The sequence below is a fragment of the Anomaloglossus baeobatrachus genome, chromosome 3 (genome assembly GCF_048569485.1).
Source record: "Anomaloglossus baeobatrachus isolate aAnoBae1 chromosome 3, aAnoBae1.hap1, whole genome shotgun sequence".
Taxonomy (NCBI): Eukaryota; Metazoa; Chordata; class Amphibia; order Anura; family Aromobatidae; genus Anomaloglossus; species Anomaloglossus baeobatrachus.
Genome location: NC_134355.1, coordinates 258,560,086 through 258,704,264, shown reverse-complemented (window position 1 = coordinate 258,704,264; position 144,179 = coordinate 258,560,086). Strand labels below are relative to the sequence as shown.

The 144,179-nt window shown below is 45.2% G+C and overlaps 1 protein-coding gene across 1 annotated transcript; it reads right to left on the bottom strand.

The window, feature by feature from the left end:
* Positions 1-35,595: 35,595 nt before the first annotated feature.
* Positions 35,596-136,162, bottom strand: LOC142296341 (ezrin-like). The gene is made up of 14 exons (XM_075339812.1): positions 136,069-136,162; positions 130,258-130,332; positions 83,313-83,396; positions 78,275-78,370; positions 69,258-69,532; positions 68,787-68,870; positions 65,631-65,777; positions 60,177-60,273; positions 58,950-59,113; positions 57,146-57,276; positions 54,614-54,774; positions 46,610-46,702; positions 44,919-45,167; positions 35,596-36,398 (listed from the first exon to the last, which is right to left on the bottom strand). Exons 2-14 carry the CDS (start codon positions 130,267-130,269, stop codon positions 36,234-36,236), a joined length of 1,758 nt encoding a protein of 585 aa, XP_075195927.1. The 5' UTR covers positions 130,270-130,332; positions 136,069-136,162; the 3' UTR covers positions 35,596-36,233.
* Positions 136,163-144,179: the final 8,017 nt, after the last annotated feature.

Sequence of the window (144,179 nt, the reverse complement as noted above, 5' to 3'; positions counted from 1 at the left end):
ACTGGGCTGCATTACCTTGACAGATGCAGAATCTCTGGCTGAATGTAGCTGGTGGGTATCTCACAGATGAAATACCATCATTCAGCTACAACCAATGGGAAGACACCACACCCTTTTTTATGCCCATCCTGTCTGCAGACCACTGCCAGACATAGCTATGAACCTCTGGTTAATTTTACCCCCAGTTCAGTTTTATGATTTTGTGTGCTTGTTACCTGACTACTTTTCCTGCTTGCTGTTTATGTACCTTGTTGGCCGATCCGCATTTCACCTCTGCTTGTTTTCTGATTAAGTCCTGGCCGTCCCATTCTGTTCCTGTTCCTCAATTAATGTTTTGACCCTGCCTGACTACTATTCTCTGGAATAGCGGTGTGACTCACATTTCCCATACATTTCAAAGTAAAACTTTGACCGCCTGATGGCATTGAGCTCTGCTGCCAGCATAGTAAGGAGGTGTGTGGTAGTCCTTGTGCGCAGTTGCAAGGAAGGGTGGCCTGACCACACAGGGTTTGCGCCAAGGTGGAGGACCCACACGAGGTTGAAGAGGCAGAAGCAGTGTATTAACTTCTACATACAGAAGAAGGATTGAAACAACTCGTGGGGACGGCAAGACTTGTACAGCAGACCCTTCTCCATCTCTCACCATAGTTTGCCAGTGCCCAGTCAGTGACATGTAATGACCCTGTCTATGCTTACTGGTCCAAGTATCTGTGTTGAAATGCACCCAGTCGCACACAGATTTTCTCAAGGAAGTGGTGATGTTGTGTGCGACATGCTGGTGTAGCGCGGGCATGCTTTTCTTGGAGAAGCAGTGGTGATTGGGCATCTGGTACTGGGGCACAGCGACAGACATAAGGTCTCTAAAATCCTGTGTGTCCACTAGGCGGAAAGGCAGCATTTCGGTAGCCAACAGCTTACAGAGGGATAGAGTCAACCACTTAGCTTTGTCATGGGTCGCAGGAAGTGGCCTCTTATTTGACCACATCTGAGGGACAGAGATCTGGCTGCTGTCTGTAGACGGTGTTGAGTAGGGTGTCCCTGGAAAAATGCAGGTTTGTGAGGAAAGTGCAGGCGGAGACATGATGTTGCCTTCATCTTGCCTTCAGATCTATTCATCTTGTATCATTTTTAAAAAACACAGCAAGCAAGGGTTACTCCAAGCGGAGTCTCCCTTTTTTCCAAAAATTGGGCACACAGACACCCCATCAGTGGCAGCACTTGTGCCCTAGTTGCAAACAGGATGTTTTGATTTGCATCAAGCACATTCAAAAATACGCCATAATTAACCGTCCCCAGCATGACACCGGGGTAGGTAGATAAAGTCTTTGCTGAACCATGACTTGGTCATCTTGGCTCCTTTTAAAAACAATGTAAGCAAGGGTTACTCCAAGCGGAGCCTCCCTTTTTTCCAAAAATTGTGCCCCACACACACCCACCCATTCAGTGGCAGCAGTTGTGCCATAGTTGTACACTTCACAGCTAGATTTGCATCAAGCACATTCCAAATCCACAAGCATTTACTCTCCCCAGGATGACACAGGGGTTGTAAATTCCTTCTGGATCCATGACTTGTTAATTTTGATGAACGTCAGTCTGTCCACATTGTCACTGGACCGACGCGTGCGCTTATCTGTCAGCACACACCCAGCAGCACTGAAGACACGTTCAGAGACAACGCTGGCAGCTGGACACGACAAAATCTCCAAGGCGTAACTGGATAGCTCTGGCCATTTTTCTAGATTTGAAGCCCAAAATGAGCAAGGCTCTATTTGCAAAGTCATGGCATCGATGTTCATTTGTAGATAATCCTGTATCATCCTCTCCAGCCGTTGACTATGTGTCAGACTTGTTGTCTCTGGTGGCCTTGCAAAGGAGGGTCTAAAAAAATTATGAAAAGATTCCATTAAATTGCTGTTACCAGCACCAGATACGGTGCTACTGGTACATGTAGACTGTTGAAGATGACGAGACCGTCCCATGTTTGTCAAGTTACAACTGGGAGATTCACTCCCTGCACCTGCACGGTTGTTTGGTGGAAAAGCGGATCTAAGATCGAGTAACAGCTTCTGCTGATACTCCTGCATAAGTGCGTCCCTTTCTATGGCTGGAATTATGTCACAAAATTTGGACTTGTACCGGGGATCTAATAGTGTGGCAAGCCAGTAGTCATCATCACTTCTAATTTTGACAATACGAGGGTCATGTTGGAGGTAGTGCAACAAGAAGGCACTCATGTGTCTTGCGCAGCCATGCGGACCAAGTCCACGCTGTGTTTGTGGCATAGAGGTGCTAACCGTTCTTTCTTCCTCTGACATCTCCCCCCAACCTCTTTCAACTGAAATTTGACCAAGGTCCCCCTCATCTGCTGAGTCTTCCATGTCCATGGACAGTTCGTCCTCCATATCTTCATGTCCTCCTGCACCTTCCTCAACATCTCGCCTGCTACCATGCGCCCTTGTTGATCCCTGTCCCCCATGGTCCCATGCCTGGCGCCTTGGTGATGATGAACGTCTGGACCTTGGTGATGTTGTTGTGTCTTGCGCATATGAATCCTCCTGTAGTTCCTCCCCTTCCTGTTGTCCCACCCCCTGACTCCGAATAGTGTTTAGCGTGTGCTCCAGCATGTAAATGACTGGAATCGTCATGCTGATAATGGCATTGTCAGCGCTAAACATATTCGTCGCCATGTCGAAACTGTGCAGAAGGGTGCATAGGTCCTTGATCTGAGACCAATCTAGCAGTGTAATCTGCCCCACATCTGCATCTCATTGGCCTAGGCTATACGTCATGACGTAATGCACCAGGGCTCGGTGGTGCTGTCACTGTATCATGTGGAGAGTCGAATTCCAGCGTGTCGATACATCGCATTTCAGGTGATGAACCGGCAGGCTGAAAGACTTCTGGAGCAATGCAAGTCAAGTCAGCTGCGGCGTTTAAATGGCAGAAGTGAGCAGAGAGTGACCATGCCCTGTGCAGAAGCCCATCTAGGCCGTGATAGTGGGTTAAAATTGCTGGACAACAAGGTTAAACACGTGAGCCATACAAGGCACGTGTGCCAGCTTGCCCAGGCGAAGGGCCGCACCCAGGTTTGCAGCATTGTCGCACACGGCCTTACCAGGCTGTAGGTTGAGTGGAGACAACCATTTATTAAACTCGGACCGCAGAGCTGACCACAACTCCTCAGCTGTGTGACTCTTATTCCCAAGACATGTCAAGCTAAAGACCGCCTGATGCCGTTGCGCTCTGCTGCCAGCATAGTAATGAGGGTTGCGTGATTCCTTCTGCGCAGTGAGAACGCTGGTGGCCTGACCAGGCAGGCTTGGGGCGGAGGTGGAGGACCCAGATGAGGTGGAGGATGCAGAAGCAGTGGCGGAACTTGGACAGACAGAGGATTGACACACAAGTCGTGGGGACGGCAAGACTTGTGCAGCAGACCCTTCACCATCTATCACCATAGTTACCCAGTGGCCAGTCAGCGACATGTACCGTCCCTGTCCATGCTTACTGGTCCAAGTATCGGTGGTGAAATGCACCCGTTCACACACAGAGTTTCTCAAGGAAGCGGTGATGTTGTGTGCGACATGCTGGTGTAGCGCGGGCACACCTTTCTTAGAGAAGTAGTGGCGACTAGGCATCTGGTACTGGGGCACAGCGACAGACATAAGGTCTCTAAAATCCTGTGTGTCCACTAGGCGGAAAGGCAGCATTTCGGTAGCCAACAGCTTACAGAGGGATAGAGTCAACCTCTTAGCTTTGTCATGGGTCGCAGGAAGTGGCCTTTTATTTGACCACATCTGAGGGACAGAGATCTGGCTGCTGTGTGTAGACGGTGTTGAGTAGGGTGTCCCTGGAAAAATGCAGGTTTGTGAGGAAAGTGCAGGCGGAGACATGATGTTGCCTTCATCCAACGTTGGTGCTATCGATGTTTGAGAGAGCTGTACACAATCACTTGTTTCCCCTTCCAAACCAACTGACGACCTACCAAGCAAACTGCCTGTTGCGGTTACAGTGGTGGAAGTTGTGGGTGGAAAAACAGGTGTGACAGCTGTCCCCACAGTCCTAGAAGATGACGAGCGCGCGGATGCACTGGAAGGGGCAGGCGGTGGATGGTTCGCTCCGCTAGGCCGCATTGCAGCACGGTGAGCTTCCCACCAGGCCATATGATATTTATTCATGTGACGATTCAAGGAAGAAGTTGTCAAACTGCTGAGGTTTTGACCTCTACTAAGATAACCATGCCAAATGTTACAGATCACATAATTTGCTCAGAGGCAGAGTGGTGGCTGAGGATGCAGTTGTAGATGTGCTACCAGTGCTCCGACTGTGTCCAGGAAGGCGCAAGGTTACTTCGTCGTCGGTTGCATCCTCCTCCACCGCCTCTGTTGACCTCCTCGAGTGTCTGACTGTGGGTTGACAGTAGGTGGGATCTAGAACTTCATCATCAATTGTTGTGTTTGCACTCCCCTCCCCCTCAGACCGAGCCTCTTCTTGCCCTGACCGAATATTTAAGTTGTCATCCCAATCGGGTATCTGCGTCTCATCTTCATCAGTATGTTCCTCATTGTCTATAACCACAGTTATTGGAAAGGCAGCATTTTGGTAACCAACAGTTTGCAGATGCTGAAAGTCAACCTCCAAGCCATGTCATGCCCTTCTAAAAGCATGTAAAACACAGCGAGGGGACTCCAACCACAGTCTCCCTCGTTTACACTAACTGTGCCACACACACCCCACTTGACTGGCATCGGTTGAGCCCCCTTTTGAAAAAGGAAAAGATGCTTTGCATGAAGCACTCTCAAAAATACGCGTGCCTTTCGCGTCCCCTTGCTGACCCAGGGGAAGAAAAGTCCGCTGAGAGCCATGACTTGTTCATCTTGGTTCTTTTAGAGACACAGCGAGGGGACTCCAACCACAGTCTCCCTCGTTTACACTAACTGTGCCACACACACCCCACTTGACTGGCATCGGTTGAGCCCCCTTTTGAAAAAGAAAAAGATGCTTTGCATGAAGCACTCTCAAAAATACGCGTGCCTTTCCCGTCCCCTGGCTGACCCAGGGGAAGAAAAGTCCTCTGAGAGCCATGTCCACATTGTCAGTGGACAGACACGTGTGCTTATCTGCCAGCAGACCCCCAGCAGCACTGAAGACAGGTTCCGAGAGAACGCTGGCTGCAGGACACGACAAGATCCCCAAGGCGTACGTGGCGAGCTCAGGCAATTTATCCAGATTGGAAGTCTAAAATGAGCAGGGCTCAAGTTGCACAATAATGGAATCGATGTTTCCTTGCATATACTCATATATCTGTGTGTTCTCCTCTTTTTCCTTGTCCAGCTGTTTTGTTTTCGCATGAGTATATGTCCTTGTCACTTTCCCATGTGTTTGAGTTGTTTGTCACCTTTTGGACACCTTTGAGGGTGTTTTCTAGGTGTTTTTCTGTGTTTGTGATTGCCTGCCATTGTTTCCTATGCAGTTCGAGTTCGGTTCGTTGAACGTTCGATGAACCGAACTCGAACGGGACCCCCGTTCGGCGAGCCGACCTCGAGCCGAACCGGGACCGGTTCGCTCATCTCTATTTGGGATGTAAGTTCGTGACGCCACCCACGGGTTTTGGTGAATAGATGGACACCACCACTGCCATTAACCAGGCCTCCCGGGGACGGTGTTGCGCAGCTTGGTGTTAACCCCTCCGTGGGTAGGGGGATGATGGTCCCAGGAGCCCGAGGGAGGTGCTGAGGCGTGGGAGCAGGTGCGTGCAGGGCACTGATGCTGTGCGGTGCGGTGTGCGGCCCGAAGGCACTGGTGTACTCACTATGACGCAATACACTGGAGTCTCTGGTAAACCAAACAGGGTGGTGAACGGGGCACGCAGCCGGCTGCAGCTCCTCCCGGAATAGGTTGGTGGTTTCCGCCTTTCTCCTGCACCTCTTTGTAAGAATGTTCTGACTCCTATGCTTAAGCAATGGTAGTCCGCTCCCCGACTTGTATATGCCGTAGGAGCCCGTTTGCCCTCAGACGCTGGCCCTTTGGGTCTCTAGGCTTTGGCGGTGGCTTTACCCTGTATGGTTGGGCTGTTGTCTTCTAACAGGTCTTGTGTGGGATAGGTCCTAAAGTGCAGTCCTCAATCAGTTGATTTGACTCGGCCCTGTCGGTTCAGGGCTTTGTACTGGGTATGAGTATCCCTCCTGGTGCTCCGGTTTCCAATCGGTTCCCCGGTTCAGTACCGGCGGGCCACCGCCCGACCCCGATCCCTACGGTTCCGCCAGCTGTAATCCCAGCTCCTGCAGGTGGCCACCACCATCTGCCTCCTTGCCAAAGGTGACTGGGCTCCAACCCAGCCAAATGATCCGGCATTCCCAAATCATGTGCCAAAAATCTGCACCATCTCTTCCACACCTCGGACAACCCTCTCCAACCGAGTTCTTCATCTTATTCAATCTTTGAGGAGTGATGTAACTCTGATGAATAATATATAATTGAATCAGTCTATTATTAATTGCAGGAGAGACTAAGGTGTGGGATTCGACAATGTTGTCCCAAACTACATCATCAATTTCAGGAATCTTGGCTCTCCATTTTCCCAAGATAGAAAGAGGATTATTCATGGCTTTAGCCCGGATGAGGGAGGAATATAGTTTAGAGATAAGACCGCCCGGACCTTGTGATCTAATAATTCTAATTATCGGGAATGAAGAGAATCTAACCTCACGACCAGAGAACTGAGCTCGAAAAGCGTGCCTGACCTGGAGGTACTGAAACCCATGAGATTCCGGCAAATCAAATTCTGCCTGCAGCTGCGCAAAAGGGTGGAGTTTACCATCACGATTGCTCCATTCACCAAAGCCCGGCAACCCACAAAAGTGCGGAAGGTCCAAGTTACCCCACAGCGGGGTCTCAATTGGTACATCATGGAATCCAAATATGGATTTAGCCTCCTTCCAAATCCTGGCCCCCAATTTGTGTATCGGAAGGATTCGGCCCTCAGGGGTTCTCTTGTGATCTGATAATAGAGGCCATAGAAGTTCCACACCCGTAAATTCTGCCAGTAATCCCTCCGGGGAGCCCCTCGCGCCTGGCAATGTCCACTGACCCAGATATTTCAATTGTCCGGCCAGATAATATACATATAGGTCAGGAAGAGCCATACCCCCCAGGTCTTTAGGTCTCTGTAATTTGGCCAAATGAATTTTAGATCTGGACGTGCCCCAGACAAAAGTGATCATTAAGGAGTCAAGGGTCCGAAAGAAGGAACGAGGAATCTGTACAAAGACATGCTGAGTAATATAAAGACACTTCGGTTGTACTATCATTTTGAGAAGGTTGATCCTTCCGGCCACCGAAAGCAGAAGTTGACTCCATCTGTTAAATTTATCCCCGAAGTGTGATAAGAGAGGGGCAACATTCCTTTCTATCATCTCCGAAGGACTTTTTGTTAGTATGATTCCCAAATATTTAAAGTGGTCTACCACCGGTATTCTACATATATAAGTGTTCACTGAATCTTCTCTGTCCCGGGACAGGAAGAGCAGGTACGACTTTGACCAGTTAATTGCCAGGCCCGAGAACTCCCTGAATCGATCAATAAGCTCCACCGCTCTAGGAATGGAGGAATCTGGATCGGATGCAAACAGTAGCAAGTCGTCTGCATATAAAGACAGGCGTTCATCTCCCTTACTGTGCTTCACTCCCTGGTATATTGGGTCCGCCCGAATTCGCGCAGCCAACGGCTCCATGGCCAGGGCAAACAGGAGAGGAGACAGGGGACACCCCTGTCTGGTTCCCCTCCCCAGAGAAAAAGATTCCGACGCTCCACCTGAATGTTAGCAGTCGGAGCTTTATATACAATTTCAACCCATCTAATGAATACGTTACCGAAACCAAGTGCCCGCAGCACCTCCAGTAAGTATGGCCATTCTATGGAGTCAAAGGCCTTGGCTGCATCCAAGGAGACCAAAGCCCAGTCCTCATCTTTCCCGGCACCCATCTGCAAGATCACCTGCGCTCTCCTCAGGTTGTCTGAGGTACTCCTACCCGGAATGAATCCAGACTGATCCCTATGTATTATGGAGGAAATCACTTTGTTAAGTCTAGTTGCCAGTATTTTTGTAAGTATTTTATAGTCCGAGTTCAACAGGGAAATCGGTTTGTATGAGCCACACTCCAGGGGGTCCTTATCTGGTTTTAATAGCAAAATGATGGTTGCCTCATAGAAAGAGTCAGGCAGCCGTCCCATTCGGAATGAAGCCTCAACCGCTTCCAAGAGGGCTGAAGCGAGCCCCCCTTGATATTTGTTGAATATTTCAATCGGGAGTCCGTCGGGACGAAACGCCCTACCGGGCCCCCATCGCTTCCACCATCTCCTCCATACTAATGGACTCATCCAAGGCCACTCTCTGAGCCGAAGTTAATCTGGGGAGCTCAAGATATCGCAGATAATCAGCAATCTCCTCTCTCGAGAACGTCAGTCTGGACTCATACAGGTGTCTATAAAAGTCCAAGAACACCTCCAGAATCTCATTTACAGAAGTAACCAGCTCGCCACTAGAGGCTCTGATCTTAAGAACCGCAGGTGAGCTATTGGACTGGTGCGCCAGAAACGCTAGTAGGCTGCTAGATTGATTTCCCTGCTCAAAATATCTCTGGTTCGCGAAGAAGATATGTCTCTTGGCCTTATCCTGTAAATATAGAGGATATTTCCTCCCAGCTTGTAACCATCGAATTCTATTTTCCTCAGACGGCTCAGAAGTAAAGCTATGTTCTAGTAATCTATTTTGAGCGGCCAGTTCCTCCTCCTCTCTGGCCGCCTGTTTCTTGATATAGAGAGAGGAATGACAACAGCCCCTCAGATACGCCTTAAGCGCATCCAAATAAGCTGAATGGTTTTCCTCTATGGAATTCGTCTCGATATATGCCATAATTTGATCAGGGATCCTATCATTGGTTCCAAACAGTGAGAGCCACCAAGGATTAATTTTCCGTGACAATCTATGTGATTTGCATCCTTCCCATCTAATGCCCACAAGTACCGGGGAATGGTCTGATACTGATCTGGGTAAGTGACATATCATTTGTATATGAGAGCAGACTCTCTCATTCCCACAGATGTAATCAATCCTAGATAGGGAATTTTTTCCGGGTGTGTAACAAGTATATTCTCTCAATACTGGATTGTGGAGCCGCCACACGTCCCGCCACCCCACCTCTTGTAGGAATGCACTCAATCTGGTCTGTATTGTATGAGGAATCGAGGTCTGCCGGGCACTGAATCTGTCCAATCCTGGGTTATTGATCAAATTAAAGTCCCCCATACATAGCATCAAAGCTTGCGGGAATTAAGAGGCAAATTTGGCCGCCTCATACAACGGCGAGATTCCCATCGCAGGGGGGTTATATATGGCTAGTATCACAACCATTACTCCATCAATGTAAGCTTGGATAAATACATATTTCCCATCAGGATCCTTTATAATCTTACCCAGATCCCAGCGCAATGATTTATGAACTAGTACCGATACCCCCCTGGAGAATGTTGAGTGAGTAGAGTGGGCTGACCACTGAATCCAAGGTTTTTGAAGAACTCTGATTGTCTCCAACAATAAATGGGTCTTCTGTAAGCATACAATCTGAGCTTTGGATCTTTTAATATGTGCAAATACTGCCGCCCTTTTCCTGGCTGTGCCCAATCCCCTGACATTCCATGTCATTAAATTTAAAACCATTAAAAGATATCACCTGCGAAATTGAATGATGTATGTCAAAATCTTAACCTACAGTAGAACTCGGGTAAACGTACCCTAAAACACAAACAATCGGCCGCTCTACGCCGCCGACAAGAACTGGTCCAATAGTGTGACCAGGAGAAATTTTCCCTAGAAACAACTAAGGTGAACCAACATGGCTAGATGTTGTGCCGGGTACGGGGGTGTCCTTAATCAAGGACCTGAGCGGCTCCAGCAATCCAACATATTAAATCTATCAGTTACCTCGCTACATAACATTTAAAATTCATAAGTAGGAGAGAGAGAAGAAAAAAAAAAAAGGGGTGGGGCGGGGGGGAGGTGAGGGAAGAGTGTGGTGGAAGGCGGAAGGGGTGTGGGGGAAGGAGAGGGGGTTAGGGATGTGGGGAAAGGAGGAGGGGTGGAGAATGGAGGGGGGTTAGAAGGAAAAGGTGAGGGGAGAAGGGGGGGAAGAGGGGGAGAGGGGGAACAGAGAGAAGGGAGGAAATAGGTAGAAGAATTGGGGGGAAGAAAGAATGGGTAAGTGGGGGGAGGAGAGGTAGGGAGAGGGGAGGGAAAGAGGTAAGTGGGGAAGGGAAGTGAGAGTGGGGAAGAAATGGAGGAGTAATTGCAAGTAGCCTTAGGTTATAAGATACTTTAATATGCGGTGACCAAGAGGAGAAAACAAAAACAAAAACTTAGTAAAGATCTATAATAGAGAAACAACAGATTATTCCTAGATGCGATGTAGAATGACGCGATCCCAAAATAAAGTTCCATTCTGGCCCATGGATTACAGGATAAAGCGAGTCCTCTTTAACCTGCGTCCGGTGACGCGGTAGCGATCCGGCCTGAGCCAATCAGCCCAGTCCAATAAAAGTGAATCATGGTCTAAAGGAGCGCTATGGAGGTCACAAATCGTTTAGTAAGTTTTATTTGTTTTATCAAAGCCACAACGCGTTTCGATATACACAATATCTTCGTCAGGTGAATATAAAAAACGAAGTGTGGAGAGTATCATTTAAAGGGGCAGGTGTAACACCATTGGCCAGTGACATTCCAAACCATTAACCTTTTGTGTGTCACACTGAAAACTCTATCATTTGTGTTATTAAAACAGTTTAAAAGTTATATATAATGAGAACAAGATTAAAAGATAAACCGTCAATATTGGTGTTAAAATAATCATAAAATTATACTCATATTAAAATTATATATATCTACCTTCTTATCCTAAAATTTAAAACATTTTTTTTTTTTAGCATACAGAAACATAAGAACAAGAGATTTAATAAAAATTCACACTGGAAGGGATATATAAAAAGATAAAAGTAAAACCGGTATATATGGAGTAGGGGTATATTCACAGAAAAAGCAGAATATGTGAAATAGGAGTATATTCAGAGGAAAAATTGAAATCCATTTAATTTTGATAATACCTAATGGTGAATTCCCAGACATTAAAGGGAACCTGTCATCAGAAATTTCGCCCAAAAGCTAAAAGATTCCCCCTCTGCAGCTCCTGGGCTGCATTCTAGGAAGGTCCCTGTTATTATTGTGCCCCATGTGAGACCAAAATAAAGCCTTTATAAAGTTCTACCTTTTTGTATGCAGCTTCTGTAAATCTGTCACGGGGGCGGGCTCTCTGCCGTCCGTTATTCTGCCTCCTGGTCCTGTATGCCGCCCCCATCGCTCCTTTCCATATCTGATGCACCGCCCACTGCTCCAGCCATCCCCGCGCATGCCCAGTGCCAGTCTCACAGGACTGAGCAGTGTGACCGCTGGTGACGTGTGCGCAGGCAAGTGATTATGGACGGGACTGTGACTGTTATCAGCAAGTACCCGGCCATAATCTCGTGAGCGCGCAAACCTCTCCAGCGGTCACACTGAGCTCAGTGTAGATGCTAGACTGTATGGGCTGCTTCCAGGGATGACGTCCCTTTGTCATGTGATAGGGGCGTGTTCGAAATACTATCACATGACAAAGGGACGTCATCCCTGGAAGCAGCCCATACAGTCTAGCATCTACACTGAGCTCAGTGTGACCGCTGGAGAGGTTTGCGCGCTCACGAGATTATGGGCGGGTACTTGCTGATAACAGTCACAGTCCCGTCCATAATCACTTGCCTGCGCACACGTCACCAGCGGTCACACTGCTCAGTCCTGTGAGACTGGCACTGGGCATGCGCGGGGATGGCTGGAGCAGTGGGCGGTGCATCAGATATGGAAAGGAGCGATGGGGGCGGCATACAGGACCAGGAGGCAGAATAACGGACGGCAGAGAGCCCGCCCCCGTGACAGATTTACAGAAGCTGCATACAAAAAGGTAGAACTTTATAAAGGCTTTATTTTGGTCTCACATGGGGCACAATAATAACAGGGACCTTCCTAGAATGCAGCCCAGGAGCTGCAGAGGGGGAATCTTTTAGCTTTTGGGCGAAATTTCTGATGACAGGTTCCCTTTTAACCGAATAGACTGGTCAGCACAATAGGTGCTGTGATTCCCTTGGAAAAAAAATGAAAGAAAAAAAAAAAATTTTAATAAAAAAAAAAACAATTTCTATCAATATTTAGCCACATTTTCAATTGTCAAATTAAGGCCCTCTGGGTGTAGGGTTCCCAATTTGAAAATCCAGTAGCTTTCACGTTTGATAAGTTTCTCAAACCGATCGGACCTAGAATTCTCTATATTATCAATGATTATCAGTCTCAGTTGTTTAGGGTCCTTATGGTGTGTGGTGAGAAAATGTCGAGATAGACTGTGTTGCTGAAAACAATTTTTGATATTCGCCCTGTGTTTATTAAGCCTGGCGTGCATTGTTTGCACTGTACGGCCTACATATTGCAGACCGCATGTGCACTCAAGTAAATAGATTATATAGGTGCTTTGACAGTCTAAGTGGAATTGAATGGGGAAGTGAGCATTCGTGGTCCTGGATGTAAAACAAGTGATTTTGTCTCCAATAACTCCACAGCACATACATCTAGGTGTGTTGCACCGGAAGTTACCATTTTTATTAAAATTAGTGGTGGTTTTATATTGTAAAGCTGTAAGCGTTTGATTACTAGGTACTACCAGATTTTTCAAATTTATATTCGTCCGGTAAATGATGGAGGGCTTGGGTGGAATCTGATCTTGGAATACCGGGTCCCCTTTGAGGATGAACCAGTACTTCTCAAGGAGTTTATGTATTTGGGTTCTAGATTTACAGAACGTGGTAATTAGGCTCCATTTTCGAGCGTTCGATTTATCATTTTCACTAATTTTAGCTATCTGCTGCTTTTTTTCTTGCATCTTATTGATGCAAAGGTCCTGAGTGAGATATTTTGTCTTACTGAACGCATCATTCAATAATCTTAATGGATAGCCTTTTTGACTGAACCTCCTCCGCAGGAGGGTGGATTCCTGGAAGAAATCACCATCCCCGGTGCAATTCTTCCTAACCCTCCAGTATTGTCCGTATGGGATATTGGTTATCCAACTAGGGAGGTGTCCACGGTCAAACCTCAGATAGCTGTTGACATCTGTTGGTTTAAAATGGGTCGAGGTGGACACCCCCCCAACATCATCCAACCTCACCATCAGGTCCAAAAACTGGAGGGCAAGGGGAGAAATTGCAGCAGTAAAGGTGAGACCCCAGGAATTTTCATTGAGCTGAGAAATAAATTGGTTGGCTTCAGCTTGAGACCCCCTGCATATTAGGAACAGGTCGTCTATAAAGCGTTGGTAGTAGACCAACCGGCCCAATGACAAGGGGGACTGCACGATGTGGGATGACTCAAAAACCCCCATGAACAGGTTTGCATAACTGGGGGCGAATCTCGTCCCCATCGCACAGCCCCTCTTCTGCCTATGGAGGCCGGTCTCAAAAGTAAAAATATTGTTAGTTAAAATAAATTCAATGGCTGTTAACAAAAATTCTTTTTGTTCAACCTGCATTAAGGGGTCTCTTTCCAAATGTTATTTGACAGCGGCTATCCCCAAGGAGTGTTGAATGTTGCTGTATAGTGAGGAGACATCCATTGTAATAATGAGGCAACCCTTGAATGGTGCCAAAGCTTTCAGCTCACTAATAACTTGGGATGAATCCTTTAAATAAGACGGTAACTCCAGGACATATTTCTGTAAGAATAAATCGACGTAGTGTGATAAATTACATGTTATAGATTCTTTGCCAGATATAATGGGGCGGCCAGGGGGGTTAGTGGGGTATTTATGTATTTTAGGCAAAAAGTAAAAATAAGGGGTTTTATACCTCACAATATCGAGGAATTTCATCTCTTTCTTGTCTAAAATATTTTTCTCATGAGCCAATTTGATTAATTTTTTATATTCCAAGAATATCATAATGGAGGGATCAGTTTCTAATTTCTCGTAATAGAGATGGTCATCCAATAATCGGTTCCCTTCTTGAATGTACCAAAATCTGTCCATGAGGACCACCCCCCACCCTTATCCGCATTTTTTATAATCAAGTCTTTATTATTTTGTAGGGATATTATGGCCTTCCGTTCTTCTTTGCTTAAATTGTCATTTCTTTTTTTATTGTTATTGGGTATTAAAGTACGAACATATTTTAAAATAAGTCGTTGAAAGGTCTCTAGGTGAGATCCTTTGTGGTGCAATGGGTAAAAATTACTCGTCCCAGTTTTAACTGGGACATGCATGAAATCATCATTGACAGAAATGGGAGGGTTAGTAGTTTGCTTCTCAAGGGCTTGGTTATTGCTAAGATTATTTTTTTCCTGAATAATAAAATGCCTGTGTATAGTGAGTTTCCGGAAAAACTCATTAAGGTCCAGATAGAGTGGGAAAGCTTTTAAATCAGAATCTGGGCAAAAAGAGAGACCACGGCTGAGTAATTTGATCTCATTTGTAGAGAGAACATGTCTTGAAAGATTGAATATCCCACACTTGTTGGTTAATTGGGTGGGATCATCTTCTATTCCTTTAGTAATCCCATAGGGTTTGTTTGATTTTGTCGCTTTCCCACTCCCTCTGCACCCCCGTTTTCCCTTTTTCTTTTGGGGCGTCGGCCTAGGGCCACTTGAAAAAAATGAGTAATCTTGGTATTTTTGTCCTTGGTTATGATATTATTTGTGTTTTATTTGGTTTGAATCATTCATATTTTGCCTGTCACTATTCGCTGTGATCACTGGAGGGGATTTGCTGTTAATGTTAGATCCGTTATCTGAGGGAGGGATTGAGATGGGATCAATGTCAAGTAAGGAATTAATGGGGTGTTCATTCAATGAAGCCAATTTTTCAGCAGGCTCCAATGTTGAGACCACGGAATCAAGCCCTATAGGGTCAGTGGGTCCCTGTGATGTATCTACACTATGTGTAGTCAATACGGACCAATCAAGCATATTATCATTTAATATAGGGCCAACTAAATTGTCTACTGTGGTTTTAGAAATCGGATTGATTGGGACATCTTGAAGTGGAAGGTGAATTTGATGAATTTTTGATCCTAAAGTGGTTAAATCAACTGTGGAGATTTCTGACTCGAGGGAAATATTGGTAATGTCTTTTAAATGAATTTTTGCCCCACTTGATTTAGAGTTTTTATTTAATTTGTTTTTATGTTTCATGTAGATTTCTTTTAATTTGGCATCTTTTAAGGAATCTAATGAGTGTTTGACATCAGGTGCTATGTTATGATGAGAGGGGGTAAAATTATCCCCACTCGTGATGTTGTCATTAGGATTTAGAGTAGTGGTGTCCATAGATTCAATGGGCATGATGTTATCCCTAGAATCGCGCATGTATTTAGCTGCTTTTCTTTTTACTAGGTCATGCTCAAATTTTTCTAACTTCAGTTTAAGGTTCAAATTTTGTTCCTTATAATCTAGGGTGTGTGCATAGGTCTCTAATTCCAGACTGAGGTTATTGGCCTCGGTCATTGCTAACCCGGCCAAAGAACCTCTTTTCTTGATCAGAGACCGCATAAATCCAAATGAACATTTTATGGAGTACTCATCCCACATTTTTGTAAAAACAAGGTCCTGCAGGTACGGGGATTTTTGAGATAACCGCAGGCCTTTGGGGACCAATTTATCAAGTAGATATCTTTCTTTTATCTTGGTTTCTAAAGTTGAGAATAATTTGAACATGGTTCTCCTATTAGTCTCATCCAGTGATTCAGGGGTTAATTGAGAAATATTCAAATTTTGTTGTCCCAGTGCATCTATTATTAAATGTTCTCTGAATGACAACCGATTTACCCTAATAAAATCCATTATTAGTAATATCCAAAAACAATTTATCAGAATATTAATTTAAATTGATTAATAATTATTACTATTATGTAAATAAATTAAATTAAGGCTCCTATTTGGAAAGGGGTGAATAAGGAATCAAGTCTGCAACAATTGAGTCCTTTTACCAATTTCTCTTTCAATGAGCACAATTAATAGTGAATGTGAGTAGTTATCTCAAAGGGAAAAATGCTCATAGTCCCATAGATAAGACTTGTTAAACACAAATAAAAACCTTTGTCAGTTGTTTGTCTTCACTTTCACAAGGTCCGGAGGGGATCTCGATATAATCTCTCTGGCCATCAGTAAACAATTAAAGCCGTTTAGTTCCCTGCAGGGATTTTCAGTTGTCCTCATAGGTATTCTCAGTGTTCCTTAGAAGTCCGATGTAAGTACTTTTTAAGTTACAAGTTACCAGCCAGACTACTTCACTGTAGCTCCTGGGGAATATTTCCCACACACCGAGTGTGTCAAAAGCCTGAAATTACCGGTGTCACCGTTACTCCTGCCCTGAGACTCTTCACATGCGCTCCCTGTTTTCACTTCAATCAGCCCGGTCCGGCCTCCAGGGATGACGCAACTGCGACCGGAGCCGCGCCAAACCGAGACAATGGAAACGCAAACTGGGCTCAGCAATGATCGCGGGCAACGCAACATCCGAGAACGCAGCCCCGGTCCTCCTCCAGCGACCCCGACGCAGGGGACCGGCTCAATGGGAATACATACTGGTCGCAATTAGGGATCCTCAGGCATCAATAAGATCGCAACCACTACAGCACTTCTTCTTTTGGTAGATGACATCACTGCGATCTGTAACCAGGAAGTCAGGGCCGAGCGCAACAGCGACCCCAAACCCCTCTCCACAAAAAACATAAGAGAAGGAGAAAACGACTCACATCAGCATCTCCCCCCCAGCAACGAGGGATGCAAGATTCCATCGATGAAGGATCAGAAGCCGATCGCAACAGCGATCTTAAATATAATGCACCAGAGACTGGAATTGCATCTCCGTCCTCACTCCGTGGGAAAAAGATATGGAGACGCGGGACGAGATCCGTAATGTAGACACAGCAGTGATCTCCAGTATGTCGCCAAAATCAGGATCGCATCAGTGCTTCCTTTTCAATGAGTTGATCCAATCATTCGCTTTCGCAGGAGAGGTGAAGAACAGGGAACGGTCTTCATGAACCACTCTAAGACGAGTTGGGAAGATCATGGAGTAGACTATTTGGTGCTCCCTGATACGTCTCTTCACTTGGATGAAGGAAGCCCGCGTTTTCTGGAGGGACGCAGAGAAATCGGGGAAGATCGAAATGGAGGCGTTGTTATGTGATATCGGACCCTTGCGTCTCGCAGCACTCATGATCGCATCTCTATCCCTGCTGCTCAATAGTCGAGCCAGAAGGGGTTTAGGCTGCGCTCCCAGGGGAGGAGGTTTAGCTGGCACCCGGTGAGCTCTTTCTATGGCGAAGGCCGCAGATAGCGTCGCATTAGGGAAGGTTTCTGAGAGCCATGCTTCCATGAACTTACATGGGTCGTTCCCCTCGGTTCTCTCCGGCATCCCTAGGATTCTTAAATTGTTGCGACGCAGACGGTTCTCCAGATCGTCAGCCCTCTGTGCCCAGTTGTTTGCCGCACTTTCCAAGGTGGATAATCTACCGGGTGTCGCTCTTGCGTCGTCCTCCAGCGTGGAGATCCTCTGTTCCGTCTCCTTTACCCGTTCTCTTACATTTTGTAGATCCAGCTTGAGGAGACCCACATCTATCTTAACCTCTTCGATTTTGCCCGTCAGCGACACTTTCGAATCCTGGATCGCTGCAAGTAGCTGTGTAGTAACTTGTTGCAGGGTCATCTCCTGCGCTCCCTTGGATCCGGCCTCCACATCCTCCTCCTCCTCTGTCTCGCTGGCTTCCCACGCTGCCAGCCTGCCAGCGGCATCTTGCTGGGGATCCCTAGCAAACGTCTTCAGCTTCTCGGCCGCCGCCGCACTACGTCCCCTGCTCATATTACCGATCAGAATGAACACCGCAGGAGGGGTAATCCGGAGGTGTATTTGGACACCGATTTCGGCAGGATTAATGTGAAATATCAGCGTTGGATAGCGGAGCTGCTCTCAAGTGCAACCGCTCATGCTGCCTGCTGGCCACGCCCCCCCAAAAAGACCTTTATTATACTCACCTGCAGGGCTGTCAGGTTCGATGGGCATCGCTGGTCTCGGTCCGACGCTTCCTCTCTTCTTTCCATCGCCGTCCTCTTTCATAGCTCCGTGTGGATGATGTGTTCTACGTCTTCCACACAGAGGCCTCCATTGCGCTCCTGTACATGTGCACTTTGATCTGACCTGCTGAGGGCAGAGCACAGTACTGTAATGCACAGGTGTGAGTAGAGGTCAAAGACCGCCCATACATGCACACTACAATACTTTGATCTGCCCTCAACAGGAGGGTAATTTAGGTCTCTGTGTGGATGATGTAGGATGCATCATCCACACGGAGCTGAGAAGGAGATGGCAACTGCACAGGATAGAGGAGGTGGCAGAATGAGAACAGCCACACCCATTGGACCCAGCTACCCACCAGGTGAGTATACAATGGGCTGCTGATAAGTCTTTGGCTTTGTCATCTTTTTTTGTTTCTATGGTAGCAAATGTTACATCACATGAAAGCTTTATGTGTCTAATATATGTTTTCAAAATTTTCTGTTTTTTGCTTATACCAACAGTGTTCTATGTGCGCGGAAAAACAAAATGGCGGAGTCTAATGCGATATTCACAGCAACTGATCGCAGAGGAGTGATAGAATTCTTGTTTCTGCAAGGAAAGTCCGCCAAGGATATTCATGGTAATATGTCACCATGGAGGATCAATGCCCTTCATATTCCACAGTTAAGAACTGGATTGCTACATTTAAAATGGACCACTTCAGCACCAATGAGGAGGAACGTCCTGGACGACCGAGAGTGGTTGTTGTCCTGGAGATCATCAATGCTGTACACAACCTCATACTGGAGAATCGACGAATTTCAGCTAAAGCAATAGCAGACATTATGGGGATTTCCCGTGAACGTGTTTGTGTTATTATCCATGAACATTTGGATATGAGAAAGCTATCTACAAAGTGGGTCCCCAAATGTCTGACAATAGATCAGAGAAGCATGCTATCTACCCCGGTCCATGTGTCAGAATTTCTGGACTGATAAGAACTTTCTGGATCGACTGGATACTATGGATGAGACCTGGATTTATTTGTATGACCATGGAAACAAAGAGCAGTCAAAATGGTGAAGGCACTTATCCTCGTTCTCCTCATCCAAAGACATTCAGGGTGCAAAAATCATCCACTAAAGTGATTGTGTCTGTGGTCTGGGATAAGGAGTGTGTGCTGCTAGAGGACTACCTTCAAAAGGGTTCCACCATCAATGCAAGGTATTACATTGAACTTTCGGACCAATTGAAGGCAACTCTTATGGCCTAAAGGTGCGGCTAGCTGTCCAAAGGAATCTTGTTACTGTAAGACAATGCCTTGGCTCACACGGCACAAGCGACCATGGCAAAAGTGGTAGAGCTGGGCTTTCAGCTGGTTGACCACCCACCTTATTCACCAGATCTAGCTCCCTCCGACTATCATCTGTTTCCAAACCTGAAGAAATACCTCAAGGGCACCAAATTTCACCCTATTTCTGATGCCATGGTTGCTACGGATGCCTGGTTTGTGGCACAAGCAAAATCCTTCTTTTTGCTAGGCTTACAGAACTTGGAATACCGATGTAAGAAGTGTGTTGACATTAGTGGAGAGTATGTGGAATAAATGTAAACTTTCATCATCCTATCTTGTTTCTGGGTAAAGCCAAAGACCTATCAGCAGCCCCTCGTAATAAAGGTCTTTTTTTTACGTTATACAGAGCGGCCTGGGCACTTATATACAGTATTCTACAATGATGTATATAAAGACTCAATGCTGGTGGCTGTAAGTTATAAGGGAAAATTATGGTGACAGGTTCCCTTCAATGTTTTAGTTCTTAAAGGGAACCTGTCATCAGAAATTTCGCCTAAAACCTAACAGATTCCCCCTCTGCAGCTCCTGGGCTGCATTCTATAAAGGTCCCTGTTATGATTGTGCCCACTTTCTGACCGAAAAAAAGTGTTTATAAAGTTGTACCTTTTTGGCTTCTGATTCTGTAAATCCGTCACGGGGGCGGGCTGCCTGATGGCCGTTATTCTGCCCCCTGGTCCTGTATGCCGCCCCCATCGCCGATTTCAATACTTCTGGACGCCGCCCACTGCTCCAGCCATCCCCGCGCAAGCCCAGTGCTCATCTCTCGGGGATGAGCACTGTGCCCAGCGTCACCGCTGGTGACGTGCACGCAGGGTTAAGATTATGGGCGGTGCTGTGATGTTTATTCCTAAGCAACCGCCCATAATCGCGGGGCCGCGCTTTTCCCCTCGGCCTGCTTCGTTCTGCGCAAGCGCGCTGCTGCTGACCCCCACGTCACCTCCTTCCCATCTTGCCCCGAGGCAGGAAATAGATGGGAGGAGCGCGGAGCAGTGACTACACCGAAAGCGCGGTCCCGCGATTATGGGCGGTTGCTTAGGAATAAACATCACAGCACCGCCCATAATCTTAACCCTGCGTGCACGTCACCAGCGGTGACGCTGGGCACAGTGCTCATCCCCGAGAGATGGGCACTGGGCATGCGCGGGGATGGCTGGAGCAGTGGGCGGCGTCCAGAAGTATTGAAATCAGCGATGGGGGCGGCATACAGGACCAGGGGGCAGAATAACGGCCATCAGGCTGCCCGCCCCCGTGACGGATTTACAGAATCAGAAGCCAAAAAGGTACAACTTTATAAACACTTTTTTTCGGTCAGAAAGTGGGCACAATCATAACAGGGACCTTTATAGAATGCAGCCCAGGAGCTGCAGAGGGGGAATCTGTTAGGTTTTAGGGGACATTTCTGCTGACAGGTTCCCTTTAAGCACCAGCCTCTTTTGCTTGGTCCATAGCACATACTGTGTAATATCAGGCACCAGGCAAGGAAAGCAGACCATGAGCTATCAATCACACTAAAAAGCTAATGTCTTCTTTCATTTACTCTACTACATCAATATGTCTGTATGTATTATAGAAGTGGTACTGACAATGCGGTCACATGATGCTTTGGCTGGAAAGGATGATGGTTTTATGAATAATTTACACAGCATATGTGGTCTGTTTAATTGTATATACCAAATGTCATACTAGGGGTAAACAAGACAGAAGCTTCAAATGATGATGAACTTGCATCATCTCACAATGAAAGTAAAAAGGACAGAGCTTCCTGTGGTTAAATGTTTTTGTAGCCCTGATCACAACATGACGGACCTAAAAATATTGATAATAACCGGTAACATCAATCCCAGAGAGATAGAAGGACCTGGGAACGCAAACCTATAGCAACCTGATAGCAAGAATGAATGTGTCACATGGATATATGTCAGTCTACATCACAAAGGTATGTGTCCCTCAGTCCTAGAGGAGGCATCACATCCAAGGGTCTAATTTCAGATCTTGGAGGACAATAAAACTTTCACACTCCTCGTCTTTAGAATTAGATTATTTTCTACTACATTTACTCCTGTCCTCATATTAATGATTCTGACGTATTCACTTCATTATACCTACAGTATGTCTTTTTGTGTAAAAATATGTGACTCTCCAGATTTTGTAAATTAGTGCTCATATTAAAGTATTGATACTTGACCTCATCTTGCAAAGTTTCACTCACCTGTTTAAACCTGTAAAATGTGTCTAAACAATGAATTCTGTTCTGGCAATCTTTGACCCTCAGTACCGTAGCTACAGGTGTATGGTTCTCCCCAAATTACTGGAAACAGACTCCATGATGGTGTCAAGGGGGCCTGATGTTTGGTAGTGGGACCTGTACGGCACTGCATAGAACCAAGCAACTTGATTGGCATTTGCCAAAAAACATGAGAATTAGCTGGTCTACTACATTAGCACCCTGCTCTATTTACAGATGAAAGCATGTGACAGTTGTGAATGTCTTGAGTCATGGTGAATGTTATGGATATGGTTGCAAATCAATAAGATGTTGCATAATTAAAACAAAATGAACAAAGGAACTTGCAATCTAACACTCTACATGACCCCAATAAAGCAGAACCCCTCCTTTGGAAACAGGTATTTAAAGAAAATTCTCTAGCAGATAGGAGTCCAATCTCAGCTTGAATGGAAAAGAATGTGGAGGACAGATTTAAGACTGGTAGAAATAACAGCATCAGTGAACAAATAAGTAGAGTTCATTCAAATCTTTTGTTCCGTTACAGAAATTATAAATTGACATTTTATGACTGCATCAATATAATAGATAGGAATGTCCTATTTTCAGAATTCCGATGAAGTGGCTAAAGCAAAAAAAATATTTTGTCCAGTTAGATGAGAGACAGGGTCTAACCAAACGGATTTTGGCTGTATAGTTTACAATATCTATGCTGTTTCTCCTATCTATGAACAGATAAAATCATGATAGGAAAGATGACAGTAATATCTCCCACCTTGGACCTCCAAGGGCAAAAATATTATTATAAAAGTTGGGAATCTCATAATTTTCTAAGACACATGATATAGTTCAGCCCATTTATGTGTCAACAGGAAGGAGGTATGTGGTTGTGGTCTCAGTGCAACAGAGCGTGGTGACGTTACTACTGCGCACTGCTTAGCTTAGACTCCAGAGCGTGGACACTGACAGGAGCAGCAGGGGAAAGAAGAGAGGTGAGAACTAGTTTATTTTTTTTTTCATCCGTGAGTACACGGTGGCCAGAGTCCCATGGGAGTGTATTAAATGGTATGAGAGGCTGCATAATACAATATGAAGGACACCTTATACATGAGCTATGGGGGTGCATTATACTACATGGAGGCCTATGGGGTGCATTAAATGGTATGTGGGCTGCATAATATAATACGAAGGACTATGGGGGCTGCATTATACTACATGCAGGACTATGGGTCTGCATTATAATATATGGAGGCCTATGGGTGTGCATTAAACAGTATGTGGGCTGCATAATACAATGTGAAGGACTATGGGGTGCATTATAAAATATGTAGGACAATGGGAGGTGCATTATAATATATGGAGGACTATGGGAGGTGCATTATTATACAAGGAGGACTATGGGGGTGCATTCTAATATATGAAGGGTTATGTGGGACACATTATACTATAAGGAAGGCTATGTGGGGGCCATTATAGTATTTGGAGATCTATATATGAGGGGGGACAAAGACACAAGCATGGGATGGGAAAGTTTTGTGCTGAGGGAAAGAGGCTCTTTCCCTCAGCACCCAGATTTCCCATGCTCTGCTGTACATCTTCTCTCAGCACCCAGATTTCCCATGCTCTGCTGTACACCTTCTCTCAGCACCCAGCTTTCCCATGCTCTGTTATACATCTTTCACTCAGCACCCAGCTTTCCAATGCTCTGCTATACATCTTTCACTCAGCACCCAGCTTTCCCATGCTCTGCTATACATCTTTCACTCAGCACCCAGCTTTCCCATGCTCTGATATCATGGGAAAGTTGGGTGCTGGTAGAGGGATTTCAGATCATGGGAAATATGGGTGTTGAAGGAAAGAGCTATTCCGTACCCTGAGTGTCAGTGTAATTATACCGTACCTCAAGTGTGGGCATCATTATCCTGTACACCAAGTGCCGGTGTACGGTTGGGGGGCCCAGGTCCAAACTTTGCACCAGTGCCCATCATACTTTAGTTATGCCACTGCACTGAGGCCCTGATTCTTGGAATATAAGTCACCTGGACCCTATCCTAAGTCTCATCAGCATCTTGCCCAGATGTTGTCAGGAGTGCAAACAAGCACATAAAGGACATATACACTACTAAGTCACATAGTTATCATGATGAAATTCACACAAATTGGATGCACGTATGAACTCAAATTTTTACTTTTTCATATGAAATCCAGCCCTCCATTGGGTGATAATTCTGACTTCCTTTGACTACTGACAAGTAATTTTATTCTCAACAAATTATACAATTAATATATTGGAAAAGGTTTCTAATGTGAATCTTTCATTCATTGAGATCCAATGTGTGATTCAAGTGTTTTGTTACTTTTTTTTGGAACAGTGTAACATTGGGAATAAAGAGAATCTACAACAAGGTTTATGCTTCCCAAACTTAGGGCATCATAACAGGGTACCCCAATTCTAGCATTGTCACTTTTGATATTACTGTTTTATCCATTAGTCTTCTCAATGATGAACACTGGCTAACTTGGCCTGGGCCATTGATAAATATTTTGGGGTCTACACTGTGTGTAAGAAGAAAGCTGCCAATCAATGGTGTTAGGAAGGATAGTCAGAACTTTAAAGGAAATCTGTCACTAGGATTAACACTCTTAGGCCATCTATACGGGCATGCAGGTCATAGGAAGTTTAATAAAATGATACCTTGATGTTTGCCACCTGATGTCTTATTCCAGGGAAATGCACATCTTTCTTATATGAAAATGAGCAGTTAAGAACGATAGGCTGCGTACTGATCTGCATGAGATTCTGCCTCCAAAGCTTATTTTTAATAAAGGGGATGTTACATGAGACATGCAGTTAACGCAGAACAGTAGAACTGAATTTTGTCTTCTTACAAACACAATTGCTGCAGCTCTGCTGTTTTGCATCAATATTGCAACAATGTTTTCCTGGTAAAATGTAAGTTGAAGCATTGCGAGGTACTTGCCGATGTGTCAGTTAGGCCGGGGCCACACGGGGCACTAGTGCGATCCTCGCATAACACTCGGCTCACACTAGCGAGAACAGAGTGTCATGCGAGTGTCCCAGTGACTGAGGTCCGATCATGAGATCGAACCTCAGCTGTGGGGGGCGGGCCGGTACAGAGGAGGAGAGTGAGTGATTTATCTCCCTCTCGGCTCCGTTGCTGGCTATTGCCATTCTCGCCCTGCACTCGCAGTACACCGGTGTAATGCAAGTGCAGTGTGATTTTTCTCTCGCACCATACACTTGAATGGGTGTGAGAGAAACTAGGATCGCATTACAGTTGCAGCATGCTGCGATTGTTTTCTCGGTCCGATTAGGGCTGAGAAAATAATCGCTTATGTGTGCTGACATGAGCTAATATTGGTCCGAGTGGAATGCAATGTTTTATCGCACTCCACTCGCAGCGATTTTCATGCCGTGTGGCTTAGGCCTTGTAATCACACACAGCTCTGCAGTGAGATCAGAGAGCAAAAAGCAGCCATTGTATATCAGACCACGAACGTTCCCTTCTATGTAAAACAAGCTCTAGAGGCAGATTCTCATGCAGATCAGTGTCCAGCCCATAGCCTGGATGAGTCCATTAACATACAAACAGTATTTTATAATAATCCAGTAAATTACACACTAGTGGAAACAGGGTTTGTGCTACTGCTTCAAGATACTGTAACGGCAAGCCACCCGCCAAGAAGGACCCTCCGAAACCCTTTAACCCCTATACAGGGATCTGGAATTACTGCAGGGTCCCTGATTTCACTGCCTAAGATGGGCTGCAGTCCAGAGACGGGGATAGTCGCCAGGCAAGGTCTAAACCAGAATGTCAGCAAGGTACAAAAATAGGAAGGCAGGGGGAATGTCCAGAAAAACAGGCCAAGGTCAAAACCGGGATGTCAGGCGAGGTACAAAACAGCAGGCAGGAGGGAAGTCAATAAACAAAGCCAAGTTCATGCAAGACATAAATCAAAGTGCACAGTACCAGGGAGGATGTGACTCACAGCAACACAAGACAATATCTGCAAAGATCCAGCAACACTCAAGCATATAAAAAGGGTTTGGTGCCTTCCCATAGGCTGGAGTAGAAGCTGATACCAGCTGAAAGGCACACACCCCTACAGTCAGTCAGAAGTCCTGCAAGTTCCAGCAAGACCAAGCCTGGTGAGTGTGCGGCGGCTCCGCCCACCAGAGCCACTGGAACTGACCTCTCCCCCATCACCAGCACTGCCTGCATTGTGAGCCGAGCAGCGCCTGGTGACCCAGGCAGACATCACCGGAGCAGGCCCTGGTGGAGAAGTGACAGTAGAGCAGTGCCTGCTGACCAAGGCAGACGTCACCGGAGTAGGCCCTGGTGGACACGTGACAGATACGCTCAGGTAGGGCAGCAAAAACCTAGCTAAAGATTCACTTTAAACTTGTTAGTTTTAAAAATTTATGTGTAGTTGTTAATAAAGTCAGTCCATGGGTCCCATTTTTTATTAAATCTGTTCCAAGAGTTATTAATCAGTGCATGCTTCTCTTCGTAGAACCTATGAAATTATATTTCTTCCATTATATCGTAAATGTTTGGAATTTTGACGAATTTCCAATGTGCCGCTAGTTTGAATTTGGCAACTAGAAGGATATGGATTATGATGGCCTTGTATTGTATGTTTATTGCATCCGAATCTATCGATAAGAGAGCCAATTGTGGGGTTAGCCTATTTGAGTCCATTATGAGATTTATTATTTTAGACACTTTCTGCCAAAAGCTGATTCTAGGACAGCGCCAAAAAATATGAACAACTTCACCTATTGTATCGCAACCTCTCCAACATGTTGGGTTTTGGGAATATTTTAGCTAATTTTTTTTTACTTAAATTTTAAATCTAATCTAGTTCTGATTCTGTTACAAATGTAATACAGTTAGGTCCAGAAATATTTGGACAGTGACACAATTTTCGCGAGTTGGGCTCTGCATGCCACCACATTGGATTTGAAATGAAATCTCTACAACAGAATTCAAGTGCAGATTGTAACGTTTAATTTGAAGGTTTGAACAAAAATATCTGGTAGAAATTGTAGGAATTGTACACATTTCTTTACAAACACTCCACATTTTAGGAGGTCAAATGTAATTGGACAAATAAACCAAACCCAAACAAAATATTTTTATTTTCAAAATTTTGTTGCAAATCCTTTGGAGGCAATCACTGCCTTAAGTCTGGAACCCATGGACATCACCAAACACTGGGTTTCCTCCTTCTTAATGCTTTGCCAGGCCTTTACAGCTGCAGCCTTCAGGTCTTGCTTGTTTGTGGGTCTTTCCGTCTTAAGTCTGGATTTGAACAAGTGAAATGCATGCTCAATTGGGTTAAGATCTGGTGATTGACTTGGCCATTGCAGAATGTTCCACTTTTTTGCACTCATGAACTCCTGGGTAGCTTTGGCTGTATGCTTGGGGTCATTGTCCATCTGTACTATGAAGCGCCGTCCGATCAACTTTGCGGCATTTGGCTGAATCTGGGCTGAAAGTATATCCTGGTACACTTCAGAATTCATCCGGCTACTCTTGTCTGCTGTTATGTCATCAATAAACACAAGTGACCCAGTGCCATTGAAAGCCATGCATGCCCATGCCATCACGTTGCCTCCACCATGTTTTACAGAGGATGTGGTGTGCCTTGGATCATGTGCTGTTCCCTTTCTTCTCCAAACTTTTTTCTTCCCATCATTCTGGTACAGGTTGATCTTTGTCTCATCTGTCCATAGAATACTTTTCCAGAACTGAGCTGGCTTCATGAGGTGTTTTTCAGCAAATTTAACTCTGGCCTGTCTATTTTTGGAATTGATGAATGGTTTGTATCTAGATGTGAACCCTTTGTATTTACTTTCATGGAGTCTTCTCTACTGTTGACTTAGAGACAGTTACACCTACTTCACTGAGAGTGTTCTGGACTTCAGTTGATGTTGTGAACGGGTTCTTCTTCACCAAAGAAAGTATGCGGCGATCATCCACCACTGTTGTCATCCGTGGACGCCCAGGCCTTTTTGAGTTCCCAAGCTCACCAGTCAATTCCTTTTTTCTCAGAATGTACCCGACTGTTGATTTTGCTACTCCAAGCATGTCTGCTATCTCTCTGATGGATTTTTTCTTTTTTTTCAGCCTCAGGATGTTCTGCTTCACCTCAATTGAGAGTTCCTTAGACCGCATGTTGTCTGGTCACAGCAACAACTTCCAAATGCAAAACCACACACCTGTAATCAACCCCAGACCTTTTAACTACTTCATTGATTACAGGTTAACGATGGAGACGCCTTCAGAGTTAATTGCAGCCCTTAGAGTCCCTTGTCCAATTACTTTTGGTCCCTTGAAAAAGAGGAGGCTATGCATTACAGAGCTATGATTCCTAAACCCTTTCTCCGATTTGGATGTGAAAACTCTCATATTGCAGCTGGGAGTGTGCACTTTCAGCCCATATTATATATATAATTGTATTTCTGAACATGTTTTTGTAAACAGCTAAAATAACAAAACTTGTGTCACTGTCCAAATATTTCTGGCCCTGACTGTACATGATGCTTAAACGGTTGGTTTGATGATGTCATAGTTTTTACTAATTTTGTTTGTTTCTTTTGTGTATGTCTGTATTGTTTGTGTTTAATGAAAACCTAATAAAAATTATAGAATCACAAACTTATTAGTTTTATCCAGAATAGGCTCTCTTAAGGATGCTTTACATGCTGCGACATTGCTAGCGATCTCGTTAGCGATGTAACACGCGAGATTGCACATACGATTTGTTGAGATCACACGTGACTGGCGCTAAAAAAAAACCTGTGTGTGATCTCGGCATATCTTATCTGCAATCTGGCGTGTCACATCGCTAACGAGATCGCTAGTGATGTCGCAGCGTGTAAAGCACTCTTAAGACAGTATACAAATTCTATTAGGGGGAAGGACAAGTTTTGTTGGCTTTGAAGGAGACTTTGAAATGTTCAAAGTTCTCTACAATAGGAGCACTATCTTCACATTAACACTGCCAAAAGCATCTTGCTTAGCTAGTCTTCAACTTGGCATATAAACAGTGAAATTGCCCTAGACTGCCAGAGGATCCATTAGCATGTGCTGTTGGGCATTGGATATGCTGTAATGTACTCTGTTTTGGGAGAGTTTTGATATCAGGAATATGTAAGGGTGTTATAGACCTTTTTGACACATGAGGGATTTACTGCAACAAGGTCCTGGTCAACTGTGTTGAAGGCCATACATATAGTGCTATTTTTCCCATCAAAATAACTGGCACCTCCATTTCTTTGACTACTCTGTCCAGTTGGTATGATCTTTAAAGAGAACTTGACAGCTTATACATAAGCCCAATCCAAGGGCAGCATGAATCAGGCACCGGTTGTATGATCACAGCCAGGTATTTGAACTCTGGGGACCTAGACCATGCGTTGAACTAGTCGGACAGGCAGGTCCATGGCAGCTTCTCCACACCCGCGGACCTGGATTTATAGGTCTCTGCCTATACACGCACATAGGCAGAGACTTGCCAGTCACTGACAATGGATGGGGAGAAGCACACAGACTAGTCTACAGTGCGGTTTGTTGCTTGTCCGGCTATTAAAGTATGTTTTTCTCTGCTTCGTAGTCAAACACACCTGGACTGAGATAATCCTGCCAGTGCCCGATACATGCTGCCCATGGATTAGGCAGCATGAATAAGTTGACAAGTCCAATTTGAGATCTATCCCATACAGAAAAAGGGAGGGAGTAACAGACACTGGGAAAATTAGTAATTTGGTATTAAATGCACCAGAGGAGTATAATTCTAATCCTTTATATATGTTACATTTTCTTAAAATCCCTCACAAGAATCATTAATGTACCATTTTCACTTAATCATGTGGACACACTAGCTAATGTGTACACATCAGAGCATCAAGTAAGGAATAAGGACCAGGGGGCACTCACTGCGAGTGGAAGGCGATTCCGGCAGCTAAATAGGAGAGGGTTCTTTACAGTTAAGGGTGCTTTACACACTGCGACATCGCTAGAGATCTCGTTAGCGATGTAACACCAGATCGCACATATGATTTGCCGAGATCGCACATGTGACCGGCGCTACAAAAAAAAAAAAAAAAGACCTATGTGCGATCTCGGCAAATCTTATCTGCGATCTGGCGTGTCACATCACTAACGAGATCGCTAGTGATGTCGCAGCGTGTAAAGCACCCTTTAGAGCAGTCAGACTGTGGAATGCCCTACCACAAGAGGTAGTAATGGCAGACACTATAACAACTTTTAAAAAAGGCTGGAAGATTTCCGCAGTACACACAACATTGTTGGTTATAAATGATTTAGTACCGAAATGTATGCCGTATTTTTCGGACTATAAGATGCCCTTTTTTTCCCCCAAATGTTGGGGAAAAGTGGGAAAGTCTTATAATCTGAATGTAGGGTTGTGGGGAATGAGCGTGCTGTGGTAGAGCGGGCCATCGGCGGCACGAGTAGCGCCTGCGGGGACCACGTGGGCCCACTCATTTCATATGCACGCCCATCATCTCTCGGCGCTGAAGGTAGGCGGGATGATGGGCGGGGGGTGCACGCATAGTAAAGAGCCGGCCCACGTGATCACCCCTGGCAACTACAGCCTGGAGGGATCATGTGTGGCTATATTCACTGACCCCCATGCATCATCATCAGCATGGGCTGCAGTGAATCAGTATACTCACCGGTCCCTGCAGCATCGCGATGTCCTCCTGTCTGCCAGCCCGCTGATCTTTGTAGAGAACGGTGAGCACAGCGATGACGTCATCACCGCTAGTCTCCACACACATCAGCAAGCCAGCAGACAGGAGGACATCACGATGCTGCAGGGGGAACGGCTCCACACAGGTCTGTGGGGCTGCTGCTGACACAGAGAGGAAGATGATCGATGCTGCGGGGAGTGAGGAAAGGTGAGTATAAATGTTTATTTTTTTCTGTGCCATAGGATACAGACCATATAGCAGGATGACGGCATATACCAGGATGGGGTTATATTATGAGCAGGATGAAAGTATATAGCAGGATGGGGGTATATAGCAGGATAAATACCCCCATCCTGTTATATACCCCCATCCTGATAGGGGTATTTATCAGGATGGGGGTTATACCAGGATGGTGGACATATATACAAGGCAGGAGGATCATATACAAGGCAGGAGGATCATTACCAGGATAGGGTACCTTAGTAGAGAATTTGGGGACATTACCACAGTAACAGTTTCAGCAGCAGATCATCGCCCCATAACAGTGTGTCATGACCACATTTTTTTGCTTTCAATTTTTTTCTTATTTTCCTCCTCTAAAACCAGGGTGCGTCTTATGGTCCGGTGCGTCTTAGGCTATGTGCCCACAGCAGATTAAACCTGCGGATTTATCTGTGGAAAATTCACAGATTTTCTGGATTTTCCAGATAAATCCCCAGGTTTCAGCATGTACAGACACTCCCCATGTTATCCTATGGGACATGGGGAGTGCTGTGTCCATGCTGCGGATACGTGCAGCTGTGGAATATGCTGCGGATGTCCCGCAACCGCACGTAATTGCATGTCAATTATTTCTGCGGAATTACCTGTGGAAATTCCAGCTCTCCACAATGGAGATAGAGGCTGGAACTTCTGCAGGTAATCCGCACGAATGTCTGTAGGTTTACCACAGCTATTTCGCTGTACTACCGCAGCTAAAAACAGCTGCGGATTCTGGCGAACAGCTGCGGGAAACCTGCGGCCGTACCTGCGGATATCCGCAGGTACAAACTCCCATGGGCACATAGCCTTAAACTCTAAAAAATACGGTAATTGGTGAAGGAAGGTTGAACTAGATGGACCAGAGGACTTTTTTCAACCTATGTATAAAGTGAACAAAAAGACCGCGTTTAAAAGCTTTATTTTGTATCATAGCTTAAAAAGACATAAGCACAATGCTCCATATATTCTTTTGCTGTCAAATTTTAGTAATGTTTTTAGTGGTAGATAATGTAGATAAGTAAAAAAACAGTCCATTGTTGAAAACAGAAACCGCATTAAAAATTAAACTGACGAGCTGCAAAAAAACCCAATCATATTCTAATCCCTCTATTATTGTAAGAGAAGAAAAATATTTTTTTAGTACTAATGTATAGAAAATGTATAATTTTATTGCTGAAATATACAATGAAAACTTGTTTCCCTTTTCTCTAATACATAAAACACTTTATATAATAAAATACTACTAACTGCAAGTCTGATCACAATGTACCTACTAAAGTCCCCCATAGATTAAATGATGCCAACGTGAAGATCTCAGGTCCACAGCTTGAACTCCGTACAGAACAGCTGTATCCCGTCATAGGCAAGAATCTCAAGAATCATCTGCAACAAGTTTTCGTTTGAGAAGAGAGGGTAATTTCCTTATTTTTGGTATTAAAATTAAATAGAGAAGCCATTGTGCCTGTTCTTATACTCTAAGTTCATACATGATGTACAGGTGAACTCATTTTTCTTATTGAAGCCAATGATCCAGCATTTTAGGAAATAGTGTCAGTGGAAGTTGCCATTTGTCTGGCGTTTCCCCTGCAGTGAATGTGTAGCAAAGGAATGGATCCAAGCATAAATCCACCTATAGGGGTCTATATATTTGATTGGTCCCCAAGTAAAGAACAACTCTATTAGGTCCATATACATAATCTGAGCACGTTTGTTTTTTCTTCATCATCCCTTACTCATCAAAGGTAAGACAAGGCCACTTCTTACAATAAGTCCTATATGAATAGGAACTACCTATTCACTAACATATAACATCTGGTTGCTGTACGTTTAGCTACCCAAACTAATGTGCATTAAACATCGCCTGTGTAAACCAAGCCTAAAATAGGGGCTTAAAGGGGTTGTTCCCTTCCAGGTAAAGTTAGGCTTCATATGCAGTTTGTAAAAAAACAAACTGTGCTGTACTCACCTTCCCCGGGTCCACCTGCTAGTCTCCACTGCTGCTCCCAGTGTCTGACACTGTGTGCAGTGCTGACGTCACACCAGCTCTGAAGGTGGTGTTCCATCTATACTGGCAGAGCCAATGACCTCACTGATAGGTCAGATGACCGTGCAGCAGCCAATGTCAGACACTGGGAGCAGTGGTGGTGATTTATGGTGGACCCAGGGAAGGTGAGCACAGCTTAACAAACTGCGCCCGAGCCGAACATTACCTGAAAGGGAAAAGCCTCTTTGATACATTGGCTGTAGTGACTCGACCTCTTCTCCACATTTGGGGTATATATTTTGCAATATTATTCTGTGTCACAAAGTGGATGCAAGTGGCGCCTTGAGCACCCCAATAGTGGATTTGAATTATTGGGATTCAGTAGCCTTAAAAGAATAGTGCTGAATTCTGCAATATTTCTGCCATACAATGTAATGACACTGATGACAGAGTCAGATGATGTTACACTTTGAATGGCAAAAGACAGCCGAGTGTGTGCACCATTTTACAACTTTAGTCCCTTTTGCGAAACATACCAGGTTTCAACCTGGACGCTCTCTAAAAGGGCAACATACTCTGTATGTTCCCATTTTTACCCAATGTTTTCATAAGTTGCTCCACTCAGGTATACTGTTCAAGTTGCATATAGCGTTGTGCATATGTTCTTCCCGCATTAAAATCGTGTTCTTGCCAAAAGTTTGACCAGAAACAGTTCATGTGCGCACATCTGTGATAAGGGGCTTTTTGATGAATTATTTTCAAAGGATGCAAATTTTGGGAATATAGTGCTGCAAACTTTTGGTCCTCTGGTTGTAGTAACACTACAACTCCCAAAATGTCCTGATTGCTACATGCTGAAAGTTGTAGTTTTTCAACTGCTGGAGAGCGGAAGGGGGTGTCCTGCACCATACAGAGCACTAGTGAACATGGCATCATTTCTTTCATCCAGGAGAACACTGAGTGAACATAAAACAGTTTCATCCAAAGCTCCATAAATAAAATTTCTGCCATGCATGAGTGCTAAGGGGTTAATCAGTTGTGCAAAGCTTTTTTGAGGAAGTTTCTCCATCATTGCTATAACGTGATCTGATCCAATTATAGGTGTTAAAAGAATTTTTTGCAAGCTTCAGACATTGATGACATCCTTAGGATAGGTCATCTCTAGCAGACTGATGGGGCTCAGACACTTGCACTTCTCAGCGGTTTTCAGCAGCGGCAGGGTATATCCGTGAACTGAGTTGGAACACCTTAATACACTGTGTAGTGCCATCTCCAGGTATTGAAGGATAGCTTCCTAATATTGTTATCTTGTAAAACGCCTTTAGGTATTCTACTCTCACACTGAACTATCGTATACAGCAGATGTCTTAATAAGCCCTAGGGAAGTTTCTAGTGTTTCCACCACAATACTAGACCTTGTTGTAGGAGAAGCATCTATCTAAATTAATAGCAAAACCTACAGATAAATACATTTTTTCAGGATGATACCTCATCCTGAAAAAATGTATTTATCTGTAGGTTTTATCATCGTAATATCCCATGCTCATAAAAGGCAAGTACAGTTATGGTGCATTCACATGGCTGTCTGGAAACTGTAAAAAATTACAGTTTTTAAAATCATATGTATATTCATTTTTGGACAGTGGCACCTGAATACACCCGCACAGGTGAGCACAGATCTACGGCTGGTTAATGCTTCTTGGTGATCTTCACATGAGCTTACTTAAAATACCGTTTCTCCTTTTTAATGGGCTCTAATTCTGCCGAATATGGTCCTGGAGACGAGTACATTGTATTATGCTTCACTGCCAAGACTACTTGTAATGTTACTGCCAATATCTGTTACCTGGTTAAAAGTGTAAGAGGAAAATATATCTATGTGACCTTAGGTGACAAGTAAGATCTTGGAAACCATTTGAAAATTATATATAAGGTTTATTACCTATTATTTCTACCATACTTTATTGTAATGCTAAACCCAAAATTTGTTTTTGAAAAGGAATCTGTCAGCTACTCACCTGTGGGGTGGTCCGATAGGTTCTGGTCTGATGGGTGTCACTGGTCTCGGCCCGGCGTCTCCGCTATCCTTGCGATTACCATCCTCCTTCCTGCTTCGAGTGCATGACGTGTTCTATATCATCCACACTGTGCCCTCTATTGCGCTCCTGCACACTTCTCCCAGCCATGCTGAGGGCAGAGCAAAGTATTGTAGTGCGCATGCGTGGGCGTTCTTTGACTTTCCAAAGTGTCTGCGCTTTACAGTACTTTGCTCTGCCCTCAGTATGGCAGATAGAAGTGCACGTGCTCAGGAGCGCAATGGAGGACACTATGTGGATGATGTAGACGCGTCATCCACATGCAGCAGGACGAGAATCGCAAGGATTGAGGAAGTGCCAGGTCAAGATAAGCAACGCCCATCAGACCGGACCAGACCTCCCCCATGTGAGTAGGTGACTGGTTCCCTTTAAAGGCCCCAGGACATGTCTCGTCAGATCTGAAAACTATTCTTCCTGTCTATTTCCTAAATGGCTCTGATTATATAATGCTGCTAACTAATTAAGCAGATTTACCTGTAGCTTAATAGGTCTGAAAAGTGACAACCATTGTTGTGAGCCACAAATATATCAGTTGCAGTTGTCACATCACATACTCCTTTTTACAGGGAAAGTACTACTTAGTAGAAGGGGACAATGACCACCAAAGAAACTACCTTCCAAGGCAAAATAATCTTAAATCTGTGTTGAGTCCTGAGGCATGTTGGGATTAAAAGTTTGAATTATTATGATTTAGCCATCTTCTTATCAGCTGTCCCTTAATACAACCCTAAATTCACCCACAAGGTCATGATAATATAATATTTGACAGTTTTACTTTTATTTTAAGTTGTTAACACTCAAAATTTTGATCTCAGATAAATGTTACCAGGGGTAAATACAGATTTGTGGTGGTGAAGATTACACAGATCGTAAAAGTATGGCACAATATTCACCCAGAAATCTTTAATTACACCAACGCAATTTACAGTGAAAAAAAAATATATAAAACAAATGACCCATTGGCATCAGTGTATTAATCAGGTGCCAAACTGCGAACCAGATCAAATTTGAATCAAGTCTTACAAAAAAAAAAAATATTTTTAATTCTACACAAAGACAGCAAGCCTTTTGGCACCATAATATTAACATTAATTAATTGTAACTTGAGAAACGTAATTTCTAACAAACTTATAATCTTAAATAATTGGTGCAAAAATGTGCTGCGGTTGCGTATGACAGCCGAAATGCATTTTGGCCCCGTGTAGCTATATAGACCTGCCAGCTGTCTAGAAAAAAAAAAGAAAAAAAAAAAAAGTAGGAAGTGGAGAAAAAAAACAAAAACCATTGTTTCCTTTTGTCGCTGTTATGAGTCAGCTATACAATGTTATCACACATGGACCTTTCAGTACATCCATCCTAAATGGAGATAAGACTGTGTCTGGTGACAAAGTCCATTACATTGCTTCAAATTCATCGATCCTCTGTTTGGTGTTGCCCTGCCGGATTTGTCTCAGGGTCTTGTACTTGTCACGGCCCACCCGTACGTTTTCTGTATGCAATACATCGTTGTGCGTCTTCTTGGTGTCATCACGCGCTTGAGACAGCTCATTTGTCAATGCCTGGTAAAGAAATATAGAAATATTAATTATACTTTATCATTTTAGAACATTTAAAAAAAAACAAAAAAAAAAACCAAACAGTCTCTTTCATAGCAAAAATAAATCTCTGCGTTAACATGGTTTTCATTACTAATCTAAATCTAAACAGTAAGTTAAAAATGACTGGAATTTAATTGAAAATTATATCTAGTATTTTGGAAATGTATACATTTAACCCCTTGGAGACTTGGAAATTTTTTCACTTTTTTTTATTTCTCCTTGCTTTTCAAAAGTTGTAACTTTGTATGAGGCCATGTTTTCTGTTTTTTTGCTTCAGTAATTTCTTTTAATGAGGGCATTTTTTTTGTGACTGTTGTGGTTTTGAACATCATCGTTAATTTTACCATATAATGGACTGAAAAACAGGGAAAAAAAAGTTGGGTGAGCATGAAAAGAAAAACAGCAATTCTACCATCATTTATTATGGGTTATGTTTTTACAATGCTCAATTTGCAGTAAAAAAACGGATTTTTGTGCACTCACCGTAAAATCGTTTTCTCTTAGCCATCATTGGGGTACACAGGACCATGGGTGTTATGCTGCTTATCCATAGGAGGACACTAAGTAGATGCAAAGAGGTTAGGTCCTCCCCTGCAGTATAGATGCAGAGAAAACCTCGCATCACCTCTTGTGGGTGCTCAGGAGAAAAATGAGTCAAACAGTATAGGAACTCCGGCACATTGGCGGACTATTGTACAGCACCTTTTGCACATTTTTCACTACAAAATAAAAAGAAAAAGGATTTTGACATCAACTTCACGTCTTCCTATTTACTGTGTCTCTAAGGGTGATAGTGAGAGTGCCGGAGTTCCTATACTGTTCTCCCCTGCAGTATACACCCCCTGGCCCAGCCAGGCTACTTCAGTTTTAGTACACAAGCAGTAGGAGAACAAGTAACAAAAAACATGAGGGAATGCTCATAACAAAAAGGTACTAAGAGAAAAAACTAAGGCCCAACAGGGCAACAGGGTGGGTGCTGTGTCCCCCAATGATGGCTAAGAGAAAACGATTTTACGGTGAGTACACAAAAATCCGTTTTTCTCTGACACCTCATTGGGGGGACACAGGACCATGGGACGTCCTAAAGCAGTCCCTGGGTGGGTAAACAATAAACAATGCAACCCAAGGACTAGGAACCAGTCCCAGATAGCCAGGAGCGCCTACTGAGATAGGTGCTCCACTGTCGTTTCCAGAATTTTCGGTAATGCTTTGAAACAATATGCAGGCCAGACCAGGTCGCGGCCTTCCACCTCTGTTCCACTGAAGCCTGATGCCTAATGGCCCAAGAGGCGCCAACTGCTCGCGTGGAAGTAGTCCGCAGCCCACTAGGAATGGGCTTGAGTTGCAAGCGGTAGACCTCCTGGATCGCAGAGCGAATCCAGCGAGCCAGCGTTGCCTATGAAGCTGCCTCTCCTTTCTTAGGCCTTTTAGGAATGACGAACAAGGAGTCCATGTTCCAAAAGGGGCTGTCCTGGGTACGTAATATTGGAGAGCCCTCACAAGGTCTAGCGAATGTAGAGACCTTTCCACCCTATGGACTGGGTGTGGACAAAAAGAAAGGCAGAACAATGTCCTCGTTCAAATGAAACAGGGAAGTAACGTTTGGAAGAAAATCCGGAAAAGGGGGGGGGGATGTAGAACCACCTTGCCCTGATGAAAGATCAGAAAAGGTTCGCGGCAAGAGAGTGCTGCCAGTTCCAAAACTTGTCTGATGGACGTAATCGCCACTAAGAATGTTACCTTCCAGGTGAGAAGAGCAAGAGAAGATTCCTTAAGAGGTTCAAAGGGGGACCTCTGGAGACCGTCCAGAACGAGATTGAGGTCCCATGGGTCCAGCGACCATTTGTGCGGTGGGACTAGATGGGAAACGCCCTGGAGGAAAATCTGGACTTGCGGATTGCATGCTAGCCGGCATTGATAGAATATTTAGAAAGATGAAACCTGCCCCTTAAGGGAGCTGAGGGACAACCCCTTTTGCAACCTGACTGCAAAAAAGAAAACAAGGATTCTGGGGATTGCCAGAGGCATAGGTTGGACATTGGATTCCCTGCACCGGGAAAGGAACTTTTCCATGTGCCGTGGCAAATACGGGATGAAGGCCAGCTTTCGGGCACTGATCATGGTTGAGATGACCGCGGGAGAGAATCTCGCTCTTTTAAAGTCCAGGTCTCATTGGCCAGGTCGTCCTCTTAAGGGCTCTGGAGTTCTGATGGGAAATGGGCCTTGGGTCAGCAGGTCTGGGATGCTTAAGAGGCGCCATGAGCAATTGTACCGAAAAACATGTAAGGTAGACGGAAGCGACTTCAGGAGAGTAGATCATCCGCGCCGATGGACTGTTGATCACGTGACCTGGCTAAGAACGCGGGTACCTTTGCGTTTAACCTTGAGCCCATTAAACCCACGTCCGGCGTACCCCAGCGAGAGCAGATGTGTGAGAACACTTCTGGGTGGAGAAACCACTCTCCGGCGGCCAGGCCTTGGCGACTTAGAAGGTCCGCCGCCCAGTTCTCTACTCCCGGTATGTGTACCGCTGAAATCACAAACCCAGTCGATTCGGCCCAGGTGAGGATCCTGAGGACCTCGATATAAGCTGTCTTGCTACTGGTACCTCCCTGCCGATTGACATGGGCCACAGCTGTTGCATTGTCAAATTGGACCCGACTCAGACGACCTGCTAGCAGATGAAGGAACGACCTGAGCGCGAGAAAGATTGCGCTGACTTTCAGGATGATTTCTGGGAAGGGAAGACTCCTGGGGCATCAAACATCCCCAAGCGGTGTGGAGCCAGTACGCTGCTCCCCAGCCTAAGAGGCTGGCATCTGTGGTCAGAAGTATCCACTCGGGAGAGAAAATCTCCCTCTCAATATGGAAGAGGGCCGAAGCCACCAGCAAAGCACATACCTGACTGAAGGAGTCAGGTGAAAAAATTCGGCCAGGGAAAAGGGGGCTCTTGTCCCAGTCAGCTAGAAGCGCAAGCTGCAGTGGGTGTGTGGCTAAGCGAGCGGCACTGCCTCTATAGCCGCCGCTATCCTACCTAGCACTCTCATACTGAATCGTATGGAGCGAGAGGAGTACAAGAGTAGAAGGCAGTGTACCGCTTGTTGTAGAGCGGTCGCCTTGTTTTGAGGGAGAAATATCAAGCCCCAAAGGCTGTCCAGGAACATGCCCAGGGAGGTGACGGATTTTGACGGGACTGGGGATGATTTGGTTGGAGTCAAAAGTCACCCTAAGCGGGATAGGGAGCCCACAGAGATCTGCACGCTAGTTGAGCCCTTGATGAGGAGGTCATCCAAGCAAGGCAGAACAGCCAATCTCCTGGCGTGAAGGGCACTCATGGCAGCCGCCATGACCTTGGTGAAGACCTTGGGGCTGTGGCAGGGCCGAGGGTAGGGTTACAAATGAAAAAAGAAGTCCTGAACCATAAAGCGGAGGAACTTTTGGTGAGCTGGGGCGATGGGTATGTGCAGGTACGCGTCCCTGATAGCTATTGAAGCAAGGAATTCTCCTTCGACCATAGAGGTAATAATGGACCCTAGGAACTCCATTCTGAGTCTCCTGACATGCACATGTTTTCTCAGGTGTTAGAGGTCCAGGATGAGTCGAACTGACCCGTCCTTTTTTGGGGACCACAAAGAGGTTGGAATAGAAGGCCTTGAACATCTCGTCATCCAGAACAGGTACTATCACCCCCGCCATTTGGATGGAGTGGATTGCTGAGGAGAAGGCCTCGCGGTGTTTTGGAGCCTTTGGGGGGGTTTGAGAGAAAAAGACCAACCCGGGGATCGGGTCCGGAATTCAATGTGGTAACCGGAAGACAAGAGGTATCGCACCCATTTGTGGTCTGAGACGGCAGCCCAGATGGAGGAGGACGAGACTCCTCGGTCTTTGTATAGACTGCCAGGACGTGGTGGACCTGGGGAGGGCTGAGAAGGTCAGGCCCTGCGTGTCTATTAAAAAACATCCTGGGCTAGAGTTGGGGGAGGGAGGTACTCTTTCCCTCCCGTGGCGTCAGAAAAAAAGCCTGTCCAGACGATCACCAAGCCATTGGTCTGGAAAAGAGTACTGTGAGAGGCTTCTCAGGGACAGAGTCCGCTCTCCATTATCGGAACCAGAGGGCCTTACGGATGGCTATGGTATTCGAGGCGGCAAAAACTGCGCAGGTAGCAGCATCGAGGGAGGCCTGCATGAGGTACTCCGCCGCCGCAGCAATGTGAACTGTTACTTCTGTGAGGGCCTGAGGAAAACTGGTATTCCTGGTGCCTGTGCGATCCACACGGAAGGAGAGAGGGACCCGCGGCCTCAAGGCAGAGCAATCGAGCTGCTCCACTTGTCTGTCTGTTGAGTCTTTGAAGGAGGATCCATCAAGTAAAAGACAGGAGGGTCTTTCAGGTAGGCGGGAGGCCGGGGGGGTCCACCGAGAGCGGATCGGCTCAGCCCTTAGAGACAGCTAAGCCAAGTGGTACCGAGACTCCATGAGTTTACGGATACCGAAGCTCCAGCAAAATTTTTTTCTTTTGAGGTTTCTTCGCCCTATTAAAGGAGACCGCGTGGTCAGTAGTAGTGGATGGGAGATCTTCCACATGCAGAGTTTTGGTTGATTGCTGCACAGATGCACAGTTTTTTTGATTGCTGCAATAAGGGAGTCCATCGCAGCTTGATCGCTCGGGGAGCTTGAAACCAAGGAATCATCCTGGTACAAATATCATTCCCCTTCCTCCGGCTCCTCAGACCGAGGAACATGTGGGATAACCCCATCGGTGTACCCCCGAGGGAGAACCATAGGAGTCATGCCCTTTTTCTGATCTGCAACTGGTGAAGCAGAGGGCTGATTCTTATCAGAAGGACCCTCTATAGAGGTGTCATCAGGCTGCGTTCTGTCCAGGGGCCCCGAGGGGTGTGAGGACGATGTTGCATAGCCAACACCAGGTTCTGGGAACTGTGCCCATTCCGGGGGACTGGGAGCCGTAGGTTCAGGGCTGGCAGCAGTTGTTGCGGTGGTGGCGGGGCGGTAGGGGGGGGCTACAGGGGCACCGCACTCACAGAAGGAAGAGGGGCTATCAACCCCTAGTAGCTCAGCGTGGCAGGTAGTGCAGGCTGAATAACATGCTGTACGTTAGAAGTCATAGTTGTTGCTGTAGTTGTGCAAAGCATAAAACATGTGACTGCAGCCCCAGGCTGATGAGCCACAAACTCTGATTGTAACGAGGGAGCAATATTCTGCAGAGCTAATGTTTCCTGTGGGAAGGAGGAAGCTCAGAGACGCCCACAGACTTTGATCACAAGGAGAGGGAGCGGTGCTCTGCATAGCTCCTGTGTGAGGAGAAAATATAATAAAATGGTGGGAAGGGACTCCCCTTCCCCACTCCAGCCCTGCACAACAATGGTGCACTGAGTCCTGGGAGCTTGACCTTTGCTCCAATTCCTGTCAGGGAGGATTTCACCTCAGAGCAAATTCCTGTCAGGGATGATATCAGCTCCAGTGTGGAGATTCTGATGCCTGCTGTGTCCGGACACACCGGTGCAGAGTATGTATCAACTCAGAGCCTGTCAGAGGGACTGAGGAAGTTTTTCATCTGCTCTGGGCTCTGGAAAGGAATCCAGTCAGGAAGGATCTCACCTCATGTGGAGATGGCAGTCTCTGCCTGGTCACGCTGGTGCAGAGCGTGTATCAACTCAGAACCTGCCAGAGGGACTGAGGAAATTTTCATCTGCTCTGGGCTCTGGTAAATCGGTGCCATGAGACCCGTCGTCCAGTGAGTAACAGCCCAGGATCCAGCGTCGCAGGAGGGGATACAGGGAGGCGACACTCCACGTTCCCGCCTGTTGATGGTTTTGGGAAATCGGTCCCCGAAGGAAACAGTCGCCCTCTAAAAACAAAAAATTCTTGCTGCAGTAGTCTACAGAGATGTGCCTCCTATAGACACTAAGCTAAAACTGAAGTAGCCTGGCTGGGCCAGGGGGTGTATACTGCAGGGGAGGAGCTAACATCTTTGCATCTACTTAGTGTCCTCCTATGGATAAGCAGCATAACACCCATGGTCCTGTGTCCCCCAATGAGGCGTCAGAGAAAGATACCGTATTTTTCGGACTATAAGACGCACCGGACCATAAGACGCACCCTGGTTTTAGAGGAGGAAAATAGGAAAATAAAATTTTAAGCAAAAAAATGTGGTCATGACACACTTATGGGGCGAGGATCTGCTGCTGACACGGTTATGGGGTAATGTCCTGCTCATATACTCCCCAGCCTGCTCATATACTCCCCATGCTGCTCATATACCCCAATCCGGCTATATACCCTCATCCTGCTCCTATACTCTCCATGCTGCTCATAATATACCCTAATCCTGCTATACACCCTCATCCTGCTCATATACTCCCCATGCTGCTCATATACTCCCCATGCTGCTATATACCCTCATCCTGCTCATATACTCCCCATGCCGCTCATAATATACCCTCATGCTGCTCATATACTCCCCCATGCTGCTCATATACTCCCCCATGCTGCTCATATACTCCCCCATGCTGCTCATATACTCCCCCATGCTGCTCATATACTCCCCCATGCTGCTCATATACTCCCCCATGCTGCTCATATACTCCCCATGCTGCTATATACCCTCATCCTGCTCATATACTCCCCATGCCGCTCATAATATACCCTCATGCTGCTCATATACTCCCCCATGCTGCTCATATACTCCCCCATGCTGCTCATATACTCCCCCATGCTGCTCATATACTCCCCCATGCTGCTCATATACTCCCCCATGCTGCTCATATACTCCCCCATGCTGCTCATATACTCCCCCATGCCGCTCATAATATACCCTAATCCTGCTATATACCCTCATGCTGCTTATATACTCCCCATGCTGCTCATATACTCCCCATGCTGCTCATATACTCCCCATGCTGTTATATACCCTCATCCTGCTCATATACTCCCCATGCTGCTCATAATATACCCCTATCCTGCTATATGCCCTCATCCTGGTGTATGGCCGCATCCTGTGGCACATAAAAAAAATAAATGTTCATACTCACCTTACCTCACCTCACTCCCTGCAGCACCGCTCCTCTTACAGTCTATGTCAGCGGCAGCGCCGCTGAGTGGAGCCGTCCCCGTTCCCCTGCAGCATCGCAACGTCCTCCGGGGTCTGTGCCGGCAGCTGCGTGTGGACACGTGCGCACAGCGATGACGTCATCGCTGTGCGCGGCGCTAGTCTCCACGCAAGTCAACTGACCGGCACAGACAGGAGATCGCGATGCTGCAGGGGAACGGTGAGTAAAGTGTACTGATTCACTGTCCCCCGCACTGATGATGATGCGCGGGGAGCAGTGAATACAGCCGCACATGATCACTCCAGGCTGCAGTTGCCAGGGGTGCTCATGCGGGCCGACTGTTTAACCCTGCCCATCACCCCGCCCACCTGTCAGTATCGGGTTCAGCGCTGAGAGATGATGGGCGGGAGGATGGGCGTGCATATTAAATGAGCGGGTCCACGTGGTCACGGCAGGCTGCTACAGCCTGCTCGTGCCCCCGATGACCCGCTCCACCCTCATTCCCCGCAGCCACAGTCAGACCATAAGACACACCCCCCACTTTCCCCCAACATTTGGAAGAAAAAAAGTGCGTCTTATGGTCCGAAAAATACAGTAAATGGTAAGTTTGTTCTATGGTTATAGTGATATCAAATGTATGCAATTTGCTTTAATTTACTACTTTTTTTTTTTTAAGTATAAAAACATGAAAATAATTAAAGTAAAAAAAAAAAAAAAAATTAACTTCTGTCTGGCAAAATTGGATGGGAGCTCATTTCTTGAAGGACAAGTTGTACTTTTCATTGGTAACATTGTAGGAGACATACAACTCATTTCTTTTTATTAATTTTTTTTAAACAGGAGAAAAAACAAAAAAACATGTTTGCCATTTAGATTTTTTTTCTTTTCAGCATATGGAATACGGCTCAGTGGTTAGCACTGCAGTCTTTCAGCACTGGGGTCCTGGGTTCTAATCCCACCAAGGACAACATCTGCAAGGAGTTTGTATGTTCTCCACCTTTTTGTGTGGGTTTCTTCCGGGTTCTCCGGTTTCCTCCCCCACTCCAAAAATATACTGAAAGGGACTTTAGATTGTGAGCCCCAATGGGGACAGAGCTGCCAATGTATATAAAGCGCTGTGGAATTAATGGCACTATATAAATGAATAAATATTGTTACTATTATTACACGTATCACACTTAAACATATTAGTTTATTTTTTTGTTCACCTTTTCATGTTTTGTGAAGATGAGATTAATGGATCGGATGTCGCAGAGGGATTATGAAAGAGCTAAATATCTATCTAATAACAAATAACTTTGAAGACTATCATTATTCAACCAACAAATGACGTATACTTGACCAAGAAGGTTGGGGCTTGATAAACCTGCTATTTACTTCATATCTTGGAAGGCCAAATTAATGTGCACCCACCATTAGCTGCCTCTGTACACGCTCGTTCTTCTCTGCCTCAGTGATGCGTGACTCCTCTTTGCGGTCATCATGGAAATTGTCACAGGTGAATTCTGCACTGTATTCGACTCCATCATCTGGCAAGTGCTCGTTGATGTACTCCCTGATTGGTGGCGGTTCATATACTGGTGGAGGTGGAAGTGGGGGCGCAGTCATGACCATGTGCAGCTCCTCTTTTGTCCTAAGAAGATCGCTTTGGGCTTCCTTTGCCTGTTAACCAAGTGAATCAAAGACTTAAAATTCCAGCACTTTCATTAGTGAAAAATACATGAATGAAATACATTTGGATAAAAAACAAGGCCAAAGCGCAAATGCATTTTGATCGAGACTTTTGTCAGCTCCTAAGAACTGTAACATTCACTTGACAAATTAATTACCTTTTTCTGAAACAATCTGAAAAACTATTGATTGTGATGAGAAACATAAACATAGTTTTTTTCTTTTAGACCATTTCATAAATCTGCCCACTTGAGTCCACATAAACCTGGCAGATTGTAGGTGCTCTCTTGACAAGCCTTTTTCTCTAAAAGCTATGTATATGTATATTTTGATGGATTGGACTTTTACCAACACAGCAGTGCCAAATATACAAGTTTATTATTTTTTTAATGGTGAAAAGATAATGATTTGAATTTCGTTTTTTTTTAATTAATATTTTTTTTAAACATTTTGCTTTTACTTTCCACTGTATTTATTAGGCGTCTTAGCAGACTTGAACCGGTGATTGTCTGATTGCTTCTACTATATAAAGTAATAGCACAGTATGGCTGTACGCAGCAAAAATCGCGCCCTCCTTTGAATGCCAGTCGTGGGCTAACTTTCACAGGAGTACATCATGACAGACATAGGAGTCTTCAGCAAACCCCTGGCTGCCACAGAAATCCATTGGCACTTCACAATCACATCCCAGAATGGAGGCAAATATTGGCGCACCATTCTGTCACACATCCCAGATTGACAGCGGCACTCAACAGGTTAACAGCCAAGACAGAAGTGGAAAACCAGATGATGGCTGAATATTACAGCCATCACAAAGAAAGTCCACATCAAAGTCAGGGAGATGGCATCTGACACATGTTTTACATCATACGTTGCTAAGGGATTAATATTCCTCACTGCAAATACAGTTCTCTGGATCGTATATATACACACACATACATACATATACACACACACACACACACACACACACACACACTTTATATATATATATAATTCTGCAGACTTTTGTTATTGGTTATATCATGTAGATTATGTATATTAACTAATCAGGTGTTGTAGCCTAGAAACAGCTCATCATGTCTGTAATATTGGCTTTGTGCATTACTTTGAGTTGATGAATTAAGATCAGTGGTATAGTAATATAAATAGCACTTTGGATCAGGAGATTCTCCCATACATGTTTTTTACCAATCATGTATATAGGTGTTCCTCTTACACCTCCCATATTTTAGTTGTCTACTTGTTTGATGTGGTTTTTATTCTGACCTTTTCTGAATAAAAAAAAAAATATTTGGACTTTATTTGTTTCTTTACATAGCGGATGATTTTGTTTTCGTTGTTGAGTGCTGATAAGAATTTAGTGTGATGCTGCAATATTTTGCATATGAAAAATATAAATAATGCCTATTAAAAAAAATGTGACTACATACCCGCAGTTGCCATTCACCAACTTCCTCTTCTTTAGCTCTCTTTGCTTCTTCCAGAAGGGAAATCCTGGCTGTATACTCTGCAAGCTCTGAAGCCTAAAGGAAAAAAAGAGATTGCACCCAACTGCATGAGTATCATTCATTTTATGGAGTGAAATTATTAAATGGATATGATAATAACAGTAATAATAAAATGATAAGAATAATAAACACAAGCGCAGTAACTACATTGTTTGTATCCTTCATAATCATCATAGTAAAAAGAAAGTAAAGAAAATGTCTTATTGCTTTAACCATACAGTTAAGCTTGCCCAGCTGATTAGAATGTATGAAAAGTTGGACTTCTATCTAAGAAGAGCATGTCCATTTTTTTCCCCCCTGCAGACAACTTGCTCTGTGAGAGTTCTTTTATTTCCACCCTGACTATGGTACTTTATTAGGTTACCCAACACAAACTCCCAGGTCCTCTAAAACTGAAATCTACTGTAATAATGCCTCTGGACCATTAAAGGGGTTCTTCGACATATAAAAAAAAAAAAAGAGAATTTTGTTTACTTACCGTAAATTCTTTTTCTTATAGTTCCGTATTGGGAGACCCAGACATTGGGTGTATAGCTTCTGCCTCCGGAGGACACACAAAGTACTACACTCAAAAGTGTAGCTCCTCCCTCTGAGCTTATACACCCCCTGGAGAACCAGTTCTAACCAGTTTAGTGCAAAAGCTGAAGGAGAATAGCCACCCACAAGTAAAAACAGAGCCAGAACCGGAACAACCGGAGTCTCTGTCTACAACAACAGCCAGTGATAACACGCGGAACAAGAAAATTCTCTTTTTCTTTATCGTTCCTATGGGAGACCCAGACATTGGGACGTCTCAAAGCAGTCCATGGGTGGGAATAAACAGAAAAACTGAGAAGTAGGCGGAGCCTAACTTCACAAGTGGGCAACAGCCGCCTGAAGGATGCATCTGCCCAAGCTCGCATCTGCCGAAGCATGAGCATGCACTTGGTAGTGCTTTGAAAAGGTATGCAGGCTAGTCCAAGTGGCAGCCTGACAGACTTGCTGAGCCGTAGCCTGGTGCCTGAAAGCCCAAGAGGCACAGACAGCTCTGGTCGAGTGTGCCTTGATCCCCGGCGGGGGAGGCACCTGAGAACACAGGTAGGCCTCCGAAATGGTGGACCTGATCCAACGGGCTAAGGTCGGCTTAGAAGCAGAGAGGCCCTTACGCCGACCTGTGGTTAGCACAAAAAGAGTGGTGCACCGCCTAATAGCAGCGGTGCGAGACACATAGATCCGGAGTGCCCGCACCAGATCCAGAGTATGCAACGCTTTTTCAAAGCGATGAACAGGAGCCAGACAAAAGGAAGGAAGGGTAATGTCCTGGTTAAGGTGGAAAGGAGAAACCACCTTAGGGAGAAAGTCCGGAGTCGGACGGAGAACCAACTTGTCTTGATGAAAAACCAAAAAAGGTGACTCCGAAGAGAGCGCAGCTAAATCAGACACTCTCCTGAGGGAAGTTATGGCCACTAGAAAGACCACTTTCTGTGAAAGACGAAACAAAGAAACCTCCCTGAGAGGTTCAAAGGGGGGTTTCTGCAAAGCCGTGAGAACCAAATTGAGGTCCCAGGGATCCAAGGGCCGCCAGTAAGGCGGAATGATGTGAGTCGCACCTTGCATGAAGGTGCGGATCTAAGCCAGCCGGGCGATACGCCGCTGGAACAGCACTGACAGAGCCGAGACTTGTCCCTTGACAGAGTTGAGGGACAATCCCAGCTGCAGACCGGACTGTAGAAAAGACAGAAGGGTTGGCAAGGAAAAAGGCCAAGGAGAATGGCCGGAAGAGCGACACCAGGACAGGAAAATCTTCCAAGTCCTGTGATAGATCTTGGCAGAGGAAGACTTACGGGCCAGAGTCATAGTGGAGATGACTTCAGGGGGGATACCAGAAGTCGTCAAGATCCAGGACTTAAGAGCCACGCCTTCAATCTGAGAGCCGCAGAATTCTGGCGGAAAAACGGACCTTGTGAGAGAAGGTCTGGACGGTCCGGAAGATGCCACGGCACCTCTACGGACAGATGGAGCAGGTCTGGGTACCAAGCTCGCCTGGGCCAGTCCGTAGCAATGAGAATGACTCGACGGCCCTCCATTCTGATCTTGCGCAGAACTCTGGGCAAGAGAGCTAGAGGGGGAAACACGTAGGACAGACGAAACTGGGACCAGTCTTGAACCAGAGCGTCCGCGGCGAAGGCCTGAGGATCGTGGGAGCGAGCCACGTAAACCGGAACCTTGTTGTTGTGACGGGATGCCATTAGGTCCACGTCCGGAGTGCCCCATTTGCGGCAGATTGACTGAAACACTGCCGGATGCAGGGACCACTCGCCACTGTCCACGGTTTGACAGCTGAGATAATCTGCCTCCCAGTTTTCCACACCTGGGATGTGGACTGCGGATATGGTGGACTTGGAGTCCTCCGCCCATTGAAGGATGCGTTGTACCTCCAACATTGCCAGGCGGCTGCGTGTCCCGCCTTGGTGATTGATGTAGGCAACCACTGTCGCGTTGTCTGACTGGACTCGGATGTGCTTGCCCGCCAACAGGTGGTGAAAGGCTAGGAGAGCTAGAAGCACAGCTCTGGTTTCCAGCACATTGATCGAGAGGGCTGACTCGGACGGAGTCCAAGTGCCCTGCGCTCGGTGGTGGAGACATACCGCTCCCCAGCCGGACAGACTGGCATCCGTGGTGAGAATCACCCAGGACGGGGTCAGGAAGGAGCGCCCCTGAGAGAGAGAGAGAGGGGCCGAAGCCACCACTGAAGAGAGCTCCTGGTCTGTGGCGACAGAGCCACTAACCTGTGCAAGGAGGAAGGCCGCTTGTCCCAACAGCGGAGAATGTCTAGCTGCAGTGACCGCAGATGAAACTGGGCAAAGGGAACAGCCTCTATTGACGCCACCATCTGACCCAGCACCTGCCGCAGGTGCCTGATGGAATAACGGCGGGGCCTCAGCAGAGCGCGGACCGCCAGTTGGAGGGACTGCTGTTTGACTAAGGGCAACTTCACAAGTGCCAGCAGAGTCTCGAACTGCATCCCTAGGTACGTGAGACTCTGGGTCCGAGTCAGAGAGGATTTGGGAAGATTGACAATCCACCCGAATTGGGCTAGAGTGGCCAGAGTGAGCGAGACACTCCGCTGACAGTCTGCGCTGGATGAAGCCTTGATTAGAAGGTCGTCCAGGTAAGGAATCACTACCAACCCCTGTAGGTGCAGAACCGCAACCACTGCTGCCATGACCTTGGTGAATACTTGAGGGGCCGTGGCTAACCCGAAGGGGAGAGCCACGAATTGGAAATGTTCCTCTCCGATTGCAAAACGTAGCCAACGCTGGTGTGAAACTGCAATTGGCACATGCAGATAGGCATCTCTGATGTCGATGGATGCCAGGAAATCCCCTTGGGTCATTGAGGTAATGACTGACCGCAGAGACTCCAAGCGAAAATGCTGCACCTGAACATGCTTGTTGAGAAGCTTGAGATCCAGGATGGGCCGGAAGGAACCGTCCTTTTTGGGGACTAGGAAGAGATTTGAGTAGAAACCTCTGAACCGTTCCCGGGCGGGAACCGGTACAATTACTCCGTTGGCCTGCAAGGATGCCACGGCCTGAGAGAAGGCGGCGGCCTTGGAGCAGGGGGGAGTTGACAGAAAAAATCTGTTTGGCGGGCTGGAAGAGAATTCTATCCTGTAGCCGTGGGAGATGGTATCCCGCACCCACTGATCGGAGACGTGTTGAAACCACACGTCGCCAAAGTGGGAAAGCCTGCCACCGACTAAGGACGTTGCTGGCGCGGACAGACAGTCAAGAGGAGGCTGCCTTAGTGGCAGCAGCACCTGCGGTCTTCTGTGGACGCGCTTTTGTGCGCCAGCTGGATCTTTGGTCCTTGGCAGTGTTAGTGGACGAGGCCGAGGGCTTAGAGGACGACCAGTTGGAGGAACGAAACCTCGACTGATTCCTACCCTGGACAGGTTTCTTGGTTTTGGTTTGTGGCATGGAAGTACTCTTCCCGCCAGTAGCTTCCTTAATTTCATCCAGCTGTTTTCCGAACAGCCGGGGCTCAGCAAAAGGGAGCCCCGCAAGGTACTTCTTAGAAGAAGCATCTGCCTTCCACTCTCGAAGCCACAAGATCCTGCGGATAGCAAGGGAATTAGCCGAAGCCACCGCAGTGCGGTGAGAAGCCTCCAGCATAGCAGACATGGCATAGGATGAAAAAGCTGAAGCTTGGGAAGTTAAGGCAACCATCTCAGGCATAGATTCCTTAGTGAGGGAATGCATCTCCTCTAGGGAAGCAGAAATGGCTTTGAGAGCCCACACTGCTGCAAAAGTCGGGGCGAACGAGGCCCCTGCCGCCTCATATACGGATTTGGCCAGAAGATCAACCTGGCAGTCAGTGGAATCCTTAAGCGAGATGCCATTAGCCACTGATACAACGGTCCGGGCTGAGAGTCTAGACACCGGGGGGGTCTACCTTTGGCGAATGAGCCCACTCCTTGACCACCTCAGGTGGAAAGGGAAAACGGTCATCAGAACCACGCTTAGGGAAGCGTTTGTCAGGGCAGGCCCTGGGCTTGGTCACAGCGGCCTGAAAACTGGAGTGGTTAAAGAACACACTCTTTGTCCTCTTAGGCGAGGTAAACTGGTGCTTTTCTGCCAGAGAGGGTTGCTCCTCTGATACTGGCGGATTGAGATCCAGTACAGAATTAATGGACGCAATCAAATCACTAACATCTGAGTCACTTTCGGACAGACCAATGGGGCACATGGAGGCAGTCTCCGAGCCCCCAGTAAAGGCATCCTCCTCATCCTGCAAGTCAGCTTCTGAAACCGAGCCGCGGGACGAAGGAGAGGGAGCCCTGCGTCTCTTTTTAGAAGGACGGGGCCTGGGACCAGATGAGGAATCCTCTGTGAGCTCCGGTCCTGAGAGAGACCTAGCAGCAGAGGCACCCTGTGAAGGGGGCTGATGCATGCTCAGCAAAGTCCTGGACAGCTGTCCCATGGAGTCAGCAAAAGACTGGGAGATAGACCTGGTTAAGGATTCTACCCATGCCGGGGGGTCAACAGGAGCCGGAGCAGCCTGAGAGACCCCTGGGGGTGCGATTTCAGGCTGAGGCAACGTCAGGTTAGAGCAGGCATCACAATGTGGATAGGTGCTCGGTTCCGGCAGTAGGAGCCTACATGCAGTGCATACTGAAAACAACTTTGGAGCCTTGCTCCTCGTGTGTGACATGCTGCTGGAGTGAGGGCTCTGCCAGAATGACCCCCAGAGAGTATATACAGAAGGTCCACAACCAGAGGTTGTGGCTTACCAGACCGCTGGAGCGGTTTGTGTGCCCTCCAGATCCCGAAGCCCGGACTCCCAAACACCTCAGCAGGGATGCTGCAGACCAGTGGTGATCGCAGGGAAAAACGCTGAGAAAATGGCCACCGGAGTGAAGAGAGGGGGCGGGACTCACTCTGAGAGCGGGATCTGGAGAGCCAAAGAAATTCACAGGGGAGGAGACATGTACTCAGTGAGGAGTGTCTCTCCCCTTTGTAGAACGGCCGCTGGGCGGAGCCGCGCTGTCCCTCTGCATGAATGACATGCGAGGGCAGTGAAACCGAAAGTAGGCCTCCGGCGAAGCTGGGGCCTAAATTTGAGCGGTGCGGCCGACGCGCAGGCACCATCGGCGCGGTTCTCAGGCGACAGCCAGAGAACCCGTCGGAAATGTCAGAAAAATCACCCCGCACACTCTCCCACAACAATAAAGTACAAGGGACCCCCATATATAACCGTCTCAGGTACTTAGCTTGCTGAGACGCAGGGTTCCAAGTCCCTGAGGGATGAGTGCTCCGGTCCAGCAGGGTCCTGAAGGGCTGCGGATGGAGACCGGTCTCATGCCAAGCATGGAGAACTGTGCTGGCTCCCACTTTAAGCCAGAGCCCCGGAGGGATGGTGAAGGAGCACGGCATGTAAGGCTCCAGCCTGGGAATCAACCTTAACAGCACCGCCGACACAGTGGGGTGAGAAGGGACATGCCGGGGGTCCAGGCTTGGATCCGCTTTTCTTCAAAATCTTTCCAAAAAATGAAAAATCAGATGAGAATGCATGTGTGGATGTATGCCTCCTGACACAAAGCGATAAACTGGTTAGAACTGGTTCTCCAGGGGGTGTATAAGCTCAGAGGGAGGAGCTACACTTTTGAGTGTAGTACTTTGTGTGTCCTCCGGAGGCAGAAGCTATACACCCAATGTCTGGGTCTCCCATAGGAACGATAAAGAAATAATACACATTTAAATGTTGAACACTTTTCTAAATAACTATTTAGCAAAAAAAATATGATTTATCTTTTCCACTCTGTCATGGTTTCAAAGATGGCAACCACCATAAATCTGTGCAGCTGGTCCTAGATTTCAGAAGATACCTAGTAGAATGACTGCAAAGACAGATGCACTAAAACTGTCAGGCTGACTAAAATGAATGTTCATTCTCAGTCTAGCTAAAGGAAGGTGTTTATCATCTCCTTTATTCCACTCCGATCATTGTCCTGTCAGGCTGACTGAACAGAGGAATGTGCTTTCACGATGCCTGACAGGATGCTCCTCTGATGCAACCTCTGTCTCCAGCAGATATTATTTATACAGCCTATTGTCTAATCTAGGATGGGATGTGATTGATGGAAGCTAGCTTTAAACTTCGGACATAAAGGCACTACATAATTTTTTGCTAAATAATAGTATTTACAAAAATGATTAATATTTAAATGTATATTCTTTATTTAATTAACATTTCTTGGAGAACCCCAATTTTTATTCTTCTATGTTTTCTTTATTGAGTGAATGTTTCAAAATTGGTAATGACTAGAGCTGATCGGACCCATTGAAGTTCGGTTCTGCGGGTTCAGCCGGACTTTGGATAAAAGTTAAAGAAGTTGTTCGGCCACAAAATATATTTTTTTTGTCTCTCACCCGTGCGCTCTCTTCTCTACCTCTACACTGTCTTTTCTGACTCCCCCATGTGCGGTTTCTCACCCAATGCTGTCCTTACATCTGAGCGATGCAGAGCTCAGTGCTGCTGACCGCGGTATCAGGTGATGTCCCTGGGCTCCACTCCCGGCAGTATTCAAACGCCAGGCGCGCCTGACGCTGTGTTCATCACATATTTCAGAGATATAGCGCACGGTGTAGACAGTTATCCAGGTCTCATACATCATAAAGAGCTCAAGACACCGTTGAGCAAATAGCGCGGTCCTAAGAGCAAGTGGGCCCCTTGTTTGTCCAGGGCCTGGCACATACAGGGCAAAGATAGCAGGCACAGGGGGTGGAGTAGAGTACGTAATGTGGGGAGGGGGCGACGGTGGATAACAGGAGGCGTGGGCTGCATCGCACTGTACTTGGTTGGCAGCAGCTCGGCAACAGGACGTTGGCTGTGATGCCTGTCAACAAGGTCCTACCCCTATCGTCGTGATGTCACAGGAAGCAGCAAAATCCCGGCAGGAGTGGTCACATGACCACTCTGAGCCGGAGGAGAGGGGCTGACAGCAGGGTGAGTAAGTAGTTGATATCTACTTACCTGCCCCTATGTAGCCCAATAGTGAAATAACAAAAAAGAAGCAAAAAAAGCCGGATAACCCCTTTAAGTTAGGGACCCGGACATGACCTAAACTCCACTAGAAATCACTGATTGGGCAGCTTGGGCCTCCACCCACATGCATTTAGCCATAAACAGAACAATTCCAAAGGCGTGAGGGCAAGGTTTTTTCATTTTTTTGGGAGGGTACACACTACATCTGATAAAGCTATTTTTACCCCCATTGCGAGCCGTCGTTCAAACACTACAAGTGGCTCACACTGGGCCGAGCACACTAATGCTAGTTTGAGTGGTTAGCATAAGTCAAACACTGAAAAGGAATAGCAACTTTTTCTTACAGGTGATTTAGGAAAATGTCTATTAAAAGTGAAGGATCGATTTGTGCCTTACCAGCTGTTCTTGGCTCTTTATTTGGTCAAAAGCCTGTCTTTCCAGCTCTTCTTTGGCACGGAGGGCAGCTATGCGTTCAGCCTCCAGTCTCTCTGCTTCGTACTGAGCCCTTTGTCTCTCATCCTCCAACTCACGGGCTTTTCTGATCTGCTCCGATAGTTCTGGTTAGGAACACAAAGAATGAATCTGAGACTAAGTTCAAAGAGAAAAAAAATCCAGGAGCTTCAGCACATTTCATTTCAATGCTAAAATAATGTTTCTGTTCAGGTGATGTTCCAAGGTAGCCAAGTTTCCACAAAGATAATGTCTTATACGTTGAGATTTACGTTGCTTTTTATATTTAATCTGTCCTATTGCAGTAATAATCTCTCTGTGTATAAGTTGCACATACACTCACAGGTTAATAGAAGTAAGGCCCTGTGCGCACACTGCGTTTTTACCCGCGGTTTTGCTGCGGAAATTTCTTGAGAACTGTTTGAAATCTTTCTGCAGACATTTCCCAGCAAAACCTATGGGGAAAAAAAATAGCTGTGCGCACACTGCGTTTTTTTCTCAAGAAAATTCTTGGAGCAGAATTTCTTGAGAAAATTTCTTGAGAAAATGTGTATGTCACTGCTATTCCGCAGGTAGCTGCGGTATACCCCCGGTATTTCACTCCATTCACTGTAATGTAATCGCGAAATACCGGGGGTATACCGCAGGTAGCAAATTATGTGCGGTATACCCCCGGTATAGCCGCGATTTACCTGTGGTAATGCTCATCACTGCCTGCGGTTTTGCAGGAAGTGATGTCATTATGACAGAAGAGGAAGCGGAGCAGAGTAAACACACACGTCACACTCCCTGGACGCCGCACAGAAGCACTTCCGTGTGACCTCCATCGGGTGCCCGTGCAGTCTGTGTCCTGCTCCAGCCCCGCCGCTGCCAGCACAGCAGTGTCAGTGTCTGCCCGCAGTATCAGCAGCTTGTCACGCTGCAGTGCTGGCAGCCGCAGGGATGACGAGCGCTGCTGTCAGGAGGTGAGAGGAGATCATTACCTGCTGTGACGCTCTCCTGACGTCACAGCCGTCTATGCCCGTCTCGCGGGCGGCCCGAGACTGTCACTAGCGGTGACGTCATGGGCTCTCGTGATACTGTTGAGAACGCGGCGGGCATAGAAGTCAGTGACAGCGCTGACGTCAGCAGTGCAGGAGATCATCACAGCAGGTAATGATCTCATCTAACCTCCTGAAGTCAGTGCTGGTCATCCCCTGCAGTGACCTGGGCTGACCTATTGATGTTAGCTCAGGTCACTGCATTGCTCTCCCAGCCAATGGGGAACATTCTGTTCTTCATTGACTGGGACAGTGACTATGGTACGGATCGGCATGTGACCCCCTTATTGCATTACGACGGACGTGGATTTGATTGCTCTTTTCAATAAATTGGTGAAAGAGGGAATGTTTTGGACAGTGTTTTTTCAAATAAAACATTTTTTTGTTGTCTATTTTTTATTTCTTACTGACTGGGTTGGTGATGTCGGGTATCTGATAGACGCGTGACATCACTAACCCCAGGGCTTGATGCCAGGTGACATTACACATCTGGCATCAACCCCATATATTACCCCGTTTGCCATCGCACCAGGGCAACGGGATGAGTTGGGGCGAAACGCCCGGATTGGCACGTCTAATGGATGCGCCACTTCTGGGGCGGCTGCGGCCTACTATTTTTAGGCTGGGGAGTGTCCAATAATAGTGGACCTCCCTAATCTGAGAGTACCAAACCACAGCTGTCCGCTTTACCTTGGCTGGTGATCCAATTTGGGGGGGACCCCACGTTTTTTGTTTTAAATTATTTATTTAATGTAAAATAACAGCGTGGGGTGCCCTCAGTTTTGGATTACCAGCCAAGGTGAAGCTGTCAGCTGTGGTCTGCAGGCTGCAGCCGTCTGCTTTACCCGAGCTGGCTACAAAAGATGGGGGGACCTCACGTCGTCTTTTTATTTATTTATTTTTTGGCTAAATACAAGGCTAGGCACCCTTTAGTGCCACATGAAAGTCACTAAAGGGTGCCAGCTTAGAAAATGCAGGGAGGTGGGACATTATATATGTCTTTCTTATCTATTATCTATCTATCTATTCATCTAGCCATCTTTCCCTCTATCCATTATCTGTCTATCGATTATCTATCTATTATCTATATTATTTATTGCAGTTACAGCATAAAAAAAAAACGCAGGGACCAACCTGCGGAAAAACCGCGGCTTTGGTGCGTTTTTTTACCGCAGGTGCGGTAATCTTTAACTCCCAGAAGTTTCTCAAGAAATTTTCTTGAAAAAAAAAATCACTTTTCTAGTGCGCACATAGCCTAAGAAAGCCTACATTGTACCATTTTATTTCTCTATAATTCTCTTAAATAGCCTAGTTATTGCTTGGTGGAGAGCAGTTGTCATTAAAAGAGATTATGTGTGTGTACATATATATAGTTCAATAACCCATATATAGAAAAGCTTATTTACCATGCATATTCCTAGCCACTTCCACTTCTTACCTCTTTCTGCCCTCTTTGTCTGCTCTTCATACTCATGCAACCGGAGCATGAGTTCCTCCTTTTCTCTTATCATCAATTCCTTCTCTTTCTCAATGGCTTCCCTCTTCTTCTTCTCATTTTCAAGTTGTTGTCTGTATTGGAGAGCATAGGCAAGGAAAAATATTTAACGCCTTTTATTAATTGGACCTAGTGGTACCATACACTTTGCTCACTAACGGTATGTATTCACTAAGGCTAGGGTCACACAAATATTTTACGTGCCTAAAGTTGTATAAAAAAATCCTGTACATTGCGTGTTTCTTTGTGCATATGGTTAATTAGAAGATCTCCGCACATGCCTTAACTTGCATAGTGCCACCTCTTTTTTAGATCAACATGGCCGCCAATACACAGGCTTGACACCTATTTCTCTGTCACCTACTCCCTCCCTGGTACACCGCACTCATATTGAAAATCGTGGAAAACAGGGTCTTTATTCTTAGCACTAAAAAAAGTCATGGCGGATAATGTGCAGTATTTACACACAGTTGTGAACCAAAAAAAAAAGGAAAGATTTTTGATGGTAAATATTGTTGCTTTAAGACGCCTATCAAGGGCCATAATTCCCATAGTCATGAAAGTGTTAAAGTAACAAAAAATCCCCACATCAACAGAAAAAAAACAGAGAATCCATTTAAAGCTAATCTGGACTTCCCTTGTGCAGTTATCAGCAGGAGATTTTTAACCAATCATCATGACTAGAGATGCTAAAATCAAATCGCAGGACACTGGTTTATCAGCCAGATCAGTAGTCTGTGACCACTGAAGAGGAGGCCTTCAAATCTCCTTACCTCCTGGCATCCACGGCTATTCTATTGATTAGCTGCTCTGGCGTGATATCGTGTGTGGGACACATCGCAATGATGATGTTGTGTCAGCTTGGTTAATCAAAAGAGGAGTCAGGAATGCAAGGATTTAAAGGGAATCTGTCACCCTTTTGAGTTATTAATATGGGCATACAGATTGTATACATCTGAAATTAGTCATACCTGTATGCCTCCAAGATGATGACTTGTTCAGAAAAATTTATATTTTATAGCTGTGGTCTTTCAGGCTATGGGGTGTGCGCTGTTAGGACGATATGCCTGCCTTCCATCTTCATTATAAAGTTTTCTCCTCCCCTTCTCTTCAGTGTCCCTGTGATGTCAGGTATGTGGCCGGAAATCCTGGGCATGTTCATTCTGCCTGCCGCCTCTGCCCTGCCCTTCTATGGTTTCTAATACGGCATTTTTAACTCCAGTGGTTGTGTACATCAAATCTGAAAACAGTGCCCACAGAAGGGTAGAACAGTACAGAGGAGAGACAGAAGGCAGCATACATAGGCACGGGATTTCCGGCCAGGCACCTGACGTCACAAGGAATAGAAGGGGAGGAGAAATCCTGTATAATGAAGACCGGAGGCAGTCACATCTTCCTGGCAGCGTACACTCCATAGCCTGGAAGATTGAAGCTATAAAATATGAATTTTACTGCACAAGCCATCATCCTGGAAGCATACGGGTATGACTAATTTCAGCTGTATACAACCTGCATGCCCATATTAATAACTCAAAAAGCTCAAAAGGGAAACAGATTTCCTTAAAGAAGATTACTGATTTAAACGATACAGCAGAGTCCTGCAATTTGATTCTCTAATTATATAATCAAGACCAATATTTTTTCCAACTTTTCCATGTAACAGATTGCTATGTACGTTACCAGCAGCATCAACCACAGTATCTGTGCCTGTCTGTTACATGAGAAAGTCATGTACAGGTCTCCTCACCGCTCCAGCTGCTTTTGAGACTTCTCTTCCTTGGCCTGTGCTTTCATCTGCTGTACTTCAATAGTGTCTGGCTTCCTGCGGCGCATGTACAGTTCATGATTACCCATGCAAAGCTGCAAGATTCTCTTGTTAATTCTCAGGCGTGGAGCATAAAAGACAAAGTCCTGTAATTACAAAAGGAAATGGCTTATACTCAGACAATACATCGTTAAATGCATTAATAATTGAGCACACAATTTTAGAGGCTGTAGGTTGCCTAAAATACTAAATCTGGTCTAAATTACAATACCAGAATGATGCAAATTGTCTCTTCAGTGAGGAAGTAGACAAACTCTAGTGCCACCTATTGGAGGTAGCAATCCTAAAAGTTAAAATTGACCCTTTAACGAGCCTTGTCACATGACTTAGGATTTATACCAGATCAGAACCTCAATTTGCAGGCACATTGGTTCACGATGGTTGTCCCTCGTCAGTGCAAAGTATGAGATCTGATCTGGCTGAATGAGAGGCTAAGACAGGTTCTAAGGGGAATGCTATTCTCCTTGCAGAGGCTGACACACCAGTCCAGGATGCAATTGCTGAGGAGACTTTAAGCCACAATGCTCCTCTGGGAAATATGCAATTTATCTTTTCACTGAGGAAGTAGACAGGTTCTAGTGCTAGCTATTGCAGGTAGCAATCCTAAAAGTCAAAAGTTAACAAGCCTTGTCATATGACTTAGGGGAACACTATTCTCTTTGTGGACACTGACACACCAAGCCATCCCAAAACACTGCCTGGAAACTGAGGTTCTAATCTGGCGTAAATCCTAAGTAAATAATATGACAAGGCTCGTTAAAGGGTCACATTTGACTTTTAGGATTGCTACTTCCAATAGGTGGCACTAGAGTTTGTCCACTTCCCCACAAAAGAGACAATTTGCATCTTTCACAGAGGAGCATTGAGGCTTAAAGTCTCCTCACCACTGGCATGCTTGATTAGTGTGTCAGTCTCCGCAAAGAGAATAGCGTCCCCCTTAGACAATATCAGAATGTCAAATGCTTGCTAAGCTTATTGGCAAAAATACAATAGAATATGTAAAAATATGATCTGATTGTATTTATACCCAATTACAACTTGTAAAGATATAACAAATTCCACAACTAGGAACTGTTTTCCATCCATCTAGAACAATTTGAGGAGACAAGCTCACATTTCATGTTAATTTCCGATTAAGATCACACTTACAGGTGCCTTTTTGTCAATTGGTTTAATGATAAACTTCTTGTCATTGAAAGATATATTTCTGATTTCACTCCAGGGGAAACCAATCTTTGGGGTCAATCTAGAATAATGCAGAGGAAAGAAAATTAAAAATATACAACTTCCAGTACATGTGCAGTAAAAGTCTTCCAATTAGGCCAATGAAAATGTAGCTCATAATTTGGAATCTGACATAATGCAAAGTAGACGATGGTGCAGAGATGACAGCGGTGGGGTAAGGTTGATGTTTTCATTCAGACTGCTTACTCGTATGATCTCTAGCAGATACATATATCTACGCTTGTTATACATACTATTACACTTACAACAAAACGTATGCAGATTTGTCTACTTAGAAGGGTTTTCCAATATAAGTTTTCCTTTATTGATAAACTAGCAAAGGTTTAACCACCCACCACTGCCCAAGCTACCCACGGTCTTCAATAACAGGCTGCTACAGCACACATGACCACTGTAGTAAATGAATAGCTCAGTGGTGTCATGTTGACTACCTCGATATGACCTGTGAGCCCCCTGATTGACTGCAACAGTCACATATGCTGTACTTGTGACGTCACTGCTGTACCCTGTTAAATACCGGTGGCAGCTGTGCAGAGCAGGCCCTGGAGCAGTGGTGGGTGAGTAAACCTAGGTTTTTATTTTGAACTTTTGGAAGCCTAATCAGTAAATAATTGTTGGAAAACTCCTTAAAGGGAACCTGTCAGGTCCCATATGTGTTCTGACCTACAAGCAGGGTGATGTGTAGCCTAGAAACCCCTTCCTACCCATCCCTGTGTTGTAATATTGTGTAATATGAAAGTATAAAAAAAAGTTATTACTTACATGTTCCCTATGTAAATGATCAGAGGGTCTAGCCCCCTCGGCGTCGCATCGCCCTGTGGGTGTTTCCATGCTTTCTGTGGTATTACTACCCTATGGGTGTGATACCATGGATTTACATGAGTGACGTCACAGTCAGCTCCTTCAGATCCCGTGCGTGCACACTTGCCATTCCCGCAGATTGTTATCCGGGTGCTTAGGTTAGAACGCATAAGAGACCTGACAGGTTACCTTTAACACACAATGTTAGTGTCAATCTGCCGTCAGACCACCAAGCCAGTAAGTTCTCTCCTGTATGGATGCCTACTGGCAGCTCTCAGACCGCTTCCCTTTTTAACCAGCTCAATCCTCCATGTTCCTCTAGAATTAACGTAGGCAGTATCATTTCTATTTATAAGAGCCATGCTATAAGGCATGTGTCCGTGCAGTGATTAGCTGCAGTGTTATAAAACTGTCCTGTCTAACAATGACTATCTAAATATTTTTTTATTTGTGGTTACTGTGTACAAAATCTATGGTGTATCCTATCACAAGCAGGAGGCGGGGAAGAAACAACATGGCAGTGAACCAAATATGGCACATCAACTAAAAAAAACTATAAAAGCACAGAAAAAATCCTGTACATTGCAAATGCATAGAAAATAATTCTGTGCATTATAAAGTCATGAAAAAGAGCTTGTACAATATGAAGCCATAAAGTAGGGCCTGTATACTACAGACATAAAAAACCTGTACATTATAAAGGCAAGAAGGACCTGTACATTATAAAGGCATAAAAAGGAGAATGCACATCATGAAGGCATACATTATACCCCTGTATATCTTAAAGGCTTTAAAAACAGCCTTTATATTATTCTTTAATATTAGCCTACTATGCACTATATAATCAACATAACTAAATTTGCTGGAGAGCGGCATGAAAACCATATTAACGTATGGCGTTATGTGCTGTGGAGCAACGCTGCTTAAAAAAAAATTGTCAGGTATGTAGCCTATGCAAAGTACGGTCTAGAGCGAAACCTTAGGCTGGAGTCGCACTTGCATGTAACTCGCCAGAGGATCACATCGCACTGCCTGGCCTGTCCGGCGGCTCTCCTGACAGGAGCGTGCAGCTGCATAGAAATACATGAAGCTGACCCGCTCCTGTCAGGAGAGCTGACGGACAGTCCAGGCAGTGCGATGTGATCTTCTCGTGAGTTAAACTCAAGTATGACTCCAACTTAACTGTAATCCTATTGTTGGCTAGATTTAAGAATACATATTTATCATTTTCTGGAAATAGTGCCATTTCTGTTCATGGTCTGCAAATAGAGTTACTCACAGACAATGGACAAGAAGGTTTCTGCTTATTGAAGAAAACCAATGCATTTTCTATTCTAAGTTCTTGTGTATGGTATAATAAAGTGCACAGTTAAACATTTTTCGACATGTCAGACAAACCTTCTCCTCCAGGGAATGCCTAACCTTGAAAGTAAAATATATCTTTGTACCGTGTTAGCCAGTAGAGATAAAAAAAATTGTTTAAAAGAACTGAAGTCCTCAGTGGTTGATACCTTTTAATGGCTAACTGAAAAGATGGTAATAATTGCAAGCTTTCGAGACTACTCAGGTCTCTTCATCAGGCATGGTATAACACAAAATCTGTTATATATATCCCCCCCGTGCCATAGTGATAGTTCTGTTTTATATAACTTGTTTTTTTTTTGTTTTTTTTTTACTGCACTTTTCTATGTCCTGTTGTGTATAAATATGTGACTCTTCAGATTTTGTGTTATACCATGCCTGATGAAGAGACCTGAGTAGTCTCGAAAGCTTGCAATTATTACCATCTTTTCAGTTAGCCATTAAAAGGTATCAACCACTGAGGACTCTCAGTTCTTTTAAACAATTTTTTTTAACCTTGAAAGTACATGATGTGCTAAGTGTGCAGTCACAAACATCTTGATATAAAACTTATCATGAGTGCTTTACAGGTGAAACCTGGCAGATAGCCACAAAAGTACTTGGCACCCTACATAATGAGTAACACAATGGCTATAAAACTCTCCCGAAAACACTCTGAGAAGTTATTAGACAATCTGCTACCGACTGCCCCTGAAATATACACTTCACATATAGTTAGGTACAGACATCTAAAACTGCTCCAGCATATCTAGATTTAGAAGGGCGCTGCTAAGCCACAAGTTCTGGGACTTCAGGTTTAAAAACTTGTCAACTGCATTAGGAACAAAGTCCAAGGCAACAAAAAATGCTTTGTCCACATATTTGGCGTTTCTGATGTGATCTAAGGTATGTTTTTCTGCTCTGGCTTGTACTTTGCAGCTCCCCGCAGCTCGCAGAACCTGTTTGTGTCTCCATAGTGACTCTGTAGGTATCCCGTATTTCACATAATGAAAAAAAAAGTCCTGGCAGTTTCTGTTACGTAACCCAGACAGGCACTCCTTGTTTCTCCACAGGGTGGAATCTGTAATGCTGGCAGCTTGCGAAAGAATGACTTCATGTACTCCTTTCTATTTCTCCAGACGGGGCAGGGGGCTGACCACACCTTGTGCTGAGCCACTGGATCCAGACTACTGCAGCACACATGCAGACCCCCACCTTTACACGAGGATAGCTCTGGAGTATACAGCAAATAATCAACCTTCACTTATTTATTATTCCATACCTACACAATTAGCTAGTCTTTCATTCTACCTGATTGTTAGTAGCACACTGCCAGAGCAGAGAATGACTAAAAAGACAAATTATATTCTTAATCATTACGCTAAACAACATTTCATGACCATACACCCCTGGGATCCTTACCCCAACCAATGCAGAGCGCTACATCACATAGCACAGCGATATACACCTAAGCTGCTTGGTGGCCATTCCATAGTGACCAACTGTAAACTTATAAGAATTACTCACTTTTATTCATAGGTGGATATACTGCATATCACAAAAGTAAGTACACCCCTCACATTTTGGGAAATATTTTCTTATATCTTTTCATGGGACAATTGAAGATATGACACGGATACAATGTAAAGTAGTCAGAGTACAGCTTGTATTATAGTATAAATTTAGTGTGCCCTCTAAATAACTCACACAGCCATTAATGTCTAAACTGTTGGCAACAAAAATGACACTCTTAAGTAAAAATGATCAAAATTGTGCCCAATTAGTCATTCGCAATTAACAACATTAGAGTTACAAGGTCTCAGATGTGAATGCGGAACAGGTGTGTAAAATTAGGTGTTACTGCTCACACACTCTCTTCCAGTGTCATATCCAGAGACTGTCTTTTCAAAATAGACATATCAGTGCTGCCAGCATTGCTGCAGAGGTTAAAGGGGTGGGGGGTCAGCCTATCAGTGCTCAGACCATACGTCGCACACTGCATCAAAATAGTCTACATGGCTCTCATCCCAGAAAGAAGCCTCTTCTAAGAATGATGCACAAGATAGCCCGCAAACAATTTGCAGAAGACAAGGACCCTAAGGATATAGATTACTGGAACCATGTCCTATGGTCTGATGAGACCAACATATATTTGTTCGGTTCAGATGGTGTCGAGTATGTGTGGTGGCAACCAGGTGAGTAAAAAGACAAGTGTGTCTCTTTCCTAAAGTCAAGCATGGTGGTGGGAGTAACTTGGTTTGGTGCTACATGAGTGCTGCCAGGTATGTGGAGGTACAGTTCATTGAGGGAACCATGAATGCCAACATGTACTGTGACTTACTGAAGAAGAACATGATCTCCTCCCTTCGTATTCCAACATGATAATGACCCCAAACACAACTCCAAGGCGACCTCTGCCTTGCTAAAGAAACTGAGGGTAAAGGTGCTAGACTGGCAAAGAATGTCTCCAAACCTAAACCTTATTGAGCATCTGTAGGGCCTCCTCAAACAGAAGGTGGAGGAGTGCAAGGTCTCTAACATCCACCAGCTTCGTGATGTCATGGAGGAGTGGAAGAGGATCCAGTGGCTCCTGTCAAGCTCTAGTGAACTCCATGCCCAAGAGAATTAAAGCAATGCTTGAAATTAAACCTAGAACGCGCAACCATAGAAATTTACCATAGAAAACAAGTAACCTAGCAGGCCTGCGAGGCCCCAGGTATGCATTCTAGGGTTAATGGTGGTCACACACAATAATGACACCTGGGACACAATTTGGCCATGTTCACTTAGGGGATTACTTTAGTTGCCAGCGGTTTTGACATTATTGGCTGTGTGTTAAGTTATTTAGAGGGCACACCAAATTTATACTATAATACAAGCTGTACACTGACTACTTTACATTGTATCACAGGGTCATATCTCCAGCGTTGTCCCATGAAAAGATATAATAAAATATTTACAAAAATGTGAGGGGTGTACTTACTTTTGTGATATAATGTATGTAAACATATATCCACTTCACCTATATGTATATAGACACATACTAGTACTAATTTTCCTAACTACACGTACAGAGGATGGAGACAGATGACAGACATAGTGGTTTTGCATTCATCTCCCTATGCTGTGGATAGGTGGGAAATGTCTTTATGAGGTAGCTCCTTTAAATAATAGCTGTGCAGGAATAAACAATATTATTTTAAAAGAATTACTTACTTGTCATCGTGCTCATAAATATTTAAGCCCAAGGAGTCAACACCCAGAAAGAGGTCAGTGCCTTTTTTATTCTTAATTTCAAAGTAGTTAATACCATACATCTCCAAGTCTTGAGCAATCTTCAGATACTCCAGCATTGCATCCTCTCTGCAACAAAATATTCTTATGCATCAGTATCTTTTTAGTGCACACATGTTCTTCCTTCTCTATCCTCTTGGCTTAGCATATCCCGTTATGAGCTTGAGATAACCAGCTTTAAAGGGGTTGTCTGTTAAAAGGTGATAACTTTTAGATGGACCTGTTGCCAGAACAAGACACCTTTATTGCAGTTCAGATGGAGCAGCAGAGTGTATACTCGACCACTGCTCCATTCATTCTCCATGGGGACTGCTGGAAAAAGCCGAGCATAGTGCTCATCAGTCCCATAGAAAACGAATGGAGTAGCAGAACAGCATGTGCACTGACACTTCATTCTCACACTTTGATCAGAGCATGAATAGCATAAATGATCAGATTTTCATGGATGAGAAAAAAAAATGGTCTTCTGACCCTAGCCTAACGAATCTCCTGATTGGGGGGTTATGCCCCCGTCACATTTAACGACTTACCAGCGATCCCGAAAACGATGTGACCTGATAAGGTTCGCTGGTAAGTCGCTGGGAGGTTGCTGGTGTGATGTCACACAGTCAGATCTTACCAATGACGCAGTAACGATCAGCGACCTGTATAACGATCTGGGCGGGCGTAGGGACAGTGTTAGGAGGTCGTTGGTAGGCCTCAAACACAGTGATGCGTCCTGCCCAGCAGGATATCGCCTTTGAAGAAAATGGTCCCAACCATTCAGCAACGACTAGCGATCTCACAGCAGGGGCCTGATCGCTGGTAGGTGTCACACATAACGAGATCGCTGCTGCGTCACGAAAACTGTGACGTAGCAATGATCTCGTTAGCGATCTCGTTCTGTGTGACGGGGCCTTTAGACCTCCAGTAATTAAGTTATCACCTAGCCTCTGAATAGGAGACTACTTCTTTTCACCAGATAAAATGTTTTACATAAATAACAACTCCCCACAACATAACAAAAAGGGATTTTTTTTATTATAAAAAAAAATATTTATTTATATCTAAGGATAGCTTGAAAGTGGAAAGTAAAAGGAAGGACACATCTGGAATGGCATGAAACCCACAAACTCAGCAGCTAATACTACCAATAGACAAGAGGTTACAGGTACAGCCCTGGCTACCTGATGAATTATACAGACTTTGCTAGTCTTGGCATGAAAAGCACTGGAGACTAACAGAAAGAACATTAAACAGCCTCAGGCTTCTTCCACAGTACCAAGCCTATTTTTAGTGGAAGCAAATAACTCAGTACAATATCTCAACGGAAAAGAATATGTCAAAAGGATATTGTTAATGATTTTCAATTCAAAATGGTATTCCAATTTTGTAAATTGATGGCGTATCTCCAGGATATGCAATAACTGTATGATCAGTGGAGGTCCGAGCTATGGGATCCTCACTGAACCTGAGCATGAGGAGGACGCAGAGCTGTTCTAGTGCCACATCCCTTTCACTCATCGATTTACTGTGTAGGGAACTGCAATGTGGCCCCATTCAGTCACTTGAATTGCCACTGTGCAGGGAAAATCTTGGTGTATGCAATCTAATATATAAAGCTGAGTGTGTGTGTGTGTGTGTGTGTGTGTGTGTGTGTGTGTGTGTGTGTGTGTGTGTGTGTGTGTGTGTGTGTGTGTATGTCCGGGATTGGCATCTGCACCGTCGCAGCTACAGCCACAAAATTTTGCACACTCACACGTCTGGACCCCGAGAGCGTCATAGGCTATGTTTTGAGGGGAAATTTTAACCCCACTCTTTACAGTTATTCACCAAAAAACCTGCCTCCATTAAAGCGAATGGAGCTGGGAGCCACAGTGCAGCCAGAAATTCAGAAGAATGTGCAGCCACACCCTTATATGGAATGTTGGCGTGTCACAATGCAGCCAGGGAAAGAGGCAGACACAAAGAGGCAGACACAAAGAGGCAGACACAAAGAGACAGACACAAAGAGACAGAGACAAAGAGACAGAGACAAAGAGACAGAGACAAAGAGACAGAGACAAAGAGACAGAGACAAAGAGACAGAGACAAAGAGACAGAGACAAAGAGACAGAGACAAAGAGACAGAGACAAAGAGACAGAGACAAAGAGACAGAGATAAAGAGACAGACAAAGAGACAAAGAGACAGAGACAGACAGACAGGGAAAGAAAGGGAAAGAGACAGACACGGTAAGAGACAGGTAAAGAGACAGACAAAGAGACAGACACAGGGAAAGAGACAGAGGGAAAGAGACAGACACAGGGAAAGATAGATAGACAGACAAGGAAAGAGATTGAGACAGACAGAGAAAGAGACAGACAGACAAAGAGATAGAGAGAGAGACAGAGAGATATATACAGAGGGGGAGACAGACAAAGAATGGGAGAGAAACAGAGAGACAGTTACTATCCCGGGCGTTAATACATTCTATTTATACATTCTATCCCGGGAATGTTAATACATTCTATTTTGTTAACAACAGTTATTAACCCGGGCGAAGCCAGGTAGTACAGCTAGTAGTAAAATAAGCCTGTATTCCCATCATTCTCAGGATCAATGAGGGTCCCAAATGTTTTGTTTTCTACAAACGATCAATTTTTCCCCCAGACTAAGCTTTGAATGGAGCTGAAACTTGTATCCAAATTGAAGCAGCAGCGTATGGAAGCAGAAACATGGCTAATGCTCTAAGATTGTGCACATTATAGGTCCCTGGTTAAAGTAAGGTAAGGTTGATTAAGCATATATCTATTTCATTGTCTGTATAAGTGTCTATTAGGCTGTAAGTACAGGTTGTAAGACCTGCATCAGTCTTGGCAATGCAACACGTATACGGACCGTGAAACCTGATCTAACTCAGTATGACATAACAACTTATCTGGTCAATACGCTCTTTAATGAATGGTTTGCGGTATACACCATAGGTTTTTTACATTGAACATGGCACTTCAGGCCAAATCCTTTCCAGACTATGGTAGATTGCCATATGTAATTAGGGATGCATTGTATAAAGTGTGTAGTACGACAGAAGCAGACATGATGACCGCAGAAGACTTACTTTAGCATGCCACGATGTTCTGAGTGCCACACCTCGATCCTCTCCTCCCACTGCTCTCTGGAAAGCTTGTGCTGATCCAACACTCTAGAAATGGGAAACACAAATCATTTAGACTATCATAAATTTGTGGACACCAGGATGAATAAGTGAATTAAAGTCTTTTGTGTGGTATAAGTTGTTCAAAATAAACCCATTCTTGTGATTTCTGTCCTAGCAGCAATAAGGTACGGTATTATATTGAAGACAGAATATTTTCCAAGAATGCAGATAGTAAAAATCTATGAATATTAGTTGAGATTATATGAGGGTTGTAACAGAGACTGAATTTAGCGCTAATACAATTGCAATAAACACAATCTGACTCATTAGGTACAATGCATTAGAACTCAGTTGTATAAATTTCACCACTAGAGACACATTCGTAAAGAAATAATGATGTGAAATAATTCAAGTTATGTAACTTGGGCTCACCTCTGTGGCAGAAGACGTTCTGAGCTCAGGTATCCAGACTTGTGTGTATCACGACTGTAGTCTCCAAACTTGGCTTGTACAGCATAAGAACCGAGGAGGACAGCTGTTTCAGGAGGGCAGTACACTTCATCACTCAGGATACTTTCTTTGACTTGCAGGAAAAATAGTTTCTGAGTGATGTCCTGGATTAGCTCCTCAGACACATCCTCAGGGAAAAACTTGGCACGGAACTTGAACTGAAGAGGGTTCTCTTTTCTCACCTCTTGTGCAGATACCTGCCCAATAGTAAGGGGTTAAAATCAATACCATGAATCTACATCTTAGATTGTATTACTAGTGACAGCTACTCTTTCTCAAAAAGTAAAAAGCAATCAATAAAACAGAAAAGATATAAGAAAAGCTGCAGTACAGTAATAACTGGTGAGGCCATGCAACAACTGCATTGGGAAACACTCCTGAGGAAGCCCATTCATGGTGATACCTCCCTGTTCTCCTTGGAATGCCTCATCTGCTTTTTTGTAGTATTCACTTTTGTAATATTTATATGTAATGTATACTCTATTTGGTTTATTTACTATCTTGGGCCTGCACAAATATGCAGATTTTCTATGCACTTTCACTCTACCCAATATATGACATATTTTATCTATGATGAAGGTTTTATCCTCTTATATGAGACACAAGGTATTACTTCAACTCTCATCATGCTGTTTTAGTTGGTCTTGTATTTTGTTTTGTACTGTTATGCACTTTTTAATTTTCTATAACCAATTCTCAACATCCACGATATATACAGCGCAAGTCAGAAGAGGGTGTATGGAGCAGGCTCAGCAGCTGAGTCCGCACCATACTTGGCAGATAGAGGCAGAACCTGGCTGTGTGTAACAGCCTTTATCAGCTATGAGTAGAGTGGAGCTTCGCCCATAGCAGCATTTACAGAGCGCCAACATGAGGTACGCCGCTCACCCACGACGTGACCGCCGGGCGCAGATGGAACACTATGGCAGCTGGGGGTCTGCTGAAAATCCCTGTCTGTTACCATGGCGCTCTGATAAAACACAGCGTGTGGCTGGGCTTTAAGAGAGACAATGGTATTTACTATATAGAGTAATATTGAAGTATATAGTACAGGTGATCATACAATCGCAGGGTCAAGTCCCTTGACAGGACTAACAATTACAGTACAAAATAAAAAACGTTAAAAAAAAAAGAAACTAAATTTTGAATCAACCCCTTTTCCACCATCTATATATATAATTGCCTTATTCTGTCTGTCTGTCTGTCTGTCTTGCTCCAAAATTGTGTCCTTACGGTGACAACCGTCTGATTGGCCGCTGGCTCGGCCTGGCCCCGCCCCCAGCACGGATTGGCCGCTCGCCGCGGCCTTCCGCACGCATCGCCAGACATAACCTTGCGCTGCTGGGATCGTGACGGAGCCGGTGATCGCTGGTAACCATTATACACATCGGGTAACTAAGGTCCCTTAGTTACCCGATGTGTATCATAGTTACCAGTGTACACCGGCTCCCCAGCGGCCTTGCCCCGCCCCCCCCCCACGGATTGGTCGCTCGCCTCGGCCTGGCCCCGCCCTCCGCATGGATTGTCCGCTTGCCCCGGCCCTCCGCACGCATTGCCAGACATAACCTTGCGCTGCTGGGATCGTGACGGAGCCGGTGAACGCTGGTAACCATTATACACATCGGGTAACTAAGGTCCCTTAGTTACCCGATGTGTATCATAGTTACCAGCATACACCGGCTCCGTCACGATCCCAGCAGCGCCAGACATAACCTTGCGCTGCTGGGATCGTGACGGAGCCGGCATGGAGGATGGAGCACGATGGGGAGTGCACAGCATGGGGGATGGAGCACGATTGGGGAGTGGGCAGCATGGGGGATGGAGCACGATGGGGAGTGGGCAGCATGGGGGATGGAGCACGATGGGAGTGCGCAGCATGGGGGATGTAGCACGATGGGGAGTGCGCAGCATGGGGGATGGAGCACGATGAAGGGTGCGCAGCATGGGGGATGGAGCACGATGGGGAGTGCGCAGCATGGGGGATAGAGCACGATGGGGGGTGCGCAGCATGGGGGATGGAGCACGATGGGGGGTGCGCAGCATGGGGGATGGAGCACGATTGGGAGTGCGCAGCATGGGGGATGGAGCACGATGGGGGTGCGCAGCATGGGGGATGGAGCACGATGGGGGGTGTGCAGCATGGGGGATGGAGCACGATGGGGGTGCGCAGCATGGGGGATGGAGCACGATGGGGGGTGGGCAGCATGGGGGATGGAGCACGATGGGGGGTGTGCAGCATGGGGGATGGAGCACGATGGGGGTGCGCAGCATGGGGGATGGAGCACGATGGGGGGTGGGCAGCATGGGTGATGGAGAACGATGGGGGTTGCGCAGCATGGGGGATGGAGCACGATGGGGGGTGCGCAGCATGGAGGATGGAGCACGATGGGGGGTGCGCAGAATGGGGGATGGAGCACGATGGTGAGTGCGCAGCATGGGGGATGGAGCACGATGGGGGGTGCGCAGCATGGGGGATGGAGCACGATGGGGAGTGCGCAGCATGGGGGATGGAGCACGATGGGGAGTGCGCAGCATGGGGGATGGAGCACGATGGGGAGTGCGCAGCATGGGGGATGGAGCACGATGGGGGGTGCGCAGCATGGGGGATGGAGCACGATGGGGGGTGCGCAGCATGGGGGATGGAGCACGATGGGGAGTGCGCAGCATGGGGGATGGAGCACGATGGTGAGTGCGCAGCATGGGGGATGGAGCACGATGGTGAGTGTGCAGCATGGGGGATGGAGCACTATGGGGGTGCGCAGCATGGGGGATGGAGCACGATGGGGAGTGCGCAGCATGGGGGATGGAGCACGATGGGGGGTGCGCAGCATGGGGGATGGAGCACGATGGGGGGTGCGCAGCATGGGGGATGGAGCACGATGGGGGGTGCGCAGCATGGGGGATGGAGCACGATGGGGGGTGAGCAGCATAGGGGATGGAGCACGATGGGGGGTGCGCAGCATGGGGGATGGAGCACGATGGGGGGTGCGCAGCATGGGGGATGGAGCACGATGGGGGGTGAGCAGCATAGGGGATGGAGCACGATGGGGGGTGCGCAGCATGGGGGATGGAGCACGATGGGGGGTGCGCAGCATGGGGGATGGAGCACGATGGGGGGTGCGCAGCATGGGGGATGGAGCACGATGGGGAGTATGCAGCATGGGGGATGGAGCACGATGGGGGGTGCACACCTCCCCCCAAAACACACACACACACCGCCACACAACACACCACACTGGGAACCACAAACACCGCCCTACACAGACACCCAACACACAAACAGCGCGGCACACACAAATATACGCACATGCCGCACAACACACACATTGCACAAAACATACCTCCCACCAAAACACACACACACACACCCCACACCCACACAAATCGCGCAACACACACACACAGCGCTCCACAAACAACGCAACACACAAACAACACCGCTCTCACCCCCCGCCACACCCAGACAACACCCAGAACATGTACAGCGCCCTACACAAACACTTGGCAACTACACAGAACAACATCTATATATATATATATAACAAAAATCATACATTAACTACACAATACGTAAATTCTAGAATACCTGATGCGTAGAATCGGGCCACCTTCTAGTTAAGAATAAAAGTATAAAAAAAAAACCCAAACAACAAACACACATAATTGGTGCTATTGCATAACGGAAGTCAACTATTGGGAAGTCCGACTGTCTGACCGAAAAACAAAAAAATAGTCCAGCTCACCCCAATGCCGACGTCTATATCTCTGACGTCCTGGATGCAAGAGAGCCTGCTGCTGTTTCAGCGTGCTTGGAACAAAGAAGAAAAAAGGATCCAGCTTCCGGAGGGAGTATTCAGATAAAATCCACTCTTTAATGATTTCTTTAAAAACAGTACAAAACGTGTAGTTCTCACATATATAGACAGGAGTCACAGCCAGTGACAGAACACCAGACGCGTTTCCATCAGAATCTGATCTTAGACTTGATGATAAAGTATTTTCACTCATCATTAGTCAAACTGTTCTAAAATGGTATTAGGATTACCGTAGTTTTCGCTTTATAAGACGCACCTGATTATAAGACGCAACCCCAAATTTGGTGAAGGAAAAGAGAATTTTTTTTATATGTTAAATGGGGTCCATCTTATAATGCCAGTGTCCATCTAACAAATCATATAGGTTATATGTCCCTCATAGCCCCCCATCATAAAATTAACCCCCTTAATCTGGATATGGCCCCCTTATATTGAATACAGCCCCCTTGTGCTGGGACACGTCCCCCTGTGCTGCCCATGGCCCCTATAGATGGCACACCTCCCCTGTGTTTGATATGGCCCCCCATACTGCTGCCCATAGCCACTATAGATGGAACATCTCCCCTGTGTTTGATATGGCCCCCATACTGCTGCCCATGGCCACTATAGATGGCACATCTCCCCTGTGTTTGATATGGCCCCCATACTGCTGCCCATAATATAAACACTCTTTCCTTACCTTCTCAGTGCTGTAATCCCTGTGTCTCCCTTTGTGGGGTTGAGCTCCGGCCTCTTCCACTTCCTGGTTCTTGCTGACGGTCATGTGATTGGCACGGCAGAGTGATATCATCTCTGTGTGCCTTATCACAGACAGCAGCAGCAGGAAACCGGGAGATCAGCACTGGAGGTAAGTAAAGGTTTTTTATTTTACTATGGGCAGCAGTATGGGGGCCATATCTAACACAGGGGGGATCATGTGCGATCAAAGGGAGCACAGGCACATATAATATGCCCCGCTGCCCCAGCCCATCACCGCGATGCGGTTTCAGCACCACGCTGATGTACAGCGGCTGTGCATATTATATGAGCGGGAGCAGGAGATCTAACGCTGCCGCCCACAGCTTTCACCTGCCCCCAGCACCACTCCAGAGCGGACCCTGCACTATTATATATATATGTACACCCCCCCCCGTATATTCGGTTTATAAGACGCACCCCCTACTTTCCCCCAAAATTTGGGGGAACAAAAGTGTGTCTTATAAAGCGAAAAATACGGTAATGTCCGCTTGTCCTGAAAAAAATAAAGTCCTCACACAGCTCCATCGCTACAACAATGCAAAAGTTGCATACATCGGAAAATGGTGAAACAATTATTTTAGTAGTGAAAAAAAATAAATAAATAGATTTTAAATTTTTTTCACTACTAAAATAAGAAAAAAAAAAACTGGACAAGCTTGGCATTGCCGAAATCATACTGATTAGGAGAATCATGGTGGCAAGTCATTTTTACCACACAATGGACACCATACAAACAATTCTTAATGTCAGAATTGCATCTTTTTTAGCAATTTTTTTCCCCCATTTTCCAGTACACGATGTAGTAAAATGGATGATTTAATTTAAAAATGCAACTCGCCATGAAAAAAAAGACAAGCCCTCATACAGCTATGTGGACATAGAAATAAAAAGGTTATGACTTTTGGAAGCAGTGGGTGAAAAAACAAAAACTTCAGGAAGGGGTTAATGGATTATTTGTATGGATTCACCTAATAGACCATTTTAATTCTTATTCAGGGTGCATGACCTGCTTTATATAGTTACTTGTTTTTTGTGTGTTTTGCTATATGTACACACAACAAATGCAAATCGAGCTCTTGTTGTTTTTCATACCTACATTTGCCCTTTTGGCTTTTCTAAGCAATATGTTATTGATGTAATCGTTTGGTCTATGAGTTGTTGGGAAGTTAGTTAATACATTGTTGTACTACGGAAATAAGCCATGACTCAACTATATGTGCTTGTCAAATCTATTCTTAGAAGGAGAGATGTATAGTGTTTTCAGAGGTGTGGTATTTCATAGCATTGTTCATAAATGTAGGCTGCTGGTTCTGAGAGTTGTGGACCAAGATACAACGAGGAGTCATCTATGGATGAGTGAACCCAAATGGTAAAGTTCGTGGTTTGTACCAGACACCAGGTTTTCTGGGGCTCGAACTTTTAAAAAAAAAAAAAAAGTCTGTGTCCGAGTTCAGGTGCTGTTCGTATGTTAATAAAGTTTGTTGAAAGGCTGCAGTGCAGCAAATAAACAAGCTTGATTGCATGCTGAAGATGACTGTATGTTGCTGTGCACAATAAAAATAAAATTATGTGGTGTAGCCTTCGTTGTCTGCTTTACCTTGGCTATTTATCAACACAGAGGGGATCCCACACCGTTTTTTGAAATTATTTAACTAATTTTATAAAATGGCATGGGGTCCCCATTATTTTTGATAATTAGCCAAGGTAAAGAAGAAGGCCTATGGTTATTTGGCCCTCTCGAGCCTAAAAATAGCAGCCCACAGCTGCCCCAGATGTGAAAATTCTGGTGCTTCACCCGGCTCTTCCGATTGCCCTGTTGGATGGACAATCGGGGTAATACTCATGGGGTTGATGTCAGCTGTGAATTGACAGCTGACATCAAGCCCAGGGGTTAATAATGGAGAGATGTCTATCATTACTAACTCAACAAGTATAAAGTTAAAAAAAGACACAGACACTGAGAAAAAAAAAACGTTTATTTGAATAAAGACTCCCCACACCCCCTCGTTCACCAATTTATTACTTCAAAATAAATCCTGGAAGTTTCGACATAATCCAAAGTGTAATGTCCCACTATGTCCATGGATTCCTATGGAGCTTTAAGAACTTTCTCAGAACAAGGCTCCATAGGTCACTGCTGGTCACTGGTAGGCCTGGAATTTTTCACGAGTGTTAGAAATGAGTGAGCCTTCGTAATTTTTTTAAAATTTATTCCATATCCACATGTTTGCAGGATAATTGCCCCTTTTTACTTCCTTTTGCAGCCCCCCAGTCCTTACTACAACAGTTTTACAGCCATTCTACAGCACCAACGTTCGGGTCCCCCTTGACTTATATGGAGTTCGGGGTTCAGGGTCAAGTTCGGGTCAAGTCCAGGTCCCAAACCAAACTTTTATCCAAAGTGCAGCTGAAGCCGAACTTCCGCGGGTCCGCTAATTACGTTGGAATTTCCAGGATCTATTTTGAATTAATCATCTGAACAAGAAGTGTGAGGGAGGTCTTTATTCAAATACATTTTTTGCCAGACCCATTCACTTTAAAGGGCAATTCTGATCTGCAAATTGGATCAAACCGAACATGTCTCATTTTTTGGGTGGGAGAATCTGTTTTCCCCAAAAGATTAGGCATGTGAACATGCCCTTAAAACGTCAGGGTGCATTTCCAATGGTCAAACATTGTGAAAGAGAATTTGTAGGTATGCTTGTTTCCCAATAATTGGTCAATGTAAACAAGCAGCCAAATCGGTCGATGAACAAGAAAACGCTCATTTCTTGGGTTGAATGATTGCTAAGCTTTTTTAAAAATAGTAATTTTAGGCAGCACATTGTCCTGTGTAAACAATATGTATGCCGCCAATAGTAATGACAGTCTATGAGCACAATCTATAACCATAACTGTGTGCATGGGAAGTGTGGTCAGCCGTCTACACAGGCTATTAATTGACAGTCTCATTTATTGGCCTACCATCGGCTACTGTAAACTTACCGTTAGACAAATACTATTACTAGTCCTAATAAAACTTATCTGGTAACTTCCTTTATGCTGATGAGAAGCTCTCCTTATCTTTGATACCTCTGAGATTTATTCACTCCAGATGCTGGGAAAACTACAAATGCTGTTTTCTATGGGCTTTTGCACTACGTGTTCACTCACACTGGTATATAGCCAGTGTATAACACGGGCGAGTGATATCTGATGTTTTATTGGATAGCACAAGCTCCAGTGTTATACTATGGGGCAGTGCACATCTGCAAAAATTGATGCATGCAGCAAATGGTTGCATATCTCCGAACACACGCACCCATACAAGTCTATGGGTGTGTGTGTGTGTGTGAAACATCGGACTGCACTGATGTAATCCGAATGCAGTCTGAAATACGTAGGGACAGGAATATAGAAGATGGAGAAATTAATCTTACCTTCTTCTCCTCACTTGAGCTCTGATTCTGGCATTCAAGAGAATTGGAGCCCAGTAGGAGGACACTCGGCTGACAGCAGAGTTTGGGCCAAGTGTCATATCACATCCGGTGTTCTCTCATTGGATGGTAAACACAAGAGAGTGCACCCTGAAGGTGAATCTCCACTGCATTATGTGTTTCTTTATCAGTTGGCAGTTTACATTTTTCCCTTTCCAGTTTTGGCAGTTTTTTTTCTGGTAAAGTAAATGTTACGATTTCCTAGCGTTTGAGCGTTTGTTTGCTTGCATTTATTTTTCTTCAAAAACACATGCGCTTTTCATACACTTTTCTATACAGAGGAATATTAAAAAAGCAAATATAACTGCAGTACCTAGAGCATGTTGTGTCTGTAAGGAATAAAAGACCAAGGATGGCAGCGTGTTTTAAAAAATTATATAAAACAGCTGTGTGTGAATTGCCCTATAAGAACACTTAGAAGAGGCGGATTTTCAGAATTTCTGGCACTGACAGAAAGGTTAAGATCATGTGTATAATTTACGGTGCTGATTCACTACTTTGAAGTGTAGGGTGAAGTTCGATATGAAATTTGCAAGAAATAAATGCGGATACGGTCTGTGGATTTGTGAGCAAATAATTTTTCAGAATGTGTGTACATATCGGCCAAATATCAGGTCATAGTGTCCACATTTTCCAATAAGTAAGCAAATAGGATTATGACAAAACTGAAGTAAAACATGTATTTATTCAGGCTGTTCGACACTAGTGGGCCTATCTTAAAAATTGTGATAATTTCACTTTATACCCATATCTCTATACAATCCAGGTCTCTCTTAATTACTTCCATTCATGGAACAAGTTCTCCACAGGTTAAACAATTACTGTGTGATGACAGCTGAAGGATCAACAACATCTCAGGAATCCAGTTCAGTATGGACTTCTGAACTGAGTGATTGAAAGACAATCCTACCTTTTTATCGAGTTTCAGCCAAGTTGGGAATCCTTTAGTGTCCGTGCACTGCAGTCCGAAGTACCACACTTCACGTAGGCCCACAGTCTTCACCGCCTGGAGCAACAGAAAACTTGTTAAGACACAACCCAAGTACACTACAGGTAAAATTAGTGCTCAGAATAGTTTAGCAGTGTTTGCTTTGGACTATATCTTATTACAAGAGCGGTCTGAAAAAAAAGGGCACATCACGTGGGGTGTCCAATAGCTCTCACTCTCAGCGATCAGCCGTAATCTATGCGGCATTGTGTTAGGAAACTTCTTATATATCACCGTAAGGCCAGTTTCACACGTCCGTGAAAAACACTGAAGTTTTTCACTGGCGTATAAAACACGCACATGTCCCTGCGTGTGCCGTGAATCACAGCACATGTGGGTTGTCTAAGTGCAATCTGGGCTCCGTTCTCCGTGGCCCGTGATTGCACTTAGAGATTCACTCACCTGTGCGCGCTCCCGCTCTCCATGGTGCTGATCGCTCCCGCGGTGCAACATCCGGCCGGCGCTGACCCCCGCAGCAGCTGCTTCCGGGTCGGCTGTGTCGTGCATCATGAATATGCGCGACAGTAATGAGCCGTCTCAGAAGCAGCAAGCTGCACGGGCTGCAGAGGACATCGCTGGAGCCGGGTGAGTAAAAATGATTTTTATTTTAAAATCACGTTTTTTTCTGGCACGTGTTTCACGGACCACACCACTGTGTGGTCCGTGGGACATCAGTGATGCCAGAAAAAAATGGACATGTCTCCGTGCGGCAATCACGGACACGCGGGTACGCCGCACGGAGACACGTGCAGTGAAAAATCACTGATGTGTGAGCAGACCCATTCATTATAATGGGTCTGTGTATGTCAGTGATTCTGGTACGTTTAAAAAAAAGTACAAACGTACCAGAATCACTGATGTGTGAAAGGGGCCTAACAGACAGAAGATTTAATCGGTGTTAGTCCAAGTGCTGCGACCCAGCTGCACCATTCCCTGAAAAGAAGGCACTGAAGTAGTCATCTCTGATTGCCTCTGCTCAACAACATAAGCAGAGTAGTATATGGACTTATGAAAAATAAATCACACTAAGGCCGGTTTCACACATCCGGCATTTCGCCGCTTGCCAGACCCGTCACACTACAGTACAGTGCAATACAGTAAAATGGCATTGCGGCAAGCTCCGGTCACATGATTCGGTCACATGACAGCATGTGACTGGAGCTTGCCGAGATGCCATTGTACTGTATTGCACTGTACTGGAGTACGATGGATCCGGCAAAGCGGCGAAATGCCGTATGTGTGAAACTGGCGTAAGCCTTCTTCTCCAAGGATCAGTACAGAAGGCCACAGCACCCAGCTCAGCAATTCTGCCCTCTTTGTTTAGTTGGGATCTATGCAGTCTGACCACTAATGATTGAAAATACTCAATGAATCAGTATGACATGTCAGGAGTTTTGATAAAAAGATTTTAGGTGAGGTACACATTGAATATTTATGTGAGGGCCCAGTATTATCAACAGTTCCTTTACAGTGTTTTAAAAAAATATTCAAACTTTTCAAATTATAATACATTACACCCACAAACTTAAATATATTTTCTTGGGCTTTTATTCAATATACTGACATAAAGTAGCAAGTATTTGTGAAGTGTAAAGTGTAAATCTGGAAATTGTGATGTGCATTTGTATTCAGCCCCCTGTAGTCCGATACCCCTCAATAAAATCCTGACCAATTGCCTCTAGAATTCACATAATTAGTAAATTGAGTCCACATGTATATAATTTATTCTCAGTATAACTACAGCTATTTTGTTAAGACCTCAGATGTTTGTTTGAGAACATTAGGAATCAAACAATCATGAAAACCAAGGAAGACACAAGACAGGTCAGGGAGAAAGTTGAGGAGAACTCTGAACATCTGAAGAAGCACTGTTCAATCCACGATTCCAGAAAATTTAAGGCGTATGGTATAACTGCAAACCTACCAAGAAATGGCCGTCCACCTAAACTGACATCCCAAGCAAGGAGAGCGCTAAATAGAAAAGCAGTCAAGAGCCCCATGGTCACTCTGGAAGAGCTGCAGAGACGCACAGTTCAGGAGGGGGAATAAGTCTACAGGGCAACTTTTAGTTGTATACTACACAAATCTGGCCTTTATGGAAGAGTGGCAAGAAAAATATTTTTGAAAGCAAGCCATAAGAAGTCCTGTTTGCAAAAAGTCAAAAGGCTACTCACACTGCTGTCCACCCGGTCTTTCTAATCGAATACTGGAAATAACACTGGTGCTGAGATAAGAAGAGGCAGCTCACATTGCTTGCCACCATGTCTTTCTGATCTAATACTGGAAATATCAGTGGTGCGGAAGTAAAAGAGGCTGCTTACACTACTGTCCACCCTATCTTTCTAATCGAATACTGGAAATACCACTGGTGCTGAGATAAGAAGAGGCAGCTCACATTGCTTGCCACCATGTCTTTCTGATCTAATACTGGAAATATCAGTGGTGCGGAAGTAAAAGAGGCTGCTTACACTACTGTCCACCCTGTCTTTCTAATCGAATACTGGAAATAACACTGGTGCTGAGATAAGAAGAGGCAGCTCACATTGCTTGCCACCATGTCTTTCTAATCTATACAGGAAATACCAGAAGTATTGAAGTAAAAAGGATCCGTTTATTAACATGGGAGTCTATGGAAAACGCATCCATTAACAGATTGCAATTTAGCCATCTGTTTTCGGTTAATTTCTAAAGGATCCGTTTTTTTTCTTATTGGATCAGTTTCAAATGTAAGATAAATAGCAATTAGTTAAGAAATCTGTTTCCATAAACTCCCATGTTAAAAAAACGATCCTGTAAACATCTATTTTTTTCAAAATGGACAATAAAGTTGTGCTGGGCAAGTTTAGAATCTTATTTTATAACATTATGATTTATTTTAGATTTACCTACATTTTGAATTTCATTAAACAATATGTAATTCTAAATGACTTCTATGTCATTCTGTATCTCTATGTGAAGTGTTATGGATGGTGGCATAAAAGAATACGGTCATATCTAGAACTCTTAATTATACTGTATCCTGCTAAACTTCAATATGATCCAAAGAAAAATTACCTACCCTTGCTGTAACACGCATTTATTATCATTTTTAGGAAGCTTTTTTATGACAGTTAAGTAAAATAATATTGATAAGTCTTAAAACTATTGTGAACATGAAAAACACACCGAACATTATGACTTTGATTAACTTTTTACCGGTGTCCACTAGAATGACAGGTGCTTGACTGTGAAATGGAGCTGTGTGCAGCAAGCAGGAGACCAGCACAAACTAATGATTCATTTGGAAAATAGAGACGACCCTTTAGCCTTTGAACATTAAAGAGGCTGTCCACTACTTTGACATTAATGGCGTATCCTTAAGATAGATCATCAATGTCTGATCTGCCAGGGTCCGACACTCCGCACCCCCACCGCGGCCTGGTACTGCACATCCACCTCCACCTCCCATTCTGATCAATAAGAGGCGGATGTGCAGTACCAGGCCATGACCGCCATCAGAAGATGGGGCAGCTCTGGAATTGAGCATTTCTAGCTGCTTGCTGCCACCACCGGGACTGAGAACAGCTGATCTGTGGTGATGCAGGGTGTCGGACCTATCCTAAGGATAGGCCATCAATGTCAAAGTAGTGGACACCCCTTTTAATATCAATAGGAAAATGGCATCAGTCAGATGTCAATTACCCATGGCAATGAAAAATACAATTATGCATACTATAGGGTCAGAAAGGAATCATTCTTTATCTTTGTAAAAAGAAGATAATAATAATAAAAATGTTTTATTGAAATAGCCTAAAGCTTTCCAGGGTTTGATACAATTAGGACAGCTTAGTTAATGGAGGCTGGAATGTAATACATTAAAGTAAGGTCTATGAAGAAAGTCAAGCCAAAAACTTAAAACAATTACTTCTGGTACACAGAGATTCCTTGCAAATGAGCGCTCAGCCGGTTATTGTTTCTGGTGCGAGGCTCATTAGCCAAACACAATACGTAGTTATTTCATGAAAATCACCAGAGGGTGATGAAAAAAGAAATTAACAGGGATTTTTAATGACATATTCAGATGTTCTCCACAGAAGATCATAGGCTGACCTGAGTTCAGGCTCACACTCTGCCCATGCTTTTTGAGTTAATTAAAGTATCCATTAAGAGAGTATTACATTCCAAATTCCTCATCCCTAATAGTGGCCATTTGAAATATTTCTCCGCAGATTCCTCCATTATGTTGGACTTGTGCATCTGGTAAGAATTCGGGTGTACACTTTGTATGCTTTTAATAAAGCAAGAAGTTCATGAAGTTAAAGGCCTGGTCTGGTACTTCTAGGTCCTTTCTAAATATCTATTCTTACACCCTAACCACTTATGTAATTTGTTTTATTACACTGTATACTTCTCCCTATTGTGCTAATTTGTTTATTACTGCACCTCCTGTGACGTTTTGTTTTAGAGCGGTCTCAAACAGGACGTCAAGGAGCTGCGCTCACTTCCCCCAGTGTGAATCGCCCCTGCTGGAACAGGACGTCACCAGGGGAGGCGCTGCAGTTACTTACTAGAGTTTCAACTACGGAGCATAATGGAAGTCAACTGGAAATTCGAGCATTTTTCCGCAAGACGGAAAACTTCTCTCTCTCGAGTCGAACACTGGCAAGATACTCGATCGAGTACCAAGCTTCTTAGGCACCCTGATGCTCAATCAAGTATTAAGCTGTGCCGAGCAGTAATAATAATAATAATAATAATATCACACAATCCCCGGAAGAGGCAGTGCCAACACCGCTGCATCGCCACCGGCACCAGAGTTGAATAGGGGTGTTATTATTTTACAAAGGGGAAACATAGGATTCAGAAGGGGTTGTCCTATTAGTGGGAAACTCTTTTAAATTGCTGGCTGGTTCACAAGTAGCTAACATACTGATGCAGCCAGTTTTTTAAATACTTAAAGTTATAATTTTACAAGGCCCACCTGATCGAAAAGCTGTTTGCCAGTAGTGTTCTGCTGTATGGCAAATTCCAGCTCCGCATCCATAGTAGTTACCCGCACATTGACCTGAAATAAGAAAGCATCATGAATATACATATGCAACCAAAAGAGTGGGGTTTTTTTTACTTTAGTTATATGCAAAAGACAATAAAACTAAAAGAAAACGGCAATATGTAAGAAAAGTGTCATGCATCTTACTTTTTGGACCTGGTTTGTAAAAATATGAACATGGCCTGAGAATGCAATCTTGGTGATGAAATTCCTGTTCTTTCCCGGGGACAATAATATTAAGTCTGATCTCCTTGGCGTTATAATACTGGGCTGGCTTACAGAACGTGATCTTACTGCCTCTTTCGATATAGCAGTTAACAAATAGAATAAAATCAGAAGAAAATGTTGTAAGTGCACAAATATTGTATAATTACAGCTAACAATAAATGTTTGCAATTGTCAAAACACTGACAAACGCTTTATGGCTATTGTAAAGTCGTGTAGTGCAGTCTGAGCACAAAGGTGTCTATAGACTTCAATAGCTTGTTCGGCCAACACCCAACTCTCATGTCTTCTGCAGAGGGAGAGGCGGGTAAGCCGCTCTGGACAAGAGAAGTACAAAGATTTGGAGCTGAAATTACACCTGTCCAATCCTTCTCTTCCTCCACATCATCGGTTGTGGGCAGTAGAGAGGAATCAATGTATTAGTCACCCAAGATCGTTGGGTTTGGACAACTTCTTTAATAGGAGTATCTTTACCCATTTTGGTGCATCCTGCATGACATGTTCAACACTTTTCTCCTGCATAGGCTACCTTTTGGCTGGCTTATTTTACACCCCAATTTTGCACCAAATTAGAGCCCACACCATGTAGACACCTGTTACAGCAGTTTAGACCCCTTTTCTAAAGATCTGTGAAAACTGTCCATGTAACGTTTTTTTCTGCTGCCAAATCCTTCCCTCTTGCCAGTAAAAATGTTGTGAATAAAATTTAGCTATTTAGCTATTTGCTGTGGGGGTTTTTTGTGTGGATAACAGGAGATTTGTCCACACCACATGTTTAATAATAATAATAATAATAATAATAATAATAATAATAATATTAATAAGAATAATAAAAAAGAAATAATAATAATACATTTTATTTATATCGCGCCAACATATTCGGCAGCACATTACAATTCAGAGGGGACCTCTACAGACAGTATCAGACATTACAGAATAACACAAATTCAACAGTTACAAGAGTGCGGGCCCTGCTTGAAACCTTATAACCCAAGAGGAAATACAAAATGTAAATGGTAAAAAGTGCTTGTTTTGTAAGTAGGGATGAACAACCCGAACTGTAAAGTGTGTGGTTCATAGAGGACATCTAGTGTTCAGGGCTTGAACTTGAAAACGGACTTCTCACGGACATCCGTGTTCAAGCTCGGATGCTGAATAAAGCTTGTTGAAAGGCTGCAGCACATCCAATCAGCAAACTTTCAGCATGGAGAAGATGCCTGGACGCTACTAGGGACAAAATAAATAAAAATCAAATGTGGGATCAGTTGATTTGCCATGTAGAGGGTCGTAACTCTGTACCCCAGAACCTAAATGACCTGAGGGCCGGCCTTTAAGAATAGTGGGATGCCATGCCTCAACAGACAATAACTCCACTTGTGAACGGCAGGAGACGTCTTTGTCAAGCTGTAATAGATGCTCCAGAACATATAAGTTTATATTTGTACTATGTAATGACCGTGTCTGACCGTACAGGGACATAGTCTGATTATACCACATCTCCTGGGCCAGGGAGGAAGCAAAGAAAGTATATAGCACAAGATGATAAATTCTTCTTTCTGTGAGGTAAAACATTTTTTAAAAACAGGCAGGGAAATGTTTTACCTCACAAAAAGAATCAGCTGTGATCCCATTCTGAGCTATCTGTATACTCTCTTTTGTGTCCTCCACTGGCAAGGAAATGTGGTATGACAAGACCATGTCACTGCACGGTGATTATCTCAGCACAGGAACATTTTCTTTAAACACATCCAATTGTGGTACTTATTAATAATAATAATAATAATAATAATCATAATAATAATAATATTACTACAAGACGTGTTGATTAAAATTAACTTTAAAATGAACTTTGTTTTTTGGGTAAACCCTTTTAAGTATCCCTTTCCATACAGATGTCTATAAAATGCACTTAGTGCACACATCCTGGATTATATTGAAATCTTTCAAACCTCAACACTTTGCCCAAAATCTGTAAAATAAAAAGTCATATCCCAAGAGTTACTGTAATTGGCTAAACGCTGAGCTGCAGCAGTGACTATAGTTAAACCTGAAGGTACTGTAAGTGGGATTAAAAAGCAGATGGGATTAAACACACCTACGCACTAAGCAATATTTTAAAACCTTGTAAATTGAAGCCCTGAGCAGACTGACAGATGAGGCTGCAAACAAAAGAAGCAACTTGGCCATAGTAAGCAGCACCTGTACACTGCAAGTATTGTGTGCCGCACATAATATCCATGTGTCAAGTGACATTGACAAGATGGGCAAAACCTGCCAATATGAGTAGGGTGTACTGAGAAATTCACAGGAAATATGAATCAGACACTTTGGATATTACCGATCCTATACTGTTGTGTTCTGTTATCTGCTTTATTGCTGGCCGCTGATCACCCTGATTGTTCCTGAACAGTCACCTTCTGTGTATGACTGGTATTACATTAGAAATCATCTGTTACCCATTGCTTTAGTGATACGCGGGGCTGCTGATAAATCTTTGGCTTTGTGATCTTTTTTTGTTTCTATGGTAACGAATGTTACATCACATGAAAGCCTTATGTGTCTAATATATGTTTCAAAATGTTGTGTTTGTTGCTTATGGCAACAGTGTTCTACGCACGCGGGAAAACAAGATGGTGGATTCTAATGCGATATTCACAGCAACTGAGAGTAGAGGAGTGAGAAAATTTTTGTTTCTGCAAGGAAAGTCCGAGAAGGATATTCATGGTGATATGTCGCAGACATTGGGGGATCAATGCCCTTCATATCCCACAGTTAAGAACTGGTTTGCCAAATTTAAAATGGGCCACTCCAGCACCAATGAGGAGGAACGTGGACGACCGAGAGTGGTTGTTGTTCCGGAGCTCTTCGATGTTCTGCACAACCTCATACCGAGAATCAACAAATTTCAGCTAAAGCAATAGCAGACATCATGGGGGTTTCCTGTGAACGTGTTTGCATCATTATCCATGAACATTTGGACATGAGGAAGCTATCTGCAAAGTGGGTCACCAAATGTTTGATATCAGATCAGAGAAGCATGCGAGCGAAAACTTCCCGGTCCATTTGTCAGCATTTCCGGACTGATAAGAACTTCCTGGATCGACTGGTCACTATGGATGAGACCTGGATATATTTATATGACCCTGAAAACAAGGAGCAGTCAAAAGAATGGAGGCACAGTGGTTCTCCTCATCCAAAGAAGTTCAGGGTGCAAAAATCAGACACTAAGGTGACGGCAGCTGTGTTCTGAAATAAGGAGGGCGTTCTGCTAGTGGACTACTTTTAAAAGTGTTCCACCATCAATGCAACATATTACACTGAACTTCTGGACCAACTGAAGGCAGCTCTGAAGGCCAAAAGGCACGGCAAGCTGTCCAAAGGGATCTTGTTACTGCAAGACAACGCCTCCGCTCACACTGCACAAGCGACCACGACAAAACTGGCAGAGCTAGGCTTCCAGCTGGTTGCCCACCCACCTTATTCACCAGATCTAGCTCCATCCGACTGTCATCTGTTTCCAAACCTGAAGAAATACCTCAAGGGCACCAAATTTCACCCCACTTCTGATGCCATGGCTGCTATGGATGCCTAGTTTGTGGCACAACCAAAATCCCTCTTTTTGCTAGGCTTACAGAACTTGGAATACCGATGTAAGAAGTGTGTTGACATCAGGGGAGAGTATGTGGAATAAATGTAAAAATTCATCATCCAATTTCGTTTCTTTCTAGGTAAAGCCAAAGACTTAGCAGCCCCTCGTACAATAGATGATTATTAGGGTATGACACATTTTTCCATTCAACCATCTGGCATATACCATAGAACTTGTGTTATAGAGGAGTAAAAGCAATCGCCCACAGTGTGGTTCTGTGTATAAGCCCAGTTGGATGAATGGATAATTGTCATCTTCAAGAAGGAGGGCATAACTTTGAAATAGAGGGGCATGGTAAAAAAGAAAACCTGTGCCAGAATCAGTGGCAACTGGAGGAGGTACTCCGATTAAACGAAACAATCCAGGGAAAGGTCTCCTTTAAGCATGTACTGTATAAATAATATACACGAGATTGTTTCAGGTGAGCGATTTCCATGTATTTGAGGTCTGGCACAGACCCTGTACAACATACATATTTATAAATGGGAGCTTGGAGAAATGGTGGTTCTCTCTACACTGATTGCATAAGATTTATTTACATCAAATACGGATTTGTATAAAAGGTGTTCAAACAAAGCCTTCATTGATGTGTGTGAGTAAAGCCCAGCAGGATATCCTTTACTAGGCTGACACAGGCTGGCTCTTATTTTATACAGTCGCAGTTCTGGACTTTTCGTGTTTGTCATGGTAAAGTTGTAGTTTGTGTGGTTACCAGTTACACAGAAGTATTTACGTGTAATGATATTAGCAAATACCTCCAATTGGGCGTAGTACTCATAAGCTAAGTCCCTTACCTCACGTGAAAGGTACTGAAGTAGCCTGGGTATCCAGTGTAACGACCACTAGCACCTGTCAGTATATGAGTGGACAGAACCATGGATACCTAAGCTGCAATGCCTTGCACATGAGGTAAGCGAATTAGCTAATCAAAAGAATTATACTACATTTCTAACTGGAAGTATTTGCTTACATTAATAACCCCTTAACGACCCATGACGTCATGGGTCATCAAGGCACTATGTACAGTACAGACCAAAAGTTTGGACACACCTTCTCATTCAAAGAGTTTTCTTTATTTTCATGACTCTAAAAATTGTAGATTCACATTGAAGGCATCAAAACTATGAATTAAAACATGTGGAATGAAATACTTAAAGTGTGAAACAACTGAAAATATGTCTTGGATTCTAGGTTCTTCAAAGTAGCCACCTTTTGCTTTCATTACTAATTTGCACACTCTTGGCATTCTCTTGATGAGCTTCAAGAGGTAGTCACCGGAAATGGTTTTACAACAGTCTTGAAGGAGTTCCCAGAGATGCTTAGCACTTGTTGGCCCTTTTGCCTTCACTCTGCGGTCTAGTTCACCCCAAACCATCTCGATTGGGTTCAGGTCTGTTGACTGTGGAGACCAGGTCATCTGGCGTAGCACCCAATCACTCTCCTTCTTAGTCAAATAGCCTGGAGGTGTTTGGGGTCATTGTCTTGTTGAAAAACAAATGATTGTCCAACTAAACGCAAACCGGAAGGAATAGCACGCCGCTGCAAGATGCTATGGAAACCATGCTGGTTCAGTATGCCTTCAATTTTGAATAAATCCCCAACAGTGTCACCAGCAAAGCAGCCCCACACTATCACACCTCCTCCTCCATGCTTCATGGTGGGAACCAGCCATTTAGAGTCCATCCGTTCACCCTTTTCTACAAAGACACGGTGGTTGGATCCAAAGATCTCAAATTTGGACTCATCAGACCAAAGCACAGATTTCCACTGGTCTAATGTCCATTTCTTGTGTTCTTTAGCCCAAACAAGTCTCTTCTGCTTGTTGCCTGTCCTTAGCAGTGGTTTCCTAGCAGCTATTTTACCATGAAGGCCTGCTGCACAAAGTCTCCTCTTAACAGTTGTTCTAGAGATGAGAAGGTGTGTCCAAACTTTTGGTCTGTACTGTACGTCATGGGTCATCTCCCTTCCAATGATGCAGGCTCGCACACGTAACGGCTGATCAGCTGACTTGTGCCTCCAACAGCCGTGGGGGAGATCCGCCCCCGACTGTTAACCAGTTAAATCTCTGACAGTGGGATTTGGGGTGCACATCATTCCCCACTCCCGTGACGGGATTGCGGGACGCTGATGGTTTGTCATGACAACCAGGGATCAGCTGATGACCCCTATGTCTGTCAGGACAAACCTCCTGTGAACGCCGACTGTAATTTCTTCTATACAGAGCAGTGCTGATACACTGCTCTGAACAGCACAAGCGATGGGATGATCGCAGCTTCAAGTCCCCTAAAGGGACTAGTAAAAACAGTAAAAATTAAAATAAAGAAGTTTTAAGAATACAAACAAAAAAAAATCTAAACAAATTAAAATCAACCCCCCTTTTGCCTCACTGAAAATAAAACAATTAAAAAAAATACACATTTGGCATCGCTGCTTTTAGAGATGTCTGATCTATCAAAATATAAAATAAATTAGGCTATGTGCGCACGTTGCGTAAAAACATGCAGTTACGCTGCGCTTTGTAGCGCAGCGTAACTGCATGCGTCCTGCGGCCCCTGCACAGTCTATGGAGATTGTGCAGGGGCCGTGCGCACGTGGCGTCTAAGAGCGCAGCGCTTCGGCTACTGCCGAAGCGCTGCGCAAAAAGAAGTGACATGTCACTTCTTTCCTGCGCTTTGCCGGCAGCTCCTGCTCTGTCTATGGCAGGAGCTGCAGGCAGAGCGCATGGAATCGGCGCTCACTACGGACATTTCTGCAGCGATCTAAAGCGCACATGTGCTCTTCAGATCGCTGCAGAAATTTCTGCAGGGCTTGTACGCAACGTGCGCACATAGCCTTAATCTGATCGGTAAACAATGTAACAAGAGAAAAAAAAAATCTAAACGACAGAATTGTAGTTTTTTGGACGCCACAACAACAGAAACAAATGTAATAAATGCAACGTATACACCCTAAAATAATAATAAAACATCACCTTGGGGCACAATAAACAAGGCCTCACACAGCCCCAGATCCCAAAAATGTAAAACGTTATGGCTCTCGGAAATCTGAGACACAAACAAGAATTGTGGTTTAAAAATTTCTGAATTTGTTCTTCAACCCCCCACAAAAAAAAAAAAAAAATACATATTTGGCATCTAAGTAATTGTACCGATCCGGAGAATCATACTGACAGGTCAGTTTTATGGTAAAATGAATGAGGGAAATAAAAAGAAACTATTGCAGAAGGTCACCTTTTTTTTCTATTTAGTCACACTTGGAATATGTTTTCTCCTTACCATTATATCACATGATAAAATGAATGTTATCAGTCAAAAGTACAACTCATCCTGCAGAAAGCAAGCCCTCTCACAGCTATAGTGATAAAAAAATTAAAAAGTTATGGCTCTTGGAATAAGGGAAGGAAAGAATTGAAGCACAAAAAAAAATAAATAAAAAAAAAAATAAATTGGTGGCTCAGTGGTTAGCATTGCAGCCTTGCAGCGCTGAGGTCCTGAGTTCAAATCCTACAAGGACAACATCTGCAAGGATGTTCTTCCTGTGTTTGCGTGGGTTTCATACTGATAGGGAATTTAGAGATTGTGAGCCCCAATGGGGAAAAGGCTTGGCAATATGTATATATGCCTACTACATATTGGGATAGGATCTTGGAGATGGGAATACCCCTTTAAATTAATGACACCTTTATTACACATTTTTGGCAGCAATTTTATTAGCCTAAAATAGCACGTAAAAAATGCCAGGATGTTTCAGTACCTGGGATTTTTGGTTGTAATTTTTTTAGTTGCATTATTTACATAAGCCACATGATTCATAGATCATATGAATTATAGATTACGATTTGTGTTACATGATTTGTAATGTGAAAAAAACCCCATAAGAAACAACACAAAAAACCCCCAAAAATGGATGTCTGTGGGGTAAAAATACCACAAGCGGCCTAAAGAACAGAATACATACAGTATGCTGAAATTTACGGTAGTTAAAAAATACTATTGAACTAGCATTCTTTGTTTCTGGATTATATGAATTATGCACTATCATCCATTATTGTTTTTTGTCTAATATGCTAATAGATCAATAAAATTTGAGCTTTCATACTCGTTTGGAAAATGTATTTTTCTAGTTGTATGGGAATTTAGTTAAAAAGCCAGATAAACAAAAAAGTAAGGTGGAAAACACTATGAAAGGTAAAATGTCGTGTATGGATATCACATGCTTGACTCCTGCCCTATTCATTCTCTATCGCACCCGCGGAGAAGCTGAGCGTAGTGCCAGGATTAGATTTGTTAATTTATACTTGGATGTAAACAGAAGCTTTTTACTCACGGACTACAAATAGATACCTTAAAGAAGGAGCAAGTGAAATAATAACTAGAAACCTTCTTATTGTGTCATCACACAATAATTATAGACAACTTTTCACTGATTATTTTGTTAAATAAAACAAACCGTGCCATCTCCAACTGGCGCTGCTCCGATGATTCTTGAACAGTTTCTTTCTTTTTTTCTGTGCCCCTCCACTCCAAAGTTATGACCCCTGGAAATAAATACGTATACCACAGACCTTCTCTGCGGGCATTTGTTTTTTTTCTTCTCGGAGGCTGACCAAGCCCACAGAGAAGTACTATGTTATAAGACCAGTTGCTTGTAGGGAACATTTCCACTATTATTACAGGGGGGGGGCATAACTTTGGACTGGAGGGGCATAGAAGATATAAAACTTCGAGAATCAGTGGAGAAGCGTCAATTGGAGGCATGGTTGCCAACCATCTGAAATTGCTGGACAGACCAGAGGAATAGGGCAGTTTACAGTTCGAAGTGAATTTAGCCATTGTCTTTTTAGCAGGATTTTGGGCTGGAGACATGAATCATTTTCAATCTTATTGATTCTTTATGGTTTTTCAACGGGTCTATAAAAATATTGTCTGTATGATTTTTTTGATAATTAAAACTCAAGTTGTCAACTCTGATTGCAGGAAGAACGTATCTTTAATCCAGTGAAACGTCCTCTTTAGAGGCATTTTTCATCCAGATTTTCCCTTTCAACATTGAAGCCATGCCTCGGAGTTCTGCTGTTGTTGCCAAGAGAAGTTTCAGCCTTATACCCATTGTCTTGTCCAAGGAACTTGCAGAACTCCTTTTAAATGAATTACCATCTATGTAATAAATTTGCTAAATATCTTTATCTGTTTTTTAGATCTTCACCAAGAGAAACGTATGGGACATCATGAACTATGTCTAGACTAAAAGCATAGCTCCCAACCGTCCCACATTCAGCACGACTGTCCTACTATTCACTGATCTTGTCCGGATTCCTCCTCTCAGTGCATACATTAAATTCTTCTCTGGTTTTCCCAGGACAAGAACTAATGAACGCTTTGTCCATAGGCAGCAGCTCTACCATTGAGCCTCTCCCTGTCCTGAGAGGTATAGGAGGATGTGGCAAGCTTGACCTTCACCTGAGGTGAATGAAAAGTCAGATTTCTTTGTTCCTATAAAACTACAATAAAAAAAAGGATAAAAGTTACAAAAATGTGGATTTTGGACCACATCCACATAAAAAAAACTGTGTGAACATACCAGTGAAAGGAAAGCTGTCGTTAGGTTCTTGCTGCCTCTCTACCCTAGTGTCACTGCCTCATAGAAATATATGAAGTTGTCATGCTCCAGTCTGGTTAGTCTGTCCAGTCCATAAATGGAGCAATGGCATAGACGTCTGAATAAGCCTTCATTCTGATATGCTGTGTTGTTTCAGAGAGAACGCATTTTGAAAAGCCGGCCAGGAAGTATAGAAAGAGACCTGTCTAGTCTGATGAAGTCCAAGGCCGGCTTCTCTCGCACCGCTCTAGTTCATTGACATCTCACTGTAGTACTCCCATTGGTTTGGGATAGAGAATAGGACATCACTTCACAAACACAGGTGGCGTGAGATGTAAACTATAGAGTTTAGGCCTAATTTCTGAATTTGAGCATGTGCACCCTAAGGGTTAACTTTTCTCGGCTGTTTTAGGATTATTCATTGATCCCTAACTAAATGGGATGAACTCATTTACTAACCAGATCAGGGGATTCTACTCTATATACCGGGATGCCAATGTCCATCCAAAGTCTTAAAAGCAAAGTATCTGACATTTTTGTCTTTCGGTTCTTCGTATTTTCAGTTCAGCTTGGCTTTTAGCTCAAAAAAGGTTTTGATCAATTGGTATAAAAATAAAACCTATATGTACTTCACCCATAATCAATGTGATAATTGCACTGTATGTCTTTCTTCAGTATGTAGTGCACCTACCGTGGATACAAATAGGAGTTTAGGGTTGCCCTTTAGAATAACTATTGAGGGGCTAGGGCTACAATTTCTGCTGTGTCGTGTAGTTTTTGGATTAGAAGCACAAGAAAATTATTAACTTAGGTAATAAAAAGCAGTACGAGAAGTGAAGTCAAGCTTGGAACAGGTCGGAGTCAAAAAAGAGGTTATACAAATATATGTCAATGTTTAAGGAAATTCAAGAACTGGACTTTAGCTCTCTAACAAATGCGACACTTGGGGAATGCCTCACACCCCTCCTTTTCTATTGTCACAATTAGTCCTTGCAACATTCAAGGGCAGACAGATTATTATATGGGGGAAGGCTTGGAACACAAGCAGTAGAAAGAACAGCAGTGAAAAATCAACATCTACTTGGATTTGGGGGGAAAGAACGATCAGTATCTTGGGTTTCAACATGCTTACACCAACTACTAATCGGAAGAAATATCTACTGCACTTTCAGGAGTCTTTTCTGGACAAGTGTTCATTATGCATGTGGGCATGTATATGAGGAAGAACACTATTTCTGGCCATTATATGACTTGAATCTTCAGCGTTTATCGGTATTTTCCTCTCCAGAAGCAGTTTCTTCTTGTGCCTGCCTGCTTTTGATTTGCTCCAGCTTCTCCCTTTTCCCGTCTCCATAAATTTATAGACAGAAGACAGATTTGAGCAGTTTTTATGAGTGAATGGAGGGAGATAAGTAACTGATAAGATGGGAAAAAAAATCATATTTTATTAAGAAGATAAGTGACAAAGTATCTTATCTTTCCTTGTATTATTGATTTAAAATAAAAATGCGGTTGCTATGCAAGTCACTTTTAAAGGTGTCTGGCGGCAGCTTACTCTGCTGTCTCTTCAGCACGTGGACGCTTGGCTGTGCAAGGCAATCATGTGTATGGGGGATGTCACAAGAAATAGCTTAGAGCTAAAAAAACGTTTCAGTTGAAAGAGTGTTTGGTTAAGGCCTCCCTTATACAGGTGCATCACAATAAATTACAATATCACCAAAAAGTTAATTTCAGTAATTTACTACAAAAAGTGAAACGCATATATTATATAGAGTCATTACAGAGGGATCAATATCAAGTGTTTATTTTTGTTACTGTTGATGGCCAATAAAAACCCAAAAGTCCCTATCTCAGAAAATTAGATTATATAAGACCAACTGAAAAAATTATTTTAAGCTCAGAAATGTTGTCCTACTGAAAAATGTGAACAGTAAATGCCTCAATACTTGGTCGGGGCTTATTTTGCATGAATTACTGCACCAATGCGGCGTGGCATGGAGGCGATAAGCCTGTGGCACTGCTGAGGTGTTATGGAAGCCCAGGTTGCTTTGATAACAGCCTTCAGCTTGTCTGCATTGTTGGGTCTGGTGTTTCATCTTCCTCTTGACAATACCTGTCATAGATTCTCTATGGGGTTTAGGTCAGGCGAGTTTGCTGACCAATCAAGCACAGTGATGCTGAGGTTATTAAACCAGCTATTGGTACTTTTGGCAGTGTGGTCAGGTGCCAAGTCCTGCTGGAAAATGAAATTTCCATCTCCAAAAAGCTTGTCGGGAGAGGGAAGCATGAAGTGCTCTAAAATGTCCTGGTACATGGCTGCGCTGACTTTGGTCTTGATAAAACACAGTGGACCTACACCAGCAGATGACATGGCTCCCCAAACCATCACTGATTGTGGAAACTTCACACTGGACCTCAAGCAAATTGGATTGTGGCCTCTCCACTCTTCCTCCAGAATATAGGACTGCGATTTCTAAATAAAATGCAAAATTTACTTTCATCTGAAAACAACACCTTGGACCACTGATCAGCAGTCCAGTTCTTATTCTCCTTGGCCCAGGTGAGACGCTTCTGGCGTTGTCTATTTGTCATGAGTGGCTTGACACAAGGAATGTGACACTTGTAGACCATGTCCTGGATACGTGTGTGTGTGTGTGTGTGTGTGTGTGTGTGTGTAGTGGCTCTATGAGCACTGACTCCAGCAGCAGTCCACTCCTTGTGAATCTCCTCCACATTTTTGAATGGCCTTTTTTTTTTTAACAATCCTATCAAGGCTGCGGTTATCCTGGTTGCGATACAGCACTTTGTGAACAGCCAGCTTCTTTATCATTGAACTTTTGTGGCTAAAGGCCCCGTCACACACAGAGATAAATCTTTGGCAGATCTGTGGTTGCAGTGAAATCATGGACATATTGTTCCATTTGTACACAGCCACAAACCTGGCACTGATTGTCCACAATTTCACTGCAACCACAGATCTGCCACAGATTTATCTATGTGTGTGACAGGGCCTTTACCCTCCTTGTGGAGTGTGTCAATGACTGCCTTCTGGACATCTGTCAAGTCAGCAGTCTTCCCTACGATTGTGTAGCCAACAGAACCAGACTGCTTGCAGGTGTTTTGTGGTAATTATTCTAATTTTCTGAGATAATGACTTTTGGGTTTTCATTGGCTGTAAGCCATAATCATCAATATTAACAGAAATAAAACACTTGAAATAGATCACTCTGTAATGACTATATATGCGTTTCCTTTTTGTATTGAATTACTGAAACAAATTAACTTTTTGGTGATATTCTAATTTATTGAGATACACTTGTATTTGGCAATCCATTGATTTTTTACTTCTGCTATAAAATTATGGGATGATTCTGACATCATTGAGTGCATGACTTATTACACCAAACTGGTTTAGCGGCCAGAACAAAAAAAGAGAATTTTGTTTACTTACCGTAAATTCTTTTTCTTATAGTTCCGTATTGAGAGACCCAGACCATGGGTGTTTAGCTTCTGCCTCCGGAGGACACACAAAGTACTACACTTAAAAGTGTAGCTCCTCCCTCTGAGCTTATACACCCCCTGGTGAGCAGACCCAGCCAGTTTAGTGCAAAAGCTGAAGGAGAATAGCCACCCACAAGTAGAACAGAGCAAGAGCCGGAACAACCGGAGACTCTGTCCACGATAACAGCCGATGATAACACACGGAACAAGAAATTGCCAACAGGCAACAGGGAGGGTGCTGGGTCTCCCAATACGGAACTATAAGAAAAAGAATTTACGGTAAGTAAACAAAATTCTCTTTCTTTATCGTTCCTTTGGGAGACCAAGACCATGGGACGTTCCAAAGCTGTCCCTGGGTGGGAATAAACAGAAAAAACTAAGAAGTAGGCAGAACCTAACTTCACAAATGGGCGACAGCCGCCTGAAGGATGCGTCTGCCCAAGCTCGCATCTGCCGAAGCATGAGCATGCACTTGGTAGTGCTTCGAAAAGGTATGCAGGCTAGTCCAAGTGGCAGCCTGACAGACTTGTTGAGCCGTAGCCTGGTGCCTAAAAGCCCAAGAGGCACCGACAGCTCTGGTCGAGTGTGCCTTGATCCCCGGCGGGGGAGGCACCTGAGTACTCTGGTAGGCGTCCGAAATGGTCGATCTAATCCAACGGGCTAAGGTCGGCTTAGAAGCAGGGAGGCTCTTGCACCGACCTGTGGTTAGCACAAAAAGAGAGGTGCACCGCCTAAGCGCAGCGGTGCGAGACACACAGATCCGGAGAGCACGCACCAGATCCAGAGTATGCAGCGCTTTTTCAAAGCGATGAACAGGAGCCGGACAGAAGGAAGGTAGGGTAATGTCCTGGTTAATGTGGAAGGGAAAAACCACCTTAGGAAGAAAGTCCAGAGTCGGACGGAGAACCACCTTGTCTTGATGAAAGACTAAAAAAGGTGACTCCGAGGAGAGCGCAGCCAAATCAGAGACTCTCCTGAGAGAAGTTATGGCCACCAGAAAGGCCACCTTCTGAGAAAGACGATACAAAGAAACCTCCCTAAGAGGCTCAAAAGGGGGTTTCTGCAAAACCGTGAGAACCAAGTTAAGGTCCCAGGGATCCAAGGGCTGCCGGTAAGGCGGAATGATGTGAGACGCGCCTTGCATGAAGGTGCGGACCTGAGCCAGCCGAGCGAGACGCCGCTGGAACAGAACTGACAGAGCTGAGACTTGTCCCTTGAGAGAGTTGAGGGACAGTCCTAGCTGCAGACCGGACTGTAGAAAAGACAGAAGGGTCGGCAAGGAGAATGGCCAAGGAGGATGGTCGGTAGAGCGACACCAGGACAGGAAAATTTTCCAAGTCCTGTGATAGATCTTAGCGGAGGAAGACTTACGGGCCCGAGTCATAGTGGAGATGACTTCAGGAGGGATACCAGAAGCCGTCAAAATCCAGGACTCAAGAGCCACGCTGTCAATTTGAGAGCCGCAGAATTCGGGCGGAAAAAACGGACCTTGCGAGAGTAGGTCTGGACGTTCGGGAGATGCCACGGCATCTCTACGGACAGATGGAGGAGGTCTGGATACCAAGCTCGCCTGGGCCAGTCCGGTGCAATGAGGATGACTCGACGGCCCTCCATTCTGATCTTGCGCAGAACTCTGGGCAAGAGAGCTAGAGGGGGAAACACGTAGGACAGACGAAACTGGGACCAGTCTTGAACCAGAGCGTCCGCGGCGAAGGCCTGAGGATCGTGGGAGCGTGCCACGTAAACAGGAACTTTGTTGTTGTGACGGGATGCCATTAGGTCCACGTCCGGAGTGCCCCATTTGCGGCAGATTGACTGAAACACTGCCGGGTGCAGGGACCACTTGCCACTGTCCACGGTTTGACGGCTGAGATAATCTGCCTCCCAGTTTTCCACACCTGGGATGTGGACGGCGGATATGGTGGACTTGGAGTCCTCCACCCATTGAAGGATGCGTTGTACCTCCATCATTGCCAGACGGCTGTGTGTCCCGCCTTGGTGATTCATGTAGGCAACCGCTGTCGCGTTGTCTGACTGGACTCGAATGTGCCTGCCCGCCAACAGGTGGTGAAAAGCTAGGAGAGCTAGAAGCACGGCTCTGGTTTCCAGCACATTGATTGAAAGGGCTGACTCGGACGGAGTCCAAGTGCCCTGTGCTCTGCGGTGGAGACATACCGCTCCCCAGCCGGATAGACTGGCATCCGTGGTGAGAATCACCCAGGACGGGGCCAGGAAGGAGCGCCCTTGGGATAGAGAGAGGGGCCGAAGCCACCACTGAAGAGAGCTCCTGGTCCGTGGCGACAGAGCCACTAACCTGTGTAAGGAGGAAGGCCGCTTGTCCCAACAGCGGAGAATGTCCAGCTGCAGGGGGCGCAGATGGAACTGGGCAAAGGGAACAGCCTCCATGGACGCCACCATTTGACCCAGCACCTGCATCAGACGCCTGAGGGTATAACGGCGGGGCCTCAGCAGAGAGCGCACCGCTAGCTGGAGTGACTGCTGTTTGACGAAGGGCAACTTCACAAGTGCCGGCAAAGTCTCGAACTGCATCCCTAGGTACGTGAGACTCTTGGTCGGAGTCAGAGTGGATTTGGGAAGATTGACAAGCCACCCAAATTGGGCTAGAGTGGCGAGAGTGAGCGAGACACTCCGCTGACAGTCTGCGCTGGATGGAGCCTTGACTAGAAGGTCGTCCAGGTAAGGAATCACTGCCAACCCCTGGAGGTGCAGAACCGCAATCACTGCTGCCATGACCTTGGTGAATACCCGAGGGGCCGTGGCTAACCCGAAGGGGAGAGCCACGAATTGGAAATGATCTTCTCCTATTGCAAAACGTAGCCAACGCTGGTGTGAAACTGCAATTGGCACATGCAGATAGGCATCTCTGATGTCCATGGATGCCAGGAAATCCCCTTGGGTCATTGAGGCAATGACTGATCGTAGAGACTCCATGCGAAAATGCCGCACCTGAACATGCTTGTTGAGAAGCTTGAGATCCAGGATGGGCCGGAAGGTACCGTCCTTTTTGGGAACTAGGAAGAGATTTGAGTAGAAACCTCTGAACCGTTCCCGGGCGGGAACTGGTACAATTACTCCGTTGGCCTGCAAGGCTGCCACGGCCTGTGAGAAGGCGGCGGCCTTGGAGCAAGGGGGAGTTGAGAGAAAAAATCTGTTTGGCGGGCTGGAAGAGAATTCTATCCTGTAGCCGTGGGAGATGACATTTCTCACCCACTGATCGGAGACGTGTTGAAACCAAGTGTCGCCAAAGTGGGAGAGCCTGCCACCGACTAAGGACGTCGCCGGAGCGGGCAGAGAGTCACGAGGAGGCTGCCTTAGTGGCAGCACCTCCTGCGGTCTTCTGTGGACGCGCTTTTGGGCGCCAGTTGGATTTCTGGTCCTTGGCTGAGTTAGCGGACGAGGCCGAGGGCTTAGAGGACGACCAGTTGGAGGAACGAAAGGAGCGAAACCTCGACTGATTCCTACCCTGGGCAGGTTTCCTGGTTTTGGTTTGTGGCATGGAAGTACTCTTCCCGCCAGTAGCTTCCTTAATAATTTCATCCAGCTGTTCTCCGAACAGCCGGGACCCAGCAAAAGGGAGCCCAGCAAAGTACTTCTAAGAAGCATCTGCCTTCCACTCTCGAAGCCACAAGATCCTGCGGATAACGAGGGAATTAGCCGAAGCCACCGCAGTGCGGTGAGAAGCCTCCAGCATGGCAGACATGGCATAAGATGAAAAAGCTGAAGCTTGAGAAGTTAAGGCAACCATTTTGGGCATAGATTCCCTGGTGAGGGAATGCATCTCCTCTAGAGAAGCAGAGATGGCTTTGAGAGCCCACACTGCTGCAAAAGTCGGGGAAAACGCGGCCCCCGCCGCTTCATACACAGATTTGGCCAGAAGGTCAATCTGACGGTCAGTGGAATCCTTAAGGGAGGTGCCATCAGCCACCGACACAACGGTCTGGGCTGAGAGCCTAGACACCGGGGGGGGTCTACCTTTGTGGAGTGAGCCCACTCCTTGACCACCTCAGGTGAAAAGGGAAAACAGTCATCAGAACCACGCTTTGGGAAGAGTTTGTCAGGACAGGCCCTGGGCTTGGTCACAGCGGCCTGAAAACTGGAGTGGTTAGAGAACACACTCTTTGCTCTCTTAGGCGAGGTAAACTGGTGCTTTTCTGCCAGAGAGGGTTGCTCCTCTGATACTGGCGGGTTGAGATCCAGTACAGAATTAATGGAAGCAATCAAATCACTAACATCTGAGTCACCCTTGGACAGATCAATGGGGTACATGGAGTTAGCCTCCGAGCCCCCTGTAAAGGCATCCTCCTCATCCTGCGAGTCAGCTCTTGAATCAGAGCCGCGGGAGGAGGAGGGAGAGGGAACCCTACATCTCTTCTTAGGAGGACGGGGTCTGGGCCCTGATGATGAATCCTCTGTGAGCTCCGGTCCTGAGGGACCCTTAGCAGTAGAGGCACCCTGTGAAGGGGAATGATGCATATTCATCAAAGTCCTGGACAGAAGTCCCATGGACTCAGCAAAAGACTGGGAGATAGACCTAGAAAAGGACTCTACCCAGGCCGGGGGTTCAGCCACATGTGCAGGAGCAGCCTGAGAGACCACTGGGGGTGAGACTCCAGGCTGTGGCACCGCCAAGTTAGAGCAGACATCACAATGTGGATAGGTGCTCGGTTCAGGCAGCAGGAGCTTACATGCAGCGCATACAGAGTAAAGCTTTGGAGCCTTGCTCCTCGTGTGAGACATGCTGCTGGAGTGGGGGCTCTGCAAGAGAATGAACCCCAGAGAGTATATACAGAGGTCCACAACCAGAGACCGGTTGTGGCTTACCAGACCGCTGTGCTGTGCAGAGCGATGTTGTGTGCCCTCCAGGTCCCGAAGCCCGGACCCCCAAGCACAGCACCTCAGCAGGGATGCAGAGTGCAGACCAGCGCCGAGTGAACTCTGTCTGAGAAAATGGCCGCCGGAGCGAAGAGAGGGGGCGGGACTTGGCTTAGAGAGCGGGATCTGGAGGGCCATAGAGACCTACAGGGGAGGAGACACGCACAGCAGTGGGGAGTGTCCCTCCCCTGTGCAGAACGGCCGCCGGGAGGAGCCGAGCCTGTCCCTCTGCATGAGTGACATGCGAGGGCAGTGAACAGAAACTAGGCCTCCGGCAAAGCCGGGGCCTAAATTTGAGCGGCGAGGCCGACGCGCAGGCATCATCGGCGCGGTTCTCGGGCGACAGCTAGAGAACCCGCCGGAAATGCCAATAAATACAGTAAGCACACTCTCCCCAAACAATAAAGCACAGGGACCCCCAATATATAAACGTCTCAGGTACTTAGCTGCTGAGACGCAGGGCCAGGTCCCTGGGGATGAGTGCTCCGGTCCAGCAGGGTCCTGAAGGGCTGCGGATGGAGACCGGTCTCCTGCCACGTATGGAGACCGTGCTGGCTCCCACTTCAAGCCAGAGCCCAGGAGGGATGGTGAAGGAGCACGGCATGTAAGGCTCCAGCCTCGGAAATCAATCTTACAACACCGCCGACACAGTGGGGTGAGAAAGGACATGCCGGGGGTCCAGACGTGGACCCACACTTCTTCAATCTCAATCCAAAAGGAAAAAATCATATGAGAATGCATGTGTGGATGTATGCCTCCTGAACACAAAGCGATAAACTGGCTGGGTCTGCTCACCAGGGGGTGTATAAGCTCAGAGGGAGGAGCTACACTTTTAAGTGTAGTACTTTGTGTGTCCTCCGGAGGCAGAAGCTAAACACCCATGGTCTGGGTCTCCCAAAGGAACGATAAAGATAATGTTGAAAGCACAGCTTTACAATCAGCTGGAAGAAGTCATATTCAGAGGACACCACTATATCCATTGTCCATGGACTGATGGAGAAAGAGTACAGTGCATCGGGCTCTACTCATATTCTGATGCAGAAATATTATGATGATTGTCACTTAAAGGGGTTGTCTGGCCATAAGTATTTGATAACATACAGTCATATGAAAAAGTTTGGGCACCCCTATTAAATGTTAACCTTTTTTCTTTATTACAATTTGGGTTTTTGCAACAGCTATTTCAGTTTCATATATCTAATAACTGATGGACTCAGTAATATTTCTGGATTGAAATGAGGATTATTGTACTAACAGAAAATGTGCAATCCGCATTTAAACGAAATTTGACCGGAGCAAAAGTATGGGCACCCTTATCAATTACTTGATTTGAACACTCCTAACTACTTTTTACTGACTTACTTAAGCACTAAATTGGTTTTGTAACCTCATTGAGCTTTGAACTTCATAGGCAGGTGTATCCAATCATGAGAAAAGGTATTTAAGGTGGCCACTTGCAAGTTGTTCTCCTATTTGAATCTCCTATGAAGAGTGGCATCATGGGTTCCTCAAAACAGCTCTCAAATTATCTGAAAACAAAGATTATTCAACATAGTTGTTCAGGGGAAGGATACAAAAAGTTGTCTCAGAGATTTAAACTGTTTCCACTGTGAGGAACATAGTAAGGAAATGGAAAAACACAGGTACAGTTCTGGTTACGCCCAGAAGTGGCAGGCCAAGAAAAATATCAGAAAGGCAGAGAAGAAGAATGGTGAGAACAGTCAAGGACAATCCACAGACCACCTCCAAAGACCTGCAGCATCATCTTGCTGCAGATGGTGTCAATGTGCATCGGTCAACAATACAGCGCACGTTGCACAAGGAGAAGCTGTATGGGAGAGTGATGCGAAAGAAGCCGTTTCTGCAAGCACGCCACAACAGAGTTGCCTGAGGTATGCAAAAGCACATTTGGACAAGCCAGTTACATTGTGGAAGAAGGTCCTGTGGACTGATGAAACAAAGATTGAGTTGTTTGGTCATACAAAAAGATGTTATGCATGGAGGCAAAAAAAACACAGCATTCCAAGAAAAGCACTTGCTACCCACAGTAAAATTTGGTGGAGGTTCCATCATGCTTTGGAGCTGTGTGGCCAATGCCGGCAGCGGGAGTCTTGTTAAAGTTGAGGGTCGCATGGATGCAACTCAGTATCAGCAGATTCTTGACAATGTGCAAGAATCAGTGACGAAGTTGAAGTTATGCAGGGGATGGATATTTCAGCAAGACAATGATCCAAAACACTGCTCCAAATCTACTCAGGCATTCATGCAGAGGAACAATTACAATGTTCTGGAATGGCCATCCCAGTCCCCAGACCTGAATATCATTGAAAATCTGTGGGATGATTTGAAGCGTGCTGTCCATGCTCGGCGACCATCAAACGTAACTGAATTGGAATTGTTTTGTAAACAGGAATGGTCAAATATTCCTTCATCCAGGATCCAGGAACTCATTAAAAGCTACAGGAAGCGACTAGAGGCTGTTATTTTTGCAAAAGGAGGATCTATAAAATATTAATGTCACTTTTATGTTGAGGTGCCCATACTTTTGCACTGGTCAAATTTTGTTTAAATGCGGATTGCACATTTTCTGTCAGTACAATAAACCTCATTTCAATCCAGAAATATTACTCAGTCCATCAGTTATTAGATATATGAAACTGAAATAGCTGTTGCAAAAACCCAAATTGTTATAAAGAAAAAAAAGGTTAACATTAATAGGGGTGCCCAAATTTTTTCATATGACTATCTACAGCATAGGTTGCCAACAGTAGATCAGTGGCTGAAAATTCCTTTTCTAGTGTGTCACTCACTGCTCACTGACATATAATGCGGAGTCTATCAAAAAGAGGCTCTGCAGAAACTAAGACGTATATTATCAGTAAAGCTGCTTTCACACTACGTTTTTTTAACATGCGTCCTGAACGTTTTTTTAACGCAAAAATTGATCCAGTGCAAATGCATTTTCATTTCAATGCATTTGCAATGGACTCGCGTCAACATGCGTTCACCTGCGTTTGCGTGCGTTATAGTAAGGATCCAGCGACTTGCAGTATTTTAACATTTTTCAAAAACGCTATGTGTAACGTTTTTGAGCTGCGTCCAAATACTGCAAATTGCTGGATCCTGACTAAACAGCATGCAAACACATGTGAACGCTGGCATGCTGATAGACAGGATCCTGCTTGCTCTACTGAGCATGCCCAGAAACCAGCCTCGGGTGATCAGTCCCTCCGTCTCTCCTCCTCCTCCCTCTCTGTCTCTCCTCCTCCTCCCTCTCTGTCTCTCCTCCTCCTCCCTCTCTGTCTCTCCTCCTCCTCCCTCTCTGTCTCTCCTCCTCCTCCCTCTCTGTCTCTCCTCCTCCTCCCTCTCTGTCTCTCCTCCTCCTCCCTCTCTGTCTCTCCTCCTCCTCCTCCCTCTCTGTCTCTCCTCCTCCTCCCTCTCTGTCTCTCCTCCTCCTCCCTCTCTGTCTCTCCTCCTCCTCCCTCTCTGTCTCTCCTCCTCCTCCCTCTGTCTCTCCTCCTCCTCCCTCTCTGTCTCTCCTCCTCCTCCCTCTCTGTCTCTCCTCCTCCTCCCTCTCTGTCTCTCCTCCTCCTCCCTCTCTGTCTCTCCTCCTCCTCCCTCTCTGTCTCTCCTCCTCCTCCCTCTCTGTCTCTCCTCCTCCTCCCTCTGTCTTTCCTCCTCCCTCTCCTCTCTCTCCCCCGCCTGAGAGCTGCGGACACTCATAACCAAGATAAATATCGGGTAACCAAGCAAAGCGCTTCTCTTAGTTACCCGATGTTTACGTTGGTTACGTGTGCAGGGAGCCCGGCTCCTAGCAGCTGCGGAAGCTCCTAACCAAGATAAATATCGGGTATCCAAGCAAGTTACCCAATGTTTACCTTGGTTACGAGCCTCCACAGCTGTCAGAAGCCGGCTCCCAGTATTTCACGTTCAGTTCCACTGACCTCCGATCACATGACTCCAATGCCCCAATGCCCGTCAATAAACTTAAAGTGACAGGATCCTGCAAAATAACACATGCGTTTGCATGTGTTTTTTTTGCTGTAAAAGCAGGATCCGCTTTTACACAGCAAAAAAAAAAAAAAAAACAAAAACGTTCATGACGCATGTTAAAAAAACATAGTGTGACAGCAGCCTAATATTGTATCTGTTAAAATAAATAATAATCAGGGTGCTAGAAGTCAAGCCTGAAACCTTGTGCCAGTGTATTTTTATGCAAGTTTTTGTTGGGACTTCCAAAATTCCCATCTTTTAGATTTATAATTTCATATACTGTACATCACAGAAACTCTATACATCCAATATTGTCAATAACCGGTAAGAATGGTTTCATATATCACCCACTTTATGTTCCCAATGTAGCATTTCATAAACTGGGCTTACATTACTTTTATGTATTTTTATCCAATCTATTGTTATAGGTAACGGTTTATTTGCTGCATACTGAAGTACAAGGTTCTCACTATTTGGCAAGTTCACACAAACATAAAGAAATCATCAGATTGTCATCCAGACAAAAAGGGATGATTTTTCATTGTATTGTCATCTATATGCAATCTAGATTTAATCTATATATCATCCAAAATACAGAAGAGACACTATATGGTGATTTTTTTTTTTTTTTATGTAAAAATATGGTCATATACCCAACTGTCATGCTCCATTAAGGAGCAAAACGGCACACGGCAAGACAGATGAGCAGAGGAATAATGCCACTAAGGATAAACAGGAATTGCTACTCCTGACATTTGCGCTCCCTGACATCCCTAGACAGGTGCTTTCACCCCAATCACATTCCTGCCCCTGACTTACCCTAAGCACAGGCCTTACTAGTGCTCAAGGTAGCAGGAACACTAGTCCTGTTTTATGATAAATACAAGAAGGGAATAAGACAGACAAGAGTAAAAGAAACTTCCAGACAGCTATCTCCAGACAGGAGTCCAAACCAACTTTTCTTTCCACAGCTCACACCTAGGTACACACCAATACCAAGGAATAGCAGGGTATCACTGGCAACTACCCAAGCTAAGAGGAGAGTAGTTATACCAGAGGGGACTGGATAAAACAGAACAGCTTAGACAGGCCAGGATGGAAAGACTTAGGAGACAAAAACAGCTGAAACTGTTGCAGCTCCAGGACAAAGGAAATCTGTACGGCTAGAAGGAGAGCAAAGCAGCTCCAACTAGCACAGGGGTGCGTGTGGCCACACACGGCGAGCGTCTGTCCCCAGGAATAGGAGAGGCCATCATGGTAGTGTCTGTAAAAACAACTTTATAAACATACCCAAAATCAGCAGTTCAACTATGAGTGGGGAAAAGGAAGTGATATCACTGCAAAATGCCACTCTCTGATAGTCATCTGGGAAGTGTCAGAGCAGTCACAGCTGTACTCAATGTCTCAGCTGTGCCGTAAAAGGAACAGGTCACGTGAAAAAAACGCTATTAACCTGCAGATATGGGGTTAATCTGCAGATTACTAGCGTTCAGCACATCTAACCCTGCTGCTGGGAGGAAATTAACTTTAATCCTCCCGGCAGCATTTGGGTTTCAGTCACTGGGTTAGCACTAGCACAGTCACCACTGTGTAAGAAACGCGGCTGCCCGCCGGACTGACAGCTGTTTAGCATTACAACAAGCTGTCAGTCAGTGCGGTGGGTGGGCACAGTTACAGCCACTGCTCTTGTTTCACACAGCAGTGACTGAGCCAGCGCCAGCGCCGTGACAGACACTCCTGGCAGCACAGTTCAATGTGCAGGTTCCAGGCAGGATTTAAATCCTATTAACCTACAGAATACCCTCATATCTGCAGGTCAATAACGTTTTTCAGGTTCACTTTAAGGAGTTTGTCGAGTATCAGAAAACCCCTAGACCTCGGTCCCCAATGCTGTATCTGCCACTGCTCTCGGGTGTTACTGTCTGCAGTACTGAGATCACGATGACAGTGCTGTTGCCAATCCGTGAGCTCAGCAGCTCTGCCCGAGCAGTCAGCATTAACGTCTTGGAGCAGCTGTGCTTGCTGATGTGACACTGGGAGCAATGGCGAAGACTCAATGGTGGATTCGGGGAGGCTGAGTAAGATCACAGCCGAGACTGTATTTTACTTAACATGTTTAAGTCCACTACTGAGTCTCCACAACCGTTCTTGATGTCTCTTTGGCAAACTACGCTGCTCTAAAGACCCTGTCACACACAAAGATAAATCTTTGGCAGATCTGTGGTTGCAGTGAAATTGTGGACAATCAGTGCCAGTTTTGTGGCTGCATACAATGGAACAATATGTTCATGATTTCACTGCAACCACAGATCTGCCAAAGATTTATCTCTGTGTGTGACGGGGCCTTAAGAGGCCTTTGCTAACTACTTGGGCAGAGCTGCTGAGCTCACCGATTGGATGCAGCATACAATAACAGACAAAAGGAGTGACAGTGAAGACTCAGTGCTGCACCTGATCATGCCAAGAAAAACTGCCCTTGGAGACAGAGGTTCTCAAAAACCTAAAAATCTCTTCAATTAATGTCCTGTCTGGCACAATCACATGGTGTGGAAAATGTCAAATGATCAATAGAGGGTGAGATTACAATTTCGGTTATTTTCTCCCAGGCAGTCTAATTTCCACATGGCTAATTTTCACATGGATATTTTTCTGGACCGTAACATCAGCTGTCTGCTGACAGGTTCCCTTTAACAGCCATTGATATTTGCATGTCTCACTAATCATTACCTTTACAGCAGCTTGCAAGTTCACAGCTGGACAAAGGTTGTTAAGAAGTTTAGTAGAATTTCATTCTAAACTATGCTGTGGCACAAATCATACATGTATACACTCATGATCACCCACACAGAATAGCTATTCCGTCATGTAGCAACACATAAGGCAAATATTTCCTCCCTTCCATTTGCCTTATACATAGTGATGAAAGAGTTTCAAATAGCAGTGTGATGAAGTCCCAGTGTGATCACCTCATCACACTGCTGCACATCACGGTGGGGGATGACTAGCGCTGCTCTGCCCCAATCCTGGCGCTCGAGTATTCATCTGTATTCACATCTGAAAGATGCAAATACAGGTAAATATAGGAAGATGAGAACAAGAGACTCCCGGTTCTCCGTGGGCCACACAACATCTACATGTTGTGCAGGCCTGGTGTAAAGGTATGTTTACATGTCGAGTCTTTTCACTGCTCGCTTTTCTGGCAAAAAATGCAGCATTTTAATGCCCCAGCAAAGTTAATGAGATTTCTGAAATCTCATGTACATGTTGCTTATTTATTCCTAACAGATTTAAAGCAGTAAATCAGGAGCTTGTAAATTCTTTATCCTGCGCTCTACACTGAGCACTTACATCGGAGTTTCCATCTAAATCTCTAAAAAACTTTGTTCAGACAAAAACACCTGATGAAACCATTCACTATAATTTGGCAGATGACTTATTTAGGCTACCTCTGGCCAACTTACAGGTAGTGTCCAATCTTTATAGAAACAAAGCTATGCTTGCTCATCATCAGTTAATTAGAATATAGGGGGGAGGGGGTTCCAGGAAATGCACAGTCCCAAATCCAAATCCACCATCTCTTCTGAGTCCCACAGTATCCCTTAAATGCAATTAACACTTTAGAGGGCGAGTGTCTCCAAAAAGCTTGGCGCAATGTTTTGGGCACTGGGCTAGCATATTTGAAATTTTCACTCTACAACACTAATTAATTACATGCGCTTATTTCTGAAAAACATCTGCAGAGTCAAGTAATCTCTACACTCGTAAATGAATAATGTTATTTGTGTAATTTCCAAATGCAGTGACTTGAGGGGAGTTTCTAATGTTCTCGCACCTTAGGGGCTTTGCAAAGTATTAAAAGGAAACAATACTTTCCAAAACTTCCTTCTGAACCTTACCATGTACCCAAACAGTGCTGTGCAACTACATAGGGGGAATTGTCCTGTTCGAGAGAAATTGAGTAACAGATTGTGGGAGCACCCATTATTCCTGGTAAAAAAGGTCATTTTTCTTCACCGCCCAATGTTATAAAATTGTGTATAATACCTGTAGTGTTAATATGCTTACTGCATACCATAGTTAGATAAAGTCACTGAGTGGTGTAATTTGTAAAATATGGAAACTGATGATGGAACGCTGCGGTTCCTGTACATTAGGGCTCTACTAATGTGACATAGCCTCCGTTAACCACTCCAGCCTAATCTGCACTCCAACATGGAGTGACTTTCTTCGAAGTTATGCCGAATTAGGAAGGTGTGGAATGAAATCGCTCTCACTGAGGCTAAAAAACAACGTTTTCGGATGTGTCTGTCCGCCTTATCCTCCTGAAATGCTGTGTTTATGGCTGGATGTATGTGGGCGGAGAGCCGGACTGCCCAATTATTGACTTCCATTGTACTTGTTACTAAAGTTGAGCCCGTCGAGTGTCTGACCTACTCATCTTGAGTATTGAGCACTCGAGTATTGTAGTGTTGACTCATTACAATTACTGAGCATGGTCATGCTCGCTCCTTACTAGTTAACGCCCTTTACCTTCAAAACAGCATCAAGTCACTGCTAAAATAAGATTTGTGACACAGCGATGAATTTGACAAGCGGCAGTTACCATGCTCCTGTCCCAGCTCTACCCACTTTGATGGAACTGCATGAAAATGGTGTGAGAAAGTTGTAACATTTTAGCACAGCTTCGAGTTGCACCAAAATGTTGTGACTTTTGTGGTTTGCTCCAGAATGTTTTGTCTTTGTTTTGGTAAATCTGCCCACTTTTTCTTCTTTATGCTGAAGATAGTTCTTAATTACATTGGCTGCATGTTTGTGGTCACTGTTATATTTGGAGCCAGTAAGATGCCTCCCTGATGGGATTATATAATGAATAAGAGTTTGCTTTGATTACTCAGCATAGAGGACCAGGGCTGTGGAGTCGGAGTCGTGGAGTCGGAGCTCATTTTGGTGGAGTCGGAGTCGGTATAAAATGCACCGACTCAGACTCCTAAAATATATAATAAATTGGGGACAGTAGTGCAATGCAGAATGTGCTGAATATTTTACTAAATAATAACATTTAGTATAATGCTTATATTTAAGTGAAAAATTTATTGTAGTACAATGTCAACATCAGACATTTAATTATTTTTATGATACAATAATCAAGATATTTAGGTAGAACATAAAATATATATATTGGAATACAACTTAAGAACACAAAAAACTAATACATTGTAAATATGCAATACAATATGTAATATACACACACACAAGATATATATGTAATCTACTGTATATTACATAGTGTATTACATATTTACAATTTATTACAGCTTTTTGTGTTCTAAACTTGTATTCCAATGAATATATTTTATGTTCTATCCAAATATCCTGATTATTGTATCATAAAAATTATTAAATGTCTGATATTCACATACACATGTTCATGTACTACAATAAATTTTTCACCTAACTATAAGCAATATATGTAGGAGTCGGTGCAAGAGAAATTGAGGAGTCGGAGTCGGAGGTTTGGCTTACCGACTCCACAGCCCTGTAGAGGACACCAATAATTCTGCCCAAATTGTTAACGTCATTTGCGGAAATGCAGCACCAAACTTGGAAGAACATCCACCATGTTACACTGGTGTCTGTGGACACTCAATATTGTACATCTGTCAAATCCTTTAGTAAACAAACTGCTTTCTGTTACAGCCAGATACTTCGAGTTTTCACTGATCAGATGAGAGCACCTGATGACATGTTCTGCACCCCAGTTTGTTCCTATGTTTTTGTGCAAAAATGAGTCACTTTGTCTTGTTTCCATGATGATGGTATGGTTTTAGGTCCCAATTCTACCATGAAGACCACTTGTGGCCAGACTTCTCTTAACAGTATATGTGTGTAGCTGTGGTCCACTGGTTTCTGCCAGATCTAAGCTCATAGCACTGTTCGAAATCTTCCAATTCAAACACAGGAGTTTTCTTGCCTGACCACTGCGTTTACAGTCCTCAACGTTTTCCATTTCTTGTTCTCAATGCAGAGGAAAGCAAGCAGATACTTATCCATGATGTAAAACCATTAGTGAGAAGTCTGATTGGCTTCAAATTTGATCAGAATCAGGAGAACGACCCCAATCATTTAACCAATGTCATAAAGAACTATGTTTAGAGTAAAGAAGAACAATGAGTCCTGGAAATGATGAAGGCCTCCACAGAACCCTGGTCTCACCATCAGCTGGTCTATCTAGAAAAACATGGAGAGAATGATTTACACAAGTCTACATCCACAAAAGATCTGAGGTTAGTTCTTTAAGGGGTGCTTCACACACAGCGAGCTCGCTGCCGAGATCGCTGCTGAGTCACGCTATTTATGACGCAGCAGTGACCTCATTAGCGATCTCGCTGTGTGTGACACTGAGCAGCGATCTGGCCCCTGCTGCGAGATCGCTGCTCGTTACACACAGCCCTGGTTCGTTTTCTTCAAAGCCGCTCTCCTGCTGTGACACACAGATCGCTGTGTGTGACAGCAAGAGAGCGACAAATGAAGCAAGCAGGGAGCAGGAGCCGGCGTCTGACAGCTGAGGTAAGCTGTATCCAAGATAAACATCGGGTAACCAAGGTGGTTACCCGATATTTACCTTAGTTACCAGCCTCTGCAGCTCTCACGCTGCCTGTGCTGCCGGCTCCGGCTCTCTGCACATGTAGCTGCTGTACACATCGGGTTAATTAACACGATGTGTACAGCAGCTAGGAGAGCAAGGAGCCAGCGCTAAGCAGTGTGCGCGGCTCCCTGCTCTCTGCACATGTAGCTGCATTACACATCGGGTTAATTAACCCGATGTGTACTGTAGCTAGGAGAGCAAGGAGCCAGCGCTCAGTGTGCGCGGCTCCCTGCTCCCTGCTCACACTGGTAACTAATGTAAACATCGGGTAACCATACCCGATGTTTACCTTAGTTACCAGTCTCCGCAGCTTCCAGACGGCGGCTCCGTGCAAGCGCAGCGTCGCTTGCACGTCGCTGCTGGCTGGGGGCTGTTCACTGGTCGCTGGTGAGATCTGCCTGTTTGACAGCTCACCAGCAACCATGTAGCGATGCAGCAGCGATCCTGACCAGGTCAGATCGCTGGTCGGATCGCTGCTGCATCGCTAAGTGTGAAGGTACCCTAAGATGTTTGGAAAAACCTCCCTGCCGAGTTCCTTCAAAAACTGTTTGCAAATGTGCCTAGAAAAATTGATGCTGTTTTGAAGGCAGAGGGGTCACACCAAATATTCATAAGATTTAAGGTATGTGTGCCGATGCATTTTTGGGTTTGACAAAACTGCACCCTCTGACAATGATAATAGTAAACACTGCGTGTAACAAAAAAACCAGCGGTAAAAACACATGCATTTTTGCCGCGTTTTTGTTAATGCGTTTTTTAAAGGAGAAAAAAAAATATGATAGGATAATTGACAGTTAGCTAGAATAGATAGAAAGAACAGAGAGAGATACAAAGAACATATAAATAGATAGAAAGAACATATAGAATAGATAATAAGAAAGAACAGAGAATAGACAAAGAAATAACAGAACAGCTCGACAGAGGGATAGCTAGCTTAGACAGCTGTTTTGGTTTTTTTTTTTGGGGGGGGGGGGGGGGGTAAAAAAAATGACGTTGGGTCTCCCTCATTTTTCATATCAAGCAAAGGACCAGCAGTACCTGCAGGCTGCAACCCTCAGCTGTCTGCTGCACCTTGGCTGGTTATGAAAAAGAGAGGGGATCCAATGCTTATTTTTTAAATTAATTTTTTTTTTTTTTTTTTAAATGACGTGGGGTTCCCCCATTTTCTGAAACCAGCCAAGGTACAGCAGACAACTGGGGGCTGATATTATTAGGGTGGGAAGGGCCATCGTTATGTGGCCCTTTCCAGCCGATCAGTAGCAGCCCACAGCCGCCCCAGAAGTGGCGCATCCATAAGATGCACCAATTGTGGTGCTGGACCCAGCTCTTCCCGTTGCCCTGGTGCAGTGGCAATTGGGGTAATAAGGGGTTAATAACAGCCCACAGCTGCCACCATGTCCTAGATTAGTGATGGCAGGCATCTATGAGACACCTCCCATCACTAATCTGAAAGTGAAAATAAATAAACAATCCCCCCAAAAATTCTTTATTTGGAATAACATACAAAAAGCACCCTCTTTCACCACTTTATTAACCCCCAAACACTCCTGCAGGTCCAAAGTAATCCAGACGAGGTACCACGGCTATTCATCTTTGCTACATTCCTGTGCTGTTATAGAGAGCGTTATAGAGCATGACTATCCGCTGTGAGTGCAGGCAGAGCCGCAGGATCAGAATGAACTCGGGTGAACCCCTGACAACACAGTTGCGGGCCCTGCAGTACGGCGTGTGTTGTGGCAGTAACGTCACGGGTTCACCGCTGTGAGGTTCAGACCGCGACTGAAGTGAGCCGCGCGATCAGTGGTCACGTCCTCAGGCAAGTCCTCCCACCTGCGGCTCACTTTAGCCGTGGCCTGATTTGCGGTCACAGGTGGAGGACTCCAGCTGTGATCGCAAATCACCGGAGCAACATCACTTCAGTCACTCGGGTGATTTGCTGTCACGAGTGGAGGACTCCAGATGTGGCTGCGTGGAGCCTACAGCAGACAGTCTTGTTCTATGGCGCGCACTGTGAGCGTCAGATGTAGCAGTACTGAAAGCGTTGTGGGATCTTGTGTGGACTGCATCGGACCTACAGGGGTGTTAACCCCTTCACCACAGGGCGATTTTCCAGGGTTTTTTTTGCTCCCCTTCTTCCGAGAGCCGTAACATTTTTGTTTTTCCGTCAATCTTGCCATATAAGGGCTTGTTTTCTGCGGGACAAACTGTACTTTTAAATGAAACCATACGTTTTACCAAATAGTATACTGGAAAATAGCAAAAAAATTTCAAGTGTGGAAAAACTTATAGTTTTTGGGATATTTTATTCACCATGTTCACTATATGATAAAACTGATGCATTGGTGTGATGTCTCTCTCAGGTTGGTATGAGTTTGTAGACACCAAATATGTATAGGTTTACTTTTATCTAAGGGGTTAAAAAAATTCACAAGAATGTCCAAAAAAAGTGACTCACTTTTTGCGCCATTTTCCAAAACTTGTAGTGTTCTCATTTTTTGGGATCTATGGCTCAGTGACTGTTTAGTTTTTGTGTCTCATGCTGAGGTTTTTAATGGTACCATTTTTGTGCAGATGCTACATTTTGATCGCCTGTTATTGCATTTTGCGGAAAATTTGCGGTGACCAAAAAAAAACGTAATTTTTGCGTTTGGAATTTTTTTACCGCTACACTATTTACCGATTGGATTAATTGAGTTTATATTTTGATAGATCGGGCATTTCTGAACGTGGCGATTCCAAATGTGTATATTTTTTTAATTTTTTAACCCTTTAATTTTCAATGGGCCGAATGGGGTGTGATTTGAACTTTTAGGTGTTTTTTTTTTTTTAAATTAGAAAAGGTTCAACTTTTTTTATTTTACTAGGTCCTCTAGGGGACTATAACGATCAGCAATCTGATCACTCTTCCATTTCTCCAGATCACAGCTACACAGCTGAGATCTGGAGAAAAGCTGCTTTACTCTCATACACTGCCCTCTGCCAGCAGTGAGAGAAAGTGACTCATGAATGCTAAAGGAGTCATCACATGACCCTGTGCTACCATGGCAACCACAGGAAGTCCCATGATCACATCACGTGACTTCCGATGGGGGTGGGTAGATTATCCTTATGGCAGCGCGCTGATACATCTTGCTGTCAGAATTTGACAGCGAGATGTAAGGGATTCCGCTTGCATCTGGCACGGACACGTCAGCTGGTGAAATCAGCTGATATGTGCATGGATCGCCACAGACAACGGTCGTGAAGAGGTTAATAAAGTGACTGTCTTATTTCAAATAAAGGATTTTTGGGGGTGTTTGTGTTTATTTACTTTCACTTACAGATTAATGATGGGGGGTGTCTCAGACGCCTGCCGTCAGTAATCTAGGACTTAGTGGCAGCTATGGGCTGTTATGAACTCCTTATTACCCCGATTGGCACTGCACCAGGGCAATCGGGAAGAGCTGGGTAACGTGCTGGGACTGTCATATCTAATGGATGCGACAATTCCGGGTGGCTGCTGGCTGATATTTTTAGGCTGGGGAGAGCCTAATAACCATAGGCCTCCCCAGTCTGAGAATACCAGCCCCCGGCTGTGGGGCTTTATCTTGGCTGGGTTATCAAAATTGGGGGAAATGCACACCGATTTTTTTTAAATAATTTATTTTATTGTACAATACAGACCTGCCCACCGTCGTCTGTGATTGGTTGCAGTCAGACAGCGTCGGGGCGTGTCTGACTGCAACCAATCACAGATGCCGGTGGTTGGGAGAAGCCGTGAATATGTATGAGCCTAATGAAGAAGAATGAGAGGCAGCGGGAGCAGTGTGACAGCCGCACCAGTGATCAGTGAGTATGAAGCGCTTGGAGAGAGACTGAGGGAGAATTAATTTATCCTGGAACAATGTGGTGACCTGCGTTATTGTTGACAAAAATGGAACCACAACGCAGCAAAACCGCAGTGCAAACGCATAGCTAACATTTTTCTTGCGTTTTGACACACCTCATTGATTTCAATGTGTGACAAAACACGCCAAGAACGCAAAAAGAATGAACATGCTGTTTTTTTGTCAAAGATTTTGACAAATAAAACACTGACAAACAAAACTAAGGTGCGGATGGAAATTCTGATTTCTCTTATGGTCATGTCACACACAACGACGTCGCTGCCAAGTCACCATTTTCTGTGACGTAGCAGCGACCTTGCTAGCGATGTCGCTGTGTGTGACATCCAGCAACGACCTGGCCCCTGATGTGAGGTCAACGGTTGTTGCTGAATGTCCTGGACCATTTTTTGGTCGTTGCTCTCCTGCTGTGAAGCACACATCACTGTGTGTGACAGCGAGAAAGCAACGAACTGAATGTGCAGGGAGCCGGCTTCTGCGGACGCTGGTAACCAAGGTAAATATCGGGTAACCAAGCAAAGGCTTGGTTACCCAATAGTTACCTTCGTTACCAGCATCAGCAGCTTCTTGAAGCCGGCTCCCTTCTTCCTGCACATGAAGCCAAGGTACATATCGGGTAACTATAAGCAAAGCAGTTTGCTTAGTAACCCGATGTTTACTCTGGCTACGAGTGCAGGGAGCCAGCGCTAAGCGGTGTGTGCTGGTAACCAAGGTAAATATTGGGTAACCAAGCGAAGCATCGCTTCCACGTGTTGCTGCTGGCAGGGGGCTGGTCACTGGTCGTTTGTGAGATCTGCCTGTTTGACAGCTCACCAGCGGCCATGTAACGACGCAGCAGCGATCCTGATAAGGTCAGATCGTCGTCGTGATCGCTGCTGCGTCGCTACGTGTGACCTAGGCTTTAGACTTTTCTGGGGAAACAAAAACATGCAGTTTGTCATTGACACAGTGCAGTTTAAAATGCATCAAAAATGTGGAAAAACGCGACATGCGTACATAGCCTTAGATTTCTCTTTTTTTCCATTCACTTTGCATTTTTCTAAATTGATAAACAATTTAACATTTCTAGTTTTGAAAGCAATCTTATTTTGCAGCTTTAGTCCCACACCTGTCTAAAAATGTTTAGCTATACCGGTATGTATGAGAATGCCAGAATGGTAGTGTAGTATCTTAACTGTTCTCGGGCAGCACATAACACCCAGTCGAGAACAATGACAGTCTATGCACACAGAACGATCTATTACCAATCATTCCATGCGCATGGGAAATCGGCAAATCTAACTAGTACATACAGTGCCTACAAGTAGTATTCAACCCCCTGCAGATTTAGCAGGTTTACACATTCGGAAATAACTTGGCATTGTGACATTTGGACTGTAGATCAGCCTGGAAGTGTGAAATGCACTGCAGCAAAAAAGAATGTTATTTCTTTTTTAATTTTTTTTTTAAATTGTGAAAAGTTTATTCAGAGGGTCATTTATTATTCAACCCCTCAAACCACCAGAATTCTGTTTGGTTCCCCTAAAGTATTAAGAAGTATTTCAGGCACAAAGAACAATGAGCTTCACATGTTTGGATTAATTATCTCTTTTTCCAGCCTTTTCTGACTAATTAAGACCCTCCCCAAACTTGTGAACAGCACGCATACTTGGTCAACATGGGAAAGACAAAGGAGCATTCCAAGGCCATCAGAGACAAGATCGTGGAGGGTCACAAGGCTGGCAAGGGGTACAAAACCCTTTCCAAGGAGTTGGCCCTACCTGGCTCCACTGTTGGGAGCATCATCCGGAAGTGGAAGGCTTATGGAACTACTGTTACCCTTCCACGGCCTGGACAGCCTTTGAAAGTTTCCACCCGTGCCGAGGCCAGGCTTGTCCGAAGAGTCAAGGCTAACCCAAGAACAACAAGGAAGGAGCTCTGGGAAGATCTCATGGCAGTGGGGACATTGGTTTCAGTCAATACCATAAGTAACGTACTCCACCGCAATAGTCTCCGTTCCAGACGAGCCCGTAAGGTACCTTTACTTTCAAAGCGGCATGTCAAGGCTTGTCTACAGTTTGCTCATGATCACTTGGAGGACTCTGAGACAGACTGGTTCAAGGTTCTCTGGTCTGATGAGACCAAGATCGAGATCTTTGGTGCCAACCACACACGTGACGTTTGGAGACTGGATGGCACTGCATACGACCCCAAGAATACCATCCCTACAGTCAAGCATGGTGGTGGCAGCATCATGCTGTGGGGCTGTTTCTCAGCCAAGGGGCCTGGCCATCTGGTCCGCATCCATGGGAAGATGGATAGCACGGCCTACCTGGAGATTTTGGCCAAGAACCTCCACTCCTCCATCAAGGATCTAAAGATGGGTCGTCATTTCATCTTCCAACAAGACAACGACCCAAAGCACACAGCCAAGAAAACCAAGGCCTGGTTCAAGAGGGAAAAAAATCAAGGTGTTGCAGTGGCCTAGTCAGTCTCCTGACCTTAACCCAATTGAAAACTTGTGGAAGGAGCTCAAGATTAAAGTCCACATGAGACACCCAAAGAACCTAGATAACTTGGAGAAGATCTGCATAGAGGAGTGGGCCAAGATAACGCCAGAGACCTGTGCCGGCCTGATCAGGTCTTATAAAAGACGATTATTAGCTGTAATTGCAAACAAGGGTTATTCCACAAAATATTAAACCCAGTCGTTGAATAATAATTGACCCACACTTTTATGTTGAAAATTTATTAAAATTTAACTGAGCAACATAACTTGTTGGTTTGTAAGATTTATGCATCTGTTAATAAATCCTGCTCTTGTTTGAAGTTTGCAGGCTCTAACTTATTTGCATCTTATCAAACCTGCTAAATCTGCAGGGGGTTGAATACTACTTGTAGGCACTGTATATAGCCAGGTTTTCCGATTGTCTATGCTGACGCATGTCGACATGAGTGATGAAGGCTGGCTGCTGGACAGCCGCGCTGTGTGGTAATGCACTATTAAAGGGGTTGTCCGGTCTAAATTCCCAAGTCTGCAGTCACTCTGTCACCCTATGTGACTGCAGACTTGTGAATCCGCACATCCCACACAGAGTGCTCTGCAAGAATTCTCCAATGTCAGAGCAGAGATTATTGATCATTGTGTACTTATATTTATTGGTGGCTCCCATTAATTCATTGAGGTCAACATATGGTCTAAAAGGCTCCTAAAGTCTGCAGTAATGCACAGTTACATATACACACACCACAATCTGAAATAGTCTATGATTAACTTTACCATTGGCATTCCCTGAACATTGCCCTCGCATTCTTCGGTAACTTGGTTCCTGTGTACCTAAGGCGTGTGATCAATGCAGTACAATACAAATAGCTGGACACATCCCGATACTCCCACTGAATCATGTACTAAGTACAATCTATAAATGTAGTCACTTTCATGTTTATCTGCGTCACTCTTCCCATTTATAAGTTAATGAATCAGCAACTGATTTGCTACTAAGCAACAAGCCCCGTCTTGGAATCCTGTCCACTACTACAACAACTGATAAGACAGTGATATTTGGAAAGATATGTACGGTATTTATGGGCCCTCAGTGATGGAATACTTGTGTCACCGGTGTGTTGGTTACTGTTATAATCACTGTATCACTGCATTATTACAGCTGCTATTTCCATTTCTTCTCTAATGAAAGCCATGTTTGTCGGGGACATCATGATTATAATAGTCTGGATCACTGCTTGCCATTTACACGAAAAAGTGAAACAAAAAGTGAAATAACGCAAAGCCTCGGACACTAGTTACCTTTTATTTTATCATGGCCAGTACATCATACAGAACATAAACTCAAATGGGCCTGAAAGCTGAGCAATGACTCAGTCCCTCTCCGAGTCTACCCTTACACAGTTATGTCCTGGGATCAGCCATTTTCCCTGTGTAGTAGAACCTAATTTTCTATTGTGAGAGGCTGCAGTCCTGACCTGAAGGTTGGGAGACGTCAGACCAGCACAATATGGACGATTTATCCGCAGCAATCAGTGGCTACTCCAAAGACCTATTAGGCTATGTGCCCACGGGACAACGTATCCGCGGATTTTGCAGCGGAAAACCCACGGATTTATCTGGATTTTCCAGATAATTTCTCCAGATGCCATTCACCATTTTTTAATGCTTATTATATTTACTTTTGTGACCCACAAAATGCTATTATTGCCTTTCTTCTCATTTCTATGAGATCTGCATGTAGGTTATTATGATCATAACTTATTGACTGCAGATATTCTTACATACTATCTGTGATCAGGCAGTTATCCATTACTAGCTGTCGCTACACAAGATATACTTTAAAATGCTTGTATTTGCTGTTATACCCATGACTATTGGACAAGCCATATATCCAATGTGACTAGAAATGTTCTTTTGCCATCTGACTTTTAGGGCTTTTATCTATTTTTTTTCTATAAAATATTACATTGCCTAGCCTTTAAAATAAAAAACAGGCAAAAAAGGTCTGCGTTACAAATAAAATGATTAAAGTTCAGAATAAAAAAATCATCCTTAAAGCGAATAAGTCAACAGATTTAAAAAAAAACAAAAAGGCATACACCTGATGAGGCCAGTGTACTTACTCTGAAATTCAACCCTCATCAGGTCTAATAGCTCTCTGAACTGAACTTCTCCAAAACTGAACTACTTCTATTCCCTCCGTCTAACCTTCCTAAACCTGACAGCTCCCTGTCTTTATGCGGGACTACAATACCTCCTAGGCCGCAGGCTCGCTGTCTTGTTTGACACCGAGCACTCCTTCACCTCCTATATACAAGCTGTCGCCCGCTCATCGCTTGCACCTGAAGAACATCTGTAGAATCTGCCCCTTTCTCACCATGGAAACTACAAAAAACCCTCACTGTGGCCCTGATCCACGCCTGCCTTCTCATCTGCAGTCCATCCTTAAGGCAACGGTTCCCAATTGCACATAGTTTCCGTTGCGAGAGCATCCGAAGCGATATGCTAATGACACTCTGTTGCGAGTGTGAGCTGATGGTCATGCAACTGTGATGTGATTCTTGCGATCGGATCATAGATGCGGAACATGGGGAGGGAGCACTTTCTCCCTCTCCTCCGCAGCCTGTCTGTGCGTACATCGCACTGTGGTTGGATGACACCCGTTTCACACGCACCCATAGACTTGAACGGGTGCGTGTGAGCCGAGATTCGCTGCAAAATGCAACATGCTGCGATCCATTTCTCATGCCAATATTTCATGAGAAAAGAATCACAGATGGACACTGCCCCATAGTTTTACACTGGTGCGAGTGCAATGCGATGTTTTATCGGATTGCATTCGTCTGTGCAAAATGCAAGAGGAACCGAGCCCTTATGATGTAGCCAGGAAGCTTCCGCTCTGTGCCAGTCATTGTACTGGCTGCCCATCCATCATTCGATTCAATTTAAATTGCTTGTTCTCACCCACAAAGCGCTCCACAGTGCGGCACCCCCCTACATATTTTTCCCTCATCTCTGTCTATCACCCCACCAGTTCTCTACACTCCGCAAACAACTTTCAACTAACATCCACACTAATCCAAACCTTCTACTCCTGGCTTCAAGACTCTTTCCGAGCTGAACCAATTCTCTGGAATGCTCTACCCCAAGAAACGAGGATGAACCACAATTTGCACAGCTTCAGACACTCCTTAGAAACACATTTTTAGGGTGGCCTATCACATTCCCTAATTGAAGTGAATTCATACACACATCCCCTCCGCTACCTATCGGAATATAACTCTACGTCACACTCCACCGCACCCAAAACCATCACAAAGATTGGCTGGTGACTGGCTCACACAGCCTTTATCTATCCCCTTTTTCTTGGTGATGGCTGGACAGTCATTGTAAATAAGCACCTGTACCTTGTCACCCTCCACCTCACCCCATTGTAGATTGTAGGCTACAGGGCAGGGTTTTCATTATTTTTGCTTTAATTATTGTATTTTCTATATCTGTTACCTATGAATGCTTGTATATACAGTTAGGTCCAGAAATATTTGGACAGTGACACAATTTTCGCGAGTTGGGCTCTGCATGCCACCACATTGGATTTGAAATGAAACCTCTACAACAGAATTCAAGTGCAGATTGTAACGTTTAATTTGAAGGTTTGAACAAAAATATCTGATAGAAATTGTAGGAATTGTACACATTTCTTTACAAACACTCCACATTTTAGGAGGTCAAAAGTAATTGGACAAATAAACCAAATAAAATATTTTTATTTTCAATATTTTGTTGCGAATCCTTTGGAGGCAATCACTGCCTTAAGTCTGGAACCCATGGACATCACCAAACGCTGGGTTTCCTCCTTCTTAATGCTTTGCCAGGCCTTTACAGCCGCAGCCTTCAGGTCTTGCTTGATTGTGGGTCTTTCCGTCTTAAGTCTGGATTTGAGCAAGTGAAATGCATGCTCAATTGGGTTAAGATCTGGTGATTGACTTGGCCATTGCAGAATGTTCCACTTTTTTGCACTCATGAACTCCTGGGTAGCTTTGGCTGTATGCTTGGGGTCATTGTCCATCTGTACTATGAAGCGCCGTCCGATCAACTTTGCGGCATTTGGCTGAATCTGGGCTGAAAGTATATCCCGGTACACTTCAGAATTCATCCAGCTACTCTTGTCTGCTGTTATGTCATCAATAAACACAAGTGACCCAGTGCCATTGAAAGCCATGCATGCCCATGCCATCACGTTGCCTCCACCATGTTTTACAGAGGATGTGGTGTGCCTTGGATCATGTGCCGTTCCCTTTCTTCTCCAAACTTTTTTCTTCCCATCATTCTGGTACAGGTTGATCTTTGTCTCATCTGTCCATAGAATACTCTTCCAGAACTGAGCTGGCTTCATGAGGTGTTTTTCAGCAAATTTAACTCTGGCCTGTCTATTTTTGGAATTGATGAATGGTTTGCATCTAGATGTGAACCCTTTGTATTTACTTTCATGGAGTCTTCTCTTTACTGTTGACTTAGAGACAGATACAACTACTTCACTGAGAGTGTTCTGGACTTCAGTTGATGTTGTGAATGGGTTCTTCTTCACCAAAGAAAGTATGCGGCGATCATCCACCACTGTTGTCATCCGTGGACGCCCAGGCCATTTTGAGTTCCCAAGCTCACCAGTCAATTCCTTTTTTCTCAGAATGTACCCGACTGTTGATTTTGCTACTCCAAGCATGTCTGCTATCTCTCTGATGGATTTTTTCTTTTTTTTCAGCCTCAGGATGTTCTGCTTCACCTCAATTGAGAGTTCCTTAGACCGCATGTTGTCTGGTCACAGCAACAGCTTCCAAATGCAAAACCACACACCTGTAATCAACCCCAGACCTTTTAACTACTTCATTGATTACAGGTTAACGAAGGAGATGCCTTCAGAGTTAATTGCAGCCCTTAGAGTCCCTTGTCCAATTACTTTTGGTCCCTTGAAAAAGAGGAGGCTATGCATTACAGAGCTATAATTCCTAAACCCTTTCTCCGATTTGGATGTGAAAACTCATATTGTAGCTGGGAGTGTGCACTTTCAGCCCATATTATATATATAATTGTATTTCTGAACATGTTTTTGTAAACAGCTAAAATAACAAAACTTGTGTCACTGTCCAAATATTTCTGGACCTAACTGTAAACCTCTGAATTGTAATGCGCTGTGGAATATGTTGGCGGTATAGAATTAAGGCCCCGTCACACTAAGCAACATCGCTAGCAACATCGCTGCTAACGAACAACTTTTGTGACGTTGCTAGCGATGTTGCTGTGTGTGACATCCAGCAACAACCTGGCCCCTGCTGTGAGGTCGTTGGTTGTTGCTGAATGTCCTGGGCCATTTTTTAGTTGTTGCTGTCCTGCTGTGAAGCACAGATCGCTGTGTGTGACAGCGAGACAGCAACAACTAAATGTGCAGGCAGCAGGAGCCGGCTTCTGCAGAGGCTGGTAACCAATGTAAACATCGGGTAACCAAGAAGCCCTGTCCTTGGTTACCCGATATTTACCTTTGATACCAGCCTCAGCCGCTCTCACTGTCAGTGCCGGCTCCTGCTCTGTAAACATGTAGCTGCAGGACACATCGGGTTAATTAACCCGATGTGTGCTGTAACTAGGAGAGCAAGGAGCCAGCGCTCAGTGTGCGCTGCTCCCTGCTCTCTGCACGTGTGGCTGGACACTGGTTGCTGGTGAGCTCACCAGCAACTCGTGTAGCCACGCTCCAGCGATCCCTGCCAGGTCAGGTTGCTGGTGGGATCGCTGGAGCGTCGCAGTGTGACAGCTCACCAGCAACCTCCTAGCAACTTACCAGCGATCCCTATCGTTGTTGGGATCGCTGGTAAGTTGCTTAGTGTGACTGGACCTTTAAAGATCATTATATTATCATATCTCGATCTGGTGGATAATGTAAACAGTTTATATTGTGATTCTAGTGACAGATCCACTTATGGCAGCATTTTCTGTACTACACTATGTTGTGATTATTTGTGGGGTTTTTTGCTTGTATTAATTAGACTCCAATGTCCTGCTGATCAGACATGACAACACGGGTATTAAAACAGCACTCAGACACAGACCAGCCTTTGACTGCATTCTGTCAAGCCCCTAGCAACCATGCTTAATCCTATTAACTACTGTCTCTCCTAAGATCAAAACATGTATCCCTTTGTTAGCAGTAAGCCGTTTTGCTACGATGTAACCTGGAAAATGTGACATTAGAAAACACAGGTTCTCTCATTTCTACATAAAGAGACCTATTCTAAGAGTTTGCAGACACTTGCTGTATATCTTCTTTAGTCTATTTCTTTTTCCCCAGGTGCTGCCACTCTTAGCTAAGTTCGCTTAAGAAAGGGTAACAGCAACAACCAAGCATCAAAATACGGAATGGCTACATTTACACATTCATTACTAGTGTGAGCCATGAACACAAAATTCATACATTAAAAAAGGAAAGGGAAAAAAAATGAAAGAGCTTTGGTAGATTGTGAATTCTGAGCCACACCTTCTCATTCAGAAAAGCTGGAAGTCAGAACTTGAGAAGGGTCTTCTCAAAAATGCAAATAAATTGCCTTCACCGAGCGCTGATCGGGGTTACAGCAAGTCTACCGTTACTTGTTTAACATGTAACCATTGTGAGGGTTTTGTATGAAGAAGCATTGGCGCAGTTGTTTTCACATACGCTTACACTAATTGTCGGAAATACATTCCCAGCTAACCGGAGAAGATGTGCTGTTGACAAACCAAATTCTCGATGACTGCATGGAAGATGCAATCAATGAGAAACAAGCGTTTTATTGTTTCATGCTTAGCCCTGCAGCTTTTTGTAGCATTACTGATTTCATCTATTTAGCTACAGCAGAAGTCCAAAGCAATAGTATGCAATGGTGGACTGCAGCAGGCCTTCATGGCTAAAATCAAAAAGACACAGTGAGGCCCAGGCAGGTTTACAATGGGCAATGATCGGGACCAAACATTCATAAGAACAAGCTTTCCTGTGATAACACAATAAATCCCTAAATAAGATGTCCAGGACTGTGATAACCTATATTTAGATATTTGTGACCAATCAGATCAATTGAGATCTGCAAACTGACAATGCCATTAGTTCATCTGCTTGCATGGCCAGCGGCAAGCGGAAATTTGGAGAGCTGGGACACCAGAAAAGTGTGGAGGCCATTCTCAGGTCAGGTACTACAGATCAGCTCCCATCTACGTCAAAGATCTGTCCAGTGTAGGTTTACTAGTAAGAAAGTGACTGTTATATTATATATATAATATATATATATATTTTATTTATTTATTTTTAAACGTGCATACACCCCTCACATTTTTGCAATTACTGTATTTTATTCTAGACTTTCATGGGACAACACTGAAGATATGACACTTTACATTTTATCAAAGTAGTCAGTGTACAGCTTATGTAAGGCTGTGTGTGCACGTTGCATATTTACATGCGTTGACGCAGCGTTTTGAACTGCAGCGTAAACTCATGCGTTCTGCTTCCCCAGCAAAGTCTATGAGAATTTAGCAAATTCCATGCACACGTTGCATTTTGAAATGCAGCGTTTTGGATGCCAAATTTTTTACAAAATCGATGCGTTCTAAAAAGCAACATGTCACTTCTTTTGTGCGTTTTGGATGCTTTTCCCTCTGTCTATGGGAGATCAAGCATCCAGAACGCATCAATTCTGCATTCAAAATGCATTAAAAATACATCCAAAACGCAACGTTTTGGCTGCGTTTTGAAACACACATGCAATGACAAAAACGCTTAGTTTTATTTGTCACGTCAGAACGCAACGTGCGCATATACCCCAACAGTGTAAACTTGGTGCGCTCTCTAAATAACTGAACACAGCCATTAATGTCAAAACCGCTGGCAACAAGAATGAGTACACCCCTAAGTGAAAATGGCCAAATTGTGCCTAATTAGTCAAGTTCCCTCCCTGTCGTCACGCACAGATCAGAAAAAATGAACCTACAAGTCAGGAGTAAACCAGAAAAAAAAATATCAGAAAACTAGAATAAAACAATTATACTGTGAGTAAAAAAACATAACAGTAATACCGGTACATGTTATGGAGACGGTCTGCCTCCTTCCTCAGTTGTGTGTCATGTGACTCAGTCTTGCAAAGTCTCAGGTGTGAATGGGGAGCAGGTGTATTTGATATTATTGCTCACACACACTCATACTGGTCACTGGAAGTTCAACATGGCACCTTATGGCAAAGAAATGTCTGAGGATCTGAAAAAAAAGAATTGCTGCTCTACATAAAGATGGCCTAGGCTCGAAGAAGATGGCCACACCCGGAAATTGATCTGCAGCACGGTGATTAAGACCATACAGAAGTTTAACAAGAAAGGATCCATTCAGAACAGGCCTCACCATGGTCGATCAAAGAAGCTGAGTGCACGTGCTCAGCGTCATATGCAGAGTTTGTCATTTCAAAATAGATGCACGAGTGCTGCCAGCATAACCGCAGAAGTAAAAGGAATGGGGAGGGGGGTCAGCCTGTTAGTGCTCAGACCATATGTTGCACAATGCATCAAATTGGTATGCACAGCCGTCATCCCAGAAGGAAGCCTCTTCTAAAGATGATGCACAACAAAGACTGTAAACAGTTTGCTGAAGGCAAGCAGGCTAAGAACATGGATTACTGGAATCAGGTCTTGCGGTTTGATAAGACTAAGAAACTTATTTGATTCAGATGGTGTCCGACGTGTGAGCCGGCAACCAGATGAGGAATACAGACAAGTGTGTCTTACCTACAGTCAACCATGGTGGTGAGAATGTCATGGGGCTACATGAGTGCAACAGGCTAAGGGGAGCTACAGATTATTGAGGGAACCATGAATACCAACATGTACTGTGACATACTGATTCAGAGCATGGTCCCCTCCCTTTCGAAATTTGGCCTCAGAGCAATATTTAAACATGATAACGTCCCCAAACACACCTCAAAAACGACCAATGCCTTGCTAAAGATAATGAGGGTAAAGTTTCTTGAGAGGCCAAGCAGGTCTCCAGACCTAAACCCTAATGAACATCTGTCAGGCATCCTCAACAGAAGGTCTCTAAAATTCACCAGCTCCATGATGTCGTTATGGTGGAGTGAAAGAGGATTCCAGTGGCTTCAGTGAAGCTTTAGTGAACTCCATGGCCAAGAGAGTTAAGTGCTTGAAAAATAATAGTGGCGACACACAATACTGACACTGTGTACAATTTGGCAATCTTTACCTAGGGGTGTACTCACTTTTGTAGACAGTAGTTTTGATATTAATGGCTGTGTGTTGAGTTATTTAGAGGGCACAGCAAATGTACACTGTTATTCCACCTGTGTACTGACTACATTACATGGTATGACTGCCCAATAATTGACTAAAATTGGACTCGTTACTTGAGTCGAGCCAGTCCGAGCGTTCAACCTGCTCGATTCGAGTAAAGAGCACTCGAACACTTTAGTGCTCGCTCATCACTAAAAAACACACACATGTGTATGTATATATACTTTAATATTGAGTCTTACTTAGAGTAAGGCCAGGAAAACAAAGGGCCAACAACTTGGCACAGTATCCTCTGTTACTAGATTCAGAGCCAGTACTAGAACATGACTTTTTATTGCTAAGTCTTGTGACCAAATGTAATTGCAGAACTGTGTCATTGTCTAAAAGCCTTTAGTTACGCGAACAAACACACATTCTACATTGGTCAGCATGCAATCGTAACTCTTATTTTGATGACAGGTGCATTGTGTAAGCTTGCAAATCCTGATAACATTCAGGCCACCAGTTACATCTATTGTTGAGAAAATGAGTTATATCTCAGTACTCATTGTATGTGTGTAATGCCCTCAAAAGAAACATTATGAGCACATACAAATGGGACTGAAAGAAAAATAATCAAACGTGAACCTCGCCATTTCACTGTACATGGGTAATGGGTAAAAATATGATCTCGAGGTTACCAGGCTTTCTTCAGTACATGAACTAACTGGCAACATATACAACTGATCGGTGAACTTTTACTGATCGGAGGTCATTTTAATACCTGTTGACGCAGTCAGACCAAACTAAACGATGCACACTGAGTGATCTATACTAGATCATTTATAGAATGTCAGTTCTTGGCAGTGGGAGCCCTGATTATACAGGATGATGCACCACTGAGAACGATTATCTTTTGCTCTTTCAGCGGTCGTTTAAATGCCTGTTGTTACAGCCAGACCAAATGAAACGATGCACACGGAGCGATCTATACTAGATCCTTTATAGAATGTCATAGTTCTTGGCAGTGAGAGTCGTGATTATACAAGATGCACACTGAGCAATCTATACTAGATCCTTTATAGAATGTCATAGTTCTTGGCAGTGAGAGTCGTGATTATACAAGATGCACACTGAGCAATCTATACTAGATCCTTTATAGAATGTCATAGTTCTTGGCAGTGAGAGTCCTGATTATACAGGATGATCTTTTGCTTGTTCAACGGGTGATCAGCACCCTGTTTACACTGCAGGATAATTGCGAAACAAGTTTTTTAAACAACGTTCATTCACAATTATCTTACACTGTAAATGCCATATACATTACAGAAATATCAGCCCTAAGACACTAATTTTGATTGTAGTATCCACTGACTCCCATTTACTCAGCAGAGGACAAGGGGGTGTCCTTTTTGTCACATTCAAGTGGTATGCAAAGATATACCTATTTTTTTTCTACTGTTGAGAAAAAGTGTTAGGCTATGTGCGCACGTTGCGCGATTTGGCAACACATGCAAGTTTCAAATCGCATGTATTGTGACTGTCGAATTGATGCAAAATTCATGTGCTCTGGATGCTGCCTCTCCCATAGACAGAGTGGGAGTAGCATCCAAAGCGCACAAAATAAGTGACATGTTGCTTCTTAGAACGCAGCGATTCAGCAACAAATTTCAGCATGCAAATCACTGCGTTCTAAAACGCAACGTGCGGATGGAATTTGCACAATCTTCATAGATTGTGCTGGGGACGCAGAACACATGCGTTTACGCTGCAGTGCAAAGCGCAGCGTAAACATATGAAAATATACAACGTGTGAACATACCCTTACTGCAAAATATTAGGAGCAATGACCAACGGATGCTAATGTATGGCTATTGGAAACGTATATCGCATATGTTGAGGAATACTCCCTACCTATACCTTCCAAAAAAATACTCCCAGAATATGAGGGTGTCACCAGTAACTAGCGATATGTCATATTTTGTGACAACCACCTTCACACCAATCTCGTTACAAGTCCCAAGATGTACCAAGTCGGAAGGTAACATTGTCTCTCCAATGCGAATAATGTAAAGTATTATAAACAACATCTGTGATATTATAGCAAGTCAGAAAGGTTATCCAAAAACAAAGTTATAGTGTTCTTCCTTTCCGGTCATGGTTTTGAAGGTATCCACTAGAGGAGAGCGCTGTCCATCCATCAATGACACTGCAGAATGAGGAAGTCCATTTAGCACCTGAGCCAAGCGCAGCCGATCACAAGCCTCCTTCACTTCCCCATTCTTCCTTATGTCATAAAAGCTAAAAGGATCATTCCATACAAATTCACTAATTGATTTCATGACAATCAGATTGTTTTAATCTTCCTAATTTGTTTTTGACTGCACCAATTTGTTACACAAAAAACTGTGGTTTGAGGCAGAGCTAAGAAGCTCTGCAATCCTAAGCATCCCATATCCACTCGAATATTAGTAACCCTTAAAAAATGAACAACAGTAAAAGATACCAGATGAAGGAGACCCTCTCTCAATGAAAACACCGTCATCTCTGTAGCCCTAACATAGGCTGCGTAATTTACCTACATTCAAACAATGGAAGCAGCTGAAGAGGTGGAGAACGCCTTTAAGAAGGTAGAAACATCCAACATAACACAACTTAATATTTTACTGGGTAAAAAAATAAATAAATTAGAAGACATCCTGGAGACTTACCGGTTTCGGCATGGTTGGTTCTGTTTCAAAGTTTTGCCAATTAGAAAATTTGAGATCTCAGGACCAATATTTCACCTAAAACAAAAAAGGAAAAAGGGACTAGACTTAGAAGATTTTGAAGTGATGACACGTGCGGTATCCAGCCTTACAGGATGTGAGGATTATTATGGGAAACAGCTCATTTAAGGTTTTGTGGTAAGGTCTATGAATCATAAGTAACACAAGTCACTATGAAGGAGCGTGCCTCACCCAGTGGCAGAAAGGCCATTGTCACCACACCCATAATGCTGAGCATATTCCGGATCGTAGCTCTCCACATCTCCTCAGCATCTGATGGACACCAGCTCCTAATTAGGAATCATACTATATTCCGTACTTAATTAGCACCCAAAGGGCAGAGAAGATTTTCAAAGCCTCTGGCAAATTTGGAGATGCAAAGCCCCAGGTAATATTGGTGCCAACCTGCATCATATCAACATATACCCCCTTTTGCCACCTTCCACTTGGCAGGCATCTAAATGTTTCCAAAATAATAGAGATATTTGAAAACATTAAGGAATAACTCCCTGGAGGCTGCCCAGTCAAATGATGGGGTGTCCTGGTATTAGCCAAAGACCAGAAGAATTTATGTAAAGGGTGTACTCACAATTATTGACCAAAGAAAAAAAACCCTTAAAAGTACATTTTATTATTTCATGTTAAAACAATCCCTAGACATATACACATAAACAGGACAGACAATCCCAAATCTGCCAACATCCAATGGAACCCCTCTGTAGTCCTAACAGAAAGGAGCAGGCAAATAAATGGGGTAAGTCAAATTATCCCCTAATGAACAAACAATTCATGCTGTATCATGATAAATCCAGTATCGTGAAGGAGTACCAGAAAAATGATAATGGTGCAACCAGGGTATGGCCCAAATTCCCTTCAAAAGGCCCTACCTACCCGCGGAGGTTGGCACCCTAGACCTGGACGCAATGGCGCCCCCGCTCACCGATGACTCACCCTTCTTTCCCTCTACTGATCTCATGTGCAGCTATTCTGGGAGGAGGAGGGAGTGTGGGGAGGTTGCACCAACAAGCTAATCAATAAATGAGGACTCAAACACACATATCAATGATACAGTAGATTTTTCATATTTAAACAGTGTTAAAGTGGACCAGATCAAAAAAGAAGGATCACATTCAATATCAAGGTACAATTTCGGATCCTGAGTGCTAAAAAATTCCCCTAGCACCAATCCAGTAATTATCCAACACGCTTCCAGTTGGACAAATAGTGAAATACATTAATGCCTATTCGGTATATTGCATACAGCTACTGTGTATCATAACTAGATCATACAATAGATGCAATCCCTAAGCTAATAATCAATGCAAACGGAGGCAAAGGCCTCTTAAAGGATCACAAAAATAAGATCATTTGATCCCAGAGCAGTCCTCTTATAAGCTATTACTAGAAGCTAGAACTTGCCCTCTTACAGGTGTCAACTTGGACCCAGGTGTATTTTCACCATTCATAGCACTTCAAGGATGAGATAAGTACTATGTTCACATCAGATTTATTTGTTGTATGGTTACTTGGACCTGATTGATTCTGGCGGTGCCCCACTGCATTCTTGTGAAATACACAATAGTAATGTGCCTTCTATGAAAATTTATGATAATTGCCTTCTGTGAAGTGCCTACTTATGATATAACCTGGTGGATGGTCCCTAATAGCTTATAAGAGGACTGCTCTGGGATCAAATGATCTTATTTTTGTGATCCTTTAAGAGGCCTTTGCCTCCGTTTGCATTGATTATTAGCTTAGGGATTGCATCTATTGTATGATCTAGTTATGATACACAGTAGCTGTATGCAATATACCGAATAGGCATTAATGTATTTCACTATTTGTCCAACTGGAAGCGTGTTGGATAATTACTGGATTGGTGCTAGGGGAATTTTTTAGCACTCAGGATCCGAAATTGTACCTTGATATTGAATGTGATCCTTCTTTTTTGATCTGGTCCACTTTAACACTGTTTAAATATGAAAAATCTACTGTATCATTGATATGTGTGTTTGAGTCCTCATTTATTGATTAGCTTGTTGGTGCAACCTCCCCACACTCCCTCCTCCTCCCAGAATAGCTGCACATGAGATCAGTAGAGGGAAAGAAGGGTGAGTCATTGGTGAGCGGGGGCGCCATTGCGTCCAGGTCTAGGGTGCCAACCTCCGCGGGTAGGTAGGGCCTTTTGAAGGGAATTTGGGCCATACCCTGGTTGCACCATTATCATTTTTCTGGTACTCCTTCACGATACTGGATTTATCATGATACAGCATGAATTGTTTGTTCATTAGGGGATAATTTGACTTACCCCATTTATTTGCCTGCTCCTTTCTATTAGGACTACAGAGGGGTTCCATTGGATGTTGGCAGATTTGGGATTGTCTGTCCTGTTTATGTGTATATGTCTAGGGATTGTTTTAACATGAAATAATAAAATGTACTTTTAAGGTGTCCTGGTATTAACCAGTCCTACGGGGGTGTAAATCTTACATCACTATAGTAAATGACAAAGCTAGTGTCAAGAGGTGGATGCCATGTGCTGGCACCTTGCCTTACTGACTGGCATGCGCCTCAATGTGGCTGCCATATGAATGAGTCCTATTTAGGCAGTTCAGTGTGAGGCAATGCTCTGTGATGGAAGTGAAGCATTCTGTAATGGAGGCACTCGGCAGCCCCACCTCTACCTGCCTGTCTGACGACTAACTTGTTCTGCTACTTTCTACCTTCGTAGTATATAAAATGGGTGCAGACGCCTGGCATGCTGCGTGCACAAGAAGAACATGTCCTCTTCTCCTACCTGGGTTATGCACTATGGCAAGCAAGCTAGGCATCTTGTTACATGAGTGCGTCCCAGGGAACAGAATCACACTGCCATGCAAAGTACTCCTGACACAGGGTCCGTGCTCCCCCCCGACACAGGGTCCGTGCTCCCCCCGACACAGGGTCCGTGCTCCCCCCGACACAGGGTCCGTGCTCCCCCCGACACAGGGTCCGTGCTCCCCCCGACACAGGGTCCGTGCTCCCCCCCGACACAGGGTCCGTGCTCCCCCCCGACACAGGGTCCGTGCTCCCCCCCGACACAGGGTCCGTGCTCCCCCCCGACACAGGGTCCGTGCTCCCCCCCGACACAGGGTCCGTGCTCCCCCCCGACACAGGGTCCGTGCTCCCCCCCGACACAGGGTCCGTGCTCCCCCCCGACACAGGGTCCAGACTTCCCCGACACAGGGTCCAGACTTCCCCGACACAGGGTCCAGACTTCCCCGACACAGGGTCCAGACTTCCCCGACACAGGGTCCAGACTTCCCCGACACAGGGTCCAGACTTCCCCGACACAGGGTCCAGACTTCCCCGACACAGGGTCCAGACTTCCCCGACACAGGGTCCAGACTTCCCCGACACAGGGTCCAGACTTCCCCGACACAGGGTCCAGACTTCCCCGACACAGGGTCCAGACTTCCCCGACACAGGGTCCAGACTTCCCCGACACAGGGTCAGTGTTCCCAACACAGGGTTCATACTCCCAACACAGGGTCAGTACGCTCCACACATGATCAGTATTTTCCAGAGGGTCCATACTCCCAACTTAGGGTCAGTATTCTTCAGAGGGTCAGTACTCCCAATTTAGGGTCAGTACTCTCCACACGTGATCAGTATTTTTCAGAGGGTCAGTACTCTCCACACAGGGTCAGTAGTATCAACACAGGGTGTGTACTCTCCACAAAGGGACTCTTCATGCAGGGTCAATGCTTCCCACGGAAGGTCAGCATTCTCCACACAGGGTTAGCGCTCAATGCTGGGTCACTACTCTCCACACAGGGTCAGTGCCCTCCACAGAGTCAGTACCCTTTATCCAGGATGCGTATTCTCAACACAGGGAAAGTAATTTGCACACAAGGTGACTACTACCCACACAGGGTTAGTATTTTTCACAGTCAGTACCCTCCATATAGCTTCTGTACCCTCCACACAGGGTCAGTGCTCCACATGCTGGGCCAGTACTTTTCACACAGGGTCAGCACCCTCCATATAGCCTCTACCCACCACACAGGGTCAGTGCTCCACATGCTGGGTCACTACTTTTCACACAGGGTCAGTACCCTCCATATAGCCTCTACCCTCCACACAAGGTCAGTGCCCCCATGCTGGGTCAGTACTTTTCACACAGGGTCAGCACCCTCCATATAGCCTCTACCCTCCACACAGGGTCAGTGCCCCCATGCTGGGTCAGTACTTTTCACACAGGGTCAGCACCCTCCATATAGCCTCTACCCTCCACACAGGGTCAGTCCTCCACATGCTGGGCCAGTACTTTTCACACAGGGTCAGCACCCTCCATATAGCCTCTACCCTCCACACAAGGTCAGTGCCCCCATGCTGGGTCAGTACTTTTCACACAGGGTCAGCACCCTCCATATAGCCTCTACCCTCCACACAGGGTCAGTCCTCCACATGCTGGGCCAGTACTTTTCACACAGGGTGAGCACCCTCCATATAGCCTCTACCCTCCACACAAGGTCAGTGCCCCCATGCTGGGTCAGTACTTTTCACACAGGGTCAGCACCCTCCATATAGCCTCTACCCTCCTCACAGGGTCAGTGCTCCACATGCTGGGCCAGTACTTCTCACACAGGGTCAGCACCCTCCATATAGCCTCTACCCTCCACACAGGGTCAGTCCTCCACATGCTGGGCCAGTACTTTTCACACAGGGTCAGCACCCTCCATATAGCCTCTACCCTCCACACAAGGTCAGTGCCCCCATGCTGGGTCAGTACTTTTCACACAGGGTCAGCACCCTCCATATAGCCTCTACCCTCCACACAGGGTCAGTGCTCCACATGCTGGGCCAGTACTTCTCACACAGGGTCAGCACCCTCCATATAGCCTCTACCCTCCTCACAGGGTCAGTGCTCCACATGCTGGGCCAGTACTTTTCACACAGGGTCAGCACCCTCCATATAGCCTCTACCCTCCTCACAGGGTCAGTGCTCCACATGCTGGGCCAGTACTTTTCACACAGGGTCAGTACCCTCCATATAGCCTCTACCCTCCTCACAGGGTCAGTGCTCCACATGCTGGGCCAGTACTTTTCACACAGGGTCAGCACCCTCCATATAGCCTCTACCCTCCTCACAGGGTCAGTGCTCCACATGCTGGGCCAGTACTTTTCACACAGGGTCAGCACCCTCCATATAGCCTCTACCCTCCTCACAGGGTCAGTGCTCCACATGCTGGGCCAGTACTTTTCACACAGGGTCAGTACCCTCCATATAGCCTCTACCCTCCTCACAGGGTCAGTGCTCCACATGCTGGGCCAGTACTTTTCACACAGGGTCAGCACCCTCCATATAGCCTCTACCCTCCTCACAGGGTCAGTGCTCCACATGCTGGGCCAGTACTTTTCACACAGGGTCAGCACCCTCCATATAGCCTCTACCCTCCACACAAGGTCAGTGCCCCCATGCTGGGTCAGTACTTTTTACACAGGGTGACTACTTTCCATACAGGTCAGAACACCCGAAGAAGTGTGACTACTCCCTACAGAGCGACGTTCCCTCAGCACAGAGCGAGTGCTCGCCATACCGGTGGGCTCTCCACAACAGGTGCTTCACCCAGCAGCTCTAGTGCATGAGGGAACTGCGCCCCTGAGGCTGCTGGCACTCAGTAACAGCTCCGTACTCCTGGAGCCACCTGCCGACACCGGCTCCTCCGTACTGAAAATAAAGGAGAGAAATCTTGTAGCGCAGAAACTCACCCCAGCGCCAGTCACTGCCCGAGGTGCCCTGCTCTCCCCGGGTGCTCCTGTACTGCAATATGGCTGCTGAGTGGCAAAGTTAGTGCGGCAGGTCCCTCCCTCCCGGCCGCCACTCCCTCGCCTGCGACCTGGTGTGGCTCTACCTGCCTCTCCCTCCAGTGCTGCACGTCACCATAGGAGAAGCCCAGAGACCCGCCATCAGCTGGCCGCAGTACAGTGCCCTGGCGCCCAGAGGGCACTGCCACAGGCTGAGAACAGGACCCACCTGTTACACCCATGCCCTCCACTATTCTGTAGCCAGGAACTCCTTGTACATTTATTATTTATTTATTGTCTATACCAATACTGCCACATAATATAACCTGCTGAAGGAGCTGTACTTGTATGGAGAACAGACTGAGAAGACTGTCCCTCTACCAGCCATACCCATATACTAACAGGTCAGCCACACTACCACACAGGAATCTAGACTGACAAGACTGCCCTGTACCAGCCATACCCATATACTAACAGGTCAGCCACACTACCACACAGGAATCTAGACTGAGAAGACTGCCCTGTACCAGCCATACCCAAGCACTTACAGGTCAGGCACACTACCACACAGGAATCTAGACTGAGAAGACTGCCCTGTACCAGCCATACCCATATACTAACAGGTCAGCCATACTACCACACAGGAATCTAGACTGAGAAGACTGCCCTGTACCAGCCATACCCATATACTAACAGGTCAGCCATACTACCACACAGGAATCTAGACTGAGAAGACTGCCCTGTACCAGCCATACCCATGCACTTACAGGTCAGCCATACTACCACACAGGAATCTAGACTGAGAAGACTGGCCCTGTACCAGCCATACCCATGCACTTACAGGTCAGGCACACTACCACACAGGAATCTAGACTGAGAAGACTGCCCTGTACCAGCCATACCCATATACTAACAGGTCAGCCATACTACCACACAGGAATCTAGACTGAGAAGACTGCCCTGTACCAGCCATACCCATGCACTTACAGGTCAGCCATACTACCACACAGGAATCTAGACTGAGAAGACTGGCCCTGTACCAGCCATACCCATGCACTTACAGGTCAGGCACACTACCACACAGGATCCTAGACTGAGAAGACTGCCCTGTACCAGCCATACCCATGCACTTACAGGTCAGCCATACTACCACACAGGAATCTAGACTGAGAAGACTGGCCCTGTACCAGCCATACCCATGCACTTACAGGTCAGGCACACTACCACACAGGAATCTAGACTGAGAAGACTGGCCCTGTACCAGCCATACCCATATACTAACAGGTCAGCCACACTACCACACAGGATCCTAGACTGAGAAGACTGCCCTGTACCAGCCATACCCATGCACTTACAGGTCAGCCATACTACCACACAGGAATCTAGACTGAGAAGACTGGCCCTGTACCAGCCATACCCATGCACTTACAGGTCAGGCACACTACCACACAGGAATCTAGACTGAGAAGACTGCCCTGTACCAGCCATACCCATATACTAACAGGTCAGCCATACTACCACACAGGAATCTAGACTGAGAAGACTGGCCCTGTACCAGCCATACCCATGCACTTACAGGTCAGGCACACTACCACACAGGAATCTAGACTGAGAAGACTGGCCCTGTACCAGCCATACCCATATACTAACAGGTCAGCCACACTACCACACAGGATCCTAGACTGAGAAGACTGCCCTGTACCAGCCATACCCATGCACTTACAGGTCAGCCATACTACCACACAGGAATCTAGACTGAGAAGACTGGCCCTGTACCAGCCATACCCATGCACTTACAGGTCAGGCACACTACCACACAGGAATCTAGACTGAGAAGACTGCCCTGTACCAGCCATACCCATATACTAACAGGTCAGCCATACTACCACACAGGAATCTAGACTGAGAAGACTGCCCTGTACCAGCCATACCCATGCACTTACAGGTCAGCCATACTACCACACAGGAATCTAGACTGAGAAGACTGGCCCTGTACCAGCCATACCCATGCACTTACAGGTCAGGCACACTACCACACAGGAATCTAGACTGAGAAGACTGGCCCTGTACCAGCCATACCCATATACTAACAGGTCAGCCACACTACCACACAGGATCCTAGACTGAGAAGACTGCCCTGTACCAGCCATACCCATGCACTTACAGGTCAGGCACACTACCACACAGGAATCTAGACTGAGAAGACTGGCCCTGTACCAGCCATACCTATGCACTTACAGGTCAGGCACATTACCACACAGGAATCTAGACTGAGAAGACTGCCCCGTACCAGCCATACCCATGCACTAACAGGTCAGGCACACTACCACACAGGAATCTAGACTGAGAAGACTGCCCTGTACCAGCCATACCCATATACTAACAGGTCAGCCATACTACCACACAGGAATCTAGACTGAGAAGACTGCCCTGTACCAGCCATACCCATGCACTAACAGGTCAGGCACACTACCACACAGGAATCTAGACTGAGAAGACTGCCCTGTACCAGCCATACCCCTATACTAACAGGTCAGCCATACTACCACACAGGAATCTAGACTGAGAAGACTGCCCTGTACCAGCCATACCCATATACTAACAGGTCAGCCACACTACCACACAGGAATCTAGACTGACAAGACTGCCCTGTACCAGCCATACCCAAGCACTTACAGGTCAGGCACACTACCACACATGAATCTAGACTGAGAAGACTGCCCTGTACCAGCCATACCCAAGCACTTACAGGTCAGGCACACTACCACACAGGAATCTAGACTGAGAAGACTGCCCTGTACCAGCCATACCCATATACTAACAGGTCAGCCATACTACCACACAGGAATCTAGACTGAGAAGACTGCCCTGTACCAGCCATACCCATGCACTTACAGGTCAGCCATACTACCACACAGGAATCTAGACTGAGAAGACTGGCCCTGTACCAGCCATACCCATGCACTTACAGGTCAGGCACACTACCACACAGGAATCTAGACTGAGAAGACTGGCCCTGTACCAGCCATACCCATATACTAACAGGTCAGCCACACTACCACACAGGATCCTAGACTGAGAAGACTGCCCTGTACCAGCCATACCCATGCACTTACAGGTCAGGCACACTACCACACAGGAATCTAGACTGAGAAGACTGGCCCTGTACCAGCCATACCTATGCACTTACAGGTCAGGCACATTACCACACAGGAATCTAGACTGAGAAGACTGCCCCGTACCAGCCATACCCATGCACTAACAGGTCAGGCACACTACCACACAGGAATCTAGACTGAGAAGACTGCCCTGTACCAGCCATACCCATATACTAACAGGTCAGCCATACTACCACACAGGAATCTAGACTGAGAAGACTGCCCTGTACCAGCCATACCCATGCACTAACAGGTCAGGCACACTACCACACAGGAATCTAGACTGAGAAGACTGCCCTGTACCAGCCATACCCATATACTAACAGGTCAGCCATACTACCACACAGGAATCTAGACTGAGAAGACTGCCCTGTACCAGCCATACCCATATACTAACAGGTCAGCCATACTACCACACAGGAATCTAGACTGAGAAGACTGCCCTGTACCAGCCATACCCATGCACTTACAGGTCAGCCATACTACCACACAGGAATCTAGACTGAGAAGACTGGCCCTGTACCAGCCATACCCATGCACTTACAGGTCAGGCACACTACCACACAGGAATCTAGACTGAGAAGACTGCCCTGTACCAGCCATACCCATATACTAACAGGTCAGCCATACTACCACACAGGAATCTAGACTGAGAAGACTGCCCTGTACCAGCCATACCCATGCACTTACAGGTCAGCCATACTACCACACAGGAATCTAGACTGAGAAGACTGGCCCTGTACCAGCCATACCCATGCACTTACAGGTCAGGCACACTACCACACAGGATCCTAGACTGAGAAGACTGCCCTGTACCAGCCATACCCATGCACTTACAGGTCAGCCATACTACCACACAGGAATCTAGACTGAGAAGACTGGCCCTGTACCAGCCATACCCATGCACTTACAGGTCAGGCACACTACCACACAGGAATCTAGACTGAGAAGACTGGCCCTGTACCAGCCATACCCATATACTAACAGGTCAGCCACACTACCACACAGGATCCTAGACTGAGAAGACTGCCCTGTACCAGCCATACCCATGCACTTACAGGTCAGCCATACTACCACACAGGAATCTAGACTGAGAAGACTGGCCCTGTACCAGCCATACCCATGCACTTACAGGTCAGGCACACTACCACACAGGAATCTAGACTGAGAAGACTGCCCTGTACCAGCCATACCCATATACTAACAGGTCAGCCATACTACCACACAGGAATCTAGACTGAGAAGACTGGCCCTGTACCAGCCATACCCATGCACTTACAGGTCAGGCACACTACCACACAGGAATCTAGACTGAGAAGACTGGCCCTGTACCAGCCATACCCATATACTAACAGGTCAGCCACACTACCACACAGGATCCTAGACTGAGAAGACTGCCCTGTACCAGCCATACCCATGCACTTACAGGTCAGCCATACTACCACACAGGAATCTAGACTGAGAAGACTGGCCCTGTACCAGCCATACCCATGCACTTACAGGTCAGGCACACTACCACACAGGAATCTAGACTGAGAAGACTGCCCTGTACCAGCCATACCCATATACTAACAGGTCAGCCATACTACCACACAGGAATCTAGACTGAGAAGACTGCCCTGTACCAGCCATACCCATGCACTTACAGGTCAGCCATACTACCACACAGGAATCTAGACTGAGAAGACTGGCCCTGTACCAGCCATACCCATGCACTTACAGGTCAGGCACACTACCACACAGGAATCTAGACTGAGAAGACTGGCCCTGTACCAGCCATACCCATATACTAACAGGTCAGCCACACTACCACACAGGATCCTAGACTGAGAAGACTGCCCTGTACCAGCCATACCCATGCACTTACAGGTCAGGCACACTACCACACAGGAATCTAGACTGAGAAGACTGGCCCTGTACCAGCCATACCTATGCACTTACAGGTCAGGCACATTACCACACAGGAATCTAGACTGAGAAGACTGCCCCGTACCAGCCATACCCATGCACTAACAGGTCAGGCACACTACCACACAGGAATCTAGACTGAGAAGACTGCCCTGTACCAGCCATACCCATATACTAACAGGTCAGCCATACTACCACACAGGAATCTAGACTGAGAAGACTGCCCTGTACCAGCCATACCCATGCACTAACAGGTCAGGCACACTACCACACAGGAATCTAGACTGAGAAGACTGCCCTGTACCAGCCATACCCCTATACTAACAGGTCAGCCATACTACCACACAGGAATCTAGACTGAGAAGACTGCCCTGTACCAGCCATACCCATATACTAACAGGTCAGCCACACTACCACACAGGAATCTAGACTGACAAGACTGCCCTGTACCAGCCATACCCAAGCACTTACAGGTCAGGCACACTACCACACATGAATCTAGACTGAGAAGACTGCCCTGTACCAGCCATACCCAAGCACTTACAGGTCAGGCACACTACCACACAGGAATCTAGACTGAGAAGACTGCCCTGTACCAGCCATACCCATATACTAACAGGTCAGCCATACTACCACACAGGAATCTAGACTGAGAAGACTGCCCTGTACCAGCCATACCCATGCACTTACAGGTCAGCCATACTACCACACAGGAATCTAGACTGAGAAGACTGGCCCTGTACCAGCCATACCCATGCACTTACAGGTCAGGCACACTACCACACAGGAATCTAGACTGAGAAGACTGGCCCTGTACCAGCCATACCCATATACTAACAGGTCAGCCACACTACCACACAGGATCCTAGACTGAGAAGACTGCCCTGTACCAGCCATACCCATGCACTTACAGGTCAGGCACACTACCACACAGGAATCTAGACTGAGAAGACTGGCCCTGTACCAGCCATACCTATGCACTTACAGGTCAGGCACATTACCACACAGGAATCTAGACTGAGAAGACTGCCCCGTACCAGCCATACCCATGCACTAACAGGTCAGGCACACTACCACACAGGAATCTAGACTGAGAAGACTGCCCTGTACCAGCCATACCCATATACTAACAGGTCAGCCATACTACCACACAGGAATCTAGACTGAGAAGACTGCCCTGTACCAGCCATACCCATGCACTAACAGGTCAGGCACACTACCACACAGGAATCTAGACTGAGAAGACTGCCCTGTACCAGCCATACCCCTATACTAACAGGTCAGCCATACTACCACACAGGAATCTAGACTGAGAAGACTGCCCTGTACCAGCCATACCCATATACTAACAGGTCAGCCACACTACCACACAGGAATCTAGACTGACAAGACTGCCCTGTACCAGCCATACCCAAGCACTTACAGGTCAGGCACACTACCACACATGAATCTAGACTGAGAAGACTGCCCTGTACCAGCCATACCCAAGCACTTACAGGTCAGGCACACTACCACACAGGAATCTAGACTGAGAAGACTGCCCTGTACCAGCCATACCCATATACTAACAGGTCAGCCATACTACCACACAGGAATCTAGACTGAGAAGACTGCCCTGTACCAGCCATACCCATGCACTTACAGGTCAGCCATACTACCACACAGGAATCTAGACTGAGAAGACTGGCCCTGTACCAGCCATACCCATGCACTTACAGGTCAGGCACACTACCACACAGGAATCTAGACTGAGAAGACTGGCCCTGTACCAGCCATACCCATATACTAACAGGTCAGCCACACTACCACACAGGATCCTAGACTGAGAAGACTGCCCTGTACCAGCCATACCCATGCACTTACAGGTCAGGCACACTACCACACAGGAATCTAGACTGAGAAGACTGGCCCTGTACCAGCCATACCTATGCACTTACAGGTCAGGCACATTACCACACAGGAATCTAGACTGAGAAGACTGCCCCGTACCAGCCATACCCATGCACTAACAGGTCAGGCACACTACCACACAGGAATCTAGACTGAGAAGACTGCCCTGTACCAGCCATACCCATATACTAACAGGTCAGCCATACTACCACACAGGAATCTAGACTGAGAAGACTGCCCTGTACCAGCCATACCCATGCACTAACAGGTCAGGCACACTACCACACAGGAATCTAGACTGAGAAGACTGCCCTGTACCAGCCATACCCCTATACTAACAGGTCAGCCATACTACCACACAGGAATCTAGACTGAGAAGACTGCCCTGTACCAGCCATACCCATATACTAACAGGTCAGCCACACTACCACACAGGAATCTAGACTGACAAGACTGCCCTGTACCAGCCATACCCAAGCACTTACAGGTCAGGCACACTACCACACATGAATCTAGACTGAGAAGACTGCCCTGTACCAGCCATACCCAAGCACTTACAGGTCAGGCACACTACCACACAGGAATCTAGACTGAGAAGACTGCCCTGTACCAGCCATACCCATATACTAACAGGTCAGCCATACTACCACACAGGAATCTAGACTGAGAAGACTGCCCTGTACCAGCCATACCCATGCACTTACAGGTCAGCCATACTACCACACAGGAATCTAGACTGAGAAGACTGGCCCTGTACCAGCCATACCCATGCACTTACAGGTCAGGCACACTACCACACAGGAATCTAGACTGAGAAGACTGGCCCTGTACCAGCCATACCCATATACTAACAGGTCAGCCACACTACCACACAGGATCCTAGACTGAGAAGACTGCCCTGTACCAGCCATACCCATGCACTTACAGGTCAGGCACACTACCACACAGGAATCTAGACTGAGAAGACTGGCCCTGTACCAGCCATACCTATGCACTTACAGGTCAGGCACATTACCACACAGGAATCTAGACTGAGAAGACTGCTCCGTATCAGCCATACCCATGCACTAACAGGTCAGGCACACTACCACACAGGAATCTAGACTGAGAAGACTGCCC

What these genes read in the sequence shown, in the direction of transcription:
- LOC142296341 (XM_075339812.1), bottom strand. An exon ending in CAATTGACAAAAAGGCACCT is followed by an intron (nt 59,114 to 60,176) that starts GTAAGTGTGATC and finishes TTGTAATTACAG; the next exon opens with GACTTTGTCTTTTATGCTCC. An exon ending in GACAAAGAGGGCAGAAAGAG is followed by an intron (nt 54,775 to 57,145) that starts GTAAGAAGTGGA and finishes GTTCCTAACCAG; the next exon opens with AACTATCGGAGCAGATCAGA.